Source organism: Astatotilapia calliptera, chromosome 5 (genome assembly GCF_964374335.1).
Source record: "Astatotilapia calliptera chromosome 5, fAstCal68.1, whole genome shotgun sequence".
Lineage (NCBI taxonomy): Eukaryota > Metazoa > Chordata > Actinopteri > Cichliformes > Cichlidae > Astatotilapia > Astatotilapia calliptera.
Window position 1 is genome coordinate 3,999,923 of NC_137426.1, and position 115,328 is coordinate 4,115,250.

A 115,328-nucleotide genomic window follows, 5' to 3' on the forward strand; every position below is an offset into this window, starting at 1 on the left:
CAACAGAAACTGTTAAACTGACAAAGAGAAAAAACCTGATTTTACTCACAATCTGGAAGTTGTGTTCTCCCTATATTAAAGCTGCTGTACAGAATCTGCAAAACAAACTGGGTTGAAACATTTTTATCCTCTTTAACAACATTCCAACATAACATTATCATTGATTGGGGAGATTAAAATTAATGTTATATTTTTATGTGATTCAGCCACAACTCTTCTAAAACCTCAGCTAGTAATAGGTCGGCCAACTTTTGGACCATCCAGTTGTCTGTATGACTGCTGCAGTACGTACATCACATTTGCACACAGAAAGAGCCAAACAGCCCTGGTGGAGTGAGGAGCTGTAAAGAGAAGCAGATGCTCTGTTTATATTCTAAAAATGTTTTAAGCTTGTTTCAAAGATTCTGTACTGCAGCTTTAAATGTTTTCCAAAAGCACACATACACTTATCAGTGTTTCTCAAACCTTTTACAGTGTGGACCACCTGATAAAAATGTTAAGCTCTCCTAAGTACCACTATGAAAGCATGAAACTCATAAATCTTACAACACAAAATTAGTATCTGCAGTAAAGATTTTTTCATACATTGTATACATGCTACCACAGGCAAAGGTGCCTCCATTTTTATAGTTTTTATTAATATGTTGTAATAATTTATTTGTAATAATTTATTCTTTTTTGGGAGTGTTTTTTATGTGTCTGTATTATATTATACATACACATTAAAAGTGAATCTCTGTCCAAAAAATGAACTCAGTTTACTTTTTACTCACTATGAGCATCGTTCATTATTCTTCCCCAGTAATCAAGGTTAGGAAATGTTTTTCCATTCCATTCAGAATCCATTCTTCTTTAGCAGCATTTAAATAACCTTTATCAGATTTGATGGTTTTGTTACAGACTTTTCAAAAAAGTGTTTTGCTTTTCTTTCACAAATGTGGGGATTAAATTGTTAAAATGTACAAAACAGTGATGTCATGTTTTGTGATGAGGACCCAGGCACATAGAGATTGATGAATTTAAGAATCTTATGATTTAATAAAGAAATTTGCAGACTTGCACAGAGATGGTAAAATTATGATGACTGATAACGGAGACGAAGACAACAGACGATGAGGACAGGGAGGATGCAGGATGAGTAAAGTGTATCTTAGCTGGCTGGGCAGCTCTCTGGGTGCTCAGCACCCCTAAAGCTCTGATCCTAGAATCGCCCCCGAAATGATCAGCGTTGCTGCTTTACAAGGTGTAACAATTAAGTTACACAACAATTAAGTCTCACTGCACTGGAACTTTAAAATCTTCACTATTAACTATTTTGCTGCTCAAAGCTAAAGCTACACATGACACAATGCATTTAGGTTATCTCGTGGAAATTAAACTTTCAGTTTATTTTTTGTTGTTACATTGATCTATTTTATCATCCAACATAACTCTAATACAAATAAATATTTTTCTTTTAAACGTTGAGGGGCTTTGTGAACTTAAAGTGCTGTTCAGTCTGCACTGAACACATAACCTGATCCAGAGCAAGTTTTGCTCAGAGTTTAGGTTGAAATCACATTTTCACAGCAGCTCTAAGCATGATACTAAATGAAAAAACGGTTAATGCTTATACTTTTGAGTCACACCTGACTGAAACCATAAAACTAACTCATGTGGTTAAGTTACATCAGTACAAAATGCGTTGCATAGTTACAGGAATTTGCATACTGCCAGGACTGATTTACATAACTGGAATTACAGTAAACAGAACGATTTATCAGTACTGTGTCTTTTTATCAACACAAATATTCAGTCAAATAATTTCACTTTGATCTGGCAACAAACTAAAGAGATTTCCTTCATGAAACTATTGTAAAGCACCAATCAGTGGCCTGAATACAGCGAGTAATGTTAAAGTTGAAATGTTCAGAGAGTTAAACGAGCGGCTGAAATAAAAAAAACCCAAAACATTTATTTATATATACATTCAGAAAATTAAGAGTCTACAGGATTTCTCTCTTGTTTTGTTTGGAGCCACCAGTGTTTTCATTCATTTGTTTATCTAGTTTTTTATGTTCTTTACAAATTTCTAACTACATGTTCATTTGATATGACTGAAGTAGAACACATTCAGTTATTCCATTTTGTAAAGAGTGAAAGGTGTCAAACACCTCCTTTTCATCCAGCACCTGTTATTTCTACTCAGGGTTTTATGTTTTCTTGAAGCAGCTAACACAAAGAAAGCCTCTCTATGTAAAACGTGTGCCACGCCTCGAGGCTTGCTTGCGTCACAGTATTGTCTCTGTCCGAAGCCACATCGGTGTTTGTTTTCTTGTCTTTATATGGAGTTTGTCTTGGAGTCTGTGTTGTGCCGGGAGGCAGGCATTTGGTGACGTTGGACTCCATTGCTAAGGTAACATTGGCCAAAGTGACCCACCTTTTTCAATAGGAGCAAGAGAGAGGTCTTGAGCCTCAAAGTAGTTAGAATAGTCCCGTCGTAGAGTCAACAAGAGTCTGTTACATAGAAGTTAAACGACAAGCTATTAAAGACAACCAAGATAGTTAAGGAAGATTGATAAATGATAGGTGGACTCTACAGTTGGCTACAAAAGCAATAATCAGTAACATCTACAAGTAGTTTATGTTGTTGACATGACATGCAGTTATGCAGTAACAGCTACTGCATAATAAAAGCCTAGTAAACCATTTAAACAAAAACACAAAAGACAAAACAGTCACTCATCCACCTACTGGCTAAGAATGGTGGCAATAGCTGCTGCTTCTCATTCTACATGTGACCATGTGCAACAGTTGGAGAAAGGAAGCCATTGCTCGTCGCCACGGCCTTGAATACCAGCCATCGAATATAACAAACATCAACATCGTTGTCTAAACATGACTTGTAAACAGCCATGTGAAACCGTTGATCTATACATTATTCACTGCAAATGGATGTAGCCATGGCTACATTTGAGACATTGTGACTCATACTGAGTTATTTGAGCCGTTTAAAGTGTTCCTCTGTTCCATCTGCACTTAGCCTGCCAACTGTAAGAAATGTCCAACCCCTGTACTGCACACAGGCGTTTCTCCACAAAGCACTAAGTCATGTTTTGCTTGGGGATCTTATTTATTTCACTCAGTGACTTGCAGATTCATTTTTAAGTTTTATGTGATGCATACTTTTTTCTGGATTTGTTTGGTTAATATTCTGTCTCAATGAAAGCACAACACCATTAGAGACTAAGCTATTGCCTCATTAAATATGGTCTCAGTGGAAAGGTGGCTGTCAAGAAGCCATTTTTAAGGAAGGGAAATGTGGGCAAAGAGTCCGAGTTATGTTCATCACACATAAAACCGGACAGAAAGTCAGTGGCAACAGGTTTTGTGGAGTGCTGAATCCAAATTTAAAATTGTCAGTATGTATGCAGGATGTCAGGAGAGAGGTACAACAGTGAATGTAAAACACATCTGTAAAACATGGTGGAGGCTCTTTCATGCTTTGGGCTGCATTTCAGCAGGTGGTGCAGGGGATCGTGTCAAACTGACGGAATAACAAGTGCAGAAAAAACACATTTTGAGACAAAACACAATATTCAGGTGTCTCATTGGCAGTATTTTCATTATGTAGTATGACAATGATGGCAGGTACACTGTCAAGGCAGTAAAAGCATTCCTGGTTAGCAGTGTGGGAGCAGTATGGGACCATCTTGACTGAGAACAGAACAAAAAGCACCAACATGCAAATAAAAGCTTTGAATGTCCTTCAAAAAGCCTGCAGAGCTTTACATGAAAGCTGCCTTATTTTAGGCTGTACTGAAGAATAATTAGAATTATACAGACATTATTTTTGCCTTATATACTGTATACTTGCACATGTGTAAGCACTTTTTCCAAAAACATCACTACACCCATTTCCCCAACATAATGAAATGACAAGTGGCTCAAAACATTTACACTGTACTATAAAAATACGACTACAGGCAAAATATTAAATTTTAAAAACAGCTTGTCCAAAATGTAATGTCTTATGATTTAACTGTTAGGTAAAAATGCATTTCACTGTGGTGGTTTGTCAGAATTAGCAAAGAGTTAAATGTACAATATTTCTGAAATATTGCGAATTACAAGTCTGTAAACTACTTTTTAAAATGCATAGTAATAAGATAGTGTAAAATAATTCACTGGTATTCAAGCTAGTTAGCACTGGGTAATATTACTATTCGGATACCCGAATAAATAAAATACGCAATAATTTTTACATTAGTATAAATTGTAAAAAAAGAGGGAAAAAGTAGTGATGGGCAGATGAAGCCCCATGAAGCACTGAAGCTTTTCATCCAATTGGTTCACCCCAATGCGAAGCTTCATGAAGCTTCATTTGCTCTAGTAGGACACCTACTGGACGTAAAAATAATAGCTGGCATGAATTTGAAGAGTGTGGCCTTTTGCACACAGCCTGTAAATGTCAACAACAAAAGGAGTGTGTAAAACATGTATATTGTAGTGATGCAGTATACTGTGTATATTTATAGTGGCAGTATGGAAAATGATCATTTGGAAATGCTTGAAATGGAAATGATCATTTACTGTGAGGTGAGGTGTGGTTGGGGTGTGGACAGTAGTTGTGCTTTTGTAACGTTGAGGTATGGACAGCTACACACTACCTGTTCACATTTTATTCTGTAAAAACTAAATTTTCACTGCTTTTATGGCCTTTTTAGTGGGGAGAACATAGCTGGGATTTAATGATTTAACAAATCTTTTAAATCCTTTGTCCTCCACAATGCTAAATAGCTGTGAGTCCTCAATCACCATGCTGACCAGGTCTTCATCTATTTGAGATTGTTCTCCTGAGGAAAGACAATAAAGATAAAGCACAAATATAAATATCACATACGTAACTTATAACAGTTGTATAATATTGTTATATCATTTAGTAACATTACTGCATGCTATATTATCATTGCATTTGATGGCTCACCTGGTCTTGCTCCACAATCGGTGTTCCCCTTATTCTCATGCAAAGCTCTGTAGTGCCTAAGCATGGATGAGGTGTTGTTGTTATATCCCAGCTCCCTGGCACATAGCAAACACTTCACCTTGTACAAAAGTACAGACAGCTTAACATAGGTTTTATTGCACCATCAGTATCATGAAAATACATCTTCTGTAGAAATTTACATACCTTGTTGGGAGGAATAAGATCAAAATGTTCCCACACAGGGGAGGACATCCTCCTCTTCTTAGCTGGCTCCATTCTCTCCTGACTTTCTCTCCTCACTCTCATAAACCTCCAAACGGTCTCCAAACTCTCACTAACAACTCTCCATCAAACACCCACATTTTGATTGAAGTCTGAGGGGTTTATATCGCTGTCATATCTCGCGGCAAAGTTCGAACCACTTCATGAACCAGTCACGTGGTACAGCCGGGCAGCGAGGCTTCGGACGTCATCATTTTCAGCTCCTCCCATAAATGAAGCAAGCCTCGATACGCGCTTCGCGGAAACGCCCCCTCCATTACTCGACACACGCTCCGAAGCCTCGATACAGAACGTCCCATCACTAGGAAAAAGTATTTTTTTCATCTGCTCATTAACTCACCGGAAAAAGACGACAAGAGGGAAGAATAACTTCCGCTCGTGTCTGCAGCCTCGTCTCTTTAAACATTTCTGTTAACAATTTCTTAAAAGACTTTTTGTTCGCAGCTCGTAACCGTGTGTAATGATGTGTTTACAGACCCGTGATTCTGCACAGTCCGTGGAATAAGTGTGTCAGTGGGCTGGAACACGACCTGAGTGAGGCGGCTTCGTGTATAGACGATCTGTGCAGCAGTCCGTGCGGAGCAGAGTAACTGTCGGGGAAGATTCCCGGGTCCGTGAGTGAATCCGGGAAAGTTTTACACACGGACATGGCGTCAGGCCTGTGTTCTGCTGCCGTGTTGGCTCTGTTTGTGATCCTGTCCCCTTGTGTATCCGGTAAGTTTAATTATGTTCATCCTTAAACGGCCGCTGTGTTTTCTTGTAGCCGCTGACCATCAAGCAGTCTGTGATGTTACTTCAGACCACGTTTAGGGCGAAGTCAGTGACGTAGCGTCTAATTATCCGAAAACTTTTCATTTTTATGAAAGGCCATAAAACTCATCAAGACATGTTTTCTTTTGTTTTTTTTAAGTTACAGCTTGTGTTTTAAACCTTTTAATAACACTGTAGGATTAGTTTGTTACAGACCCATAAAAAAAGAAATGAAAGTCATTTAAAAATAATATACAATCAGTCAGTGTCAGTGGCTATTTTCACATGTTTTAGGTTATAGTTTTTATCCACTATATTCTGGTCACTCGAGCTGCCCGCTAATTAACAAGAAACGCGTGAACGATCATTTAGCAGCAGTACAAACTACATCCTTCAGAGTGACCACCAAGTGGAAGCAGCAGGGTTTCAAACTCAGGGCTGAGCATAGATAAGTGTGTGAAAACATCACCTCTGTACAGCGTAGTACACTTTCAAGAGCTACAGTGACAGTGAATCACCAATTCCCTAAAAGTCAAAATGTTGCAGTGCTGAAAAGTTAATTTTAATAACTAATTGATTGACCTGAAATGAGCTAACTTTTGCTGCCCCTCTCTGATTTTCTCGGTCTGCTCTGTTACAGCAGGGGACGACTGCCTGGCTTACAGTGGTAAGGAAGCCCAGGAATGCCATAGAGGCTTTTGCTGTGGGGACTGCAACAGCAGATATTGTTGTTTAGATCCGTCAAAACGCTTTGATGAAGAAGAGTGGTATGTTTTCATTTTCAATCTGCAATCCACAAAAAAACCTGCATTTAGCTAGTTTGTGTAAAATGAACAATTTCCTATTTTAGAAAGTGATTTCTTTTTAAGTCTCTCTTTTCTCCCAGTATAAATGTGTTTAAGGCCACATTTAAGCTGTTAAAAAACAGGACACAATGTCTTCCTGCGCACGGCCATCAGCATAAAGCCAAAGTGCACTAGACTGAAACGAAGGCCTTCATTCACATAACATTCATCAGTGTGCTGCTTTGCTTACTCGCTGGAGGACTGACAGGGTATCTGGGTAGAAAAAGGGCTTTTGCATGCTGTGTGCTGGTTGTTGGAAGATAACACACCTACACCTGTTTTTCAGTCAGTGTTGCAAAAAACGTAGCAGACACAACTATAGCATGAGGAGTTGTTGCATAGTTGGAAGTTTTGAAAATCGACAGTAAACAGACCGTAGCCTAGCTGTAATACTTTGTTTTATTTTTGTTTTTTTCCTATTTTGTTTTGGGCATAATCCCTACTTTGCTTCTTTTTCAGCAGCAAAGATCCTGAAAAAAATTTTCAGGATCAGTTAACTGCTATCAACAACAAAACATTACTCATTCTCATTGTTGGCATGAGCATCATCCCCTTTGTATTCCTCATCTTCTGCTGCTGCGTCTGCCCCAGCTGCTGCCTGTACAAGCTGTGCAACAAACGTGGTAAGTATTACTAGAACTAGTACTTTAATTTGGGTGATGCTTTTTTGACTGTACTCTGTTGTGAGCAAAGACAACTTTCGTCATTCGTGTGAAACTTCTGGAAGGCACCTTTACATTTACTACAGTTGGTGCATTGTAATGTAAAGTTATTGCAGTCAAAAAATATTGGCAGTTACAGATACATGAACAGATTCTCACACGCTTTCTCTGATGACGGATTTTACTTTACTCAAACCTCAGCGGACACAAAGTATAGTCAAGGCTTTAGATATAGATCTGAAGGCTGTTGTTTTGTGCCTTTTGGCATTTACAGAATATTTCAAGCTCTCAAAACACAATTTTCATGCATTGATGCCTTAAACTTAAGAGTAGGCACTGTGGCATGACGGAGTTTAAGGCACCTCATTTGTTTCTATAGTGGCTAAAAGATAAAACCCTATGAAAATGCGAATTAAACGTTCATCAGTAGCTGTTGACTTTCTTTTTTTTTTTTCTTCTCGATGTCTTTTATCAGAGATGAAAAAGTCCACAAAGACAATAATGTGATTATCTTTACTCACTGGTAGGGCTGCAACTAACGATTATTTTCATACTCGACTAATCTTAATTCCTTCGATTAGTTGACGAGTCAGTGATTATTTAAACAAATCTCTGCTTCCTGTCGGCAAAACTTCTCATTCTAGTCTTCAGTAACTCAGCTGCTGAAACCTGTGAAACGTATCCGTCTTCTAGAACAAACCTGTTAGTCAACTAGAAAAGACGGCTGAGTTCCTCTGAATAGAGCCATATTCACAGTAAGTCGGAGCCTTGCAGGACAAAACATGTCAAACACTGAAAAAGATTAGTGATGCTGGATTTCACCTCCTGCCTGTGTGATGCAATATGCAAAAACCTAAAGTGCCCGGCTCAGTCAAATGAATGAAGTACTTGGAACACTTCATGTGAACAAGGACCTACAGTATTAGTGTGAGTCTGACATTTGGGTGATTTCTCATACATTGCAGTGATTGACTGGTGAGTTGGAGCATTTGTCTGAGACCATGAGGGCCTCGTTTGTAGACTGTTGGCTCACCTACCACATGACTTTTATTACCTCAGCAGTTTGGTCTGACAAGAAACAAAACAACTGAGATACAGAGCCTCCCCTGACCTAATGTTTCAGAATCACTGCAGTATTGGAGGCTTTGTAAACTTTTCAGCTCCTCATTGGTGTTTGATTAGGATTAGGTTACTCACTACAGCCTGTACATACTTATAGTTATAGAATATTCACAACATACTTCATACCGTGTACATTATAACATACCATAATAGACCCATTTCTGTAATATACTCACATATCTATATTATTGCTAATATATATTGTAATATATCTATATCACTAAAGCACTTCTGGATGGATGCAACTGCATTTCGTTGCCCTGTACCTGTGCATGTGCAATGACAATAAAGTTGAATTCTATTCTATTCTATTCTTTTGCCTTCCATTGGTGTTCTTGGTGAGCGTATATGCCACAGGGCAATGAGTCAACACGTCATCAGCGATAATTGGTGTTTAGAGTTTGTGCCTAAGTTTGATGCTGGTGTGATTTTTGGGGTCATGTCTTTACTTGATTTTTGCTTCTGCTTACTCTGAGTGCTTTAAATTCCTTGAGCTCAGCCGTATCAATTTTTCAAATACCAACTTTAAGGCGCTCAGAAACAGCTGTGTGGGGCTTTGAACTCTAGCATCTTTATTTTGTTTTTTGTTTTTTTCTCAAATGACATGAAAAGATCAGAGCCAGCAGTTAACTGATCCTACTGAGTATTGTCTCTGTAGCCAGAGAATCATTGTCAATATTTCAAACCTGTTAGACACAGCATAGCTGTAATTAGAGCTGGGCGATAGAACGATAACGATATGTATCGCGATATAACTTTTACTCGATAGAGAAATTAAGCTATCGCGATAGACCTCGCCGCTCTTGTCCTCTTAAAAAAAAAAAAAAAAAAAAAGGTCAGCCGATCCAAATTAAGTAGCGCAGAGCCAAACCAATCACAGCCGCAGCGTCATGTCGCGTGACTTGTTACGTACAGCACAAGTGCCAAGCTGCACGTGTGTTTGTTTGGGAAGCAGCCAGCGGGTAATGGAGCCAGCGCGTAATGGAGGAAATGAGTGTGCCGACTGGAAAAATCAACCGAGCGTGACCGAAGAGAAAACGGATGATGGTTCCAACGCCGGAGAGATTGTCGAATGGAAGAGCCATAGAAGTTCCGTAGTGTGAAGGTATTTCGGCTATTTCAAGTCTGACAAAAACAGAGTAGCGTGCACTGTAAATTGTGCCGAAAGCAAGTCTGGAAATACAATAAACTGGTGCATGCGTCACACTGTGCGCCACGTTATTGTTTCGGTGAAATGAATTTCTACAATACTGTTAATTCTACTCTCTGCAGTGTTTAAATGCTTACATATATACACACAGTTACTGTCCCTCCACACATACGACTCGGTTCTGCTTCTATGCCGCAGCTTTGTTTACTTTTTCCCACCGAGGCTTCTAGACTTCTGATTGGCCAACATTTCTGCACGGTTAGGAATCTAGCGCCACCTGCTGCTTTGGCATGTTCATAGCAGCGTTTTCCTTCATTTCTGCCTTTATGTGTGGACGGGATTATTTTTTAAAACGAAAACGGAAAATCTCCGTTTTCAAAAATACCCGTGTACGTGTGGACGTAGCCTCAGTCTCTGACTGGAAGCGCTAATTCGTCATTCGGCTTTTGTCAGACTAAAGTAACTGTTAAAACTGTTTGAAAAGCTCAGCTATACAACAAGGAGAGATTGAGAATTTCCTTTTAGTTCTCAGTTTATTTGATATTGACAAAAGTTAGTCAGTTTTGTCTGTTCTTCTGTAAAACAAACTAAGATTTATATTTAGAATTAATATTTTGTTTCTAAGTGGAATTGACAGTTTAGTCTGTTTCATTTGTTCTATTTTGAAACTTAAACGCTTTAGCGGCTGCCTTTTGTGTAGTTTGCAATATTTGCCTTTATTTATCTGAAAAAGTCTCATGTTCCTTAAGTACATCTACCCTGTTGAACTTATTATGGGAAATAAATATTTAAATAAAAACAAGCTGCTGATTATTTCACATTTTACTTGTGAGCAACGGCACATTTAAATCTTACAAATATAGTTATTTGGCTTATATTGTGATAGATATCGTTATCGCCTGAAATGAAAAAAACATATCGTGATATGAAAAAATCTCATATCGCCCAGCTCTAGCTTTTGTTTTGTTTACATATATTTCTACTTGGAGAAATTTAAGAGGTTTATCCCTCAAAACTTTAAATACAATAAAGTTGCAAAAAATAGTTTACAACAACAGGAAATTTATTTTGAGTGTCTTCATAGTTTTATTTTGGAGATACAGTTTTTATATACTGCAGGAAAAACAAAAAACAATCCTATGATGCAAATTTGCAAAGAAAACAGCAGGTGCATCATTTCACTGTGGGAAGTGTTACGAACAGCTGATGGATCGGCAAAGCCTGTTTCTGGAATATTATGTTTTTGTTCCTGCAAGCGCTTTTTATGCAGTTTTTGCAAAGCTTTATGTGGAACGAAACCGTGACCGAGGACAAGCTGATGGCATCAGATGTAAGTACAACTCCTCCGGTTTCATATGCAAAACAAATTATTGCGCTAGCTTACACGGTTCAGGTTCTACAGGGATTTAAAAATAGTTACACAACACGAAGCGTGCTGCTCTGACCGGCTTTAAAGGGTTAACAATGACTTTAAAAAATAATATAAAATAGTGTGCAACACCACTGAAGTTTTTTTACCTCTCTTTTCAACCAACGGCAGTCACTCTCCTCTCCAAATAACTTCTGCTTAGCTTTCCGAGCTTCCCTCGGGTCCTCTTAATCAGCTGTCTCCAACCTTTTTTGCGCCACGGACCGGTTTATGCCCGACAATATTTTCACGGACCGGCCTTTAAGGTGTCGCGGATAAATGAGGGAGGGGCTAATAATCGGCTCAGTCATTTTTAATGATCGTTGAAAGCCCAGATCGTAATCGTGATTAAAATTCGATTAATTGAGCAGCCCTATTCCCATGGATGTTTTATTCCTGCATGGCTCTTTAAAGACGTTTTCCCTTCTATTGGAACTCAGTCCTTGCTATTATAAATAGCAGTATTACTTCCAGTGTGGTTCCTGATGGTTTTAAACATGCAATTGTAAACCCTTTATTAACAAAAACCTGGCGCTGACCCCTCATTTCAAAAGTTCCATTCTTCTCAAAGTTATTGGAAAAAATAGTTTTTATCCATCTGAATATAGATACTAACGGTATGATGGAAGTTTTTCAGTCTGGTTTTAAACAGCTACACTCCACTGAAACAGCACTTTTACGTGTTTTTCTTTTTAGCTACTGATTGTGGAATTTCGGTCATCCTCGTGCTTTTAGATCTTACTGCAGCGTTTGATACTGTTGACCACAATATTCTTATCTCCCATGTGGAACACCTGGTTGGCATCAAAGGTGCTGCACTGAATTGGCTTCATTCATATTAGAGTCGCAGAACTTTCAGTGTTAATGTTGAAAAAGTCCACCTCAGCCCCATTTTCTTGTGAGGTGCCCCAGGGCTTAATCCTTGGCCCTCTTCTTTTTTCATTATAGGCTATTATGGGCAAACTTTCTGTTTTTAAATGTGCTATATTACCTAAAGCCTTAATTACTTACCTTGGCCAAATGAGATTGTGCTTCTTTGTGAGCTCTAGCGATACCACGAAGAGCTGTACAGGTTCGCTTTTATGTACATCTGAGTTGATGTTGGGTGATTAACCTTAGCAACAATTGCATTTTTTTTACTTCACCTTGCAGGTGTGTTTTCAGGTGGTTGAATAAGTTCGCTGTGCTGCTTTGTGGTCCTGACACAAATCTACAGCACTCTTCGCAGATGATTTCTTCTTGGTTAACATGATTGTTCTAAATCCAAAACAGCAGACCTGCTTTTGGAAGCAAGCTCGCTTTCTGCTGCTCCAGACATTTGATTTTTGTTTTGACCGTCTGTTGCCTGTCTTTGATGTAGTGTTACTCCTCCGGGCTACGATGCAGTGAACAGCTGTGATTGGCGCACAGGCGTAAGGTGTAGCGCTGGGATTTTGGAGTGCTCAATTTGCTTTGCGATCTGTTGGAGAAGCATGCATTTTCAATGTCATTCAAATAATTCTACATTCCTAATCTCCACCCCTGCCCATCAAATGATTGCTGAATTTGCTTTTTTTGGTCCCTTCTACTTGGGACAAAATTTCTTTTTTATTTAAATAAGCAGGCTGTGCCTTGCCTGTGCTTGCCTGTAGTTTCTAGTGTTGTTTTTACGATGTACATGAAATGTGATCGGTGCAAAGAATCTGCAGATCTACCTCTGAGGTTGCTGTGAGGATTTCTTGTTGCTTGGTTGTGACCAGCCCCATTAATAGGCTGTTGTTTTAAACATGTTAGTCAAAAACAGCTGAAAAACAGCTCAGATGTATGTGCAACCTACAATCACAGGTCCATCTACTTCTCAGGTTCAGAGCGTATCAGCATGTTCAGTGGCCTCCAAAGTTTATTCATCGCTAATGTTTGACTCATAAATGCATAATTGTCCTCACACATGAATGTTTAACTCTGAGTCTCTAGACTTTTATAAATAGACAATGTCTTAATCTTAATTTAACCCCCTTAGTGCTGGTTAGATCCCATGTGTTCATTTAACATGTACATATAGTGTTTATGTTTTTAAATCATTACTACTTGTTAGTTTTGTGTAAATGTGTTCATGTGACATGATAAAGAATGGGTTACTGTACATAACGTAATGTAATTACATGGAAATGCGTGACATGATTAAATTATGTTCAACCAACAGTTTGTCGTGTCAAATAAACACATTTCTATTTTGCAAACTGGTACTTTAGCTGACTGTTGTCAGTATTTACAGTCAACCATTTTTACATTTCCGACTTCCTGTCAGTTTGGTCAGCTCGTAAATGTTTTGCCGTTAGGGGAAGTCCTTCTGGCAGAGAGGCTACAATAAAGTGAGGAACACAATGTGGCATCTTTGGCTTAAGCCGCTGCATGATGGGATCAAATCCAGGAATGTCAGAGCTCCACCCTGTGTGACTCATTGTTTCCATGACAACCCCACGTCATTTACAGGAAGTGGTTGTGATGACACCCACTGTTTAAAGACGCCTTGTTTTCCACAAGTTTTCTTTTTTCCTGTTCTAAGCAGTGCCTTTTCATTTTCACTGTACTTACGCAGAGATCAGTTTACACTCTGACGATGATAAAAATCTCTCAAAGAGTTTCTTTGAGTCTCTGTAAACTTCAAAAGTGTAAATCTGTGTATATTCAATAAGCAAACGACATCATGTTTAGTTTCTTTGATGCAGACCTTAAGGAGAGGATGATAAATTATGTATCTTAACTCAAAGTGCACCATTTGCTCTTCTCCTTCCTTAAACATTTATTTTTGAATCTTTATTAGAATATTACCTATAAATGACAATACACATTAAAGGTGTTTTGGATAATATGTAGCATGTTTCTCCATTTCTAACTTTTTGTTACTTATTTGCTTACACCTGTGATAGAGGCCACTACCCAGGTCACAATGGTCAGCAACACTCCTCAGCATCCAACGGCAGCACCTGGGCCCCCTGAATCCTACCAGGAAATGCCCCACCATCTACCCCAGCCTGGCTACCCAGCTCAGCCCATCCTCACACCGCCCTACCATGGACAGTCATTCACAGTTGGACCACCGCCATCTTATCAGGAAGCCAGTGAGTGTGGTTTATGATTTGCCTTGAGCTCTATTCCAGGAAGCAGGTTTAGCTAACAAGTCTGAGTTTGTTAACTGCGAGCTGAGAGAAACTCCTGTTTTCTGTTAGTTACTGGGAACAGACCCTGAGCTTCTCTCTGACTCCTCCCGTCCTGCTGGACCTGAACCACTTGTGTGACACACTGAGTCATTTTCTTATTCATAAAGTCGCTGTCAGCGTTCACAGCGTGGAAGTGTACATTTTTACAGAAACTAAAACGCTATGGGATGTTTTGGTATTTTGTGTAATTAACGTGAGAGCTTTGACAGCCATGAATAAGTGATGACAGCAATTACATCACTGTTTTATGATCAGCTCAGAATAAAATCTATATAGTCTATAACTTGGCCAGTAATGTTTTCAGACTGTCAGCCAGTTTCCTTGCAAAAGCTAAGACTTTTCTTATAACATGTTTGTCTCTACTGATGTGATTTTACATTCATTAAAGACTCAGAAAGCTGCCTTGCTTTTTTCAGTTCAATGTGATAGTGCTATGGCTGTAAGAGCCATTATCTATCAGTGAAGACTGAAATCAGATTATAACAGATTAAACTGGGGAACATTTTTTCTGAGAATCTCATTATGCATTTCTATCCAGTAATGGCAGAAACACAAAAAAGGAAAAGAAAAAAGAAAGAAATGTTTAGAGAATAATTATTCAAACAACAAAATGGTCATAACCTGCTGTGAAGGCAGGTTTTCATTTAATAAACTGACCTGAAGGTGGAGTCTGTTGCTGTCTGGGTAACTAATATCACAGATCCATCAGTAAACTGTGTCTAATGAGTTTCTGTAGATTTTTATCATCAGTTCCTGGTTCCTACATTTTGTCCCTGTCAGGTTACAGCTGAATAATTAGAAAAGATTGATTTAAAAATCAAATGCAACATTTGGATTCCAGCTTTCCAGCAGACATTAAAAGTGATGATGAAAGAGGGACGATCAATATCCTGCTCAGCACTGAGTGGTCTTCATATTTCTCATGCTCTTTATTTACCTGTTGCCATGGTGAATCGTGATGCCACAACTCCATTGATCATGGCTTTCTTTCTTTACTAATGCAGATGCTTAACTCTGGGTGAATATACTCAAGGTTGATTGAACTAAATCTGATCAGCTGTTCTGAAACAGGAAACTCAGAGTTATCTCAAAGTGAATCAACTCAGTTTATTTTTAAACTTAGTTTTTTGTAAATGCTTCCTGGAAAAGAGGCCCGTATTTAACTAAAGAGAATATATTTGTTTGCAGAACCAGGTGAAAGGTAGGCTTTGAAACCCAAAACTGCGCATCTGTGGAAATATTAATAGTAGGGCTGCCACAAACGATTATTTTGATAGTCAACTAGTCACAGATTATTTTTGCGATTAGTCGACTAATCAGATCATCATCCATTGGACGCACAGCTTATTGCACCAGCAGCATCTGATCTGCTCTTATATAACTATCATTAGCTTACAGCTTTAAGTGTTTAAGGTCTGTGCTAACTAAAAATAAAGACAAGATGATAGTTTATTAAATTTTAATGAAATTTGCAGATTGTTTCGGTGAAGTTTAATAAACTCCTTGCTATCTAAAATATAACGGGACACCGGAGTATATTCTCGAGCATCTCACACTTCTGATAATCAGTCTTCTTAATGTTTATTCAGCTGTGTAAAAACTTTTTGGCTGAGAAACTTTAAGCTCAGCCAAACCGATTTACTCAGGAACAAATAAAATACTAAAAAAAAAGCCAAACAATAACATTTTGAAGTTATCTAAGTGACTTGTATATGTTTAACCTGAGTAGCGAAAGATGGCAGTGGGTTTGAAAACGATCTGCCGGGAGTCCGGTGTTCTCACGGCTCTAGTGAGCCTGTAACCCCGGCTAGCTATCGAGCTAGTGGGTAACAGACGTCTCCGAAAACGTCGGAGCGCTTTTGAAAATATGTGGTGTCCTGATAAACTGAGCAGATATTTGAGGTTTACACAGCTACATTCTTGCCTGAAAATATGCTAAACGTTTATTTTGTGACCCAGAAATAATAATAAGAGTAATATTAAAACTAACTAGAAAAATTTGCATTTCCTGCGAAAATGCTGTGTGGATGCCTTAATGTTGAAGATGTCTGCTGAAAAAAGCTGAAAAAGTTGAAAACAAAAAACATTGCCCTGAGCAGGATTCGAACCTGGCCCTCCTGGTCAAAGGGCAGCTATTTAGCTCACTGAGCCAAACACTTTCTCACAAAGAAAAGGTGGAGAGATTGACAATTGTGCTAGCAGAATTTGGGCAAAAAAAGGGGGTGAAAATTCTGCTGAAAAGAGTTCAATCAGCAGAATTTCTGCTGAAAAGAGGTGAATGAGCAGAATTCTGCTGAAAAGAGTTTTTTTCTGAAAACAGCAGAAAAAACTGAAAATTTTGCTGAAAAGAGTTGAATGAGCAGAATTCTGCTGAAAAGAGGTTTTTGCTGAAAAAGAGCTGAAAAAGTTTGGATTTGTGCTGAAAAGGGGTTAAAAAAACTGAAAATTTTGCTGAAAAGGGGTGAAAAAGATGAAATTTGTGTTGAAAAGAGTTTAAAAAAAGTTTAACTGTTAAGTGAAAGAAATGTTGCCATAAGCTGGATTTGAACCCAGGCCTCCCAGTCTGAGAACGGATGCTTATCTCACTGAGGTAAAACACAGCTCAGCCCATCATGCAAAATCAGTGACCACATTGATAATGTGTTCCATTCATTTCAATGGTCAAAAGTCATAACACACATCAGCAGGAATAGCAGAATTTTTTAAAGTTTAAACATAGTATTTCTGCTAAAACTTAGTATTTATACTAAATAATATTTTTTTCCTGCCAAATCATAGCATTTGTGCTGGAACACAGAAAGTTCCACCAAATCATACAATTTGTACTAAAACATTATTTATGATTTAGCAGAAACATTGGGACTTGGTAGAAATACTATGATTTACATGAAATACTTTGACTTAGCAGAAGTACTACAATCTAGGAAAAAAGTACTAAAGCATAGCAGAAATTCTATCATTGAGCAGAATTACTAGGATTTAGAAGAAATACTAAGATTTGGCACAAACACTGATGTGGCTCAAGAACCTTTATTGTGCAGTTATACTATGATTTGGAAGAAATACTATACTTTGGCACAAATACTATGATTTGGAAGAAATACTATGTTTTAGCACAAATACTATGATTTGGCTCAAATACTATAACTATCCTCGGTCAGAAGGAGAGGCTGACATCCAGGGATTAGATTACCACAGGTGGAGTTTATTGCGGTCAGATGGATGGTACAGGGAGGTATGGCATACAGTAGGAGGATGTGGAGAGGTGATATGGTGTGGTTTCTATGATTAAGAACAGGGTATGCATTACAACATGCATACAGATTAAAGATTAAGAAAACTGGTAACAAATTCCTCCACTACAAATCAGTCTGATGCCACTTTTTACAGGGTTCCCGTTTACTAAGGCACTACCCAAAAGGCGCCACAAGAGGGCACTCCAACACAAGAGATGACCTATTTACACTGATGCACTTAGTAAACAGCCCCTACTTAGCCACTACATAATACAGTGATATTACAGTATACAAATTCACACAAATACTATGATTTGGCAGAAATACTATGACTGAGTAGTAATACTATAATATAACAGATTTCCTAAAAAAAACTATTAAATTGCAGTAATTCTATGACTTGGCAGAGATACTACGTTTTAGCACAAATACTATAACAACGCAGAAATACTATGACTTAGTAGTAATACTATAACATAACAGTTCAATGTTCTTGCACAAATACCACAATATGGCAGAAATACTATGTTTTAGCAAAAATACTGTGATTTGGTGTAAATACTACGATTTGGCACACATACTATATTCCGCAGATACACTATAACATAACAGATATTCTACGACTTAGTAGTAATACTATAACATAACAGAATTATTAATTGGGCACAAATACCACGATTTGGCAAAAATACTATGATTGGGTACAAATACTATGATTTGGCAATAATACTGCATTTTAACACAACTACTGAGATTTGATTGAAATACTATGATTTAGAAGAAATACTATTACTCAATACAAATACGATGCTTTGCGACAAATACTATGTTTTGGTTCCAATACTATGATGTTCAACAAATACTATGATTTGGCACAAGAACTATGATTTAGTACAAATACTATGATTTGGCAGAAATACTATGCCTTAGTAGTAATACTATAACATAAGAGATATACTATGGTTTTGCAGACATACTATGTTTTTGCACAAATACCATGATTTGGCACAAATGCTATGATTTAGCAGAAATACTATGATTGGGTACAAATACTATGATTGGCAATAATACTGCGTTTTAACAACAACTACTGAGATTTGATTGAAATACTATGATTTAGAAGAAATACTATGACTCCATACAAATACGATGCTTTGGCACAAATACTATGATTTGGCAGAAATACTATGACTTAGTAGTAATACTATAACATAACAGATTTCCTAAAAAAAAACTATGAAATTGCAGTAATTCTATGACTTGGCAGAGATACTACGTTTTAGTACAAATACTATAACAATGCAGAAATACTATGACTTAGTAGTAATACTATAACATAACAGTTCAATGTTCTTGCACAAATACCACAATATGGCAGAAATACTATGTTTTACCACAAATACTGTGATTTGGTATAAATACTGCGATTTGGCACACATACTATGATTTGGCAGAAATACTATGCCTTAGTAGTAATACTATAACATAAGAGATATACTATGGTTTTGCAGACATACTATGTTTTTGCACAAATACCATGATTTGGCACAAATGCTATGATTTAGCAGAAATACTATGATTGGGTATAAATACTATGATTTGGCACAAGTACTATGATTTAGTACAAATACTATGATTGGGCAGAAGTACCATGTTTCAGTACAAATACTATGATTTGGCAGGAATACTCTGGTTTAGCAGAAAGTATTTATGTTAAAACATAGTATATCTTTTGGTAGAAATTCCTGCTAAAAGGTACTATTTCTGCGTTTTAGCAGAAATACTGTAATTTGGCATAAATACTATAATTTGGGATAAATACTATGATTTGGCACATATAATATATTCAGCACATATATTATAAAATAACAGAAATATTTGGCCCCAAAACCATGATTTTGCACAAATACCATGATTTTGCAAAAATACTATGAATTGGCAGAAATACTATGATTTAGCAGAAGTACTAAGATGTAGTAGAAGTACTTTGCTTTAGCAGAAATACTATGATTGAGGAGTAATACCTAAACATAGGAGAAATATTGATACACAGACACACATACACAGACAGTAAAGGGAAAAGGAGCTGTGGAGAGTCTGGGCTTGGTATATGTAGGTCAGTTAAATTAGCTGCACCTGCTGTAGTCAGCCCTTACACACACAGACACAGACACAGAGAGAGGTGTGAGTTTTCTTCAGTGTATTTCTGACATTCAGGATTCCACTCGAACAAATGGCCATAATTTCCTAACCGTAGAGGCTAGAACGGTCATTCAGGCATCGTTTTATTCAGAAGAGATGGGGGAATCTTCAGGTCTTCATAATTCAGAGATAAAACATAAATTATTAAAGATATATGACTTGTAATACACTGTAACTGAGTAGAGGCGAAGCAAAAACTGCCTTGACTTGCGCTCAAAACACCTTTGGTAACTCTAAATCTATATGGAGCATCAAAATCATTCTTTCACCGTAAGAAACAGCAGGCTTTGGTGAACAGTCATGGAAATTTTCAGGGCTCTGTGGAAATCCATCAAAAAGATATGACGAGAGAAAAAAGTGGTTCATTTCCAGAGATTGAAATCTGATGAAATCTGAGCGAGGGACAAATTTCCTACCCTCAAACAAGTCCAACTCATTTCAGAACGGTAATAGGTGAGAAAGAAATTCTTGAATTGTGAGTGTCAGGAGTGTCTGAACATATACGGGGACAAGCCTCATGTCTTAACTTCGCTTCGTTAAGGAGATATGACAATTTGAAAATGCCTCTCATTAGAGAAATCCAGCGGTGATTTTGAACAAACTCTCCATTGAGTTTATATGGAGAGTTTTCTGACTTTGTGTTACTCTGAGGAGATTTGCAAAATATCTATGAGTCCCACAACAATGATAGTGACATTTTCTGAAAGCCAGCAAAAATACCTACGTTTTGATGTATAATTTGTGGGGCTTGAGTGGAAATTGAGCGAGTAGCAAGAAGTTGTTTGGACATGAAGAGAAAATTCAAACAGTTTCACTGTCCCCTCTGAGTTAATTGCATAGCAACCATAGCAACGCATGTATTTTCTGAAAAATCACAATTTTGCAACTGAAAACTCAAAGAGGGATAAGATTAAAACGGTAGAAGATCTGAAAAAGCTGAATCATACAGGAATAGCCAAATCATTTGAGAACATTTTAAAGTTTGAATGGAGTTTCTAGGTGAAAGTATGAGGCAGTAGTTAAGTTTCAAAGACAAGAAAGTTTTAGCAGAATTGTGGAAGTTTCCCATTCATTTCAATGGGACAAATTAAAGGAAAAAAGTGTAATATTTTAAAAAGTATAATAGTAATAAACACCAAAAGTCATAGCCGGCATTAGCAGAAAGAGCAGAACAGTTTAGAGTTTGAACGGTGAAAATAGCACAAAAATTGTGGAAGTAGATCCACGGCAAAAAGTGTACGGAAACACCCGGAATAATAATAAAGAAGAAAGAGAAACAGGATCTCAATAGTGTGGATGCCTATTAAGGCATCCACACAACTAGCTGCCGCCATTGTTGGAAACTGAGCTGGGCTGCGCTATGAATTCTGGACACAGCTTCTTCTTCTTCTTCTTCTTCTTCTTCTTCGGGGTTTAACGGCAGCTGGCATCCTTGTACATGCAGTGCTGCCATCTTCTGTTTCAGTCCGTTATTACACTCTTAAACCCTACTACTTATTCCTGCGTCTTTTGGGATCTTACAGAGCTTCAAACGACGCGTCGACTATTAAATCAGTCGTCGACGATTTTGATAGTCGACGTAATCGTGGCAGCCCTAATTAATTTGAAGCTCCTGACTCGGGGGGGGGGGGGGGGGAAGGAGCTTCAATGTACAAAATATTTCTACAGAAGTTCATTTAGCCTCTGAGGCAGAAGCTTGTTTCTGTGAGTCATGTTGTGTAAAATACTGCGACTGGCTAAAGTAAAGGTGATGAATCTGCATCATCAAAATATACAATATATATATACAGAAAAAAATATACACAGTAAATAAACACAAATAAACACATCCATTACTGCCAGAGACTTTTTTTAATGTAATATTTCTTCTTATGCTACAGAACTTCAGCTGTGGTTACTTTTTTAGTGCTGTCTGCATGTTCAGTCTCATGTAAGCTCTTTTTTCACTTTCCAGTCAGTCCTGCCTATCCTCCGATGCCTTATGGCCAGGCTGCGTTCATGCCCCGGCAGCCAGCATACCCCCAGCCACCGTGCCCCCAGCCGAAGCCCAGTGCTCCACCTGCAACTCCAGACTTTCTTGCTCAGCCTGCATATAATCCAGGTTTTGCTTCATCACCACACTAGGCTGGATCGTGGACATCAGTACAGCCCCAGGAAGTGCTTTGAGCCTTTTTCCCTGTACTCGCATGTAAGTCACGTTACATGGGAACAAAGTGCAATATTTATCATTTCAGGAATACATATATATTAGTTTAGCCTTAATGTTGCTTTCACTGATATATGGCAGTGACCTGTGTCATGTAACTTCATGCTCATATCAAGCTTGGTGGTCTCCCCTCTTTTAAACTTGGATAGTGTTACTGAGTCCATGTTATGATTTCCTCTACAGAACTGTGCTAAGTGATAACAGATATTGATTTTTTTTTTTTTCCTTTGTGCTTTTGTGTAAAGCAATTTTTCCGGCTTATCTCACTATTTAAATTCTATTATGGAAAATGCAGTGCCTTTAGACAACTATTGTGATTTCCTGCAAATATGACTTTCTTTGATGATTTAATTGACTAGTTTTACATTGAGAAGTTTGAATTGTTAATTTGCTGACTCTGTCTTTTCCCGAGTGTTCCGTTTCCTGTTCTAAAACACTCTCTAAATCTTTTAGCGATGTTCCAGTAATGATTCAGTTTTACATAAAGTCCCAGCTTTGTTAAAAACAGGACTGAGCCAAAATGCACTGCGAGGTTTACCAAAGGAGTCTTTTATGTTCAGTGAACTAAACATCAACTTGATTGACGCGTGTTAAATATGAGAAAGACTTGTGCCTACAAAAAGCATGCATGGAACTTAAAAGAAAAATATTTTAAAGCATTTTATCTCATTTTATTCTATTTATTGATCCATTTGAGTCACAAAATGTTGTCACATTTACTCGGCTATCTTAATAACAGCTTCACTCAAATGAGCCTTGATGTTTTGCAGCGTGCAGTTTTTTTAAATGCTGCCATCGAACCTGTTAAATGTTATTAGAACACGAATATTTCTTTTTTTTTGTTGTTATTGTTTAAAGTGCCCCGTACGAGTGAGGGTTTGTTCGTGTGTTGTTTCACTGTTGTTATGGAAAAAGAGCCATCACTTCCGCTTTCTGTTGACTGAAGTTACTTGAACATCATTTACAGATGTGACCTTTTTCTTGTGCATCTGCTGACCCAGCAGTACAGTCACAAACTCGTGTGCCAGTTTACATTTTGATGTTCTGTGAAAATCTCATCATCTTTCTTTGTTTAGACTCTTACATTTCAGTGTCGCTTCTCTGTAGACACCATCTGCCAGTTAATGAAAGGGATGCAAGGTCACATGTTTGTAGTTTAGACCATTGATGTAAGAAGTATTTTAATCCAAAAACACTTTGTAGTATGCTTTCCTTTTGTCTAAACTGTGTATGTAGGAATACTGTTTATTTGTTTTTTTTATATATTTTTGGTTAGTCATATTTCAATTTTGTGGAGAAAAAATACTTTATTGTGATGTTCATTAAAGTGTATGTTTTCTTTTTTCCTCAGTTTTTGGTTCTTGAATATTATTAATGATGGTCATACTGCAGTGTGTTTATTCATAATGCAGTACATGAATGATAGCAGATGAATTAGGATGTTAATGTGTGCATGAACTACACACATTTCTCCCACTGCATCTCTAAGAGGAAAAAAACGGTAATGGAAAGTGTTTCTCTCTCGCTGTCTCCCTTTTTCTTGTCGATATTTCCTGTGTATTTTTCTGGTTTTGAGGATTTTTTTTTTCTATTGCTGATGCTTGAATATACAGTGGAACCCCGACTTACGAAATTAATTCGTTCCCGAGGGTCTTTCGTGAGTCGAACATTTTCGTAAGTCGAAGCACCCATCGCGCGTTTTGAGTGAGGCGATGCTGAACGATAGGCTATAGGCTAATTGCTAACTAGTACAACAATATGTCGTTCAAGTGGAACAGCGAAGTGCAAGTACGGAAGCCAAGGGGTTGTCACATGATTCGGAAGGCATTGTGGGCATTGTAGGCTCAGCCAATCAGATCCAGTGGATTTCGTTACGCGGGCATTTTGCCGTAACACGGGCAGAAATATTGCCGTTCAGAGCCTTCGTAACTTGAATTTTTCGTGAAACGGGGTATTCGTAAGTCGTGGTTCCACTGTACTTTTAATTGCATTTAATACATGTTTGTTTTTTTCTTTGTACAGTGGCGTTTTGGACAGAGTGATTTCCAGAGACGATGCATTTTTAAAAACATTTTAAAATGTTTTAGTGTACATATTTAATCCATTCATTCTACGTACTTATTGTAAAAACTCCCACTGCTAAATTTATCCAGAGAAAGAATTATCTCAAAGGTTTTAAGGCTTAAACAAGCTTTATTTGTATAAGAAATTACATTTTTGTAGTTTGTAGCCTTCCTCTTGTGGATGTACTGGTGCGTGATGTAAGTGCATGTTTCAACATAAGCATATCAGTAAGTCAACATTTGCTTGTGTAGCTAGGTGGAGAAATGATGGGTAGATGATTCTCCTGTCCACTAGTGGGCGATGGCATGCTTTGAGCATCTTCTGTGGTTAGTAGCTGAAGGGGGACAAAAAGGACAAATACCTGGACAGGAAACAGGAAGTCCTTTTTTTTTTTTTTTTATTAGTAAAATTAACATACAAACAAAATGCACCATATATTACACATTCAGAGAATAGACATTCCTTACATATTAGCAACTTTCATATATAGGAAAAACAAAATATAAAGATGGGGTCACATAATTTAACAGATTATTAACTCACTAAATCAAAATCTTCCACAAAGGAAACAAAAAGAGCAGCCTTTTTCTTTTTAATTAAAGTCAAAGATTTAACCAACAGGTTTAAGTCGTTTTTTCCAGTAAGCTAGTGTTGGTTTGGTCTTAAAAAACAACAACATTTATGTATAAATTGCTTGCACAAGATTAATAACACATTGACACCATAATTAGCTTTCTTTTCTTTCAAAAACACTCCAAACATTACCATATTTAATGTAAATGGGGGTAATTTGAATCCCACTGGAATAAAGCCAGGTATGAAAATCCAACCAAAAAATTTGTTTAAAATTGCACAAAAATAATAGATGGTCCAAATCCTCCTCTTCTGTTTCACAAAATACACAATTACCAGTTTCTATTTTGAATCTATCACCAAGGAGTCTATTTGTCGGGTAAATTTTATTCAAGATTTTAAATTGGACTTCTTTCCCTTTAGGAGGGATAGGGAAGGTGATATAATCAGTTCTTATTCTTTCAATTTCTTCCCTTTGGAAATCTTTTAATATGTAATTACGTCTAAGTAAATTTGGGGAATAAAGACTCCTTAATGAAGATCTTAGAAACTTATTATTGCATTTAACATCACAAAACCGAATACCATCTATATATAATTGCCTTAACTTGGGGGAGAATATATTATATCATTTACAACTATGTTTTTAAGTGACAATGGAATGGATTTTATAACCCAATTAAATTTACTTTTAGAACATTGGACATTAAATTTTTGGCAAAAATCTTGATGTCCTAAAACATGTCCTTCCTCATCTACAAAATGGGCAATTGCCCAAACACCTTTTGATAACCAATCTTGAATAAAAATAGATTTTCTGTTCGGAAGTCCTTTTGTTCCTCTCAACCAGGCCAAGGAAGAGGGCCAACACCAGTGGTTGTGGTGTTTTGCTGCCCTCTGCTGATCTGTTTTGTCTTTAGGAGTGTTTGTTGAAATTTTACCCACATGCAGTTCTGTCAAACTCTTTCATTTAAATCTACAAAAATAGTTACTGAAAGTCAGAAAATATTTTATCAACTGAACGAGGAGTCAAACATTAAAACTGAAAGCTTTTATTTGTACTAACTGTCTACACAGAACAGATTTTGTATACAAAAATCAGAGGAAACATTTAGATGTAAACATGCTGGAAGAAATCCACGGCAGACCCGGGTGTACCTTCATGCTTTTTAGCATCCTTTATTATCTCGGTCATGGTTGCTATACACACTCTGCTGCAGCTCTGCCTCTGCCAGCCATACACATCAACAAACAACTCCAAACACAGGACTCTACACAGATTTTAAGCTGGCGAGGCGTGATGCAATGGTGCACAGGTGCCCCCGCACACATTCCTTTCAATTTTGCTGCTCTATAGTAGATGTTTCGACCCCAATTCTCTCATAATTACACCAGGCCTTTTAAACTGTTAAAAAAAAAAAACTTAATTTGTAATGATGGTCTGGGCAGTCACAGATTTAGCTCAGAATCAATATAGACTAAATAAAATAATTGACTAATATTATCCCGGATTACAACTGAAACAATTCAATAGTTTTAGATATAAATCTTCTCAGCTTTTAAGATTAGGATGACTTATTTTCTCTTTACTAAAAACTGTGTTTTGTGCTGGATCAGGTGCTGGGGTCAGTTACTAAGTAGGGTAAGTGCTGGTGGATGGTGCGATCTAGTGGTTTACAGCAAAAAACAAAAAGGAGGCGAGTCGTTGAAGGTTAAAATGGTTTGTTTGCTCTGGTTTTCATTATATGATACTTGGTCAGTTCTAAGACAAAAAGCTTTTAATTGAAAGCAGTTATGAATAAAACCCATTCTGATCCCTGAATTCTGGCGAACATGAGGCAAGTGATGATTTCAGCTGACCAGTCTTCATGAACTATTCTAATTTTGATGAAACTGAGCTGCTATGAACTGAAACTGCATCAACTATCAAATGTAATTGTCAGAGTTCAAATGTTATATTATCTCTGTTATACGTGACCTCAGTGTGTGGGTCCAGTCATCATTTATGTTATGTTATGTGTGTTTTTATGTTAGCATCTTTAACCTGCTTTCTCACTTCTCTGATTTGTTCTCACTGCTGAACAAATCAGAGAAGGCAGAGCTTGGTGTTTAACAGCTGGTGTCAGGGTCTATTTCTCCCGATCTGCACCTGCATACCTATTTTATATTTCTGTTGCATTTAAAGCTTCATTTAGGTTGAGTTGGGATTCAGCGGCACTTCTGTTTTGGTTTTAACGTACACTGAACAAAAATATAAACGCAACACCTTTGTTACTGCTCCCATTCCCCATGGGATGGACGTAGAGACCTAAAATTCATTCCAGATACACAATATAACCATCCCTCCCAAACAGTGGTCACAAATCAGTCCAAATGTGTGGTAGTGGGCACATCTGCTATATTGAGATAATCCATCCCACCTCACAGGTGTGCCACATCAGGATGCTGATCTGACATCATGAGTAGTGCACAGGTGTACCTCAGACTGCCCACAACAAAAGGCCACCCTGGAATGTGCAGTTTTTTGCGCTATTGGGGGTCGGGGGACCCAGAACCGGTCAGTATCTGGTGTGACCACCATTTGCCTCATGCAGTGCAACACATCGTCGCATGGAGTGTATCAGATTGTCAATTGTGGCCTGTGGAATGTTGGTCCACTCCACTTCAATGGCTGTGCGAGGTTGTTGGATATTCGTGGGAACTGGTACACGCTGTCCTATACGCCGGTCAAGCACATCCCGAACATGCTCAATGGGTGACATGTCCGGTGAGTATGCTGGCCATGCAAGAACTGGGACATTCTCAGCTGCCATCTGCCCTGAACAATGTGAACCATGATTCATCCGTGAAGCGCACACCTCTCCAACGTGCCAGACGCCATCGAATGTGAGCATTTGCCCACACAAGTCTGTTACGGCGACGAGCTGGAGTCAGGTCAAGACCCCGATGAGGACGACGGGCATGCAGTTGAGCGTCCCTGAGACGGTTTCTGACAGTTTGTGCAGAAATTGTTTGGTTGTGCAAACCAATTGTTCCAGCAGCTGTCTGGGTGGCTGGTCTCAGACGATCTTGGAACCTGCTGGATGTGGAGGTCCTGGGCTGGTGTGGTTACACGAGGTCTGCGGTTGTGAGGCCGGTTGGATGTGCTGCCATATCCTCTGAAACGCCTGTGGAGACGGCTTATGGTTGAGAAATGAACATTCAATGCACGGGCGACAGATCTGGTTGACATTCCTGCTGTCAGCATGCCAATTGCACGCTCCCTCATTGCTTGTGGCATCTGTGGCATTTTGCTGTGAGACAAAACTGCACATTCCAGGGTGGCCTTTTGTTGTGGGCAGTCTGAGGTACATCTGTGCACTACTCATGATGTCAGATCAGCATCCTGATGTGGCACACCTGTGAGGTGGGATGGATTATCTCAATATAGCAGATGTGCCCACTACCACACATTTGGACTGATTTGTGACCACTGTTTGGGAGGGATGGTTATATTGTGTATCTGGAATGAATTTTAGGCCTCTACGTCCATCCCATGGGGAATGGGAGCAGTAACAAAGGTGTTGCGTTTATATTTTTGTTCAGTGTAGTTTACCAGAACTAGTTTCAGGGACAACCCTGAATCAGACAGCCTATCATGTGTTTGGTTCATGCTCTTCTTCCTCCTCTGTTTCTTTTAGCTGGGCTCTCATCTCTTTTTCGCTTGTTAAGGGCAGCAGCGTTGTGCCATCTTGTGTGTTGGATGTCTTTAAACCATAAATTTAGAAACCATAACAATCTCTATTTGACCTTTAACCTCAGATCTGACCTGAAGGAAATCTGCAATGCCAGAAAATAAAGTTACATTTCTTTAAACCATATTAAAATATCCCACACAAAGTATTTTTCATATTCTATCACACGATTGATGCTTTTCCTCTTTTTGTGCCTTTTTTTTACCTTTACTGTTACAAAAAAGTTAACAGACATCCATACAGAGAAAATGGTTCAAAGGGCACTGACACAGCAAAACAACACGGCAAGTAGAGCAGATTAACTTAGACTGAAGATCGTAGGGTTATGTACAGGAATACCTGTGTGTATGAGAAACAATATAGACTGAGAAGAGGAAAAAAAACACCATCCAGATTAATCAGATGTCACGGCCAGAGGCCAGTGTGGGAAACGGACTCTAAGGCAGGCAGCACATCGGAGACGCAGGAACCAAAAGTGACAAAGCTTTATTTAGAGTGGGTGCAATAGATGGAAACAGCGAACAAAGGTAAGAGGTGCTTAAAGTGCATACCATAACCTAGAATAGCTCAAAGTTATCAAGGAATAATAATAATCAAGGAATGTGGCGGCTCCGTCCGGGGGTGGAAACGCCGGTCCTGTGGGTCACCTGGACCATGACATCAGGTCAGTGTAACCACAGCGGTGAGTGGTATAAGAGGATGTGATGATTGTGGTGGTTGCATTTCAGTACATTTCAGCTACTACGTCGCTGTAAGAAAGACAAGACAACCCCCCCCCCCCCTAAAAAATCCTATCTGAATCACACTAACAGTAAATATAATATCACTGCATAACAAAGCAATACATGAAAAAAGGTTTTTATTTCAGGTTTGAAAGAGTATGTTAGTTTTTTAAACAACAAAAAGGACTGGTAGTCATAAGAACTAGTCAATCCTGTAACAACCCAACAAAATCGATGAGAAGGGAGGTGGTATAACACAACCTTAAAAGAAAACAAAAAGAAAAAACCTCTCCATTATATAAAATCAATGTAAATGCATATAAATAAAAGAAATTACATTTAATAAGTGATTTTGAAAACAAAACAAAGCAGAAAAAGCCAGTAGAGGTTCAGCAGGGTCAAAAATATTTTTATGTTATTAGGATTTTCCCCTTTGTTACCTCAGACCTAACAACAGAGAGCTGATACAGTGATTCAGCCACCCAGCCATGAGTAGATGTAATATGGTAGACTAATGGGCCTGTATTAATTCATCTCCATATTATTGTGTGAAGTTGCACTGGGTTGGGAGTGTGAGTGTGTGTGTCACATTTCTGGTAAGCCAATGGCTGTAATAGGGTTGGACTAATTAGAGGCAGGTGTAATTGATTGCTCTGATACACTAGCCTACTTGTAGCCCACAGTACAAATACTGCTGTGTTATTTTATCTCTCTGTGCAGGTATGTAATGGGATGAAAGCTGATATGTTTGGGATGGATGGGTTTTGTGCTATGAATTATATAGTGAAGGTGTTATTTTGTCTCTCTGTGAAACTGGCATAGCTGGCTCTGGCCTTGGGACTGTGTTTTTTTTTACTTGATCCGCAAATGGGACACTGGACTGTTTTATCTTTTATTATTGTGTCAATAAATTACCTTTCAGAATTGTACTGACCATCATCTTTTTGCCCGCGGCTGAGACGGTTGGTCAGACTTAGAATCTTTTTGTGTGTGTTAGTTACATAGATGCCAGATAAATGTGCTGTTGGGATTCTCCCTCTAATACAACCTACCGGTGTTAAGTGTTGCTCTACATTCTCTAGGATGACTTCATTACATCTTCAAGTCTTTAAAATATTATGAAACATTTTCCTCGATAAACCCTGCTCTTAACTCAAACGACGTAGACATCCATGCAGAAGAAAATGTGGCAAAGATCACTGACATAACAAAATACAGCAGATGTGAGTGAAGTTGCCCCCCCCCCCCCCCCCCACCTTCAAATCCAACAAAATTGATGTCAAACGCTTGTGCTGGTTTGTGCTGCAAAAATTTTTGTGTGTGCCGCTATCATTTTAAAAATATTAATAAAATAACATCCTGATGCGTGCTTAATCATCCAGGTAAGTAAATCCCAAAAGGTTGATTCTGTTCATCTGGACATTTTCAGTTGGAGAAACATTTCGTCACTCATCCAAGTGACTTCTTCAGTCTCAGCTGACTGTAGGTTTCTCCAACCTTATAAACAGTACATTTGCATAGTGAAGGAAACTAGCACCACTGAATGAACAATGTGCTGGGGGGTTACTTCCATGATTATTAGTATGCAAATTCTTATGACCATTGATCAATGACAACTAATCAAAGCCTATTGATCAATGGCCCTGAGTACCATTCACAGAAAGTGGGGAATGGCTACACAGCATTGTATGATGGCGAAAGATGTACCCTTGGGCCCCCCTTCTCGATTCAGAGATGGCCAGCATCCTGACAGCCCGATGGATGAAGCTGTCTCTCAGTCTGCGTGTTCTGGCCCGGAGGCTCTTCAGTATCCTTCCTGATGGCAGCAAACTGGAAGCACAGTGGTTAGCACTGTTGCCACACAGCAAGAAGGTCCTGAGTTCAATTCCACCATCAGGCCGGGGTCTTTCTGTGTGGAGTTTGCATGTTCTCCCCGTGTTTGCGTGGGTTCTCTCCGGGTACTCCGGCTTCCTCCCACTGTCCAAAGACATGCAGTTTGTGGGGATAGGTTAATTGGATAATCCACATTGCCACTAGGTGTGAATGTGCGAGTGAATGTGAGTGTGAATGGTTGTCTGTCCCTATGTGTTTTCTGAAAATAAATGATCAAGCTCTGCATGTGTGTACAGCAAAGACAATATGAGCAACAATACAAACTTTGAGAAACTTCTCACGCTCTCAATACCGTGTTTTCACTGTATTTATTTTTAAAGTTATGATTAAACAAAGAAATAAATGCACAATTTGCGACGATCAACCATTTCCGTTGAAATCGAGTCAATTTGTGACAGTTATTACTTAGAGATAAATTACACAAAAAACTCTTGTTTGCAGGCTTGTTGGAGCCCCTTCTGTCACTGGGGCTCTGGGTAATCAGCCCCAAATTAATTTAAATATTGTAAAATGTCACTAAATGAGCACGAAAGAAAAACAAAGCAAAAAATAAAACAAAAAAAATAATGATCAACTTCCGCCGCGGAAGTACTTCCTGTGGAGGTCTGCCACATTGTCTGCAGCCGCTTTAAAAACATCCGTTATCGTTAAGTTCTTTTCCGTATTTATTGTAGTTTTCACGCTTCGTAAAACGTTTTTATACAGAACATCTACGGTCGTAGCCAAAAACTGCGTATAAAGACGTATTAATATGCTCACGAGCTACTTTTAAGCATCTTGTAATCGTCGTTCCAACACAGTGTGTTTGATTTGATTCGTAGACCCCGAATATGGTGCCGCGCTCCCACAATGCATTGCGGCGTGACGTCAACTCCAAAGCCCTATAAACAGTCCATGAATAGAAACAGTTTGGCAGTGGGCTGGAACATGAACCGAGCGAGGCAGCTCCGGGAATAGACGAGCTTTGCCGCAGTCGAAGAGTCCATCACACCCCCTCCTCCTCCGGAGCTGTCGAAGACTCTCAGTTCCTTGACTGAATCCGGGAGTGTTGGAGTAGACATGGCGCCAGGCCTGTCCACTATTGTTGCGTTGGCTTTGTATGTGGTCCTGTTCCCTTGTGTTTCCGGTAAGTTTGACTGTTTTAATCTGTAAACGGTCGCTGTTCGCATTAGCTATCGAACTGCGTGTTGTCTCAGGCCGCCACGCAGTCTGTGATGTTATCGTCACATCGATATTAGACCGCTGTTTGGGCGATGTCACAGACGGTCGTCGTTAAAGTTACAGCTCGTGTTTTAAACCTTTTAAAAAGACCGAAAGATTAGTTTGTTACAGCCTCATTTTATTTGTTGAAAGCCATGTGCACGGTAATGGGGGTTTACGTACGGCTGTTTTCTAACGTTTCAGCTCATAGTTACCATCAAGCATAATCTGGTCGCAAAAGCTGCCAGTTAATTAGGTACAGAGCAGGGTACAGCTCGGTTGTAGTATAAGAAACATGTGAAAGATAATTTGGCAGCAGTGGAAACTACATCATCCAAAGTACCCACAAAGTGGAAACAGCGGGGTTTTAAACTGAGGATAAATAAGGGTGTGAAAACGTCTCTGTACAGTGTCGTAGACTTCAACAACACCCAGAGCTACAGCCTCTGAAATGAAACTGAAGGTGAATCAACAGTTTCCCAAAAGTCACCAAGTTGCAGTGCTGAAAAGTGAAATTTCATAACTAATAATTAAACTAATTGATTTATTTGAAATGATTTATTGACGATTGAGCTAATTTTTGCTGCCCCTCTTTCTGCTCTGTTACAGCAGGGGACGACTGCCTGGCCTACACGGGCCAAAGTGTCCAGAAATGCTATCCAGAATATTGCTGTGGGAAATGCTATTACAGATATTGTTGTTCAAGTTATTACAGTCGTTTTAAAGAAGATGACCAAAAAAAGTGGTATGTTTTTCTCCTTCAATCTATTTTCGATGTTGGTTTCATTTTTCCCCCTTTTCTCTGTGTAATTACAGCCAAGTGTGTGTTTTAGGCCGTTAAGAAACAGGAAGTAAGGTTTTCCTGTGCACGACCACCAGCATAGAGCTGAAGTGTGAGTCAGCTACAGCTTGCACCGAGGCCTTCATTCACATTATCCCTAAGATTAATAGACCATACTCCTCCACATGCCTGCTGTAGCACTGACAGGTTATCTGTTCTTTTTGAAACCACTGAACTACAGTGAATTCAGCTTCTCATAAAAATATCTCCCAAAGCCCAGAAAAAGGACCTTTTGTATGTTTTCTGCTGGTTTATGAAAGGTGACACACCTGCAAACACAAACTCTGAGGAAAGGGAGGCAGCACCGTGGTTCTACTTGAACTATAGTATCAGGAGTTGTTTTTGTTGTGTAGTGCTTTGAAGGTCTGGAAATTGTAGCGTACTAGTAAATACATGATGGCCTTGTTAATTATTTCATCATACTTTGGGTTTGTGATTAATTCCAGTTTTAAAAAGGTCCTAAAATGGTTAAATTTGACTTGGTGACTTGTAAATGTTTCCTTTTTCTGTTTTGTAGTAAGTTAATGTCATGTAAAGACAATTTTTCATACTAATTTCTTTTTTTCCTTTTCAGCTATAATAATGTTGATAGCTTCAACAGTGCCAGTTATGAGTATCATATCGATAATACGTTACCCATGGTGGCTGGTATTGTGGGCTCCATCATTTTTGTACTCATCTTCATCTGCTGCTGCGTCTGCCCCTGCTGTTGCCTGTACAACATGTGCCGCAAACCACGCCGTAAGTTTTACTAATTCTGTCTTTGATTGTTTAAGCCAAGAATGGACAATATATTTTCCCAAGGGCCGCAATAAGGGTCTAATTGTAGCATCTGCTCTTACCAGTAGCAGTTTATGAAGAGTTAATGTGCTGAATTGAGTTCAGCTCATTCAGCTGGTGCATTGTAATGTGAAGACCCTGCAGAAAGGTCAGTGCAGTTGAAAACAGCTGGCAGACACGTGGACGCTCACTGTGTGATGATTACATCAGTCAGACCAGGAAGACTCGGAGATGCAAAAAGTATAACGAGGGCCTTAGATAAATAAATGTAACGGCATTAGTCGCGTTGCACGACTGGTGCTTTTAAATCTTTCTATCACCTTTATATCGAGGACCCATTAGCGCGAGTCATACTGTCGTGTATGCACATTTTCTCTGCAGACTCGGGGAACAAGCTTACACAAGTCACATACCTAAGCTCGTCTACAGCACATCCCAAACCTCATGTGGTCTCTGATTCAAGAAGCTTTTTCATGGCACTGGGAGAATCTTCTACAGTTCAGGGGATTTCTGACACATTGAAGTAATTGTTACTTATTGGCAATTATTGCACGTAAAGTAACCACAACCTTTAGCGGTGACACTTCCTATTTTTAGTATGTAGACAGCGTGTAGGCCCGTGCTGATGCATCTGCAACATGTTGCTGCACTTTTGCAGGTTGTCTGCTCTCGGCCAACAAGCAACACTTTTTAAAAAAACAGTCTGCTGTTGAGCTTCTCACCTACATAGACACGAATGTCTGCTTTTTTTGCCATGTCTTAAAGAAGCCAGACTCTTGGTTTCTAGTGAGTTGGAGGATTTGTCCGTGTAGTTTTTGAAGCAGATCATGAGGGGACTCATTTGAAGACTGTTGGCCCACCCACCACATGACTTTCATTATTGCAAAATGTAGCCTGACGACTAACATCACAGCTGAGGCACAGTGCACCACCTGACCTAATGTTTCAGAATCACTACAGTATACAGAGGCTTTGTGAACCCTTCAGAGCTGTGAAGTTCCTCATTCTCACTTTGTGTTTCTCTGGTTTGTTGTACAAGTTTTGGCTTTTCAGTGATTCTCTTGGTGAGAGTTTACCCCTCAGAACGATGACTCAGCATGTCATTAAAGATAATTGCTGTTTAGAGTTGGTGCCAAACTACGATGCTGCTTTATTTGTTTCTCTTCAGGGGTCATGTCTTTACTTGACTTTTGAATCTGCTTACTTTGAGTACTTTGAGTTTCCCACAAATGGAAACACCAGCTTTAAGTTGCTTAGAGTTAGAGCAGGGCGATATGACCAAAAATATTTATCACGATATACATTTGAAAATTTGTATATCGATATAACTGACACTAGACAAAATACTTTACAACTCCACAACTTTATTAGTGCAAAAAACCCATCAATGTATTTTTACTTGAACAAGCAGCTGTTTTCTAAGTGCATTAAAGCGATATAAAAAATTTTACCGTGCAAATGCAAATTTCTCGCTGACAGTTTAACCAAAAGGCATTTCCAGTGGAAACTGGCCGACATATCCTCAGCATAACCATGTATAATATCCACAAAACTTAAAAACAGGTTATACACACACAATACGGTAACATTATGTTGAAGCTCAGTACGTATCACTCCGCGAGGCTCCTGCCTACGATAGCCGTAATGCTCAGACAATCCATCAAGCGGTGCAGCTTCGTAGCTCAGCAAAGTCGTACTGAAACATTTGACAGATTTTCGAGCGCCGTGCACATAAAATCGTTTCGAGGTCAGTAAACACAACCAGAGTTCATACATAAGGCACACGGGATTATAAGGGGCTCTGTCGACTTTCAGAAAAATCAAAGGATTGATTTTAAGTGCGCCGTATTTTCCAAACAACACGGTAATAACGACGGCCCGCTAGCATGCGCTACCAAAAATAGTGCTTTGTTGTGTATCTGACGGACAAAAGCTAAACCAGTTCCACACCAGTGAAGTTGCAGCATTTCTACAAACCAGTTCTGGTTCATCAGTTTCATTCAACGATCCGCTTTCGCTCTCCTCATTCTCCGTCACCGCCATGCTTTTTCCGCCATGTGCGTATGAAAACAAAGGCTCTGCGCATGCGTGTTTTATCCATATTCTATTGCGATATTTCATTTTCTTATCATTGCCCAACATTTTACCGGTATTACCGTGAACAGTATGATATGGCCCAGCCCTACTTGGAGTCACCTGCACAGGTGTTTATGTCTGTTTAACCACAACTCCAGCGTTCCTAAGTCCTAAGTGTCTTTATATATTTTTTCCACTCTCAAATCTCACCCAACTACAGCCAGAAATGAACTGATGCTATTAAACCAACTTTGGCATCATCACAACACTTTGCAGAGGACTGGTATATCTGGATGTGTTCTCTGTTTGTGTTAGCGATCCCTCAATGGATCGTACTTTGACCCCTCTCCACGGGGTGACCTACTGCCTTATTTTGCTGTTGGCACCACTCTAAACGAGGCTCCTGGATACACCAGATTGTTAGTCAGTATGATCAACACGTTTTTGGGGGAAATACTCACATAGCAAACCAAGAAAAACTTATACTATTAAAGACAGCAAATAGCATTTCCCAGTGTCGTATTAACATAGCGAGACTGTTTGAAGTTGCTTAGGAATTCAGTGCAATGCAGATTTATTGTGATAACCACATAGGTTAAGTGTAGCTTATGTAACATTTATTCTTTTCTCTCACCTCAGAAGTTTGTTTGACTGTTTCTTTATTTTTAGATCACAAATCATTTTTGTGATGTCGTGAAGCTCTCTCTATCATATAAATAGTTGACCCAGGCTAACTACTACTTTCCTCTTCACCTTCTTTGATTTCTCTCATAAAGCATCGTTTTTTTTTTTTTTTTTGTTTGTTTGTTTTTTTTCCTTTTGGATGGATGTTTTTCCAAAGGCGTCTATTTATCTGTCGATAACACATTCACATTGAATGTAAATTCCAGTTTATCCCTTTTCCTCCTGTTCCACTTTTTCCTCACAACAGACAAAGACCGCTGAAAGTAGTTCCTGAAAGCGTCACTGTTTAGTCCAGAAAATGCAGATGAATATTTGACACATTTTTAAACTAAACGGGTTTCTTTTGGGACCTTTTTTTTTTTTTTTTAACCCTTGGTATTTGAGTGGGAAGTGTGATGTCACACACTGTGTAGGGAAGATGGAACATTGTGGGCTTTTCATTGGCTTTCTTGAGAGTAATGAAAATATCCCACATCATCAGTCTTGTCCATTAAATATCTGGTGAACTGGCCTTTTTTCTACCTGTAACTCTACTTAATGTGCCTTATTTACTTTCCTCAAAAATACATCAAAATCACAGGCTTAAATATACAGAGGAGGAGGTTGTTGCATTTCTCAGTTAGTGAAGGAGAAACGAGGAGAGAAAGAGGAATCTCCCATATAGGTGAAGAGGGCACCGGCCTTCAATAGGAAAGAGAAAACTTTGACAGATTATTTTGCCAAGAATGCAGCGCTCAACTCTTTATCTGCGGTAGATTATAAACATTGTATTCCACTTTATCCTCCTTAATTCCACAATTCCCTGAAACAGTTCTTTCTACTATCCTGTGTTTTTGAAACCGCTAATGTCCATGGCCACATCTTGATCCGCTTCCCTAAAAAGAATTAAAAAAAAAATTCTGCTCAATAGAGGAAAGCATCTGACTCCACACGTCCATATTTATGTTTACAGAGACGTGCATTCACCATAATGAACGCTCTTCCCAGTTCTTGCACCTCCTGTCAGCTTTGTCAGTCGGCTGGTTAATGTTTTGCTGTTAGGCGACAGTCTTCTGGCGGAGAGGCTAAAATGCAAGTGAGGAACGCAGTCTGGCTTCCTTGGCTGCCTCAGTTCCAGTGGTATGATGGGATCAAATCCAGGAAGTCAGAGCTCCACGCTGTGTGACTCATTGTTTCTATGACAACCACAGACTGGAAAGAGAAAAAAAAAAAAAAAAAAAGAAGAAAAGAAAGCCATCCTACGTCATTTACAGGAAGTGGTCGTGAAGATGTTGAAGAACATCTTCGTTACACCCCCAGGTGGTTTTTTTCCCCCTCTTTCTTTCATTTTTACTGAGCTTACACAGCGATGGGTTTACACTCTGAGTGTGACTATGGCAGGGCTGTTTCTTCATTAGGCGAAGCTAGAGAGGATGATCGAGGATGTTTACTTAAGACTGCACCCTTTTCTTGTCTTTCTCTGATTAATATTCAGTTTTCAGTCATTCTTTATAAGAATATTATCCATACATTATGATACACATCGAAGACGTTTTGGATCTTGGCTGTTAATTATTTGGCTAATTACCAGCCAGGATATCCTGTCTTCTGTGTTTAAGCTGTAGTGTTAGAAGATCCATTTGCAGGAATCGAAACTGTAAACTATTTTTGCTTTCTTTTTTTTTTTTTTTTTTTTTTTTTTTTTTTTTTTCTTGACAGCTGGGTTTTTGCAGTTGGTTAATTGCAGAAGTTGCGTAGCTCTTGCCTCATATTTGTCCAAGGCAAGTTACTTGTGTGTTTAACTTGGTGGCATGTTCCAAACAAGTTCAGGACATTTGGATCATTTTATTTGTGCTGTTGGTTGGTCTGTAATCCTCTGTTATCTCATATCCTCCTGAATACAAACAGAATAGGAAGTACAAATACCTTTGACTCTACTGGAATCTCTTTTGAGATCGTTTTTCCTGATGTGTTTAAATCTTTCTGCACTGGCAATCACGACAAAGCCAATGTGGATTTAGTACATATGCCTATGGAGTGTGTTATGTGTGTAATAAACATTTATAAGGGTTTATGAGGATGTCCCTTTTTTTTTTTTTTTTTTTTTTTTTTAAGTGAAACTAGTTTGAATCCTTTTATCTCCATACCTGAATAATTCCTCCTGTAGTTGTACTCCTACACTGCATGTAAAACAGCCAAAGTTTTCTATATTTCTAATCTATTTGTTTGTTTAATTGCAGCTGTGGTAGCGACCACTACCCACACCACAGTGGTCACCACCACCACTCCTCAGCGTTACCCGCAGCAACCAACTGCAGTACCTGGACAATCGCAGTCCTACCAGGGAATGCCCTACCAGCCAGTACCAGTGCAGCCCGGCTATCCAGCTCAGTCTGGTTATCCAGCTCAGTCTGGTTATCCAGCTCAGTCTGGTTATCCAGCTCAGCCGGGCTATGCAGCTCAGTCCATGCCCACATCACCCTACCATGGACAACCATTCACACCAGGACCACCACCATCTTATCAGGATGCAAGTAAGTGTGAATTTTCCTCATCCCTGTAATTAACAAACATTGTGTTGGTCTAGCTTTAAATAGGCTTTGAACACCAAAACAGTGTGTTTGAGGAAATGCTGATTGAAGCTTCTAACTGGGAAAAGGAGCTGCTCTGTCCAAAAATATCTCAAACAAACAAGCATGCCAGTATTTGTTGTGATTTTCACAACACTCTAAAAAAAAAAAAGTATAAAGAATTCTTAATCACAAAAATGCAGAAAATGCTAAAATTTTAATTATATCATCATAAATGTTCAAACTTTTTATGCAAATCAAGGATGTTTGAGCAGAAAGCCCTGTTGATTTGAGACTGAATGACTGTAATTTAATTGTAGCCACTTATAAAATGCAGGTTAGATGTTTAGTTTTTATTGTAGAAGAATATTCTGAAGGTGTAGCTTTTTCAAACTGATCTGTGCGAAACAAAGGTTTTCGGATAGAATTAAAGAGTTTTTTAAAGAAATGCTCGACATTATTAACTATTGTGTTTCATTAAATGTTTTCAGATTTAGCAATAATATTTTGCAATTATGCAAAACAGCTGTACTCAATGTAGAGGTGGAAACTGCGGTTGCATAGACGTGGGTCTTTTGAGGTTTTTCTAAAAAGGGAAATGAAACATTCAAGCTGCAGAGCTGCAGAGCTGAAGTTGAGGTTGTGTTCATTGTCACGCCAACTTCATTTTTTTGTTTCCAGCTGGCCCTGCCCATCCTCCACAACAGATGCCTTACAGCCAGGCTGCGTTCACACCCGGCCAGCCGGCGTACCCGCTGAAGCCTCCGACCCAGCCGCAGCCCAACGTTCCACCTGCAGGCGCAGACTTCCTAGTCCAGCCTCCATACAACCCAGCTTTTGTTGCACCACCACCCTAGCCTGGATAGTGGACGTCCGTGCTGCAGCACTCTGCTGAAATGGAAGTTTGTTCTTTGAATCAAGAAGAGAAACCTCAGAGTAACTTGGTTCATTGTTGCCTGTATTTGGGAATTTTAGGGCGGTGCTGATTCAGCAGTTCTGTTGAACAGTTACCAAGTGAAAATTATGTTTTTTACTTGCATTGCATGGGCATGCAATATGCATATTCTTTTTTTTCTTTTTTGGGGTCCATCTTTAGTTATTTTGAGAAATGAAACATGAGACCACTGTTTCTCACTGCTTTAAGTACTTTTTTCAGCCTCATTCCTCAGCGTATCCCTCTTGCCTTTACTATCCACCAGCCAAACTACCTGGCCTCTACAGTGACTGCAGTCAGATTCAGTGGTTGATCTTAAGGTGTCTCAGTGTCTGTAGCCATTTTCCCACTGCCATCTGGCAGCTGTTTGCAGGTCGATGAAGTGCTTTGATCCTTTATTCCCTGTATTTTCCTTGTATCACCTTGTAAATAATGTTACATGGGAACAAATTGTAAGTGTGCAGCATTTATCACTGGAGGGTTTATACCTTAAAATTATTTGTGTTATGTGAGTTGACCAGAAGTGTTTCCTGAGCACACAAATTCCACGTAGTTAACAAGTGTTCAGCACACACTCCAGTTCCAATTCACCGAAACACGCCTCGCACACAGGGATGATTTGCTTTACATTTTGATGTTTACGTACACAGAAGAATTGGCATTAAGATGTTGTTTTCCCGTCATTACTCAGGTTTTATTTGCCCGTCCTACAACCACATTTCCAACCGGGCTGGGATGCTGTGTAAGCTGCAGAAAAATGCTGAATGCTAGCTGTAACGTGTGCGCTAATGTACCAAACATTCAGATGGGCTCGCTCCCTTAAATTGTGATTGGTCAGACAGCAGGAGCGTTTTCCACAGCCCATCTTAAACACGGGCCCAGAAAATCCTGGAATAAGATGAACTCTATATTAATATAGAGTCCAGCAGTGTTGTTGAGCCCATGCAGCATTTTCCAGTATAAAACTGATATTTAATTTGTCCTTTTATGTAAAGAGTTTCCCAGTTTATCAGAATGTTTTTGTGATATTAGGTAAAATACACTGTCTCCAGATGGCTATCGTGATTTGTTGCTCTTAAGAAATTGTTGCTTATTACATTGACAAATATTTTAAACTGTTTGCTTGCACGGTCTTTTAAAGAGTGCCGGACCGCTCTCCATTTCCAGCTCTAAGTCTAAGTCGTCTAAATCTTGCCAATGCTCTTTTTGAATCCAATCCTTTGTTATTGCCAGTTAGTTGAATTTATTTATGAAGTTGTATGTAGCATCCCAACTTTGTTGTAAACGGGGTTGCACATCTAACTGAGCTGAAATGCGCTGGCAGCTTCTGGTTACTTTACCAAAGGAGATTCTTTTCTTTTCAGTTAACCAAACAATAACATGATGAGCGCATGTTAAACACAAACAATTGTGCCTTCCAGCCACATTACCTGCAGAAACATACATGCAATTCCAAATCATTTAAAATATCTTTTTCTACTTATTATGGAGTCTGTTTGCTTTATGTCACCATAAAGGCTTGAATGATGCACAATATTCAGCAGTGTCCTGTTTCCTGAGTCGTGCCATCAAACCTTCTCTCTAATGTTCTCACAACATTAAGTTTCTTTGGTATTGTTTAACTTGTTCTGTGTGTGTGTGTGTGTGTGTGTGTGTGTGTGTGTGTGTGTGTGTGTGTGTGTTCAAGTGTTGATTGTGGAAAAGAGCCACCACTTCTGCTTTCTGCTGGCTGAAATTACTTGAAGTGACTTTTTTTTTTTCTTCTTCTTCTCGTGACTCAGCTGATTCTGGAAAAGTACAGTTACAATTCATGTGACGTCCAGACCTTGACCTTCTCTGACAATGTATCATCCTCCTTTATTTAGACTTTGGCTTAAGTCGAACTCTGCGGCAAACTTTACATTTCAGTGTGCGTCAGTCACACCTCTGCAGCGGCCTTTGGGATCTACTCATGTTTGAGTCCCTGAATGTTAGCTAACGAAAGGGATGCAGTGTCACGTGTTTCTAGTTTTGTTTGTTACATCAGCTGACGAATAGAAAAACACTTGTTGGCTTTCCTTTTTCCTGCTTATATTCGTGTTCTTCCTGTGGTTTCTGTTCTCTGGCCAGTGTTGACTATTTTATTGATGCGTGTGTGGATTACAGTAGATTATGTTGTTTTCAGCGATTTATTCTTGCTCCAGTTCCCCCCTTTCCTTTAAAATCTAATAATTCCACTTTAAGAGTATATGTTGGACTTTCTTTGTGTGTTAATGTCATATTTTGTGAAAAAGACCTTATTACAAAGTTCAATAAAGTTTATTTTTTCTTTTCTTCAGTTGCTGGTTGTTTAATTTTCAGTTTGGTGAATTTGTGTTAATATATTATCGACAGCTATGAAATGGGCGACAGACTCAAACGAAAGAAAATGAACTGACATGTTGGTGAATACGTTTTAAAAATTATAAATAAAATACAAGTTTGGGGAGTGAAAATAATGACTGCACTAATATTTATGTTTAATGTATAACTTCAAAAGACTTCATATAATGGCATCTAGTCTAATTAATACAGGGTTATTGTTTAGTCTATATTATTTTATCTATTTTAGTATTTCCAGGGGGTTATTTAACACGTAAATAGGAAGGTTTCCACGTAGTTTGTTACAAATAGAGCTCAACATCAACCAGCTTGTTTCAGGGCTCCAGTTCTGACGTGTTTCCCACTGATTTTGGTCCATATTGATATGACATCATCACACAGTTGCCACAATGATGCAACTTTGCTGCCTCATTGGAAACAGATCTGGTGACTTTAAGGCCGTTTGAGTACAACGACCTCACTGTCATGTTCAAGAAGCCAGTCTGAGATGACCTTTGTGGCTGAGCACGTTATCCTGCTGGAAGCAGCAAAAAGATGGGTACACCGTGGTGGTGATTAGATGGGCTGTTGATCACTTACTTGTAAAAAAAAAAAAAAAAAAAGATGAGGAAAGGAGTTGAGTGTCCTCTGCTCTGCATCTGAGCTTATCATGGAAAACAGGCCAAGCAACATAACAGAGTTATGATGTGGATTTAAGGCTTCACCACCAGTCCTTGTTTTAGTACCTGCTAAACTAGTTTTCATAAAGTGGAACATTCAGAAATACATTTTGGCATACATTTAATAATGGTGTTTATGTGTGTGGTTGGTGGGAGTAAGGGGATGGGGGGGAGTGTACAAGGATATGATCTAAGAGCACAAGTGTAACCAGCCCAATCAGCGGAGACTGGGTGGAGACAAGATAAAAAAAACAAGCAGTAACTGGTTCAGAGAACGTTTGGGTGGAGCTGCTTAAAAGTATTCCATTCACATGTTGCACAACAACAGAAACTCACATTTAAACTGGTAATGTGAGACTTCATTTTGTTCTGAGTCTTCAGGAATTTTTTTTTATTTTCTAGATTTTAGATAGCTTAATGAAGTAAATCTGGTTTGATTTCAAAGTCTTATATGGTATAGCAGCAACCCAGTGACTACAGTACTGGTGTCTGTAAATATCCTGAATTTGTTAATTTATGTATCGACTTATCTAGGATTCGATGCTGTTTTAATTAAAAGCCCATTGTTCCTTCAGTGGGCTGCTTTCTGTCATTATGCAAATATACTGTTTACAAGACTGGGGAAACCTGCAGTCAGCTGAGAGTGAAGAAGTCACCTGGATGAGTGACGAAACGTTTCTCCCACTGAAAACGCTACGTCCAGGTGAACAGAATCAACCTTTGGAGATTTAACTATCTGGATGATTGAGCATGCATCAAAAGAAAACATCTGGGATGAAATGAGCAATTCTTGCACATCTGTAAATGCATCATCAATGGCTACTGAGATTACTTCCTTATCAGGGAAGGTGATTCTTATCTCAGAAAGTCAGTGTCAAGCATGCACATAGTGCAAAACGATGGCTCTGTACTAAAAACGCATGTAATAAAAGCTAAAGTGCAACTTTACTGCTTGACTGATGCATTTTAGCTTGTGGCCTCGATTGTTCACATCTGCTACCCGAGGAAAACTTTTGACTTATTTGAAACCAAAAATATGACCCCAAAATAATGAGGAGCTTTAATCTAATTCTAAGAAAGAATGGGAAGCTGTTTTGATTTCAGAAGTTCGGTATATGACTGCTTTAGTTCCCAAAAGCTTAAAAACTGCTGGCAAGAGATTACAAAAAAAAAAAATCTAACTGTTAGGATTAACCTTTGATTAATACACTTTGTACTGTTTTCAAAGGGTTTATTTGCAAGTAGTTGCACTCTGTTGATCATCTAGTGCTAAGTCATGTATGCTATTGAAGGAATGTTGTTGGGTTACCTTTTACAGGGTGTGACAGACACACAAGTAGGAAGAGTCGTCCCTGTAAGTCGAGCTCATTTCCTTTTACACGACATCATGTCTCTTATAGTTTCGAGTGTCTTACCTTGTCTTGTGTGTCTTTTGTGTGTTTTTTTGGTCCCAGCGGAATCAGGTGAGTTTTTATTATGATATTTATTTCATCAGGCCTGTGATCTCATCGGTGTTTTTGTCTCTCTCCGCCATCACTACAGCATCTGTCTACCAGATCTTTGGTTCAACTCTTACCCTCTCTTCACTTTACCCTCGTTCATGTCTTACAGACGACTTGTGCCATAGCTATGTGGACATGTTCGGTGTCTCACATGATGCTGAAAAATGTAGCAAGTACTGCTGTGGCACATGCAATCTAAGATACTGCTGCAAGGATAAGCCCAAGCAGCTAAATCAGGAATTCTGTTCTGGAAGTTTTCAAAGGTGTGGTCTTCTATTTAACCTTTTTTTCGTGATGCAAATGTGAGTAGAAATTAAAGCTTTTTTTCATGTTTTATTTGCAGTACAAGCCAAATCGGTCTGATTGTAGGAATCGTCGTAGGGAGTTTAATTCTTCTGCTGTGTGTGGTTCTCATAATCTGCTGTTTGGCTCCTTGCTGCCTTTGCTACATGAAATGTCAAAAAAGGCCGACTCAAAGACAGATAAGTAAGTTGGTCACAGTTACAAGCAATGACACTGTAATTAAGTCAGCATATTATCCAGTTGTTTCTTGTTTGAAATGAGTTTTACTTCTCATAGACATGTGCTGTCTGTTTTGTGAGATTTTATGTGCCAGACACCTTCTCAGTTGATAAGGTGGGATTTTGGAGAAGTTTTGGAAACAAGAAACAGTCTGATGCACGAACAATAAAACAGCAATCTGTCATTTTTAATGTTGGATTTTTTGAAAAGATTAGAAAAGATGGGAGTTTTCCCAGATGTCTTTAAACTCATTTTCAAGCTGAAGTAAATCTTTGACTTTTTCCAGTTGTGATAAATTCCAACACACCTCAGCAGCCGCCCCACCCAGGCTACCAGGCTGTGCCTTCAGGCCCGCCCATGCCCACAGCTCCACCACCCTCCTACCAAGAAAGTAGTAAGTTGTTTCATTCTATTTTAAAACATAATAAATATGTCAACTGACAACTTTTCCCGTTTTTAAAGTTGGCAGCAAGCTTGGCTGATGACACCCAGGTGTTGATGAAGCTATGTATCTGTGTTTGTGCTGTGATTTAATATACACTCAAGTTGCCTTGCTGGTACGAGTTTGAACCCCTTTTGCTGCCTTCAAAAAGGTGCTGCAACCATTCCTCAGAGATTTTGGTCCATATTCACATGACACCATCCCAATTTGAGAACAGTGAACTCACTATAATGTTGAAGGAACCAGTTTGAGATGATTTGAGCACGTGATAGAGGATGTTTTCATGCTGGAAGGAGCCATCAGAAGATGGAATTGATATAGTCAGCAGTTACATGGGTTCCGACATTTAACTGATAATGAATTTATGCTTAGGTGCCCAAAGTGTACCAGGAAAATATTCTGCACACTATTACACCACCATCAGCAGTCTGAACTGTACATAAGGCAGGATGGATCCAAGCTGTCATGTTGTTCACATGAAATTCTGATCTTAATATCACAGTAGAAATTGAAACTCATCAGACCAGACAATGATTTCCAAGCTTCTGTTGTTCAGTTTTGCAGTGTCTGTTTGAAATGTAGTCAACATTTCCTTTCCTTAGCCGAGACGAGTGGTGCGGTCTTCTGCTGCTGTCACTTATCTGCTTCAAGGTTCCAACATGCTGTGCATTCAGAGACGTTCTTGGTTGTAACAACTGGTTATTTCAGCTATTGTTTCCTTCCTGTCAGCTCAAAGCACTCCGGTCATTCTAAAGAACTGTTCCTCACTGGATATTTTCTCTTTTCCCACCATTCTCTGTAAACACTAGAGATGGTTCCAGCAGATCAGTAGTTTCTGAAATACGGCGTGCTTAAACGCGTTGAGTTGCTGCCATGTGATTGGCTGATTACAGATTTGCATTAGTCACCAGTTGAACAGGTGTACCTAATAAACTGGTCAGTGATTTCTGACTAATTTTCATTTAAAAACAAGAGGGAGCTGATGGTCCATTTGATCTATTAGACAGCACGTTTCTTTGTTCTGTTACGTGGATCAATACACAGTTATAAAGGAAATTATTAAATTTGTTGACTCTTCATACCATTTACTATTAAAATGTTCATATGGCCTAATGAGTTAGAAAAAATAATTTGATCAATAACAATATAAACATAGAAAATCAGTTTCTTTTGTCTTTTCAGCCAATCCTACTCACCCAGTGCTGTTCACCGGGGAGCCGATGTACCCTCTGCAACCTGCAAGCCAGGCTACTGCACCGCCACCATATTCAGAGGACGCTCAGCCAGCACCGTACAACCCTTCTCATAATCCAAGGCCTTAAATGTATATACAGCTTACCAGACTGTTGCTACGCCACACTACAGCTTTTAAAGACCCAGGGATGAATGTATAAACAATGCTGTGTATGCCTATCCAAAACAATATTGTGTATGATCAGGTAGATTCTTGGTTAAAATACATTTTTTAGGTGAATTTGTTTTTTAGGTATTTGTAGTTGCTACAAATGGCAGCCATGCCTATTGTGTGTACTGACAGCTGCTTTGTGTTGTTCCTGTATGGCCTTCGCCTGGGTCCTTTGCTCGGAACTTACAGAGCTTCCATTACTTTTGACCTTCAGTAAATTTTGTGTGTGTGTGTGTCTGTGTGTGTTGTTCCAGTGCTGAGGTCATCAAATGTGTGATAATGTTATTTTCTGGATTAATATGCTGGATTGACACTAAGGTAATCACTTCTAAGTTGGGTGGAACCCCATGTTTAAATCTATCCTTAGCTTTCATCCAAATAAATACACAAACAAAGATTGAACTAAGAACCAAAAGTATGTAATATAAAGATGTTTAGAAATGAATGTGTATACCTTTGTATGCTTTTGTATTTAGTTTTCTTAGAATAATACAGTGTTTTTGTATCTGGTCCCTAATTGAACCTCGGCTCTCAAAAACATGTAAAATCTGTGGATTACGTTGTGTTTACATGAGGAGAGCTCCCAATCAGCATTCACACAATTAAATAAGTGTTCCTAATTTCTGAACATGTTTGTGTTGTTGCTTTTTGAAATTTTGCATCAGTAATGTTAATTCCTTTAACTTTTTACATGACTCAATGATGAATTTCTTATTCTTTTTTTTTAATCAAACAGATACCAAAACACACATATCGACTCAAATAAAAAGAGGAATCAAATGAAACCATTTCTACCTTGTCGTGGCCACAGTGTCTGTGTTTATGTAGACAACTGTCCCTCTGTAGTAATTACAAATCTCACATTCAACAATGTTGATGAGGATCAAGTTGTGGTATTTGTGATGAAACACCATTAACATGATTCATACTTAACAAAACAAAATCCTAGAACTATAACTACATGCTATTAAAAAGTGTATTAGTTAACACTTTATTTAAATAGCATTATTCCACTTTAATATATCCTTTATAAACAAGCCTAAGTAAATCATTAATAACATATTTCATGTGTATGAAAGCACAGCATTGGACGGTTTAAATTATTTGTTTATTTCAGGAGCCTGAACAGGAGCCTTTGTTGTCCTGTGTTGTGTTCACTGCAGATGGTGTTTGTATGACCACATCCCTGCCAGCTGGATATCTTTATTAGGCTGTATCTTGTCTTGAAACGCAGTGAACAGTACTGTTGAAAGAAACCAAAAATAAATTTAATAAAATTTAATACAAAAATAAAATAAATGAAACAAAGCAAAATACTATACAAGTCATAAGTGCAACCTGCCAGCAGAGGTCGCCCCTGCCCAATTTATAGTTTGTATGTAAAATAATAAAAGTATTACAGCATGCCACACACAGCTGATTTCAAATGTGCAGTGCTGCGTAAGAGCCAACCCTAATTTTTTATATTTTGCCAGGAACATGGGAAATAAGTTTTTTTTATTTTTTATTTTTTTATATTGATGGGGAGAACCTCTTTAAGACACTCTTCCACAGTTTCTACAATGGATATAAGATAAGACGACTAGAAGACAATAAGATATATAATACAATACAATATATACAACAGTAGCTGAGGTTCTATGTACATGCATACCCAGAATGTGTTATAGATAGATGGTTGTACAAATATGCAAGAAATAAAGTTTTAGAGTCTAACTGTGCTCCTTCCTACAGCGAGGGTGTTTCAGTCTCTGACTAAAGGAGCCGCTCAGCACACTCAGACTCATGGAGGGTGATGTGGGTTGTGCATGATGGAATTCAGCTATACTAACATCCTCCTCTCGCCCACCACCTCCACAGACTCCAGAAGACATCAGAACTAGACCTCTGCATCAGTTTGTCAATCCTGCTCCTGTCCTTGTCCGTGCATCTGCTCCCCCAACAGGTCACTGCATAGAAAAAGGCGGCTGCTACCACAGTGTCATAGAATGTCCTTGACAGAGTCCAGCAGACTCTGAAGGACCTCCGATATTGTCTGGCTTTTATCCTGTTTTCTCTCTGGACGATCCCACACCCACATAGCAAGCAGGTCTGGCCCGGATCTGGTATCAAGCCGTATGTCAAGAAGACGTATGTCATCCAGATGTGGGCCAGGCCTGGCATAGATGGCACTGTCTATGTGATGGCATGCCATATCTGGTCCGATTGTGGTTTGGTTTATGTGGCCCAGGCTCATAGAAAACAGGTCTGGCCTGGATCTGGCATCAAGCTGGCACTTCTGACTGACTGGTGTCATGGCAGGTTGTATGTCAACCAGATGTGGGCCAAGTCTGGCAATGATGGCACTGTTTATGTTCCTATGTTCCTATTTTAGTTAGAAGACCCAAATGCCATGTTGCAATACTATACTGCTATGGTAGCCAACGTTTCAAATGCAGGTTTGACAGGTTTGTGAGTGTACACTTTATCCAAAACCTAGTGACGGTTTACTCATCTTTGCCAGTGGGTGGCTGTAGCTCAGGTCATCTGCTGATCGGAAGGTTGGCAGTTCGAACCCTGGCTGCATTTCAAGAGTATGAATGTGTATAAATGTAGTTAGGAGGCACTCAGTTGAGTGAATGTGGGATGTTGTAATAGAGCACTTTCAGTAATCCTAGAGAGTAGAGGAGCGCTATAAAAGAATCAGTCCATTCACTGTCTGAGCAGAGTGTTGTCATGTTACTTTTGCACTATTATGTTCCGGCACATGTTGTTATTACATGGCTTGATTAAGGTACACATTAGGCTGACATCTGGGGCCAGAGCTGAAACTGTTCTGGGCCAGCACAGGACTACCAGTGTGTCTGCAACTGGCCTTGTGCTGGCCCATGTGTGGGCCACATCTGGCAAAACAGATCTGGGCCACCAAAGGGCCATCATTCTTTGCGGTATGTGAGCCATGTGTAAGAACATCGTGTGGGCCAGATCCGGGCCATACCAATTTTGCTATGTGGGCAGTGCTTTAAAATTGTTGAGGTCCAGCATTTGTGTTTTGTGCTCTCTTCCCTCTTTTCTCTTTACAAAAACATCACAGAGAGGCTGACTCTTTCAAGAGTAAAGACGAGGAGAGATTCAATATGTGACAGACCAATGTGCGATGGAACACTTCTACAAACTGCTGCTACTAAACACATTTGATTACATTTGGTTTGATCTGACATACAAGTCAAAATTCAACAATTCAATACCTTCACTTTCTACGGACTTAAATGCAATTTAAATGACTGAAGTGGCCTCAGCACATCGTGGCCAAACCGTCTCTTGGACTACAGGAACATATAGCATTAACTATTAACTGTGAATGACACTTGGAGGTTTTGGAACTACACATGGTGACTCTGAGATTACTTCCTTTTGGGGAAGGACTTTCTTATTTCAGTAAGATGACGCCAAACCTCTGCACAGACTGCAGCAGGATGGCACTGTAATGAAAACATGTAGGTGCTAGACTAACCTGAGTAGATGTTTCTGGTACAATTTCACTTACTTCCAATGTAGATGGAGTCTTAAAATCTGAGAAGGACAAAGCTCCAGCAACAATTACAGCACCCTAATGTTTTAAGAAATATTGAGTATCGAGGTATTTTTGGAGGTTATGTATCAGAATTTCAAGAGCGGGACTACGCCTCCAAACACGCTCCTTCCGGTTCTCATCTATATATTTCTGCAAGCTGTTCATCCTCGTTTACGTACCCCTCCCTCCCCTTTTCAATTCTTTAACTTCTTCACTTCTATTTAGTACATGGGGATCTGCCAGGCCCGGGAGTCCTCGCCAGTCTCCTTCAAAGCCTTCCCCAAACCGCAGCTCAATTCATGTCCAAGCCATTCAACTTTACCTACTAGAACGCTGTCAAACCTAAAATGAGGACGTAGGCCAAGCTAGTGAAATGTGAAGTAAGGAATGTTGTTGGGTTACTCACACTCTCATTACACATACATATAGGATCTTGGGGGTGGGCACGATACACGGAGTCCAAAGTACCATCAGGGTGTACACCCCACCCCTGGCATCGTTGCCCACCTCTCAATTTTAAATACACGTAGACATTGAGGGCTAGCAGGAGGGACCATGCGCTTACCTGCTGCTCTCTGGCAGGTAGCTCCAAGCCCTCCTGGGTTTTAAATGCACCTTAGAACACACATGCATCAACATTACAATGAGCGGGTGGAGGGAGGTTTGGAGTCTTCTCTCACCCCCATTCTCTGCGACCTGCTGGAGCAGGGGGGCTAGGACTAGGAGGAGGAGTTGGCCGTCCGACTGCGGTCTGGAGTGTGGGGCCTTCCTGCTGCTGCAGAGTCGGGGCGGTCTGCCTCCCCCCACCGCAGGGAAAAGGGAAACACCACCTGGGTCTGGGTGCAGTTCCCCCCTCCAGGGGCGGGGGCACCTAGACCCGGTTTGTAGAGTACGCTTGGGGAGTGTGATCGTGTGTACAACGTCTCTTTATGTCTGTCTCCACGTTGGTTGAGTGTGGAGTAAGTGCATATGAGAGCATGAGGGTGGGAATGGATGTTTGTGTCTGTGTGTGCCTGTATGTCTGTGTCTATATGTCAGGTTGGGTGTCAGGCGCCACCTCTCTGGGGACATCTCAGGCCCTCCAAGGTTTGGAGGCCTATCTCCCCCTACCACCACTTCCCCTGCCAGTGGCAGACGCCCTCAGACATCGGTGCGTTGGTGGTTCTTTGTGTCTGGGGATAGGCGTCCAGGTACACACCGGCTCACTCCTTGGCGGCCGCTTATCGGGGCCTGGAGCCTGGGGCTCGCTCGGGCCACTTCGGAGGTGGGGTGCCCCCGGCCTCTCGGCCTGGGGCTCGGTCACTCAGCCACGGCTGGCTGCCGGCGGAGCTCACGAGTGTGTCACTACACCCCCCCCTGGCTTCTGCTCCGCGGCTGCTGAGTGAGCCCTCATCTGGGACTCTCCTCAGCTCTTTCCGGGACAGTGGCGCGGCTGCCCCTCTGTTGGTCTTCCTTGGTCTCTTGTGTTCTGGGGGCCTCTGGATGTCTGGAGTTTTGATCTCCTCCACACCGGCTTCACGCCCTGGAGGACGGGGCTGTGGCCCCCCCACACCCTCTAGCAGATTATTACATGAAGGAACCTTTTAAAAAAACAAAAAACAAGCGCGTCCATGCTCACAGGTGTACACACGGGTGATCACACCCACAAACTACACCCTTTTTGGCTCCTACCTCAAAGCACACTGTGTTCTGTTGATCTTATGTGCTGCACAATAATGTTTAACATTTAGTATTTACTGTCATATTCCCATATATCATTGTGATGTTGTTTATTCTATTACTCTTGTTCTCTTCTGCTTGCTTTCTTTTTTCTTTCTCAGCAGGTGATCCAGGTGATTGATATATGCTTTTTTTTTTCTCTGCCCGTTCTGTTGGTTTTTTGTCTTTTGCCCTTCTCCCCCGTCCCTCTTCTCAGCTGTTTCTCTTTCCCTCTTTCTTTCTCCCCTTCTTTCCCCCAGTCAAGTCTGTCCCGTATTCAGTAAGTGAAAAAAAAAAAAAAACAATAAAAGGTGAATCAAATGGACCATTACGGCAAGGCTGGGATGGTCAGTTTGGTAAAGTAAATCCGTTGGGCATCTTTCTTTGCCTTTAGACAACAATTCTGATGGCAAAAGAGCCAAACGGGACAGGCAAAAAAAAAAAAAAAAAAAAAAAAAAAAAAAAGGAATGTTGTCTGGTTACTCATGTACAGGTAGGACAGACACAGAGCCCTATAACCAGCCAGCACTCCACAGTCAGGTTCATTTCCCCCCTACACTTGTGGACAAGAGTTATTTTACTTTGTATTCTTATGGTGACATTTTATAATCATAACTATCATTGATCAGTCATTCATCATTGTTGAATCTGATGACAGTATAATCTTTGTTTTATATCTATGGTAATCTGAGTAAAGATTAATGGATGCATATTATCATCATTGTAATCAAGTCTCAAATGGTATCCACAGCATTGTATTCACCGTCCAAACTAGAGGGTCCAGCAGGACCTTGTTCTAATTCATTTGCAGGCCTACATCAGAACATGCACATACAGAGTTATGTAAACACGCACGTTCGCATACACACTTATTTACACAGGGAGGTCATGTCAGGACATTCTCTAGTTGGACACACAGGCTCACAGAACTGCACAACATGACATGTCACACACTTGTCTCTTTCTCTAAAGTATCATCTGATGTTTGTATAAGGAGAACTTTGGACTATGGGGAGACTGTTATCATTTCCAGTAAGGTCTAACTGTGTGATGTCATCATGGGTTATATAAGGATGGGGAGCTGTCCACTCTTTGGAGAATCTGTTGCAAGTTTTCTTCCCACACTTCTGCGCAGAGTGTGTAATTAAAGATCACTATTTTGACGCCTCCCTGGACTCAGCCTGCTTTCTTCTCTTACCCAAAACGAACGAATCTTAACAATTCTTGGTGCCGAAACTCCGGTTGGGGAGGAGAGGAGCTGCGGCTGCTGCGTGGAAGGTGCCAAAACGAACGGAGATCAGCAGCTTATCTGAGTGACAAGCCAGGCGAAATAAAAGGTGAGGGCCACCTGTTGATGTTTATCCAAAGGCGCTAAAATTGGAAGTTAAAACTAAATTTAATTAAATAATATTCACTCAGTATGGGCTTCTTATGTCTGTTCATAGTGATCTTTGGTAATTAGTGTTAAAAATAGGGAATATTGGTCTGTCTAAATTTATTGCTGTTTATTTTGGGGGTGAATTTTGAGCTAAGAGGTTATATGTGTTTAAGACAATACGGTTTAAAGTGTTTAAAGAAGAGGTGGGTTGACTAGATGCCAGCCAGATGCTCGGTAGTGTAGGGAATTTGGTTTTTATTGAGTAGCGAAAACGCGGTTTTGGGCATCAGGTAATTAAACTGGGGGGGCAGAGTGCCCACAGTGAGGCTTTTAAAACAATTAAAGGTCTTTAGAACTGGGGACGCGGTCCCCTAAGAGCGCAGCTGCTCAGCGCCGTGGCGGCGACTCCTGATCGCGGACGCGTGGTTAGGCTATTTGCTCGGTTGGTTGCCGGGGAAGTTCGAGCATCCCAAACAAACCAAAGTGGTCGACGGAGACCACTTTCCTTACTGCGCTAGATTGATTGACAGGGTCGCGGACCCGGCCGTGACCAGTCAACGTCGTTGGCCTGTGAGCTTTAAGTAAAGCTGAAGGCGTGGGTTTGATACTAGCGCCAGAGGTGGAGCTCCTTCCCAGCTGCGGGAAACGGTTATAAATTAATTAGTATTTAGAAATTAGACCGCGGCCGGCGAGGGCGTTCCCGACGCGTGTAATTGATCAGCAAGGCGCGGCCTGGGCTATAGATGCTTTTAAATTTGTCTCAAAGTCAGGAATACCGGTATAGAAATAAGAAGTGAAATAAAAAAAAAAATAGGCTGTTCTGGCATATGGTGTTTTCTTATGTCTATGCGGGCCCGTGTATGTAAATAGGATATAAACTACCCGTGTGTGTGTAAATAAAGTGAAAAGTAGTTGTATAAACTGTCTGTTGATTTTCTCCTGTGTGCTTGGAAGAGAGAAAAAAGGAAAACGCTCTCTTTTCTCTGAGCGCAGGAGAGGGGGACTCTCTGTGTGTGTGTATTTCTTCTTAGGAGAAGGAGGGGTTGGGCTGTGTTGTGCTGTAACGCACTCGCGAGCACACGTGGTCTGTGTGTGTGTAACTGCTGGCGTGGTTTCATCTCCCTCTCCCTACTTCTCCACTTCTCTGCTTCCCAGTTTCTAAAACCTTGTAGACTGCCTGGAAAAAGGCAGAGGTGTGTGCTTTATTCTTGAAGTTGTGTATATAAAGTTTTTAAAGATCGGTTGAGTCTCTCGCTATAAGGAGGGAAACGGCGTGTATAGTAGATTGATGGGATTATTTGCATGTGTGAAAACTTTGTACTTGTTAGGGGAGTGAATGTGAATGTGAGAGTGAATTTTCGCTGGCTTCAGGTGTTTAAACTGTTACAGTGCGAAATTTTGTTGTGAAAGGAGGATTAGAGTGTGTGTGTGTGTGTAGGTGTGTCTGTGAGAGAAAGACAAGGTGGGGGCCGAGTGCTGTGTGTGTGTGACTTTCTGCATGACAGAAGAGGAAGGAGAAGTAGGTCAGTTGATTTTCTGTTAAATAACAATAGTCAAGAAAAAGGGGAAAACAATAAAGTGTGGAAGTGTGAGTGAGATATTGTCTCTGACTGGGGAAGCAGTGAGAGTAGAGGTCACCTTATTCCCCTGCTGGACTCAAGAGAGAACATGATTTGGAGTGTTGTGGAGGAAAATAATTAGTAATAACATCAAGCAGTTTTTGGGTTTGCAGTCAAGAACATATGAAATTTTTACTTGTGGGGTTTAAAGTTAGTAAAGAGTTAAATCTACCCTCCTCAAGACTAGGAGTGAGTGATAAATACAGGAAATTGTTCAGTTCAGTTCAATAATATAGGCAGTTATGTTTATACAAATACTAAGTGTATGTTTAGTGTATTCATACAGGTGGTTTTTTCTTAACCTGGAAACCTGAGTACGGCAGAAGAAGACAGGCCAAGCTTTGGCTCAAAAATTCACGGCTGGACACCAGAGTTGTCCCCACCCGGGAAAAAGAGGGAAGGCACGTTTTAGGCAAGTTTCTCTCGCTGAACTGCTCTTGGTGCTGTGTCCCTGAATCTCACCAGTGTTAACCTCTGGCGGAAGACATGGAAAAAAGGAAAAGATGTTCCTGGTAAATGACTGAAACAAATTAAACCACACACAACCAGAGAAAGGTATGAGAAGTGTGAGGAACAGACACATGTGCGTGTTAGAGAAATGCCTCATTTGAGAAAAAGTTAAATTAACCCACATACAGACGCACCCACACATGCAATGAAGAAACAGCTTACATACGTGTGCACGTACAAGCAAGGTTAAAGTAGCGACACTTAACATACACCGGTTTTTAAATGATATAGTTTATCTACTACTGACAAATAAACTCTCTGGGTTGCAGGACAACAACTTAACTTCAAAAGAAAAGTCACTGGTCTGACCATCCAGTGAGGACACGACAAATTTAGTGGTTAAAAGAGTCAAATTGGCAGAGGTGGGACCAAGTCATTGTTTTGCAAGTCTCAAGTAAGTCTCAAGTCTTTATCCTCAAGTCTCAAGTCAAGTCTCAAGTAATGTCAGGCGAGTCAGAGTCGAGTCTCAAGTCACTGGTGTAAAAGTCCGAGTCAAGTCACAAGTCTGAAACTTTGAATTTCAAGTCCTTTCGAGTCTTTAAAAAAAACAAAACGAAAAAATAATGTTGCAGTTATGCTAAATGTAAATATTAGACCATGTAATTTTAAAATCTGTGTTTTTCTCAACACATGACAAAATAGTGAACTTAGAAAATATACACAAATTGTGAAATTGCACCTCTTTAAAATGCAGCTCAATTAAACCTAGCTCCAAGAATAGTTTTCACCGACAGTTCTGAGATAAGCTGCATGTTATTCTTGGATGCGGTTGTAGGACCGGCTTTAAAATCGCATGACAAAAATATCATACACATTAAAAAAAACTGTATCACCAACGTAGCCTGGACAACATTTGCTAGTTAGATGAAGTCAGCTATCTCATCGTAGCATATTTATAATCATACGGTTCTTGGAGTGAGTGCACACACTCATGAAGTTTAGTAACTTCCGGTCACTGCAACAAGCCCAGGTACAGTTTACCGACGGATGGGTGCAGGACCTTGAAATGCACCGTGTAGAACGAAAGACCATCGTACGTATCATAAGTTTACCAGTCTCACAAATCGTCATCATAAATACACATTCATTAACCGTTTATTAATAGGACCTTTGAGCTCAACGGTAATTAATTAGTAGTGGAAATAATTTCTGGTACCCATCACAGAAATGTAGCAGTGACAATAATACTGTATGCTGTAATCGTACTGGGCAATTAGTGATACAAAAAACCTGTTTTATCCTGTGAATAAAAGTATATGTTTTTGTCAATGTACCATAATAACAGAAGCGAAACGCAATATTGTGTCAGGACAATTCACTATTTATGCACAATAAATAAAGGAGCATAGCGCGACCATTTCTGTTCAGCGCCAGACTTGCTTGTAACCTATATCACTAATTATGTTAAGAAAAATGACGTATTAACTACTAAAAAACACTGACCTTCGTGTAAATGCTTGGAGCAGACTAACCTGTGAGCTGGAGTGTTCTGGGACGTTATATTTGGTCTTTGAATGGCTGCAATCCAGGCCATCCGTCGCGTCTTTGTTACTTCGGAAACATTGTTCAAGCCATGTTTCCGAAGTAACAAAGACGCGACTCAGTAGTCTACCTGGGGAGTTGAAGAAAGAAGAATCCGAGGGCGTTTCTTCGCTCCAAGAGGAGGTGGCAAAGAGGCCTGAAGCGTGACAGGCTGAGACTCGAGTCTGAAGCTAAAAGCTCAGCTGGGTTGTGGGGAAATTGGAAAATAAAGGGGGTGTTGACATGTATGAGTGTTGCTACATGTTTGTTTGTTTTTTGACAGACGGGTGAATTGCCCAGACGCAGAGGTCTACCCGCTCGAGAGTCCAAATTGATTGAGTCGCTACGGATGGGATGGCTCAAATTGCTAAAGAACAGCAAGTAGATGATTGACACAGTTTACTGAGCCCGCTCCTCTGTATCCAGAGGATGATTGGGGTTATCAGTGCACTTTGAAATTGACTAGAGAGGCTGTGGACACAGGTAACTGCACCACCTTATCAGGGTTATATCCGCGAATTGACAAGCGTACGCAAACACGTCGATCCACGCCTAAACGAAATATTTACACGTCTTGAATTTGCGACGGACGTGGTGAAAAACACTTTAACAATGTATGTACATCCAGGTGTGAACACGGCGCTGGAGGATTGGATGACGTCTGTGTTTGGGCAATGGAAGGGTGTGTTTATGTCTGCCATGTTTTCTTTTATAGTTTTTCTAGGAATATTGATGATCGGGTGTTGTCTCATTCCTCTGGTAAGGCAGGTGTTGGTAAATCTGGTAAGCAGGGCCATAGACTCTGGTCCAGCTGGTTCAGCTGGTCCGGGGTATATGATGCCGTTGCGAGAGGCCGCCTGGACGGAGGAGTGAAACAAATTTGGGTAAAGGTTGGCCGATGGCCAAAGAGGAGGAGTGTGGACAAGAGATATTTTACTTTGTATTCTTATGGTGACATTTTAACTATCATTGATCAGTCATTCATCATTGTTGAATCTGATGACAGTATAATCTTTGTTTTATATCTATGGTAATCTGAGTAAAGATTAATGGATGCATATTATCATCATTGTAATCAAGTCTCAAATGGTATCCACAGCATTGTATTCACCGTCCAAACTGGAGGGTCCAGCAGGACCTTGTTCTAATTCATTTGCAGGCCTACATCAGAACATGCACATACAGAGTTATGTAAACACGCACGTTCGCATACACACTTATTTACACAGGGAGGTCATGTCAGGACATTCTCTAGTTGGACACACAGGCTCACAGAACTGCACAACATGACATGTCACATGTCACACACTTGTCTCTTTCTCTAAAGTATCATCTGATGTTTGTATAAGGAGAACTTTGGACTATGGGGAGACTGTTATCATTTCCAGTAAGGTCTAACTGTGTGATGTCATCATGGGTTATATAAGGATGGGGAGCTGTCCACTCTTTGGAGAATCTGTTGCAAGTTTTCTTCCCACACTTCTGCGCAGAGTGTGTAATTAAGGATCACTATTTTGACGCCTCCCTGGACTCAGCCTGCTTTCTTCTCTTACCCAAAACGAACGAATCTTAACACACTGCATCACATCAGCTATGCCTTCAAGTATCTTGTCCAGTCTTGTGTGTGTTTTGTGTGTGGTTGTGATCCCGGCTGTATGGGGTGAGTTTTATTTTTAATATTTAAAATAACAAAGTGAAAATAAAATATCAAGCTAAGTCATCTTAATTCTCTATTAGTGTCTTTGTACAATATCTGTCTGCAGGATCTGTAATGCACTGCAACTTTAAGCTCTCATTCTCACTTTGCTTCAACATGTGTGTCTTACAGCTGATCACTGCCACAGTTACTGGGACACGAACGGTGTCTTCCATGATACTCAGGAATGTGAAAAGTACTGCTGTGGGGACTGCAGGACAAAATACTGCTGCAGTGACATAAAGTACAGCTTTACTGAGAAAAAACAGGAACTCTGTTTCAGAAGGTGCGCTCTTCATTTTAGCCTTTTTTCCCCTTCAATGCTCCAGAAATGAGCACAAACTACAGCTTTTTTTTGTATTTGCAGGTCTGCTCGAGTGAAAAGAAGCTATCATGTAGCGTATGTGGGAATAGGGGTTCCTGTTCCCATTCTCGTATGCACGGGTCTCATAATCTGCTGTGTGACTCGTTGCTGCTGCTGCTGCTGCAGGACATCCAAAAAGAAAAATCCCAGACGAGAAATAATCAGTAAGTTTGCTACAGCTGCAAGCAGCCACACTGGCATATTATCCAGAAGCATCTTGTTTGAAATTATGTTTAATTCTTACAATGGAAAATGGCTGTTTGATGAGCTTTATGTGTTAGAGCTCTTTCCAATTGGGATGGTGGCTTACAGGAATTCTTGAAAGCAAGAAATAATCTGATGCACAAACGCTCACGAAACTGCAAAACTGTCAGTTTTACAGTTTGTGCAGGGTACATAGTAAGACACAAACACATTTTTTATCCCCATTGTCTTTAAACTTTTGATTTAAAAGTTCCGTTGTAATGACGGGAACATCAAAATTTGCTTTCATTTTCAAACTACATGAAATCTTTCGCTTTCTCTAGCGTTAACCACTGTAGTTAAAACGGTCTATCAGCCTGTACCAGCAGCCACACCCATGCTCACAACTCCACCACCCTCCTACCAGGAAAGTGGTAAGTTTTTTCATTACATTTTAAAACACAATAACTACGTCAGCTCAAACGTTTTGGAGTCTCATTGAGAGAAATTGTTAGCAAGCATGGCTGATGTCACCCAGGTTTTGAGGCTAGTCATCAAATGAAGCTAATAATCTGTTTTTGCTGTGATTTTAACACATATTTGATGGCATCTGATTTCCATTATTGATGCAGTCACACCAAGGGAAACCAAAATTATTACAATCATGTAAAGAACTGGCGATTTTATTGCCTTTGATCTGATTGCTTCCATGACGGGGACCACGTCTTAAAAGCAACTTTGGTTTGTGAAGGCAACAATAAAAGGGCAATAAGAAGTGAAGTCTGTCGGCTAGCTGTCGGTAAAAGGGGGTCAAATTGCCAATAACATGTAATCTGATAATGTGGTGATTAACTGTGATATAATCAACTCTGTATACACAGAGCTTCACACTAAAGTGACTGCAGGCAGTGCAAATCAGATTGTTTGAGAATGAATGAATTTTATTCCAGTGAGACTAAACTGTAACACAGGAGTGGTTTTTCTTACCATTATGTCAACGTAACGATGCTTTTAAAAAGACAAGTCAGAGGGTAATACACTTTTATTTGATCAAGACTGGTAGAAAGCTCAAACAAGAAACTAAAGGTCTTTGTCATGGACCTACACCAAAATCCAGTAGGCGTGAGGACTTTTGGAGGACCAGTCCCATTTTTTTTTATTATGTAGCATATTTCAGACTTCAAAAGTATATTCAGTAAATTTGTTTACTTCCTTTGTTCTTTACTATTAAAGGCATACTTAGTAAATACAAACAATATATTGCTTATTTGTCTTTTCAGTCCCATTCACACAATCGCAGCCAATGGACTCCTTTCAACATCTCAGCCAGCCTTCTGCAGCAGCATTACATTCAGATGAGCTGGAGGAGCTTGAACCTTGTCATGGGCCACAATCTGTATAAAAGGCTAAGATCCAAAAGAACTCATCTATATACGTCTAAAAAGGGACTTCATGTTACAAGATACACGATAACACAGAGTTCAGAAATATTTACGCGTGACTGTGCTAATGCTAAGAGGGTAGAGTTCGTAAGAGAGTATAATACCTCACCATGAGCAGATAATCATTGTGAACAAAGTTAACAGCTGCTTACAAAGTCATGTCCTCTTTGGATGTATTGCTATTTATCCGGGGAAGCAATGTTGAAGTGGTGACTGGTAGATGTACAGTCTCAGCTCTTTTGATGAGTTTTATTTAGTTTTGTTTTAGTTTAAATGGGTTTGTATGATTTATTGTGAAAGATATAATAAAAAAACAACTTCTGTATATTATATTGTGATGTGTTGTGATTGAGCTACATGTTTTTCTCTGTCCAGATGCTTAAATAAATATTCCATTTACAATGTAAATTATGGGCACTGATTTTTGTGTTGTTCATTTAGCAGTAAATGAAGAAAATATAACATTTACATTTTTTTAACGGGTCCATAAAACTGCACCTGACTAATGGGACTCATTGGTTTGGTGAAATAACGAGAGGACGGTTGGCAGTCTGTGGCAGCTTCAGGCGACCCGTCTATCTGCAGAGAGCATCTGCTGTCACACGGGTGCGGTGTCAATAATATGTAGTACAACTAGTCTGTGGGTTACTTTTTCTTGTGTTGTTGTTGAACCGTCAACTGTGGAGAAGAGCTGAAGTGAAACCAAAAGTTAAAACTAATGAGAAATATTCAGACTTTACTTTTCTTTTTTTAATTTCTCCTATAAATGGTGAATTCTGCTGTTGCTCGTTTTTCTGCTCTGATCTGTCAATAGATCAGCATTCGACTGATTCACAGCATCATCCATGTCGAGCAATGTACAGCTGAGATTTTACATGGGATGATGTTTGCGGTGAGTGAGTCGACCTCTCTCTGTACAGACACAACTGTGGTAACATAAATTAAACACCGGCAAGTTGATTAAAAGCTCGCCGTGACCACTTAGCCTGATTGGGTAAGTGAATCCAGATAAGGGAATTCTGGGAATGAACTTTGCACTGGTGTCATTTCTGTATTAGCTCTGTCTGGGACCTTTGCTCTGATACTTTTTCACATTCAGTAGATTTTTTGTTGTTCGTTATTCTAGAGCTGAGCCAAACATTTATGTCTCAATTTTACATCTGGGGTAAATTTGATTTTTCTCGCTGGTGCTTTTACTGCCATGACTGTTAGTGAACTGTGGTTCAAACAACATTTTTCTGTGGCTCAAACAGAAGCAGTAATATATATTATATAATAATAATAATAATAATAATAATAATAATAATAATAATAATAATATAACCTATTATAATAATATAACCTCCTGGACAAGAGTCTATTCAACACTAAAGATGTGATTAAAAATCAAGTTTGTACAAAAGCATACAAATTCAATTCATTTCTGAAGAGTTATAACTATTATTATCACCTTTACAAAACCACTGTAAAAAGCACAAAACATATATAACCCTTTTAATGAGCCAGGCACACCGGTTCAACAGCTGTTGACAACCTGATGATGTGACAAAACTCACATCATGCAAAACTGGTTTCTTAAATATGAATGGTCTCCACAGAGCACCTTTGGGAAGTGGTGGAAGATTTACATCATGGATGAACACAAATCTGCAGCAACTCAACTCTGTGATTCTGTCATGTCAATACGGACCTGAGTCTCCAGTGCTTTTTAAATCTATGCCATGAAGAGTTCTTAAGGCAAAAGCTAGTCCAGCACCGTACTAGCCAGAAGTATATAATGATGTTTTACCATCATTATATACTTCTGGCTAGTACGGTGCTATATATATATATATATATAAGAAAGAAATAAGGCTTAATAAAACATCTTACTTGAATGAATGAATGAATGAAGTTTAGTTTTTACATCCATAAACGTGTGATTACATGTTTTCACCAGTACGAGAAAAGCCTTCCCAAAGTGCACTCAGACAGATATAGCCAGAATGGGCATGCTTGGTTTTAATCCCATAATAACCAGCACCAACTCCCTCTTATAGCATCTTACACTGTCCATAAATCAATACAGTAATAGTGCTGACTGCAGCAATCTCAGCCATTGAAGCAATGTGGGACTAAAACGGGAGAAATGACCCTGACTGTGTGCACTGCTGCTGCAGTCTACTGTCTAAAATAAGCTCTCTCCTTGGAGCGTGGCTCAGACTGCTAATGAGCACTTATGTGGGAATGCCAGTGTCATGGATAGTGTGGCAGATAATCTTTACAGCCAGCTTCACTGATTTCTTTCTCCTCGTCTCTTTCTTCTTCTTTTTTCCACTTTCTTCTATCTCAGCCTCTGATTATGCTTTGTTCTGTCAAAAGGCATTCTTGTCTGGCCTCCCGCCCAAGCTGCCTTTAAGATATTTCAGCATTTTCTCCACATCCCACACCCACATTTTTCCTTCTCTTCTAAGTTCTTCTGGTATTTTTTATCTCAAAATGAAGCAGCTCATCTCTCACATAATAGACAGAAGGAACACTGCTTCATTGAATATAAAACCACCTTTTTGATCTGGTGTTAGATAATATCTGGGACTCTGCAGTGAACCAGTGAGCTGTGTGTGGGAGCTCCGGCTGACAAAAGCACAAACTCCCCAGTGCCGGCTCTCGCTGTGGCCAAGGTGCTTCAAACAGACACCGAACTTTTCCAAATGGAAACACAAAGAGCCACAACAGCCTCCATGTTTTTAAATCAAAGTTAATGTCACATGTGTACAAAGAGAACGGAACCAAAAATGAGGAAACATCATCATCAACTGTTCAGATCCAGATAAACTTCTGAATTTATGAAAGGTATTTCTTGCTTCTTGATCCTTTTGACTAAATACACAAAACATATATACTTTACTATTTAATTAAAAAAAAAAAATAAAATGTTGTCATGCTAAAAAAAATGAAGGTGGTCTATGGTGAGCAGAGTCGAGGTTATACCTGGTAAACATGAGCATGTTAGCATGCTGCTGCTAGCAACAACAGAGCATATTCAGTGTGTGGTATCGATAACTGTTCATCCAGGATTAGATTAAATGAAAAGCAGTTACTATGTGTAACCCTCAAGTTATAATGACCAAGTAGTAGTTGTTATACAGGAATACTTGTTGTATTTATCTTTGTCGTACCAACATGGTTTCTTTAATCTATCATGCAAAAGGCATGTTTATGTCTTATTTTCTGATCTAGAGGGGATGTATTGACTGAAACAGCACTTGCCTCTGAAAGCCTCTGTCTGTTCATCCCTGTAAAGATCAGAAGAGGGACGAATATTTTAAGTAACTGAGCTACAAACATTCTCCAGATATCTCTGAAACAGCAAATTCATCCTTGGCCTGCACGTCTCCTCAGGCTGATTGAGGACATCTCTGATGCTGTTAGCCGCGATTCACTGTGAAATATTTCCAAAGGGGAATATTAAAATAGATCCTAAGTCTATTTAAAAAATACTGACCTCACACAATTGTGCTTCCATTAGTCTTGCCACAGAAAAAGGTTTTAAAGTTCCTTTAAAAAATAAATTAAAGCATCTGTGAAAAGTTGTTGAAGATGTTTAAAAATGTCTACAAAAACTCAGGTATAAACATCTTTTTAGGGCTAAATGTGCTCATACATGGGATCATTTTTAAATCCCTCATAAGGGCAGCAGGGGGCAGAGAAAGTTTAACAGCAGGTTCATGAAGCTGGTTCATGATGCCAGCAGGTCACATGAGAAGAACTGAGCCTCATCCTGCTGGAAGCTGGTGTATGTAGACACTGATAACACTACCACAGATGCTAATCCTAAGCTTGTTTCAAAGTTGAAGTCACACTGACCAACTAGTTTAATCAGCAGGATGATATTTGATCAAAATGAGATAAAACTCTTAATTATAAAAAGGAGCTGTTTTATAATTACTTTATTCTGGATTTAAGCTTTAAAACTGAAAGAGTTGCCTTTTTTCTTCCTTTTTCCTTTTAGTGTATTTGACTGCAGCTCAATCACTGATCCTTGTAAAAAGTTACACTCTTCTGTACACTGTATGTGTTAACTTGAATATATCCAAAATGTATATTAATTATGTTGATATTTAGCTTTCTGTCCACATAAAAAAAAAAGTATTGCGTCAAAAATGGAAACTTTGAAAATCCTGCTCAACCCACATTAATGCGTCGTCACCTTTTACAATCAAATCTGAACGAACCCATCCCGACAGACCCCCCCCCCCTCCCCACGGGGAAACAGGTCCTAAAAACCTGTAAACTCATTCCAAGAATGCCACCTGTTTGTGTAATTAATGTGCAACTGTTTGCGTGACGTTTATTGTGTGGACAGTTGAGGTGACACGCTGACAGCTGCGCGCAGATTTGACCTCAGAGAAACAGAAATTTGTGTGGGTGTAGTCCCACTTTGTTAGATTATGTCCCTGTTGGCACTGCTTAGTCACAGTGCATACATTATTCCACTCTGTCTTTTCAGGAGAGCTAAAGGCCTGAAATAAAGTTTCCTGGGTCACTGTGCACATTTCTGCCCCTTTTGTCCTCCAGATACGTTCCAGAGATGTCGGGACTTTAAAGCTAAAAGAACATTGAGTTTCTTGTATGCATTACTCCGATGTACATGCACCTGCAGCAACAGGTGGTCACAGAGGGAGGCGCTTTGGAGCGTGTGAACTCAACAGATAAAACAGTCTGCTGTCTTTTCACCCGCTCTCGCTCTGTTCAATGGCCTCCAAGTATCCGGACAACCTTGCCTGGTATTTTGGCACAAGTCCCTTGAGTGTTGATGTCAGCTGAGAGAGGGGAGAAAAGGAGGGAGGGAGGAAGGGAGGGAGGAGGGGATGAAGGCCTGAGAGAGAGAGAGGAGGGGGAGGAGTGAGCGGGCTATTCAAGGCACTTGTCCTCTGTCTCCCTCTGAGCACAGAGGAGGGGGAGGCGCACATGCATTGAGGGAAGCACACTTGCACACATAGTAGTAGCAGCCGCATTTTCACAGGCTGCTCTTCAGACTGACAGCAGCAAACGGAGTTGAGAGGCAGCGCAATAGAGCGAGGGAAACAAGGCAGGCATCCAGAGAGGAGAGCAAAGCAGAGGAGGCTCACGCAGGGTTTCCCCTTACTGCCCTTTGGCTCTCTGGGACCCACAAAGGAATCTCCTCTGTGCTCTTCTTGAGTTGAACTTGCTTTGCCAGAAGACCTGCACCCCACTATGGCAGCCCTGGTGGGACATGGGAACCCTTGTCCCCTCTCATCTGATTCCTCTAAACTGTGGACTACCTTTATTTTGGGTGTGTTGACCCTTTCGACTCAAGTCTGGGGCTTTAACTTGGATACTACTCACACACTGCATAAGTTGGGAGACCCTGGCACCTTCTTTGGCTTCTCTCTTGCGCTTCACCAGCAGCGTAATCCAGACCCTCAGAGCTGGTGAGTGTGAATGCGGCACTGAGCTCGTCCTGTGTGTCCTGTGTGTTTCTGACTCAGGTCAAATATGTGATGTCTTGTGTGCGCACCTGCTTCTCATACAAAAGCTCATCGTGAGTTCATTCTTAGGGATCTAAAATGCTAATGCCAACACAGCCAGCATTTCTGCACTGCATCAATTTGTCAAATCACTGCTTTGCTGCAGTAGTTGCTTATGTGCAGCGTCTGCACTGAGAGGAAAGTGGATGAGAGCAAGCTTCCTGAATCAGAAGTGAGGATCTGATTTCTCTAAAAGGTAGAAGAGTGTTTTTAAGTCATTCTCTTGGAGGAACTCATGTCCCATGAAGTATAGAGTGAGGAGTCTTCAGTCTGTCTGGTTGTGCCTGTGAACCCAAAGTTAAGCTGTTCATGTGTGTTTGCTCTCTGATCTGCTGTTTGCCGGCAGCTGTTTTGATGAGTCTTCCAGTGTGACCGGAACACTCACGAGTCCTGTTCCAATCCTCCAGCAAGTCATGAATAAATGATAACAACAAGCCTGCGTGCAAATCTTTGGACATGTTTACGACAGGACCGCGAATAAAAGGCTGCCCAAGTTTAGCTGTCTGGATGCTTTGTGGTTAATATTGACGAGATCTGTTCCATCTGATTTGGTGGTGTATTTTCTTTTAGTCATGAATTTGGTGCTGCTTTTTGTCAAACAGTCTCTTCTTAGATTAATACAGCACACACTATCTGGTGAGATTCAGAAGCTAAGAAGTAAAGTTGCAGAATTGCAAGAAAAATCATGCATATAAAATAATTACATATATCACAGCACTCTGTATTTTATAAGATCCTAACAGAGAAGAATACACATGTATTCCAAATCTTAACCAACAGTTGAACTATAGCTGTAAAATAAATATAGCAGCGTTTGAGGTAATATCTTCCTCTGAAATTTACTGATAAATAAATGCAATGTTCATGTCACATGTCTGGTATAAGGGAAAATTAATGTTTAAGGATGAGGGAATTAACTTGCTACAAGCTCCTGTTTTGGAGCTCCATATTTAACTGCGGGCTGCTTAGTTTACTCGGGCTGGAGTCACCCTGTCGCCTGGTAAGACCAGGGGAATGACATCAGACACAGTCATGTCATCCCTCTGAAAACCAGCATGCTGTCCAGCAGCATTCCTGGGACTTATTTTAAAAAGCAACTACCAGAATACTCATTGTATCCCTGACTGCTGTGTCCTGAGTAAACAAGGGATAAGACTCCAGCAAAACTGTCCATCAGGGATGTTAGAGCCAGGAGACAGTCAATAAAACTCTGACCTGATGTGCTGATGTGATGATGCATCTACTGGAAGAGAGTGGCATGAATGATGTTGCTGCCGGTACGCTGGGAAAGTACTTTGTGTTTGGATGACTTTATGGTGATTTCATCCTCAGTCGGTCTGTGCAGATGACTTTGCAGGGTGTAGCCAGCCAGGGTTTTAGAAATGTTGAATAATGGGGCCCAAAACAATTTGACTATACACAAAGAAATGTATAGTATTACAAATTTTGTCAACTTTCAGCTTTGTTACTCTACATTTTTTCATGAACACCAATGTCCTTTAAAAGTGTTTAGCTCAAGAAATGAAATCATTAGGCCAAAAGGTAAAGCAGCATTTTATGCCCACTTTTGTGGAGGAGAAGCAGTCTGAGAACGTTCTGCCATTTCAGCAAGTTGACAAAACGATTTTAGAAAATATTATTTTTAATAATGGCCACACTGACAAATGCAACGCTTTTAACTCTGTTTTTAGTCTTTACTGTCTCCTGAAGAAAATACACGACTCTTTAGCCGCTCTCAGTCCACCAGCTACAGCTGTGTCTGTTAACCTCCTAAGACCCGAACTCTTTCATGGCGTTTTTAATTTCTCTTTGCTATTTGGGCTGATTGGGACCTGATGAATATAAAAACAAAGAAATACCAGATTTTTGTTTTTGACAAAAATGAGATCCACATTTCTTTTAAATTTTGCTAGAACAGTGGCAGTATAATGTCTTCGTAAGTGGACATCAGGCCCTTGTAGAGCAGAATTGAGTATTTTGGTCTAGACAACCCAAAATGTGATGTCCACATATGTGGACGGCAGGTCCTAGGAGGTTAAACAACTTGTTCATGAACTTATTCCCACAAGCACTTTTTAAGCTGTTTATAAGTGCTGCCTATCTAACATTCACACATGTATTCACACTCCGATGGATGCATTGGAGAGCAACATGGGGTTAGTATCTTGGATATTTGGATATGCAGACTGGAGCAGACTGGGATCAAACCACCAACCTTCCGGCTAGTAGGTGAGCTACTACCTGAGCAACAGCCAGTAGCGATGTGATGTCCACATATGCGGACGCCAGATTAAAAATGCACAGAAACTCACTGCACTTAAAAACGATGAGTATGGGCTGCAGAAACAAATGCTAAGGAGTCAAAATCAGATATTTTGGTAATACAATAAAATTTTATTTTCTTTGTAGTCGTTTGAATTTAACATGTAATAAAATGTGACATTAATGCGTTAATAAGCCCACATTAATAATGTATTCCACATTGTTTTTGCCTTAATTATTGTGTGATAAGTAAATGTTATGACATGGTTATTGCCTCTGTCTTTAAACCACATTATAACCCCACTATTACCATATTACTTTAGAGCTGTAATATAAAGTAGGGGAGACCGGGGATAGTTGTAACGTGGGTCAGTTGTAACACTTCCAATTTCTCCAATCAGGGCTAAGTTTCAAATGATGTGACTCATCCTGTGCATGCCTAATTCAGTTCTGCTATCACATGTGAAAAATCAGCACATTTCGTCAAACACAGACAATTTAACACGAAAAAAAGTAATTTGTACGCCAAAAAGTAAGTTTTTCTACTTTATTTCAATTTCTAATAGCATTATCTGCTTTGCAGTTAAACTCATCAAACTTAAATGATGTTATTTGTATGTCTATGGGGATATAATCTGTGTAGGTCTTTAGTGCTAATGTTTTAGCCGTTGGCTGTAATGTTAGCTAGTTCATGGCTATAGGAGTCTGGGTCAGTTGTAACAGCAACAGTCTGGGTTAGTTGTAACAATAATGCAGATGTTACAACTTACCACACTATTACTTTAACTTATATTAAACGAGTTGGGGCAACGACATCAGCAGAGAGAGGTTCACTGGTCGCTTTTGTATATGCGGTTAATGCCTGTTTGTGTTCCCACACATACATTATGCAGACCTCTGTGTCAGAGATGGACCAGTAGGAAGTACTGGTAGTGGAAATAAATCAGGATGGGTGCAAGAAACAGAGTTCCTCATCTTTCTGAAGCACTCTGCAAACCACACCAAGGTAAGCCAGGATAAAAAGTAATGGAATTGCGATGCTGGTGAACAACTACATTTTTTCAGCTTCATTGTTATGTTCAAAATTGGTGCAAGAGTTGTAGGTTATAATGCCCACTGAGCCAATGAGGCCAAACTCAAGGAAGACCAACCAAAATTAATGAAATATTCAGTTGCAGAAAATTCCATAATTTGTCTTTTTTGGGGGGTTGGAATATGTTCAAAAGCTAGATTTCTGCATTCTGTCACACACACACACACACACACACACACACACACACACACACACACACACACACACACACACACACACACACACACACACACACACAGCTACATTAATGGCTCTAAGTGCATTCATGTGTTGAATAAACAAAGATTACATGTTAATATTTTGTTAGTACCCTTATTTCATTGTGTTACATTTCACCCCAGGATATGTTACAACTAACCCAGACTATGGGGTTAATTGTAACATTTCACTCTTTGTGTTTGAGACCATACCATGCAGTGGGTAATTGTGCTGCAGAGAAAATAGCTGCACTATTTAATAGCCGAGACATGTAAATACTTTGCATTACATTTTGAAACCACTACCTTAAAAGAGCTCCAATTTACAGACAGAAATGTCAAAAATGTTACAACTATCCCCGGTCTCCCCTACTACCAATACTTTTTATCCTTCTCAGCGTGTGTTCTGGGATCACCAACACAAAATCATTCTGTGCCATTTCGCATGCTTTTAAGTCATGTTTTAATTAGATTTGAGGTAAAATCATAAATTGCATTAAAATAAAAATCCTCTTAGGGTCTATGAGACTTTTGGAATTATGTTTATTAAAAGAAAAATGGCTTTCAGCGGGAAATGGAAACCATCTAGTGTGTTACACTCTGGACAATCCTGACATGTTGTTTTTAGGAACATAATGAAAAAATAATTCTTCCATGTATCTTGGTGGGAAATTCTAAATATTAGAGGTTTTAATGCCCCTTCAGAGATGTATTATTCAGAAGCAGCACAATAGTTATGCTTCCTGTCTGAATAATACATTTCCATTAAGCCTTATTCCCTCTGTGTTATTACATTTCCTATTTGGTAGTTTAGTCTCCAGCCCTCGTGAAGCCGTCTGCCTGAAACTTATTGTAATCAGATGCTACTGACTCACTTTCTTTTTCTATGATGAGGGTTTGGGTTACTGTCACCTGTGGCCATAATGTTTTACAGTCATTGTGTGTTATGTCACTCTATTCGACTGAGAAAATGATATTTTTCTTTGATGCTCTGTGCTGTGCTGACTCATGATTAAATCATACTATAAAGTAATGCGAGTGCTAATACAGATCAGCGTAGTCATACTGTCGCCCCTGAAAGAGTTTCACCGCCAGCGGCTTTGGAGTTTCACAGTTTATCAGAAGCTCAGCAAAGATCAGAAAAGGCAATACTGTTTGGAGTTGATACCGCGTACACAATGACTGCCTTTTTGTTCAGTTTTGCAGCATCAAACCTTGCAGCTTATTTTCAGTATGGCAGTAAAGGTCAACCCATGTGACACAATATTATCATACTGACTCACATACTGTGAGGACAAGCAGGTCGTTGACACGGCTGAAGTAAAACTAGGCCACAGTTTAGAGCCTTTTGTAAACCTTTGTTTTTCTTCCTGAGCACAGGCCAAAGCTTAAACGAGAGAATTTCATCTTTTGCTGCTAACGCCAAACAGAGGATGAGACGTGATGGGTATTTGAGTCTGAGTTATGTGTACATCTGCTATTTTTAATGCTAAGAGAAGTGCTTCTGCTATTAGTGTACTGCCTGGTGAAGACGGGAATCTCCCTGGGCTTGAGCCCCCCACTGCCTGTTTACCTAAATTTAAATAATAAACATCTTTACGCTGTGGTAAGTCTGCCCAAAATAATTAAGAAAAAGTTATTCCTATAAGACAATATGCTCTAATATTGTCATAATTCATTAATAATGTACAGATTTCTGAGTTTCAGAGTGCTTAACACATGTCCAGGCACAGCAGTCCGTCTTTGCTAATCCTAGCTTGCTTTTTTCACTGAAATATCTGTAACATCACTTGTGCATTATCAAATTCTATATCAAAGTCCAAATCTATATAATAAATCCATATACAGTGCGTGCTGCAAAGCCACACATCATTGACAATACTGTTAGACTGTGATTTATCCTACAGTTGATTTACAATTGACTGCGTTGCAAAGCATTCATAGGAAAAGTAATAAAGTCTCAGGTTGCAGTAGGGGTCATGTTTACATGTGGTACTGCTTCTGAGAGTAGGCGCAGTCTGTCTCAGTGCCTGGGGGGGCACAGGTAGCTGACATAGTCACAGACATGTGTCTGGAGTTTGGTTTCATTGGCTGAATATGAATCCAAAGCAATGCTTTTTGAGGCCGAACAAATCCTCCTCTTGAACCGAAGGCATGATTAACACCCTAAGGAAGACTGGGACATAGGGGTGATCACATGCTGAATTCCAAAGGCATACAGAGTTTGCAAAACAAGAAGGGTTTGACATTTTGGGAAACATCCCCATGTACTTTGTTGTTCTGCTTTGGAGAAGAGAAAACATCATAATTTCTAAAAACATCATAAAACCTACATAGGGATTATAATTCTCATTCTGATTTCAGATCTATACAGAAAATGCACCGAGCAACAGATTAGACCAACAAACACTAAAAACTGGGGGAAACAGGTAGTCTGTGTCTGACCTAATAGATAGTCACAGTATTGTGACTGCCTGCCACACTGCCGAATCGTGACGCATCCATTGAAGTCATAGTGAAAATTTTAAGTGGAAAGTGGAACTTGTTCCAACATCTGCTCAATGTCTTTAATGAATGACTCAACACAGGAATGTGCTTTATATAATTAGTAATTATATTTGTTAAGGGGCATCTACACAAGAAGTGATTCAAAATTACATGATGACCAGCAACTGTATAAAGCCACTGACTTTAAGTGATAATGGGTGAAATGCATGCTAGTGACAGTTGTTGGTTATCAACACTGAGGCAACCAATTAAAGCAGCTACCACCAAAAGCTAAAGATACCATTAACTGATATACAACAGGGTAATAAATACATTTGAGCATTACCATGGCAACAAGAGCCAAGAAGGTCATGACCAACTGTTTTAGTAATGGGCAACGACTGAATCGCTTCATGTTTGGATGTCGCTTGAGAGAGGATCTGACCAAGAACAATGTAACCATCTTGCCATCTGCCTCACTGCCACAGTGCGCTCTTTGCTGTAAAAACCACAGTAAGTTATGGCCAAGGAGACAATGTCACTGTCACAGTGATGTTTTCTGGAAAAAGCTACCTACCACCGTATAAAGTCATAAACACTGTGTAGAAAGACTGAGTTTCCATTTCATAAGTGCAATGAGCTGTTCACTGACAGATTGTTACCTCGAACCTGTTTGTCACCTCATTTCTGTTACTTCTGTTAGTACTCCATGTGTTAAACTGTGCACACTAGAAACTTGTGAAAACCTTAGTGAACACTGCAAGTTATGCACTTATCAGAAATGATGAACTTCTATAGTGAAGACAACAATTCAAACAGCAACACATGATCAATATCTGTTCGCCGCCCTGTGTTGATGACGTGTCCTTCTCCTACTAGCTGAAAATTGTTTGGCGGTCCCTCACCTTCACCTCGACAGCCAAGATCAGTCTTCCACATTTTGGACAATATTCCTGATTTTAGTTTATGAATTATGACTCATTCACAGTATTCTCCATCCCTCCCTGTGGTGTTTCACACATATATATCTATAAGTGTTTTTAAACAGGACACAGCAGAACTTCTTCACACATTTATTATACAAAGAAGAATTTATGGGTGCTCATTTACATTACAACAGGCAGATAAAAGCTGCTTTTTCACCCTGGCTTAAGAGTTTAGAATGAAGCGTCCCCCCTTTCCCCTCCCTAATTCAATTCATGATTTCTTTTCCCGCTCTCTCTTCCCCCCTTTAAGTTGATCCCACAGTAACTTTCTCACTAAATCTCCAAGAGGCCATTCATGTGAAAGCCTCATAAATGTAAGAACTGTTGCAGTGCTTATTTATATGAGGGATCAGAAAAAGCAAAGGCTATGCAGCACGAGCTTTACAGTCTCTCGTGCACATACACTCGATTAATGCCCTTTTTTCTACCTCCCAATCACTCTCTGTCTATTTAGCATTCTTCTGTTCCTCTGCTGGACTGCCTGGGCTTGGACAAAAGCTCGGTGGGAAGCAGCATTGCCTGGTCCAGAGCTTTCAGGAATATTACTTTGCAGACTGCGTGCACACTGAAAGCTGATGCACAATCTGCAGCGTCAGGCTGAAACATATAACTTGGATCTGATGGAGGCAGTGCTGCAGAAACTGTTTCTGCATCTGAATTTCACAGTGAACAGATAAAATCTTGAGGTTACACATATATGCTTTTAATTTTAAACATTTTGTAGCATTAACTGCATAAATAATGATCTGTAATTTTTGACTCTGACCTTTTGCTTTCCTTGATTTCCGATAAAAATCTTAGCAATACGTTGAGCTGACCCCAGCACTCACTTATGAAAACGGCACGATCTGAATGTGGGGGAGGTGTCGAGGGTCTGATGGTAACGGGACCTGCAGGGATGAATAAATCATTGCATGCCTTCTCTTTGATTAAATGTGTGTGTGTGTGTGTGTGTGTGTGTGTGTGTGTGTGTGTGTGTGTGTGTGTGTGTGACTGATAAAGAAGCAGTTTAATAAATCACCTAGATAGTAGCTCGACTTAGAACTGATGGGCCTCTGATCTGTGTCCAGAAACACACCGTGCCATGCAAACCAGACCAGAGCAGGAAATTATGAGAGATGTTGATGCTTTTTGTTTGGAATTATTAAACTAGATTTTCAATTAAATTTTTCAATTTTGATGGCAGTGATCATATAAAGTGAATGTTTTATTTGTTCTTTAATAGATAATTGTTGCAGTGTCGTATTGAGACTTGCGTCAGTAATTTCAACAGATATGAGCTGAACTGACGAATCTGACTTACAATGAAATGCAGAATAAAAAGGCACCATGCTTTGAAAGTTGAAATGTAGTGTGTTGGCTAAGTTTATGCATCACTAAAATTAAGCTGTTACATATATGAATAAACACATGTGACTAATGGGCTTCCAAATGTGATCACAAGCATTTTTGGGATATTAACATTGAATTGACTTTTTAACTGCTTTTGGTTCACTATATTCTGTAGATTCGAGTTTCCAGAGAGCCCAGACAGCTTATGCACCAAACTACCAAGAAACTGCAGTTCATTAATGAATTAAAGAAAAACAATGACAATGGGAAATAAATAAGACACACTAAAAATTAGCAGTGGAATTTGAGAACCCTAATAGATAAGTACAGAGACGGATCAATACATGTATGACCAGCTAATGGCAGGGATGGGGGACAAAATGAGAATATAAAAGGAACAGACAAGGGATGGTATAGTACCCGAGGGCCATTATTTACCCATCTATGCCCCGAAATGGCTCTTCATTCATTGATCAGGGGGGCAGGTGGTGAGTTTGGGGGTTGTTAAAAATGCATGTGCAGTGAGGATGGGGTTACCAAGTACTTCAAGAACCATTTCTGCCTCTTCTTGCTGTCGTGAGAGTCAGCTAAAAAAAACAAATCTTATTTTTTGTACATTAATGCACCATGATTGTGATGTTCACATACAGGCAGGACGTTGAGTCACATCCGTGGGCAGTGAACCACAATATCCCAGAGGAGATTTGCAGGAACTGGCAGCTGTTTCTGTCTCTCTCTTTTTGCAAATTATCGAGTAGTGCCCAACTCTCTGCTCGCCTGCCCATACTGGAAATGTTAAAACAGGGTGATTCACAACTCGGTCACCTCGCTCTCAGCTGTTGTTTTCTCGTCAGCAAGAAACTGGAGTCAGGTGTTTACACAAAAAGTGCCATTTGGCTCAAGGTTCACGAGAGTCGTCACCTTGGTCGACACTGTTCGACAGCCTGTGTGTAGGCCTGTAATTCACAGTCTGCGTACTATCTGCATGAGTATTAATGCATTTTTCAGCCATTTATACACACGATAGCATATATTTTGTGAATGTGTATACAAGTGTGATGCGTGAGTCTGTGTATTTCCAGGTCAGAGGTCACAGTCTTACTCCAAGATAACAACAGAAGGTCTAAAAAGCCTCTGGGCCCCATGCTGATCTTTTATAGCTTCTGTCTATAGAGCAGCAATCTCACGCTGCTCTGTTGTGGAACGATGTTTGAGGGTGTGAGCACACAGACTCAGAAGCACTAGCAATAATGCAGTGAAACAAAACACTGCAAATATTTGCAGCATATTTGAGTCATTTCACAAATGTGATTATGCTATTAAAGCCCATGGCTGAAACATTCAGAGAAAAGGGTTGGGCTTCAGATAAAAGTATCTGCTGTTGCTCTTTAAAATGATTAAATGGACAAGCGTGAAAAGTGCCAGTGCTTTCTCTTTCTAAACAAACAATGCAGGGCTTTGAATTCAGCTCCCTGCAGATGTTTGCATCTTCTTCTTCACTGCTGTATTGGTTTGTTTACAGACTGGCATGTCAACACTTTCCACCCCAAGTATTTCTTTCACAACAAAGAAAAGGCACCCTTGTTTTTAGCACGAGTACTAGTTAATTTATGAGAATATGAATTTCATTGTAAGGGTTCGGGGAATTTTTTCGCCAAGCCACAGAGGAACACGTGATCCTTCAACAGGAAGATGGACACTACCAAAATTGGTATAAACAATTTAATAAGCTGCAAGCGCGTGGAGACCAAGTCTGTGGGATAGGCCAACCCTGCTGTATATATAATACCATTTTTGTGCTCTTTCTTTGTTATTTACTGCAGGATTATTGGTCCAAATTGCAACATATGTGATGGATTTCTTTCAACTTGATCACATTGTTGTCCTGGTTCCCTGCTGGTCTCACTGGCTGCTGTATGGGAGGCTAAACAGAGAGATGTGACTCCTGAAAGTGGGGGAGGAGTGAGGGAGGAAGAGACCGTGTGTGTGGACACCCAACCTGGATGGGGGATGGGTGGATGGGATAGTGGAGAGAGTGTTGGGGTCACTGCACATGCTCCCCTCAGCGAACATATGAGCGCAGCATAATGAGTGTCTGTGTTGTTTTTGTGATGATCAGCGAGTGAAAAAGGGGATGATGGCCTTGGAGTGGCTGTAAATCACAAATCAGAGCAGAGGTGTGGATATTTAAGAGGTTTTGGAAAGGAGCAGTAATAACTGTGCATTGGTATTTTGTTTTGTTGACAACATTTTTTCATTTTTTTCTGTACATACTCTAAATTCTCAAGTGCAAAGAACGCACTAATTTACATACAGCCTTGTGAAGTCGCCCCTCCTCCTGCTTTCTGTAATGGGCAATCTGTAATTCTCTTCGAGCACTGTAATTACTTGATTAAAAAATGACTGACGGTTTGTTTTCATGCCCTTCTCAAACATCAGTTCAGGATTTTATATGTGTGATGGGAGATGTTCCTATCTTATAGCACCAAATCACAACAACAGTCGCCTCAAGGCGCTTTATATTGTAAGATAAAGACCTCACAATAATGCAGCTTTTGTACTTGTGCCATACCTGCTGGTGTAACCATGCCGGTCTGACTGACTACTAGTAGAAGCACAGCTTTGTTCCAATTGAAGTATGTCAGCAAATAATGGATGCATTTGGATGCACACAGCTAACAAACAACCTAACAGTCTTCTACTTAACATCTGTAAGTTAACACTGCATATGTGTTGTTAAAGTTTAGCGGTTCTCCAAACCTTTCTGACACGCCACACTTCAAAAGCCAAAGAAAAATCACATCCCACACTTTTTTAATCAACCAATAATAATAAAACAGGAGCCAACCTGAGTTTGTGTTAAGTAACAGTCAGCAGAATGGTATCAGAAAATTCTTATCTGTTTAGTTTTACCAAGAAAATTCAACTCATTCAACTTACTTTTGCTTCGTGCTTTCCCCCTCCTTCTCCACCTGCAGTGGTTTGTCCCCCACCAGTATGAAGATCACTGGCATGTAGAAAAGCTATCCTCAAGTAAAGCTTTATATGAGGCTATAAACAGGTAGGGGCTTCTGTCTTCTCTGTCTCCTGCTGTAGACAGAACCCAGGTGCCTTATCTAATCTATGTGTTCAACATGGCAATGTAATACATACACATGCATGCTGGTGCTGAATCTGCAGGGCCTGAGTTCATGTGGGTTTTCTACTAGACCATCACATCAACACCCTGATATCTCCCCCAGGGTCAGCAACAACACACCTCCACACACAAAGGCACACATGCACACACCATACCAAATGTGGGTTTACTGAGAGAATGAGCTTGGCAGTGAAGCGCACGATCAGTCTGAGTCAATCCTAAACAATGATATGAGTTAGAAGCAGAGTAAAGGGCAAATAAATGAAAGCTCAAGTCAGCCAACAAGATTTATTCGTGTCAAATTTGGTACATGTGTCTTCAGAATTCACTTACAGGAAAAGGTCACAACACTTTTTGCTTAATTTTGCAAAGGTGTAATTCCAAACAAATTTCATGTAAGTAATGAAAACAATGTTGAATCTCTGCAAATATGTTAATGTAGACAGTTTTCTAACTTGAGGCTTCAGCCATTTGACTTAAATAAATAAACCTTTTAGGGCATATAAACTTTTTCTGACTTGTTTCATCTTATATTTATGAGACATAAGAGGTTATGAGATCATTTCTGCAGAAATAATTCCTTCTGGCTTGCACAGCTTTCCAGTTGAAGGAAAAAAGTCTTGTTATTATTATTTATTTATTTTTACAAATAATAATGCTATAAGAGATAATCAGAGCTTCTAGCTTCACATCCTCACACCTGCCCATGTATCTGAGCATGTGGGGGGAAGTGAGGTATCACCTTAACTCTTAAACATAAACCAGAGCCTCCTGGAATGTAGCGCCGTGAGAGGGATCGGATCTTATCAGTTTCGGGGTTTTTTTCTTAGTGATATGTTATTCCTCTTTGTTATACGTGTATTTGCATCGGCGTAACATCACTTGAAGATTTAGTTTTTCTTGCATGTGCATCACTGGTGATGTGAAACATCATTTCACATGTTTGCGCTCTGTGGCTGTTTTAGTTTCTGGTTGTTAAGGTGAGGGGAATCACTCCTGAGGCATGCACAGCTGCACCTCACCAGAAGTACTTGTCAGGAAAGAGACGACAGGAGCAGAAAATAGAAAGTTAAGCTGTCTGGCAGTCTGGGATGTGTCAGCGGTAGTTTATGTGAGTAGACTGTAGTAAAATACAAATTGTGAGATACTTGTACATAAGTATTGCCATTTGAGTCTACTTAGTTCTTATACATCACATTTAAAGGGGAAACCACTTTACTCCAACACAAGAAGGTGACAGTTCAGAGTAGGATTAGTAAAGTAGGTTACCTAACTGCCACAATGACAACCACACAGGCTAATGCATTATTAAATATATCAGTTTGAGTAGAGTGTGTCTGGTTAATTATTGCTTTTGCTACTTTAATTTAATTTTACAGCGTTTTATATTTTAAGATCAACATTTTGAACATTTTGGATCTTATGTGTGCTTTGCTCAGCCAGAATACTACTATTATTGCATTGTGTTACTTAATGAATAATGTTACTTAATTTCTAACACTACATATTATATTACTTTTGCATTACCTAACACGGCCTATTCATATAATTACTTTTATCTTTTAAAAGATAAAGTTAAGGCTGCAGTTTCACACACTTGCACAAATTCCTGTCCTAATGAGTACCTATGCAACAGCTGCTTTTTAGTGTTTGAGTATGAACTCAAAGCCAACAGCAAAGCTGGAAACCATCCCAAAGTGCGTTTCACAGCATTTGCCATTAATTTTACTGCAAAAACAGAGGCTATGTTTGAACCTGACTCACTGCCTTTGTTACCCGATGAAGATCAGGGTCTGGCTGCTGGACTCGGGTCAGCATACACTCAGCTTCAACATCACTCTGGGATCTTCCTCACTAGCTTCATGTTAGCGTGCTCTCTTTATGGATGCTTGCCAAAAAAAACAACCAACCAACAAATAAACAAACAAACAAAAAACCCAGTGTCCTGTTAACAGTGTATAGTTGTTTCTGCCCTGGATGCTGTTTGCACATTACCTATGCGAACTTGCTCTTTTCTTCAATAAAAAAATAAAAGTTTTGTCTGTTGTGGAGAATGCAGACCATGAAAGCTCTGCAGAAGACTCGTTTGTAATTTGATCATATCTCATTTCCTTTTAGGTGAAATGATATTTAAATAATATAGCATTTTATGTTGTCCAGCAGTTGATTTACTTTAATTGCTAGTGTGTGCCTGCTAGTACAGCTTTTTTGTGACAGGAACACCCTGTCTGAGTATGGAGCCAAAGTCACAACTGGCACATGCAACAACTTGTTATCAGAATCAGAATCAGAATCAGAATACTTTATTGATCCCTGGGGGAAATTATTTTTTGTTACAGTGCTCCATTTTAAACCAACATTAAGACAAGACAGACAATACGCTAACTAAGAATAGTACAATATATACATATATATACATACATACATACATAAGTCACTTATAAATAAATATTTGGAAAAGAAACATGTGTAGTTGTAGCAGCAAACAGTGTGTTAAGTGGATGCGTTGTACAGGGAGATGGCCACAGGCAGGAATGATTTCCTGTGTCGTTCAGTGGTGCTTTTCGGTAATCTCAGTCTCTCACTGAACGAGCTCCTGTGACTGACCAACATGTCATGGAGTGGGTGGGAGGTGTTATCCAACATTGTCTTTATCTTGGACAGCATCCGCCTCTCCGACACCACCTTGAGGGAGTCCAGCTCCATCCCCACAACATTGCTGGCCTTACGGATCAGTTTATTAAGTCTGTTGGCATCTGCGACCCTCAGCCTGCTCCCCCAGCATGCAACAGCATAGAGGATCGCACTGGCCACCACAGACTCATAGAAAATCCTCAGCATTTTCTGGCAGATGTTGAAGGACCTCAGTCGCCTCAAAAAATAGAGACGACTCTGGCCCTTCCTGTAAAGTGCTGTGGTGTTTTTAGCCCAGTCCAGTTTATTGTCAATGTGTACTCCAAGGTATTTATAGTCCTCCACAATGTCAACACTGACCCCCTGGATTGAAACAGGGGTCAAGTGTTTCCTGGTCTTCCTGAAGTCCACGATCAGTTCCTTGGTCTTTGCCACGTTGAGCTGCAGATGATTCTGCTCACACCACGTGACAAAGGAGTCGACCACAGCCCGGTACTCTGTCTCATCATCCCTGCTGATGCATCCAACCACCGCAGAGTCATCAGAAAACTTCTGAAGATGGCAGGTCTCTGTGCAGTGGCTGAAGTCTGTGGTGTAGAGGGTGAAGAGGAAGGGGGAGAGGACAGTCCCCTGTGGTGCCCCTGTGTTGCTAATCACCTTGTCAGACACACACTGTGAGAGACGTACATATTGTGGTCTTCCTGTCAGGTAATCAACAATCCAGGACACCAGAGAAGCATCCACCTGCATCGCTGCTAACTTATCACCCAGGAGGGTCGGCCTGATGGTGTTGAAAGCACTGGAAAAGTCAAAAAACATGACCCTCACAGTGCTCGCCGGCTGGTCCAGATGGGTGTAGACACGATTGAGCAGGTAGATGATGGCGTCCTCTGTTCCGAGACGAGGCTGATAAGCGAACTGAAGGGGATCCAGATGTGGTCTTACTATGGGTCGCAGCTGGTCCAGGATGAGCCTTTCCAGGGTCTTCATGATGTGGGAGGTCAGTGCCACGGGCCTGTAATCCTGGGGGCCACTGGGACGAGGCGTCTTTGGTACAGGGACGAGGCATGATGTCTTCCACATCACCGGGACCCTCTGCAGACTCAGACTCAGCATAAACAGTTTATGAAAGACTCCACACAGCTAGGGGGCACAGGCCTTGAGGACAAGGGGACTCACTCCGTCTGGTCCAGCAGACTTGCCTGAGTGAAGTCTCCTCATTTGCATCTCAACCTGGTATTGAGTGAAGGTGATGGGTGGGGGAGGGGTGTCAGGAATCTCACAGGAGGCAACATGTGAAGAGAGAGGCTGGCACAGTGGTGTGGCTCTGGATTCCAGGCTGACTGCAGGTGAGGTTGTGGGGGTGGGAGCAGACACTGTGGTGTCGAATCTATTGAAAAACAGATTCAACTCGTCGGCTCTATTCTCACCTCCCTCAGCTCCCCTGCTGTTGGTTGGCCTGAATCCAGTGATGGTCTTCATGCCCCTCCACACCTCTCTCATGCTGTTCTGCTGGAGTTTCCACTCCAGCTTCCTCCTGTAATTGTCCTTAGCCTCTCTGATCTTGTCCTTTAGTAACACCTGGACCTTCCTCACCTCCTCTTTGTTGCCCCCTCTGAAAGCCCTCTTCTTGTTGTTGAGGAGGGCTTTGATGTCCTTAGTCACCCACGGCTTGTTATTTGGGTAACAATGAACAGTCTGAGCTGGAACAATGGAGTCGGTGCAGAAAGTTATGTAGTCTGTGATACACTTATATTTCTTTGAAGTCCACCTGGAGAGGATGCGCAGGTTATTAGCCCGCAGTTAGTATGTCAATGTGCTATTATTAGTTAATTAGTCATGCACTGTATAAATACCTGCAGGTATTAATGTTTGCAAGGTACATTATCTAAATTCTGTTGATAGCGTACATGTTTACATGTTACAGTTACAAAATAACCCTTAGCTTTTTTGCTGTTAGCAATTTAGTGACGTGAATGCATCCTCAGCTCCTCTGGGATCACAAATAATAATTCAGCAGAGCAGAATTTAAATCTGGATTAACTGTCAGAAGGCCATGCTGCTTGTAGCTTCTTCTTGATTGTCTTCTATGGACAGACGGTTTGTGTCCACAGAAGACAATCAAGGAAAAGCCAAGTGGTCATTCCTGTTATATTTCTTTGAAGTCCACCTGGAGAGGATGCGCAGGTGGTGCATTCTAATATAAAGTCTTGGATTAGCTGGTCCACATTGTCATAAAACACTGGCAAGCACATGGACATCTGCATAGACCTCCATACTCTCTGACTGATGACGAAATTCATGTAACTTGATCCTCATCAGACTCACTGACGCAAAAAGTATAATTAAGGCTTAAATCTTCATAAAACTTAGAGAGATGCATTTAAATACACTGTTGTGATATCAAAAAGACTAGATAAAGATCTTGATGACTAGATAGGCTTTGTGTTATTCCAGTAATGTAATAATGTCTTGCTTGTGTGCCTGACGCCACATCCAGCTTTACGCGTGCTACAGATAAAGCTGGATAAGGTTGGAAATGATGCACCTTTGATCCAATTACTTTACCAGGAGCAGAGTGGATGCAGTGCAGTAAAATGTATGCAGTGTACGCTATCGAGCATATTTTGATCTGAACTATCCAGTAAAGAGGAGTTGCTCTGCACCTAGCATTGTTGTTATAGCTGCCTCGTTGTAAACACTGAGACACCAGGTTAGAGTTACTCTTGGCTGATCCATGCTAAGCTTCTAGCTTGTTAAACTCTATTTAAAGTCTTCCCTCACACAGTGATAGCTCTAATTTAAGTGTGCACATAACAGTAGATAGTTAGGGAGTAGATAGGAGGAGAGCTGTTGGCTGGAGCATTTTGCACAGGGTGTATTTGCACAGCTGAGCGTAGCACTGACATAGCTAACATCACTGTCATAATTAGACCTGTAGGCACAGTTCGGTGGCAGTGCAGGGTAGACCTCGGTATCTGTTTTTCAGGCTTCCTGTTCTGCTCTTTATTTTTTGCTTTGTCTTCTGTGTTTCCCCATGTCTCGCTTCCATGCATATGCCATGACTGACAGTGTTGGGTGGAATGTGAACATTCGGTTTTTAAATAGCATCCTGGCCTGAATCAGCCACTCCTAATAAGGCAGAGGGCCGTGACACTGGCCCTAAAATATCAGCAACCACCTCACTGAGAATAAAACTTTTCTGGGCCTTGTTATTTAGGGACAACTGATAATAGCTGTTGGATATGAGTGCAAACAAGGTACACTAGATATAGATTTCCCAGAGCTGTCATAAATATATTTCAGGCAACATAACATACTCTACTGAATGTAGCCTCGTGTTCAGGGTGTCTCTTGAACTGCACGTAATTGTACTTTACAGTAATGGCAACTTAAGGTGAAGAACAGCTTTGAGGAAACCTTAATTTGTATTATGCACTATCAACGTTTGACACCAGGTTTTACAATTAACTTTCCTTTCATTTTCCTTTATTTAGGATACTGGTGGGAGCTCCAAGGGCGGCAGGGCAGGGTAAGTTGACGGGCAGTCGACCAGGAGCCCTGTTCAGGTGTCCGATCACACCAGAGGAGTACGACTGTGAGAGGGTTGACATCGATGGAGACGGTGGGTTTCAAGTGCAGCTGAAACAACTTGTCGGTTAATTTGTCAATTCATCAACCAAACTATGACGTGACTTTTATTCTTGGTGTTTCACTTTGTTCTCTGTACTGTGAAATTAAACACTTCAACCAAAGACAAAACTTTAAACACATCAACTTGGGCTTTAAGAAATCTAAATAACACCTGGACCTCCGTCGGTCAAAGAGAATTATCTTTATTATAAACTACATTATCCCAGGCAGAATATTAATGACATCATGGAAATATATACTGTTACTGTATCATATTTATAAAGATACCTGCTTCATTTTTGTGAAGTGAGAAGTGAAATAACACTTCTAATAGGTGAAGTGAATAAATAACAAAGTTCTGTTTGCTTGTAACCAGAAAACAATACAATATGGAAGCCGTCATGACTGACAGTTCACTCTGTGTTCTCTTTCAGTGAGGTGGGACAGAGAGAGCAAGCACAACCAGTGGCTGGGAGTTACAGTCAAGAGTCAGGGCATTGGAGGGAAGGTTGTGGTGAGTACCAAATGCCCAAATTGGGTAAATTCACGTTGTGCTGATGATCAAGAGATATAAGAGCAGACATTGTGCATTTCCAGCTTTGGTTCATCTGCCAAGTTGTTGTTTATAATGATGAAGACTTTAAGACTAATTTGGTCATTACACTGTTGCATAGTATCATATTCTTTAAAAAAAAATCAAAGGCTAACTGATATCCAGGAAACCCTAATGCGTTTTTCCCCCTTCACCAGACCTGCGCTCATCTATACGAACTGAGGCAACGTGTAAACCAGTCGTCAGAGACTCGGGATCCCATTGGCCGTTGCTATGTCCTGAGTGAGGACCTGACTAATCGAGATGACCTGGATGGAGGAGAATGGAAGTTTTGTGAGGGTCGGCCACAGGGACACGAGCAGTTCGGTTTCTGTCAGCAGGGCCTGTCTGTCAGTTTCACCCCAGACAAAAACTTCATTCTGTTCGGTGCTCCAGGAACATACAACTGGAAAGGTAATGTGACCGACTGATAGAAGCCTTTATTTAGAGTTTCATGTTTTACTAATCGGAAGACCAGAGGAAAACCTGTGTAGTGTGATTTGGGATTGAATGTACTGCTCACAAAAATGCATGCAAGGGGTGACGAAGGGCTGGAAATCATCTTTCAGATGGATCCCTTCTTGACATGCCCCGTTTCATTCATAAAGATGAATGCTAAGCAGAAGGAACTGGCAGGGGTTTTTTTTGTCTTTAGTATCTACTGATTCCTTCTCTTATGCCTTTCTGAGTGTTGTTCTATTACAGTGCAAAGACGATTTACCACGAATGTAAAAGAAATATGAGAAGAAACTCCTGTTGCAGCTAATGTATGCTAGAGAAGAAAAGCAATGCAATGAAACTGTCTAATTAAATAAGTACTACTAACAGGACAATCCAATTAATTTATAGGCCAGTCTATTGATTGAACACTGAAAATATGCAGCACAGCTTAATCCATTTAATATAAATGGTCTAAGATATATTGGATGCAAACATCAGTTTCTGGATGATTCATATTTTAATAAAAGGCTGCTTTATGGAACAAAAGCTGAATTTACACAACGCCTGTTCTAAAATGTCTAAATTCTGTCACATGCTGGATTTGGGAAGCAACACGTGAGCATGCGTATCTATGACCTTGTCCCTGTTGTTTAAGATAATGTGCAAATCTGTGTTTGTCACCGTGCTGTGCCCTCACCTATTTCCTTTCCAGGCGAGATGCGTGTTCAGCTCCTAAACCAGACTCTGCTTGACCTCGGTATCTATGACGACGGACCTTACGAGGTGGCAGATGAAAAACAACTTAATGCCCAGCTCATCCCTGTGCCCTACCACAGTTACCTGGGTAGGATTTGCCCTCCCTGCTCACTGCTGCCTGCGCACAGGAGAGATAGAGAGGGCCGGGGGAGGATGACACCAGGACTTAGACTGTACCCCAACACAGCTGACTTAACCACAGGAATTAGCTACAGTAGCAACAAAACTGCCTCTGATTGGTTGAAGAAAATCTTGTAGTGTTCCTACTATTCCTGGACATGACTTTTAGCTCAGCAATTTATGACTCATGAAGCCCTGAACAGGACTCCACCTCATTTTTCCAGCCTTTGTTTGACTGTGGGTGGACATGTAGCCTGACAGGATCAGTCCTCATGTTGCTACTATTTGCTCACTTTCTTGGGAAAACAAGGGAAAATACTTGATGTCATCCTCATTCCAGCTACCGCCCATTGTCTGAAAATGCCAGTGGTGTACAGTCTGAGCCTGATGTGTCATCTCTCCACCAGGTACCCAGTGGTTTTGCAGGACAAACCACTGTAGCACCACACAGAAAGCAATCAATCACAACCTCTCACCTGCACCTCCCTCTCCCCTTTTCTTCCTCTTTCCACCCCCACCACCATTTCACCATTCCATCACACCCTCCCCACGCTCCTCTTTCTGCTTCTTTCTGTTTTCTCCTCCTGTTTTGGGCCATAGGGCTCTTGTTCATGGCTAGCCCCGTTGAAGATGCGCTGCTGTACAAAACTCTGGAACCATCAAGGCGGCCCACATCGTTTGAGGATGTAGCTCATAATAGCTACCTAGGTTTGTAGGCTTGAGGTGCTGTCGTTTGGACCGGACTGGGCTTGTAGTGGACATAGTATCTTGTTTTTCTCCGTCTTTGTCTTAATCCTTTCTGATCAGTTACACAGTCTGTCTGTCTATATAGATTTTAGTGTGTAATCTATGTTAAAAAGAGACAGCCATCCAAAGTTATACTTCCTTTTTTATTTCATTTTTTAAATTTAATTTAATTTATATTTTTGGCACAGTTATATAGTTGCAGAAGAGATGGCCTTCTCTTTGGGTAGCAGGAGGTGTTTGTCTGTTGTTTGTCGATCTCTTTTGTTAGTTTGCATGTGTCTGTCCGGATGAAGCTTTCCAGGGTATCTTGGTGGTGGTTTCACTTTAAGTAGTTGCAGATATACTAAACCGAATTGTTTTAAATGGTTTAACTAATATACAAGACGAGTCCACAGCTGTGCGAGGCTATACCGAGGCACATCATCAGCATGCTAACATATTTACAATCAGTGCTAAATTTTTTAACACGTTAATACGCTAACTTTTGCTAACAAGCATTGAACCCAACTGCAATTGAGGTGGATGAGAATATTATATATATTTGTTATGTGTGGTATTTTTTCATTACTGACTATTGAAATCTGGATGATGGCCTGAGGGCTGATGGAGTTTTTGGCATCAACATGAATGGCTAGCAATTAAGTTTCATTAAGCTCTATTTAAAAGCAAAAATACCAGTGTAACAGCGGTGAAAGAGGAAAAGTAACTCTGGTTATCACAAATGTCTGTACAGCATTTCAAATATAATGGTAAGAGGCCTGTACTACGAAGACTTCTGCTTACCCTGGATGCTTCGGGGTTGTTGTTTGTACAACAAAAGTGGTTCACTTCTCACTGGGGTATATCAAAATGGTAATTCAGGCTGTGAAGCAGTTCCAGATTAGAGAGCAACAGGTGCAAAATCACTGCCTATTGACCTGCCAGGTTACCAAGAAGGTTACCAGTTCTTGAAGATCCCTTAATCCTCTGTTTCTAAAGTTTTTTAATAGGTTCTAATGTCTTTGATGAGTATCAGTAAAAAATATTGATTCTTCGAAGTAACTTTAAACTCTTTTCCTGTTGGCTTCAAACACTTTTACAACACGTTTATTATTTTATAAGCATTAACTTATGAACCTAAAATAGGACACCTGCTTTTACTTTTGGGCTTAATTTGCTCGTAGTCTAAGGGTTGAATACCACTGGGGCAGCAGCTGACAGATTAAAAGCTAAAACTGTCCTTTACATATTAATTTAATGAGATTCTTGATTGTAATCTATCAGATTCTTAATGAGAGTGTTGTGAAGTGATAAGTCTGTCGAGTTCCACCGTCAGCTTTTTTGCCAGCTTTTCTTCCAGGCTTCAAGTAGGCTAAACTTTATTAATATAGTCACTCCTTTCTCATCTTACTGACCAATGCGCTTAAAGCCCATACTTAAGTAAAACTGTATCACTCTACAGTGCTCTTCCTCTCACACATACTCTTACTGCTTTATCTGCAGCAGCTTTGTTGCCTTAAATCTGTATTACATGTTTGAAATTCATATTTTCTCCAAAGTACAGCTTCATTTCTCTTTGAAGAAAATCGAACGGGTCTACTGTGAATACATTTATCCATAATTATGATCAGTCAGATGCCGCTAACACCACCCTTTTCATGTGAATGTGCAGGCAAAATCCTGGTTTAGTTTAGCAAGTTGATACCTAGCTTCATGTGACTGCTTATCCTGATTGGATAAGTGAATGCCCTCGGTATGATGAACTCACTTTGTAGTACAGGCCTAAGGTCAAATGAATCAATAGTGGTGCACTGTCACACTGATATTTTCATTCAAACAATAGATACATTTTATCAAGATAATGATGTGATGCTTTGTGATGAATTTCTCAGTATTTAGTGTCAGTTGTTAGTGATCCACAGTCTGCTGAGCAGGAGCTATTCATTGTTAGTTTGGGTTTCCGGTCATTATTTTTCCTCTAAGTGTGTGGATCTGCTATAAATCTCTTTATTCACATTCCTCCAATCCTGCTTACCCTCCTACTCACCGTATTGAGCCGTCTCCTTGACAACACTAATTCCCACATGACCTTTTTGCCTTCATTTATAACCCACGTGCTTCCATTGATCCTAACCAGATGATACGACACACCTATGCATGCTTACTAAAATGACAGAGACTGTTGTAGGAATTTGCAGCTTTTGTTGGATCTGAAATATCACTGTATTGTGTCCAATAGGAACAGTAAAAGTATTCATTTAAAGAAGTGACGGCCTGCTGAATGAAAAGAAAGCTTTGTTTTTATCTCCATCAAGGCCAAATCCAACATTACACATAGAATCTCTTCATTACAAGCTAAAGGGACTAATGCTGAGGCTGCAACCGAAGAGTAGTCATAATTAGAAAAGTCAGCGTCGAAACAACGAGTACATAGAAGCATCAACATTTACAAGTATCATCTTTGGCTCTTTATCAGGTAAATTCAGTTTTAGTCTAAAGAAGCTTTTAGTCAAGAAATAAACTCTACTTAAAATGTATAGCCATGGCAAAAAGAGTTATGATAAATAAAATATAGCAAATACATCTTAAGATGAACATCACACATGACATAATACACCATGTGATTTATTTAACAAAAATTATGCCAAATGCAGAAGTGGTATGTGTAAAAAATACTTACACTCATATTGCATCATACAGCAGTTAGTTATTGCAAATCAAAGGAGGTGTGAGCGCCTTTATTTTATAGATAAAACAAAATAACATCCTTTATTGTCAGCTACTGTCTCTCTGGTCCAAAGGAGGAAAAATATAAACGTAAATGAAATAAAATGTGGATAACAAATTATATATAGTAAGAGTAGGACACTAAGGAGTACATCATTGGAGACTAATCAGTAGATACAGTGGGGCAAAAAAGTATTTAGTCAGCCACCGATTGTGCAAGTTCCCCCACCTAAAATGATGACAGAGGTCAGTAATTTGCACCAGAGGTACACTTCAACTGTGAGAGACAGAATGTGAAAAAAAAATCCATGAATCCACATGGTAGGATTTGTAAAGAATTTATTCGTAAATCAGGGTGGAAAATAAGTATTTGGTCAATAACAAAAATACAACTCAATACTTTGTAACATAACCTTTGTTGGCAATAACAGCAACCCGTTCTCACTCCCAAAGCGTAACATTTTACGCTAGGTGACAAATCGTCACCATATTACGTTTTCGGCTACCCACCACGTTCCTAAATGACGACCTCGGAAAAAGAGGAAATATGAGAACCGTCTGGACTGAACCTACACATGTTCGCTCTTTTTCTTCAAATCGCTTAGAAACACGCTATTTAACATCATTAAAGTCCTGGTTAAGGTCAGGAATAAGGTTATGGTCAGGGCTAGGGATAAGGTTAGGTTTAGGGCTGGAATACAGGGCTGGAACGTCTACTACCGCGGGAGCGTCATTGCACTGGATTCCAGCAATAACCCGCCGCGTACCATAAGAACGCCGAAGGTCTCCTTTCGCGTTCCTCAGGAACGCCGCGGGACGTGACAAAACGTCGACATGTTACGCCTCGGGAGTGAGAACGCTCTGATAACAGAGGTCAAACGTTTACTATAGGTCTTTACCAGGTTTGCACACACAGTAGCTGGTATTTTGGCCCATTCCTCCATGCAGATCTTCTCGAGAGCAGTGATGTTTTGGGGCTGTCGCCGAGCAACACGGACTTTCAACTCCCACCACAGATTTTCTATGGGGTTGAGGTCTGGAGACTGGCTAGGCCACTCCAGGACTTTCAAATGCTTCTTACGGAGCCACTCCTTTGTTGCCCGGGCGGTGTGTTTTGGATCATTGTCATGTTGGAAGACCCAGCCTCGTTTCATCTTCAAAGTTCTCACTGATGGAAGGAGGTTTTGGCTCAAAATCTCACGATACATGGCCCCATTCATTCTGTCCTTAACACGGATCAGTCGTCCTGTCCCCTTGGCAGAAAAACAGCCCCATAGCATGATGTTTCCACCCCCATGCGTCACAGTAGGTATGGTGTTCTTGGGATGCAACTCAGTATTCTTCTTCCTCCAAACACGACGAGTTGAGTTTATACCAAAAAGTTCTACTTTGGTTTCATCTGACCACATGACATTCTCCCAATCCTCTGCTGTATCATCCATGTGCTCTCTGGCAAACTTCAGACGGGCCTGGACATGCACTGGCTTCAGCAGCGGAACACGTCTGGCACTGCGGGATTTGATTCCCTGCCGTTGTAGTGTGTTACTGATGGTGACCTTTGTTACTTTGGTCCCAGCTCTCTGCAGGTCATTCACCAGGTCCCCCCGTGTGGTTCTGGGATCTTTGCTCACCGTTCTCATGATCATTTTGACCCCACGGGATGAGATCTTGCGTGGAGCCCCAGATCGAGGGAGATTATCAGTGGTCTTGTATGTCTTCCATTTTCTGATGATTGCTCCCACAGTTGATTTTTTCACACCAAGCTGCTTGCCTATTGTAGATTCACTCTTCCCAGTCTGGTGCAGGTCTACAATACTTTTCCTGGTGTCCTTCGAAAGCTCTTTGGTCTTGGCCATGGCGGAGTTTGGAGTCTGACTGTTTGAGGCTGTGGACAGGTGTCTTTTATACAGATGATGAGTTCAAACAGGTGCCATTCATACAGGTAACGAGTGGGGGACAGAAAAGCGTCTTACAGAAGACGTTACAGGTCTGTGAGAGCCAGAGATTTTCCTTGTTTGAGGTGACCAAATACTTATTTTCCACCCTAATTTACGAATAAATTCTTTACAAATCCTACCATGTGGATTCATGGATTTTTTTTTCACATTCTGTCTCTCACAGTTGAAGTGTACCTCTGGTGCAAATTACTGACCTCTGTCATCATTTTAAGTGGGGGAACTTGCACAATCGGTGGCTGACTAAATACTTTTTTGCCCCACTGTACAACCTTGAGTATTTGCTGACTAAACCAATGGCTAGGACATATTTAGCAGGTAGGTAAGAGAATATTTAAAATAAAGAAATAAAAAAATAAATATCGGAAATTCCATTGTGCTCTCCAAATTGTCTCTTTTTTCTGTCTAACAGTCTAACTCAAATAAAAACCAAGCAATTTATTAAGATTAACATTGCAAAAACTTTTTTCCTTATCCTTTCATTCCTTAATTAGCTTTATAGTTTCTACCATGTTGCAAGCTTGTGAGCTAAAAGCCTGTGAGGAAAAAGTTGCAGCTTGTTCCCACATCTGCTGGTTTTATAGAAGCTGCAGTGCTGCATTCCCCACCTGCCACCCTGGAGCTGCTCACTGTTTGTCTCTGTCTTGTCTCCCTCTGCATGTTTACTCAGGACTAACAAATGTCCTTCATGTCCCGATGGAGACAGATTGTCCTCACTTTTTGCACCAGCTGCCTGCTTTTTAGTCTAGCATAGCGAGTGCATGTAGAAAATGCCTGTGTTCAGGAAAAATGTTTCATATGTTTTGTGTCATTTTTCACAGCTTGATCAGAAATATTCCGCACATGATGCAAACATCCTTCCTCCTCTATATACACGCTGAATTGCTTTACCTGATTTACATGCATGCGCATCCTCAAATTCCTCCACACACATGCAGATTATCTTTTCACAAAGCACACTCACAGAGAAGAGGAGATGCTTCAGGCGATAAATCTGCTTAACGTCCACCCACCATGTTTACACTCCGCCTTCACCAGAGGCAACCAGTGCAGAGCTTTGGTATCATGAATCTCAGGAGACATTAGGCCAACGTCAATACATCTCATGTTACTATCACAACCAGCCTTTTTGCTTCCACTAGACACACAGCCTTTCACACGCACAGCACACAGGACATTTACACCCATCATGAGTTAGGCACAAAATCAATAGTCACTTAAGGCCCACATTTCATTAGTAAGAAGATGAGAGGAACATGGCACACTCAGAGGAGGTGATCCTCTGAACCCCACGGTCGATATTAACCCATAACACTTCCTTCTTTCCTTCCTCCTCTGCTTTTCTTTTCTTCCTCATCTTCTAGGGTTTTCTGTTGACTCTGCCATGGGAATAATGAGTCTCGGAGAGCTAACCTTTGTGGCTGGTGCTCCCCGAGCCAATCACACCGGGGCGGTGGTGCTGCTGAAGAAAGACAATGTGTACCGGTTGGTGCCACAGCACATCTTCTGGGGGGAGGAGCTGGCCTCTTCATTCGGATATTCAGTTGCCACCACAGATCTCAACAGTGATGGGTGAGCAAAGGCTAAATAGGAAGTCAGTCAGGATGACCATCAATCAGAATTAGAATCAAAATCAGAATACTTTATTAATCCCAAAGGAAATTAGGGTTACAGCAGGCAGCATGCTAATGGCGCATGCGCACTTACAAAGGAACCTTCTGACCAACTTTACACAAACATCACATTGGGGAGACATGTCAGAGAATTAGGCTGATAGGAAAAAAACAACGAAAATACATAACATGAGGTAAGAGGAGGAGAAAAAAACTCCACTCAGACTGAGCTCCTAGTGGGAGAACAGTTTGATAACAGAAAAAACACCTCAGCAAAAAAAGCACATGACTATCAATACACCATAGAAACACAAGACAAGCAACAGGGGCGGGTAAAGGGTGAGAGAGAGCCGGTGTAGACGGCGCATCTGGTCCTGCAGCATGTCTGCACTGGTCCAGTCGACTGCCATCTTCCCCGGTGGGGCACAAGCATCGAAGGCGTTTGGAAAGGGAGGGGGGATCAGTCTAAACACAGTTGTTATGAGGGTGTTTTGTTCAGCTCCAGCCTTGAGGCCGCAACTGGTGCCGAAGGGGTCTCCGCATGAATTGCATTCAGAGACCAGTTTAGGTTTTAGAGAACAGACTGTGAGAGAGTGTTCCAGGGAAAAGTAAGTAAAAACACAAGACAAGGACATAAGAAGCTAAGCAGCGAAGATAAGGGCAGGAGAGGAGAAAAGTGCGACCGCCTTCGCTGAGAGCCAAAAGAGAGAAAATGGGAATGCACAGTCATGTTCTACACAAAAATGTCAAATTCATCTTAAAGTTATAAACACAAGATCATATTTTTAACACCTAAATCCTGCAACAGCATTTTCCTGTGTAAAATGCATAAAATGCATATTCAAGGCCAACTGTGAATGTAGATTAGAAGAGACTTGTTCAAGGAAGTGTTCATTTCTACTTTTCCGCCTCTGTTTGCTAGCTGGACGGACCTGATTGTTGGAGCTCCTAACTTTTTTGACCGTAAAGCAGAGATTGGTGGAGCTGTTTATGTGTATCTAAACCCGTTTGGTCACTGGGATGATCAGGCTCGGCCCATCCGCCTCAACGGGACATACGACTCCATGTTTGGGATGACAGTCAGCAACGTTGGAGATCTGGACCAGGATGGATATGGAGGTACAAGAAACTTTTTTATTGACTCAGAATGTTTTAATCTTAAAAGGTAACTTCTGCTGTTTGATTCGCTGAATGGAAAACCCAACGACTGTGAGTGATGCTAAATATAAGTCACTGACTGGATGATGATGGTCATGTTTAATATGAGCATTCATCAGGATATAATAGATGTATAACAGAATATAAATATTAGAAAATAAGGGAAAACATTAAATGGTTCCAGCAGTGAAACAGTTTAATGTGTTGAAAGTCTTCTATATCAAACTGTGGTTTATGGTTTAAACCATTACAATAAGAATGTAGTGTTGGAAACCAGTTTGTCTGACATCTATACAGATATTGCTGTGGGAGCACCGTTTGATGGAGATGGAAAAGTTTTTATCTATAGAGGCTCAAAATCTGGAATTGAGACAAAACCTGCTCAGGTAAGTTTGCTTTGGATATGAGCGACTGCAAAGAAATATTAAAGGTCAAAATCAGAAGGAGTGAATGAGAGAAAGAGATGGCATGGATAAAACTGAGTGTTCTTCATCCCATTAGGTGCTGGATGGCCGGGACTTTGATGTGAGACGTTTTGGATATTCTATCTCAGGGGGTTTGGATATCGACAACAATCACTACCCAGATGTGGCAGTGGGCTCGCTGAACGATTCAGTGGTTCTCTTCAGGTGAGGAAAGATTTTGGTTGAACACCTCTGAAAACATTTTGATGACAGTGCATTTATCTAAGGGATGAAAACATATTATCAATAATTTATTAAAAGTTTTCTTTTTTTGTCCTCAAGATCTCGTCCTGTCATCCATGTGAAGAGAGACATAACTATTGATCCTCCACAAATAGATTTGGAGCAGTCCAACTGCAAAGACAGAGATGGAGTCTGGTACTCACTCACTCATAATGCACTAAACTTATAGGATAACTTAACCAAACAAACTGATAATAAAAAACATTTAAAGTTCTTCTATAGTCCTGAAGCTCCTAAAGATCATGTCTTTTTTCCTCTTCGTGGTTTTCTGTTTTTAGTGTGGAGGTCAAGGCTTGCTTCACCTTCGTAGCGTACCCAACTCACTACTCTCCACACATTAGTAAGTCACACATCGGCTTCCACGACTGTTTCTGTCTTTTGCTCTCGCGGGGCTTTACATCACTCCCCACAGTGACAGGAGTCATTTCTATTTACGGTAGAAAGTAACCTTATCTGTGAGGTAACATTAGATCTTATTATGATTAAATCACAGCTGTGTAATACTGTACCTCCTCAGATGGGTTTAGTATATCTTCTGTCCCCGGTGGGTTCTTTAAGTGCTCTTTCGGTGTGTGTGTCCTGACATTTCTGTATTTCAACCCATCTGTCTCCCTCTATGTGCTCCCCCATTTTACTCCATTCAAGCCCTCGTAGTGCGCTTTGAAGCAGACACAGAGCGCAGGAAGGTGGGCCTCCCGCATCGCGTTACCTTCCTGGGCCGCAGTTTACTGGAGCCGGAGTACACACAGACAGAAGAAGTGCAGCTAAATCGGCAGCGTCACGCTGTGTGCACCAACGCTGTCTTCCAGCTGCATGTCAGTAATTTAATTTCATGGATGTGTTTCTTTCTTTTACTGTGGAAGGCAGATTTTTATGGAGTATCCCAGTATGAAAAGGACGCTGAGTTGAATAGACATTTCTTTAATTAACTATTTCATTCTTTTCTGCTGTAGCTTTGGCCAGAAGTTTAATTTTACATTTTCCCTCTGTGCAGGAGAACATCCGTGACAAACTGCGTCCCATCTCTTTGGTCATAACCCACACTATCAAGCCCGTGCCGCCACGCAGACACTCTGCAAAAAGGCTGGAGAAGCTGCCGCCGATACTCAATGTCTCCCCTTCCAATACGCTCCACTCTGAGGTCTGCAGCAAAATAGGAAAAGAAGTATTTCTAAGGATGATTTAATTTTTATGAGCTCCTGCTGCTCATAATTTACTACATAAACAAGCCAAAGCTTTATGTAATGCTTTCCATCAACATTGTGTTTCTTCATTAATTTAGACTCAGCAAGGATCATTTAAGCCAAATCTGTGACACATAAAATAAACTCAAAACAGAGCATTTAAACCTGTTCTTCTACTTGGGCTGCTTTTAAACTTTTTCAACTCAACTCAACGACTGGCTCCTCATTAAGCTTATCTCTTACTTACCTTTGCAACTGCATATACACTTTTGTAGCATACAGCAATGCACCCAGTGCAGTATTTAGTGAACTGATAAATCATTTAAAGCATAAAATGAGTTGTCAGCGTTAATCAAATGATTGACCAATTTCTTTGGCATAAGATTATAAAAACCCACAAAAGTTTAAAACTATAAAACCTCTTGAATTCCTGATCTCAGCCTAATATTTGTCTTTTTTAATCCCTGAAGGTGAACTTTCTGCGAGAAGGATGCGGCAATGACAAAATCTGCCAGAGCAACCTGAAGCTAAGCTACCAGTTTGGTACTCGACCCCTGAACTCTGACCTCTTCATCCCTCTGCCAAAGTAAGTATCTGCTGTGCAGCCCGACACCCCAACAGTTTTTTGTTGTCTGACTGAGATGATAGTGATGATTAATGGCAAATCTTCAGTATGGTATCATATCTAATTTGTTATTGTTTTAATTTTTTTTTATTAAATAAATAACAATAAATCTTACGCTGAAGTAATGTTAAGTTGAAACAGTTCAAGCTTTTCTAACTAATCTCCCAAAAGCTCCTCTGTAGCTGTCACTGCAGATGAATGCATAGGCAAAGTGTCATATTGGAATAAAGAGTTTACAGTTTACAGGCCTACCACAAAAAATCTACAATTATCTTAAGATTGCTTACTCAGCTTATTTCTGCTCAACCTTCAGACTATGTTGAAATGCCTCTCTTTAAAAATGTTTTGTCTTTTTTGCCTCCTTTGCCGTCTTACAGAGATGAGGACGATGTGCAGGTGTTTTCTCTCTCAGATCAGCGGCTGGTGGTGCTGGACATCACCGTCACTAATATGCCCTCTGACCCTCTTTACCCCGAGGAGGATGGCGATGATGCTCATGCTGCTCAGCTTATTATCTCCCTGCCAAACACACTGTCATACGCCGGCTCCAGGATCCCAGAGCAGGTGTGAGATCTGCTAAATATAGTTTCAGACTATCGTTTTTGAGTTGATGACGTGTTCCTCTGATAGTATTTGTCTGATCTGACTGCAGATGAGATGTCAAGCAAACCAGAATGGCTCCCAGGTTGAATGCGACCTGGGAAACCCCGTCAAACGAAACTCTAAAGTAAGACAAAACTGTGTGTTTATTGTTAAACTCAACAAAAGAAGCAAAAACATATTTAAAAAAAAAACTTTATTCTCATGTTTTTTCCCTCAGCTGAAATTTTCCATCAGTCTGAGCACAGCTAACATCACTATTGAGACCACCGAGCTGACAGCTGAGCTCTCACTGAAAACGTAAGTTTTCCACATTTTCCCTGATATGTGACCACAAAGATCACATTCTTACTTTTTATGTTTTGACTTTCATCTGAGTTCTTTCATCGTTTTGTCCTCAGCATCAGCGAACAGCCTGACTTGGTCCCTGTGACAGCTTACGCTAAAGTTGTGATAGAGCTCCCTCTGTCTGTCAGTGGGTGAGTAACACCTTCAGTCTATAAAGGAGTCTGTGGCAGTAAAGCTGCTTTATGTAGGTCTACTAAAACACCCTCACATGCTTTATGGTTGGTAAAATCATTTCATTCCACATTATCTGTCACATAAATTTGATCAGCTTGTTCCAACTCTTCGCTGAAGCTGTGTTTTTTTCCACACTGAGGTTCAAGATTTAAAACCAGGACTTCATGTGTTTATGCCTGCACCATTATAAACAAGTGGAAATGTGCTCACTTTATACCTCTCTAACCAAAGAACGACCTTTGGAAGTGTGAAAATTTAAAATGAAACCACATGTATTTTAATAATATTTAGCTCATTTATTAAAGGTTTTTAAATTCAATTATGAATGCTTTGCTCATCAGTAAAAGTGGTTGAATAGTGAGGAAATAGACAGTGATGTAATGATAGTAATGTTAAGTTTTGTGTTTCCAGCCTTCTGACACACTGATGGTCACTGTACTTTCTGTATTAGGCGCGTCAATCCCGACAAGCTGTTCTTCAGCGGTGCAGTGAGGGGTGAGAGTGCTATGAGCAGTCTGGACGACATCGGCAGCGCTGTGGATTTTGAGTTTGTGGTGAGAAAAGAGTTTGTGGCTATCTGGGATGCTGTTTTGCCACCTACATGTAAAAAAGAAGAAGAAAAAAGTATATTATAAGTATATTAAAATAGGTTTCAGTGGGGCCAATAACAAAAGCATGCTCATTGGACTTGCTTTTACTGCACTGCAACTTCTTAATGTACCTTTAAAAACAAGAGAGAACTCAAAATGAATATTTACAAAATACAATACTATCTCCTTAAAAGTAAATACTGCCCAGAGAGGTTTGCCTTCTCTCAGTCCGTCTTGTTTATTTTATCTTTTCATAATAGCAAAAAAAAAAAGGACCCAAGACAGAAACGTCTATGAACATACTTTATTAAATGTAAGCTTCTTTTTTTTCCCTCTGTCAGGTTGCTAATCCCGGTCAAGCTCTCCAGACACTTGGCTCTGCCTTCCTCAACATTATGTGGCCCTATGAGCTGGCCAATGAGAAATGGCTCCTGTATCCTGCCAGCTTGACGTTTCAAGGCCACCCGGAAACACAGTGCAGCCCTACATCAGCTCTGAATCCTCTGAAGCTACAGGGCTCCTCACCTGCAGAGCTGGGCAGTCACGGGGTAGGCGGAGCAAGTCACTGCCGACTTTGAACTGGCTCATTTGTTTACACATACACACAAAAATATATATGCTAACTTTAACTAATTTGAGTACATGTTAATTTTTCATGATATATTGTTACATAAGTAAAATATAAAGCATTACATTTAATGGAATCTGGTCAAATGAAAGGTACTTGATTGGTATACAATTATTTTGTACTAGTCATGTTTCCCTGAATAAATAATAATAAATAATATTTCAGTTGCATTTTTTCTCAATTTTTTTTTTTTAATTTTTCAGGGCAAACAATATTTTTGAAGAGCAATTTATTTCATTGGAAAAAGGCTCACAAGTCCATGTTTTAACAGCAAGTGACAGAAATAATAGGAATAAGATAAGGACTCAGTCACTCAGTCCAGAAGTCAGTGCTGAATGACGTATGTTAGCAGTTCATTTAATCTTCTCTTTTTCTGTGTTTTACACTGTTTTAGGAGAGAAGTTAATGAAAAAAATCCTTTATAATATATTATATGCTGTCTCTTTGTATTTTGACAAAACCTTTTTGAACCTTTTGTTGAAACATGCATATAAATGCATCTATTTCAGCAGGTTGGGCGAAAACGCCGCTCCCACCCTGAGGAGGAAGGTCAGATCATGACTAAAGGCAGCGTGGGACAGACCACGCCTGCTGTGGCAGCTTCAGACAGACGCAAGTCGCTCAAACTGGTAAGAAGGACAAGAAGCAGAGAGCCAGGGAAAAGACCAGAACGTGGGTTATTGATTTCCTGCCAATGCACTCAAACAACTCAACAGTTTTAAAATGTGAACACGTAGTCCTCTTTCATTTCCACAGCAGTTTACATTCAGGTGTGACTTTGTTTTCTAGGATTGCCTGCTGGGGTCAGCACGCTGTGTGCTGTTCCAGTGTCCTCTCCACAGCTTCTCCGGTCAGGCTGTGCTTAAAATCCACGCCAGACTGTGGAACAGCAGTTTCATAGAGGTAATATTACATCAGCACCTTTCTGAATATTACTCTCAAGCTCAGCTTCAGTCCAACTGTCACAGCTGCTGCAGCGAGCAGCGAGTGAGCGATAACTGCAGCAAACACATTTACACAGTGACGACTGATGTCAGGAAGCTCGTATGTTACAGACGATGTCTGGCGACCAAGTCAAATGAACTTTCAATTTTCAATATTCACTGAGATCAAAGAGTAAGAATATGTGAATATGTTAGTTTGCTTTTCCATCACACATCAATAAAATTGACTGGAAACTCTTTTTTAGTAGAAATTTATTTACAATTTTGAAATTGAATTTGTCATTAAATTTGCCTTGTTTGTATCTCCTCCTTGGGACAAGGAGAACAAGAGGTCACAAGCCTGGATAAATGATGTTTGCATCTGGACGGACTCCTTTAATCATGTAATGATCCCTTAGGAAATAAGGGATCAGCAAAGCACCTAAAGGAAATAGAGTCTAGTTTGTTTTCTCTTTAAATCTCACTATTTCATAGTTTTGGCTCAAACACTAGTTTTATTAAACTGTGTGAATAGTTTATATGATGTAATTAGTGGAGCAAACATTATGTTGCTTTGGCTAAAATTTTAATGCTTCTCTGTGCAGTTTTCCTTGTTTTAAACACAAACTTGCTACTGGCTTTGTTTCTGTCTGTCTCTTAGGACTTCCCAGCAGTCAGTGCTCTGGAGCTGCTGGTCAGAGCCAACATCACTGTGAAGTCCAGCATCAAACATCTGGTCCTTAAGGATGCTGCTGCACTGGTACTTCACACACATTCATTTAAAAAATAAACATTTTTACTGTTAAATTGCTGTTTGTGCATTGCTTCAAGCTTTGAGCTGAATATCTTTTCTTCCTTATCAGGTTTCAGTGATGATCTATCCCGAGCACGGTGTTACTGACCAGTACTGGATCCCCTGGTGGATCATCCTCATTGCCATCCTGGCAGGTGTCCTGCTGCTGGCACTGCTGGTCCTCATGCTATGGAAGGTAATCCATCAGATCTCAAATGGTCTGTCTTTACTTTTTCACTGTGTTTTTTGTCTTTTTATTCAACTGTAGGTCTTTATCATTAACAGTAGTGGAAAGATTAAAAAAAATCAAACAGGAAAATAAGACAGGTTTACATATAAATGTTTATATAGTAATGTTTTATGTGAAAAATGATGTCAAAGAAGAAAATAGAAGAAAATACATTAAAAATTGACAATTTACTTTTGGGTGGCAACCAGTGTTGGTCAAGTTACTTGAAAAAAGTAATCAGTAACTAATTACTGATTACTTCCCCCAAAAAGTAATCCCGTTACTTTACTGATTACTTATTTTCAAAGGTAATTAATTACTTAGTTACTTAGTTACTTTTTAAAAACACGATTTACAACCTGAAGAGGTGATAAAGCGATAGATCTTTCAGCCCAATTCTACTTTTTCTGCATAATCCATCATACAAAATGTAATCAAATGGAAAAGTCTCTTTTTAAAACTTGTTTTATCAGTTTTAATCTTTTAACTTTATGCATCAAGCAAACATTTAATTATATGCAACATTCTCTGACTGGAAGAAATTTGTTTTAAACCTATTTAAACCTATTTTCTGCACATTCCAGCACATAAAATAAAATATTTTTTGTGTTTACACTCAGTCTTTCAAATAGATGCAAGTAAAACACAGCAGAAAATAAATAAAGTCAAAGACTCAGCGGTCCTGTTGCTCTATTTTCACCTGTAAAGCAGGAGTAGGGCAGGCGGAGGTTTACCCTGGTGCAGGTGTGCCGCAGCGGTCAGCGGAAGAATCCGCGAGTTTCTCTGTGAGTTTCCCATCACGTGGTAGAGCACTTGGTGCTTGTAAAAAGAAGTTTTCTTCCCACGCACAACGGACACTAATGTTTTTGTCACTTTTTATGGAATCAAACTTAAAGTAAGGTCAGTACTTCCACGCTTTAAACGCTGCACGCTCATACTCTCTCCGTACTCGATATGTGATCCATTGTTGATCTGCACACAGCTGTTGTCACCAACGTTGCACTGGCTTACGTCACTGTCATGAGACATTCTCGCAAAAGAATCACGGTTTTAGTAACGCAGTAACGCAGCGTTCCTACGGGAAAGTAACGGTAATCTAATTACCGTTTTTGCAATAGTAATCCCTTACTTTACTCGTTACTTGAAAAAAGTAATCGGATTACATCTCTGGTGGCAACTGAGTAAAAACACTTTCTTTGTAATACTAAAAATAATAATTCTTAATAATTTATAATTTAACAATTTACACAATTTATTAGAGAAAATTCTTATTCTGTATTTGTTTAAAGTAGTGCTAGCTAACTAGCAAGTGAGCACTTTTCTAAGATGGATTGCAGGTCATATAAGATGTTAACCCTGAAGCCAAAACCATGAAGATTTAGATGCACAAAAAATGAAATTATATATATTTGTACAGTCAATTTGCATTTATGCACTTATGACTTATTGTTTGCATAACACATGAGTATGATATTCTTAATGTATCATTTTTTGCAGTTCATTGCTCAAAAATTACTTATAGAGGTCCAAAAACATGTCGGATACAGTTACAGACTTACAGGGTTCATTTGCACAGCAGTGGATTTAAAGCAGTAGTTCCACCTGAAATGCGGAAGAAGAGTCACAATAAACTGGAATATTTTAGTAAAGTAAGTTAACTAGTCCTCAAGTACTCTTTTCCTTTCCATCAAAGTTCAACAGCTGCAGGATCCTGAGTGACGTTTCTTTGATGTCACTGCAGTTGCCTTCACTCTGGGCCGTCCGTTATTGGTCTGCCTTGCTCTGATCTGTCCTGCAAATGTCTTATTCCTTCCAGCTCACTCTCACCTGTGCCTTTCCTCTTCTGTCCTCATGTTTGTCCTCTGTGTGACGCTCCAATCTGTGTTTTGTTCCCTTTTCTTTCCTCCTCACCTCTATCGGGGAATCCCCTCTGTTATATATCTGTGTTTTCCCCACTACCCCGCCCCAGTGTGGGTTCTTCAAACGCAGTGAGCGACGCCATCATTATGAGACGGAGTACTACCGTGCCCATTTGGGGGTCCAACCCTCGGAGGCGGAGAAGCAGGCGACAGAACAATAATATAAAGTATACCCCCCTCTGGTCTGCTCTCCCCTCCTCCTCTCACTCCAAGCGGTAAAAATCTTCACCTGCAGTCGTCTTTGTTCCTCAATTCACTCGAAGGCCGGTGGTGTTCATTACAGCATGACAGCAAATGTAGGCTCAGATGATCTCAGGTGGCATCATAGCAGTGACACATGAGATACAAGAGAACTGATCTCTTGTAAAGCCTTCTTTACCTTTGTTCCTGTTTATATTTGTAGTAAGAAAAACATTATAATGACACAAAAAAAAAGACAGATTTACCATATTCTTAGCATTTTCCTACTTTATTCTTCAATATAGACAAAAGGTGGCTTCTAGTTTCTGCCATCACTCATTTTTACAGGACAATGTTTGCAGGCAGATTGAGAATTAAAATAAGAGGTTATTAGCTCCATAAGGGGGTATAAAATTATTTCTCTGGGTTATATTTTATGTGTCTGTTCATTTTTAAATTAAACCTTCATTAAATAGGTAAAACATTTATACTAAGCAACCACTTTATTTGGTACACCTCGCTAGTTGCACTCACTTTCGCCTTCAGAGGTGCCTTATTTTTTCATGACACAGATTCAAAAAGGTCCTGGAAACGTTCCGCAGAGAATTTGGTCCATTTTTACGTGATAGCATCACACACTTTGTCAGCTATAAACGCATGATGCTAATTTCCCATTTCATTACACCCCAAAGGGATCTGGTGATTGTTGCTTGTTGAGGCAACTCATTGTTAGGTTCAAGAAACCAGTTTCAGATTATTTGAGTTACATGGAACATTATCCTGCTGGAAGCAGCCATCAGATTATGGCTACACTTGGTCATCTGTCTTGGTCGCCTGACTCCAGCATCTGAATGTTGCAGCAGAAATTGAGACTCATCAGTTTTTCCAATCTTCTGTTGCCCAGTTTTGATGAGCCCGTGTGAAATGCAGTCTCAGTTTCCTGTTCCTAGCTGACAGCAGCAGCCAATGTGGCCTTTTGCTGCTTGAGTTCAACTACTTCAAGGTTCAGTGCATTGTGCATTCAGAGATGCTATCCTGAATACCTTGCATGCAACAAGGGGTTATTTGAATTTTGCCTTGCATCAGCTCAAAAGATGCTGGAAATTCTCCTCTGCCAACAAGGCAGGACACTGGATACTGTCTCTGTAAACCCTGGAGATGGTTGTGTAGAAAAATCCCAGCAAATCATCAGTTCATGAAAGACATAGATGTCAGCAGGTCATCTTGGCCATTTCTGTCAGCCTAAATATACGGAGATCTTGCCATGTGAGCGACTAATAAGACTTTTCAACTGACAAGCATCTGTACAGGTGTACCCAGTAAAGTGGCCAGTTAGCATATATGAACTGTGTTGCCTACATTCATGATTTGATCCCAAACTTTAAAAAAGCTATTTTCATTGTATTTAATTCCCTTAAAATGTATGAAATCATCATACCTTATTATAGAAACACATATCTGCTATCTCTACATAGGTGGCTAGTTGCACATATAGCCTAATGCTAGGTATTAGCCTAAATGTCTCCTATTTTAACAACAACCTTTAATATTAATGTCTCCCATGAGCAGCTACTTTGCTAGTCTCAGTTGTTGGTTCACTGAAACTGTTTTCGGTGTTTTGTTCTGTAAAATAATTTAAAACCTTTGTTTTCTAGTCACCTAATCTGTGCCTGTTGAACACCATCCAGCCATCTCTCCTTCAAGGCTTTAACATGCCTGCTGTGCTGTGTTTTGTGCCTCTTACTTTTCAGTTATCTGCACTTGTTCATTCTGGCATCATTCTCAGAAGACTGTTCATTTCTACGCGGTCCCCTCTTCCTAAAAATCTATTAACGATTTGACATGCATTCAATAACTGATCAACTTTTCCAGGTGCCAGACTGAACTTGTCGTTAGGATCAGTGGATGTCTTTGTTCCTTTTAATGAGTGTAAATCTGCTTAGCGGTACTTCAGTGTGTTGGTGTGTTAATCGCAGACACTTCAGGCTGGTGCAAGGTTATAAATGTTGAGCATGAGAGTGTGCTTTTTGGTTGGTGTGCTGTTTTAAATTTATTTTTTATTAAAAAGTCACTTTATTTGCAGCTGGTAATCAGGTAATCACTTTGCCTTCCTATCTGTGAGACGCACTATAAAGCTTTACCTAAACGCAATGAATAAGAGTGGATAATTTTCTTAGAAGGCATGCTATTGAGTAACACAGCACCTCCTCAAACACAGTTTAACAACTGTAGTTACCACAGTCCCTTAAAAGTGGCACTGGTTAATTCTTTTTCCTTCCCTTCTGCCTCCTCCATCCATCTTTCCCTTCTTCTGTGTGCACTCCGACCCACTTTCCTCCCTGGGTCAATAGTGTGGCTTCTTCCGACGGGCGCACTACAAGGACAAACTGCCTCAGTACCACGCGGTCAAGATTCCTCGCGAGGACCGGCCTCAGTTTCAGACTGAGAAGTCAGGAGGCGTCCAAAAAAAGGAATGGGCCACACACTGGAGCGACGGGACCTCGTAACCTGCTTTGATGCCCTGACTTTAAAAAAAAGAAAAAAAAAAAGTGCAACACTCATTATGTCTTTGCTGTTGAATTAACTGACTAAAAAAGTGCACAGAGACTGGGATCACGAAACGTTGTGCACACCTCACTTCATCATTGCTTACATACTGATGCGTTTTCTCAATACTGTAGCCTACTGAAGGCCTTACATAGCTTATTTAGTCTAAATCAATATCATAGTATTGTACTGAAGGCCTACGACAACATTAAAACCAGTCGAGCTGCTGAGTACGTTCCCCAGCCCTCACTGCTGCTTCACTGTCTGACATCAGAAAGAAGGACTGAAAATCAAAGACATGCATAAGCACCACATGCAGATCCTAACAGACACACACAGATATACTGGACATTATAGTAAAGAAGCCAGTGCCCATGACAAAGACTACTTTTTGCCTTAAATACTGTAAGACTGAAGATTCATATGGGCAATGAAAAGAAAATGCATTTTTCTATATATAAAGGACTTTTTTTAGTACTGGTTAAAGCACTGGGTGGGTGGATGTTCGTGTTTCGATGAATGTGTTGTCTTCTGGGCTCGACGATTACTCTGGGTTGGCTCAAGAAGCCATTTAAAAAGTTCATTGATAGCTTTTGTAGGGCTTTGTTCAATTGCCTGAGTAACTTGAATAAGAACAAGAAACCACAATACAACCTATAACATGCCGTAGCCACGACCAGAGCACTGTTGTCACATGTGTCAGATAAAAAAAAAAGCAATATTTAAGGTATCGTGTGCTCTTCATCTGTTTATGAAAATTTCTGGTAGTTTTTTTATGGATGTCTTATGATGACATAACAGTGTAAAAAAATCGAATAAGTATGAAAACTTACTGTAGCCTCAATTTAAAACCTAAACTGCTACGAATGAGTGAATTAGTTACAATGTGACGTCTGAGTGATGCCGCCATATTTTTCTCATGAGTTGTAATGTAAAGATGTTTCACCAGGTAACATCTTTTTTTTTTGTTGGACTGCATTAACCTGCTTGTCACACTGTTCTTGTTAATGTACGCCACTCGTACCAGTATGACACTCCTTTCACTTCATTACTGACACTTCTAATTGCGTACAAGTGCCTTATTGTAAAGGTGGCAGATGGTGTGCCACTGGTTACAAACGCAAGGCTACTGCAAATTAGATCATACTCCCCTGAAACATCTGTTGGACACCGGTGGACAAGTAAACATCCCTCCTGCACTGAAGCAACATGAAGACAGGGAAAAACCTTTGTTGTTATTTTTTACATGAACAAAGCAGCGCGAACATAATGTGTATCAGAACCAGACAAACTCTCTTTGGATCTAATCTGGGTTGATGAAGTGGATGTAAAGCATGAAGGGTCAGCTTGATTTTTTTAGGTATTGCTGGACAATCTTATACTAGCTGCATGTCCTTTTTCTGATGTTCCCAAATTTTCTGTTGGTCATTGTTCGGTGTTTTATTTATTGATTTCGTTGGATTGGCTGCACTGTTTAAAGGTTGTAAATAAAAAAAATAAAATAAATTGAGGTAAACCTGACAGACCGCTTAATTTGATCATTATGCAGAGATCACCCAGTGATGTACAGACAAAAACCAAGGATGTGTAAAAGCTGCAATTCACTTATATAACACCAGATGGCGGTAACACTCTGAGAAATAAAACATTATTTCTGTAGTTATTTTAAATAGGAGGGAAAAACGAAAACACAACGCATGTAAATTTTGTAAAAGCTATAATATAACTACTTGTCTGGAATAGATTTTGTTTTTCATGGAAATGTTGCCCATAATGTTCTTGAGTATTTGTGCTTGTTAACATAAAGATGAACAGGACAGTAAGTAAGGGGTGCAGATGAGATGGGTTTGTCTTTAATGTTTGATTGTAACTCTTCTCGAAGAAGAAATAAAGCATCTTGTTTTGTTTATGTGACATAAATATTCATGGTCTGTGGTCGGCTTGCGCACTGGCTGATAAATTTTAAAAAGTCAAAAACGGAACATTAAATCTTACGATCATTTTCAAGTTTATTTTTAACTCGGACCCATTAGTGATATGAGTCTTTTAAATAGTTTTTTTTTAGGTATTACATTTATAGAAAATAAATTATGTAAAACATGATATCCATACTTTAGAGTATTTCACCAGCATCTAACCTGACTCTGCATTACGACGGATTGGTGTAAGAAATAAAATTAGTAAATTGTATTACCAATAAAAATAGCCAGTTTTATTGTGCAAGTACAACACAATCAATTTAGAGAAATGTATTAATTCTGTGAGCTAAATTAAATACAGAGCTTGAAGCAGGACCGTAGCTTAGCTTAATAGCATTAAGAGTGAAAACAGAGTTTTAAAAAAAATGTAACTATACTTTAAAAAAAAAAACTACCTTTCTTATTAACATGCTATGTTGTGATTATTAGAGCAACAAAAACCCAGAGTAATAAGCTCTGAACAAGCTTAAAGAAGCCTAATTACTAGCTTGAAGAAGAAGCTTGATTACTTGTATTTATGCTAAGCTAAACAGCATGCCCTGCACCTCTGCAGCTTTTAGATACACTGAAATTAAATTTAAAAAAAAATAAAAATCGACACACTGCTGGGGAACAGATCTCAGACCTATACTGCCCTTCTCATGTTTTACACTGAACACCCTCCAAAATTTCCAAAACACTGATGGAAAACCAGTGAAAGGCATAAAAGACATGAACTCATGTATGACCACAGTTTTATTTTTCTCTGGCCCTGTGAAAGCTGGGATAGACGTAAGAAATGGATGGATGATCGGATGGTTGAGCAATGGGATCACAGAAAACTAAACAAGGGTTTATTTTTGTCCTCTTATTAGAAACAGTATAAACTCACTTTTGTGAGTCAGAGTGAGTAACTTTGATTTTCATGTAATCCAAAAGCTTCTGATCTCATTAATGAAAACTAAAACTCTCAGAAACCATTAGATGTCATCCTGGTTGCCATGGTAGTTAAAAAGAGGCTGTATGTGCGTGCGTGCTTAAGCGGATTGTCACCCATTAGGCACTTTGATGAGCCAAATCTGGTGATGTGGAAGTGACTAATTATTACACACACACACACACACACACTGAGGCAACATTAAACTGAACAAGTACCCCTAATAAAGCAAGTGTCACTCTCACTAATAAAAAAAAGCTGGTGTTACTTGGAAAGATAATGGAAGGAAGCGAGCTGACGTTTAACAGATGAATTGTTTCATTTTTAGGCATCGTTTGCTTCTTCCTAAAACCCCTTGATCTGCTTGTTAAAGAAAACTCTGTGTAAGCAAAGGGTTTGATGAGCCAGAGTCTTATTATTGACCCAAGGTTTACTTTACATTCATGTCAATAAAGCTTTGGAGAAAGCAAATAATCTACAGTGCATGAAAAGGAGATCCATTATATGGTCATCACAGGTCCACAGCTCTAGCTGTGAGCACAGAATCTCCACCCACCTGCTGTTCAAACCTTCTGTTTGTCAGGGGCAGCCAATCAGAAGAAAGTAGGATTAAAGTTCGGGTAGTTACAAAGAAAGCTTGTTTCATACAGAAGATGATTTAAGAGGCAACATCAAGGCCCAGAGCGCATGCATTTTATTTATTTATATTTTTTGGTAATTGTTGCAGTTCTTCTGAATACAGTGTGTGCTTTGAATTTCTTCCTGTATAACTGAAGTCACATGACTAATCTGTTATATATTGTATATGCTCTGTGCATTACCTTGGGATGGGTGGGTCCGGGTCCATTTGCACAGATTTATTTGTTTAATAACTGGTTTGTGCTGCACGACCCTGGGGGCCACATAATAACACACTCTGGTGCTAAGTCATCACTAATGCCTGATCCGAGCTAAATGGACCTAGTTAAGGCTCTTCCTCCATCCTGTCCCCTGTTCCCCGTTGTACAGTAGCATCTTTCATCAGCTCTCCTGAGACATCCTGCCAGTGACCACGAGGTGTATATAAGACCCGCTGAGGATGTGACCAGCACTGAAGTTCGTTCTTAGCAAGTCTGCTTAGACAGCCATCTTCTTCTCTTTCCTCTTCTATATTTGTCATCAGTGTTTGTCCGACCTCCTCTCAAGTCTGAGAACATGGACACAGCTGCAGCGGTGACTCTTCTGGCACTGATTATGGCGATGGCTGGCGTCAGTCACGCTCTTCATATCCAAGCCGGCCTGGACAAAAATGACATCTTGCCTGGCAGCTCAGAGGAGAGCATGCCTGACCGCCTGTTGGGGCTGGTGAGACAATCAAACCACTGAAAAACTTGTTAATTTTCATTTCACGTACATGTTGACAGTCTATTTTATGATCATTTGAAGCTTTAAAACTGAAATCCTATCGCTGAAGCACATGTGGTGATTTTTATGCATACTTTGTGCCTGATTTAAATATGGACTGCCTGCTCTGGTACATGCCAACATTTTCTGAGAGGATTGTATGTAAATGCGACTTGAGCCTTTTATCAAATGAGACAGGATAAATCACACAGCCCATTTAGATTTCAGATGGTGTTCCTCTTCATGCAACAGTGTGAAATACACTGTTATATATTCTGGTGTGAGCAGATAGTCGGGGGCAGGATAGCGAATCAGATAAAGGACAAGAAGATCACGAGTACTAGATTTTCTCTTTGTGACGTGCAGGGACGGACAGATCTGGGTTTTACTTTGCATAAAATGAAGCGAATGGATATTTTGGTGTGCACCATGTACATCTCTCAGCCTTGGTGCCTTAATATCTACATCTCAAGGCTTTTTGCCACAGTAGGACAGACTGTTTGGAGTCATCAGCCTTTTAAGTTTGTGATGTTCTTCATGTTCTATTTTAAAAAAAGAAGAAGAAAGTTTGACACGACGGTGTGTGCTTGTGTAGCCTTAAATGTGTCCTGGTGTGTTCCAGGAGAGTGAAAACAGAGATAGCGACACTGATGATCGCTTGCTGACTTCATTGCTGAGAGCCCTGCTGCACGGAGCTCAGAGAGAAGCCAGGGAGTCTGTCCTCCATCAGCCACAGAGGTCAGTGGCATCACATCGCCTGTATTAATCTACATTTCAAGTTTTCCTATCAGATGTGTTTACAGAAAAACACTAATATAGGAAGTTCACTGATGTAGTTTGGGCTTGTCACCAAATCATTTTTTACCCATTCTTTCTTCAAAAATACACCATGTGGGTAGTTTGTAACTATTTAAAGGGATTATGATATACAGTAGGTCGCACCGTGTACTGGAAGACAGGAAGAGGAAAATCCATTTAGCCATTTGCAACTACTTTCCATATCTGAATTTTAAAAGATCAAAATGACCCATTATGTACTTGAAATGTCCGTTTGTAAAAATCATTCACAGTCAAAACGATTCTTATGGCAAAGCTGGGTTCATTAAACTGGTCTCATCTTCAAGCGACCTTCCTCTGTAACAGTCCTTCAAGCTCAAATGTAACTGAGGCCCAGCTAAGATCACAACATCAACATCAATATTTTGTATTTTCTGGTCTGCGTTTACAGATGTTTATTTATCTAAAATCATAGTTTGGAGTTGAATTAATTGAAATAATTCCCACTCTTGGTGCTTTTCCCGTCACAGGTTTGGCCGCAGCTCCAGAGGGCAGGTTGTGCTGGAGGATCAGATGCATTCCCGTGACTGGGAGGCTGCCCCCGGTCAGATCTGGAGTATGGCCGTGCCTCAGAGATTTGGCAAGAAGTAATGTTGCAGTCATGCGGTGTTGCCCTGGTGGAAGGTCAAGCAGCCGAGAGTTATAAAGATACTAGATTTGTTCCACTCTAAGCTCCAGCCCACTAGGCTTGACTTTACACCTGGTGTCCAGTGAAAGATGACACTAGCTTAATCTTTCATGATTATGATTGTTGTTATTTTCTTTGAATTTCCAACACTGGGAAGGAAGCACGGTGACTGGTGATTGTTTGGATCGGCTTGTTAAGGACTGAAAATGTTTGTTGTAAATTGTTAGTTGCTATGTTTTTGTTGTTCTTCCGTTCAAATAAAAGAACTTTAATCTTGTAATGCTAATTTCATCTGTATTTGTGTTCAGTGTTATCAGTGTTCAAATATCACAGTAATCCGTTAAAGAAAGGTGGGAACAAACAGATGTTGAAATTTTATAAATCCAGCTGTTGAGTTCATTTAAATATGGCCACTTAATCTGTTGCTAATCATGTTTGTGAAATGTGTGTAAAAATGGCAAATCCAAGTTTTCTCAAGCCAAGGTGAGATCTTAAAGTGTCCTGTTTGTCCAAATAAACTCTCAAATCCCCCAAAATCTTCCACTTAAATATATAATATGATAAATACAATAAATGGTGTTTATAAATAGATAATGGTGAATTCTGCATTTTAGAAGCTATAACCAGCCAACATTTATTATTTTTATCGAAACTGTTTTATCAGCTCATAAACTAATAAATGAGGGGTTTTTTTAGCCTAAAAAGCTTAAAATCATTTAGCTTAAGTTCTTATTTCAGCACTTAGCGTTGGTTTTTTTTGTTTGTTTTTTCTAATATCAGCCTTCCTTGTTTTTAAATTCGATCAAAGGACAAATGGTATATTTTTTGTTTGTTTGCAGGACGGTGTTATATCTGCTGGATCTGCAGCCAGTACTCACATCAGCTCGGCCATAAACAAGAGCATAACTGAAATGTGTCTGTGCTGGTTCACTTAAACATCAGGGGAATGTAAATGCAGTGGAGACCACACACAGAGAGATGAATGAAATACGATCGTAATGTAAGTATTTTTCATTTCTCTACAAACAGCACCGTGCGGGGGGTTAATGTAGTGGGATAAGGATGGAAATCCTGTGTTCATTGTGCCGTGATGGTCAGCACTTCTCTGTGTCTGTGGCTTATTTACAGGCCACCTGGGGAAGCAGCATGCAACTAATTAAAACACAGCAACATGCAATTACTCTACACATTACTGGTGTCCACAGCTAATTACTGGGAAGGAAAGCATGTCAATCCCACTTAAAATGAGTCTTTTATAACCTCGAGCTCTCGTTCTGCTGCAACACCCCAGAAGACAAAATAAAGTAATGTTGTTGGGTTTTTTTTTAAGACTAATGACCAATGATTCAGTCATTTTATTATTATTTTGGTTATTTTTAATCAAATGTAACTTTAAATTCTTGTTTATGGTTTAATCTGTGTTTGTTGTCGTAACATCACAGGTTTGAGCAGATTGCTCCCGGCCTCTGGACTCTGATCTTTACAGTTCTAATTAGAAATGAAACAAACAAACAAACATACAAGAACCATACAAATGAAAACCTTGTTACAAAACAAAAAGGGTAAGATTGACCGCAGAGCGTAACAAGACATTGTGGCACAGAACAAAGGGAACCTGTGCTGCACACAGAGAGCCCTGATTGGATGATTACTTACAGGTGATGATGACTGGAAGTAAAGCTGACTGGAATCTGAGTGCATTCGAAATAAAATGTGAAAATAAATGCAAATCTATGACAGTATTTACCTGTTAATATGAGTACTTTATCAAACATAAACAGAGACTCTATATGAAATATGAGCAGCACTGCGTTAAGAGCTGCTGTTTCAAAGCATCTTTAAGCAAGTTGGTCATCATCATCTTGTTTTTACTCGTGACGAGAAAGAACCACATCTAACTTTAGAGATATGCGTGGCTTTGACTTACATCTGTCTTACATACCAGCTTTGACAATGAGACATAAATGTGAGATAACAAGAAACATATTGAGACAAAAGAAAACAACAGAGGCAGAGCAGGTGCTGTTGTCCACACAGCTGTAGCCTCTCATCAGCTTAACTGACTTAAAGAAAGTCGGCTCATCTGAATTTCATGAGTCTGCAGGGGGTTCAGGCAAAACATCTGTGTGTGCAGTAATTATACCAGAAAGCTGCAAAGAGAGCGAGATCGAAAACCCAGACTGACTGACAGATACACTGGGTATAAAGACTGCTTTAGACAGCTCCTGTGTGCAGCACTGTTTTACACACACACACACACACACACACACGCACACATTCTTGTTTTCATGTCTTAGTGACGACAACTAATTGACATAATTGTCCGCCTTTTGGTCCCCACAAAGATGTCTAAACAGGTATGCACACACACACACACTCTCTCTCTCTCTCACACACACACACACACACACACACACACACACACACACACACACACACACACACACACACACACACACAGAGAAACCTTTCTTTTTTGTTTGATGACCTTTATCCGACCTCCACACTTCCACTTTCCCTCATGGTCATCATCTTGGATGGCAGCCATCTTGAACAGCAAAGAGGGAGGTCTCAGCCATTAGTGGTCATGGCCGTGACACAGCACAATTTGTCACACACACAACAGGCTTTAATGGCTACAGTGTGATCAAATGATCTTGTTTGGAGAGAACACAGGTAACTTTAAGGTTAAACGGGAATCTGTCCTCTGCTGCACGCAGTGGAAACTTTTGAACTGCACCTTTAAAATTTCACTATATATACAAAATAAATAATGTTGGAAACACTAAAAATAGGCAACAGTTTTTTTCCCATGCCCCTGCCCTGTCTTAAAGAACTATACTATTAGTGTTCCCTGTCACCTCTTTACTTGTTTTACCCACTAACTGTCAACTTAAGTCAAATTAAGCATATTTAAACTTGCATATGTATTAAAGTACACAAAGCTTTAACTATTGAAAAAAACAAAGAAGATTTCTGTTACATGCAGCAAAAAAGTATAAAGTGACAGCATGCATTTAAAAAAATATAGGAGGTCTACACTTTATTTAAAGAAGTTGAGACTTAAATTGGTTTCAGAGGTTCAAGTAGTATCTGAATTGTTTTTCTGTCTTACTTTGGATTCAATTAGAAGCACTCAATAATTTAGATTCTCAACCACAGCAGCAAATCTCAAACAGAATGACAGAAAAAGAAAAGATTCAAAGTGTTGCAGTGATCCAAAGTCCAGACTTTCAATGCTGTTTCAGGACCTTAAGAGAATAAATGTTAATAAATGTGGTATATTATAGTTTAGTGCCAACAGTTTGTCACCAAACAGGACTTGCCCAGTTTCTGTTAGACTATGTGATTGGCTAATACCTTTTCCCTTTGAAAGTTCAATAAAAGAGTCAGAGAGATAAAACTCTGCTGATGTGAAGGAGCAGCAGAGACGAAGCTTTTGTCCTTCGTTCACTGCTCACATCAGAGGCTGCTCTGGAAAACGTGCAGCCAGCTGTTGTCTCTCACAAACACACTCACATAGAGCACGCGGCCCCTTATTAACAGTTTTCTGCTTTGATGACAGAGACATTTTTCAGTAAAAGCTCTAATTACATTGGCAGCTTTTTATTATTTCTCTCACTCCTTTACTACCAGCTACAAGACAAAAAATATGCAATCCCACCACAGCAAGAAACAGTCTAAGATCAGAAGAAGAAAACACAGAATTCTGTGTTTTTGTTCATTTTTACATGATTTTTTTTTTTAAAAGATGTGATTATTTACCAAAATATTCTCTATGTTTAGACTTTTTTGAGTGACTATTATCCAATCTAAAGCATT

General features: G+C 40.0%; 4 protein-coding genes and 5 long non-coding RNA genes across 17 annotated transcripts; 8 read left to right on the forward strand and 1 right to left on the reverse strand.

Annotated features, from left to right (window-relative positions):
- The first annotated feature begins 5,501 nt into the window (after window positions 1–5,501).
- Window positions 5,502–23,379, forward strand: LOC113021892 (uncharacterized). 3 transcript variants are annotated; one of them, XM_080301566.1, is made up of 6 exons: window positions 5,502–5,559; window positions 5,724–5,962; window positions 6,639–6,765; window positions 7,303–7,466; window positions 14,095–14,286; window positions 21,778–23,379. In XM_080301566.1, exons 2-6 carry the CDS (start codon window positions 5,896–5,898, stop codon window positions 21,945–21,947), a joined length of 720 nt encoding a protein of 239 aa, XP_080157692.1. In that variant the 5' UTR covers window positions 5,502–5,559; window positions 5,724–5,895; the 3' UTR covers window positions 21,948–23,379. The 3 variants fall into 3 exon arrangements, with proteins under 3 accessions (XP_080157692.1, XP_026022502.1, XP_026022504.1); XM_026166717.2 differs by lacking the exon at window positions 5,502–5,559 and having other exon boundaries at window positions 5,579–5,962; XM_026166719.2 differs by lacking the exon at window positions 5,502–5,559 and having other exon boundaries at window positions 5,579–5,962; window positions 7,306–7,466.
- Window positions 7,477–13,364, forward strand: LOC145428824 (uncharacterized). The gene is made up of 2 exons (XR_013909146.1): window positions 7,477–8,260; window positions 8,471–13,364. It is a non-coding gene; the product is annotated as an uncharacterized LOC145428824 (long non-coding RNA).
- On the forward strand, window positions 16,443–16,794 carry LOC145428823 (uncharacterized). Its single transcript, XR_013909145.1, has 2 exons — window positions 16,443–16,659; window positions 16,737–16,794. It is a non-coding gene; the product is annotated as an uncharacterized LOC145428823 (long non-coding RNA).
- An 8,289-nt stretch (window positions 23,380–31,668) lies between the features above and the next one.
- LOC113021897 (uncharacterized) lies at window positions 31,669–41,615 on the forward strand. The gene is made up of 5 exons (XM_026166723.2): window positions 31,669–32,141; window positions 32,825–32,960; window positions 33,631–33,797; window positions 38,816–39,109; window positions 39,827–41,615. Exons 1-5 carry the CDS (start codon window positions 32,075–32,077, stop codon window positions 40,000–40,002), a joined length of 840 nt encoding a protein of 279 aa, XP_026022508.2. The 5' UTR covers window positions 31,669–32,074; the 3' UTR covers window positions 40,003–41,615.
- A 2,825-nt stretch (window positions 41,616–44,440) lies between these two features.
- LOC113021637 (uncharacterized) lies at window positions 44,441–47,598 on the forward strand. Its single transcript, XR_013909149.1, has 5 exons — window positions 44,441–44,562; window positions 44,711–44,864; window positions 44,945–45,087; window positions 45,410–45,517; window positions 46,748–47,598. It is a non-coding gene; the product is annotated as an uncharacterized LOC113021637 (long non-coding RNA).
- Window positions 47,599–48,059: 461 nt separating this feature from the next.
- On the reverse strand, window positions 48,060–51,225 carry LOC145428825 (uncharacterized). Its single transcript, XR_013909150.1, has 2 exons — window positions 51,089–51,225; window positions 48,060–48,213 (listed from the first exon to the last, which is right to left on the reverse strand). It is a non-coding gene; the product is annotated as an uncharacterized LOC145428825 (long non-coding RNA).
- Window positions 51,226–53,311: 2,086 nt separating this feature from the next.
- Window positions 53,312–61,342, forward strand: LOC113021898 (uncharacterized). Of its 2 annotated transcripts, none has more exons than XR_013909148.1 (5): window positions 53,312–53,558; window positions 59,078–59,231; window positions 59,313–59,473; window positions 59,837–59,926; window positions 60,773–61,342. It is a non-coding gene; the product is annotated as an uncharacterized LOC113021898 (long non-coding RNA). The 2 variants fall into 2 exon arrangements; XR_013909147.1 differs by lacking the exon at window positions 53,312–53,558 and adding an exon at window positions 58,414–58,909.
- A 4,534-nt stretch (window positions 61,343–65,876) lies between these two features.
- itga7 (integrin, alpha 7) lies at window positions 65,877–107,683 on the forward strand. 6 transcript variants are annotated; one of them, XR_003272377.2, is made up of 26 exons: window positions 65,877–66,369; window positions 84,093–84,220; window positions 84,663–84,742; window positions 84,979–85,234; window positions 85,974–86,105; window positions 92,910–93,117; window positions 94,081–94,277; window positions 94,614–94,702; window positions 94,818–94,945; window positions 95,063–95,158; window positions 95,302–95,363; window positions 95,669–95,838; window positions 96,018–96,164; window positions 96,678–96,793; window positions 97,210–97,396; window positions 97,485–97,559; window positions 97,653–97,732; window positions 97,834–97,911; window positions 98,406–98,508; window positions 98,886–99,092; window positions 99,682–99,801; window positions 99,962–100,075; window positions 100,757–100,855; window positions 100,959–101,084; window positions 103,087–103,251; window positions 105,568–107,683. XR_003272377.2 is itself a non-coding variant. In XM_026166726.2 (25 exons), the coding sequence occupies exons 1-25, from the start codon at window positions 66,152–66,154 to the stop codon at window positions 105,721–105,723; spliced, it is 3,372 nt and encodes a 1,123-aa protein (XP_026022511.1). In that variant the 5' UTR covers window positions 65,878–66,151; the 3' UTR covers window positions 105,724–107,683. The 6 variants fall into 6 exon arrangements, 4 of the variants coding, with proteins under 4 accessions (XP_026022511.1, XP_026022512.1, XP_026022515.1 ...); XR_003272378.2 differs by lacking the exon at window positions 85,974–86,105 and adding an exon at window positions 86,738–86,845; XM_026166726.2 differs by lacking the exon at window positions 103,087–103,251 and having other exon boundaries at window positions 65,878–66,369.
- A 1,599-nt stretch (window positions 107,684–109,282) lies between these two features.
- On the forward strand, window positions 109,283–111,786 carry npffl (neuropeptide FF-amide peptide precursor like). Its single transcript, XM_026166338.2, has 3 exons — window positions 109,283–110,002; window positions 110,664–110,779; window positions 111,349–111,786. Exons 1-3 carry the CDS (start codon window positions 109,853–109,855, stop codon window positions 111,467–111,469), a joined length of 387 nt encoding a protein of 128 aa, XP_026022123.2. The 5' UTR covers window positions 109,283–109,852; the 3' UTR covers window positions 111,470–111,786.
- The last annotated feature ends 3,542 nt before the right edge of the window (window positions 111,787–115,328 follow it).

Bases quoted from the DNA above. Each gene is read 5' to 3' on its own strand.
- npffl (XM_026166338.2), top strand. From the start codon at position 109,853: ATGGACACAGCTGCAGCGGTGACTCTTCTGGCACTGATTATGGCGATG. The intron at 110,003-110,663 runs GTGAGACAATCA...GGTGTGTTCCAG, and splicing joins CTGACCGCCTGTTGGGGCTG to GAGAGTGAAAACAGAGATAG. The intron at 110,780-111,348 runs GTCAGTGGCATC...TTCCCGTCACAG, and splicing joins GTCCTCCATCAGCCACAGAG to GTTTGGCCGCAGCTCCAGAG.
- LOC113021892 (XM_080301566.1), top strand. From the start codon at position 5,896: ATGGCGTCAGGCCTGTGTTCTGCTGCCGTGTTGGCTCTGTTTGTGATC. The intron at 7,467-14,094 runs GTAAGTATTACT...CACCTGTGATAG, and splicing joins CAAGCTGTGCAACAAACGTG to AGGCCACTACCCAGGTCACA. The intron at 14,287-21,777 runs GTGAGTGTGGTT...TTCACTTTCCAG, and splicing joins GCCATCTTATCAGGAAGCCA to TCAGTCCTGCCTATCCTCCG.
- itga7 (XM_026166726.2), top strand. From the start codon at position 66,152: ATGGCAGCCCTGGTGGGACATGGGAACCCTTGTCCCCTCTCATCTGAT. The intron at 84,221-84,662 runs GTGGGTTTCAAG...GTTCTCTTTCAG, and splicing joins GGTTGACATCGATGGAGACG to TGAGGTGGGACAGAGAGAGC. The intron at 95,364-95,668 runs GTAAGTCACACA...ACTCCATTCAAG, and splicing joins TCACTACTCTCCACACATTA to CCCTCGTAGTGCGCTTTGAA.
- LOC113021897 (XM_026166723.2), top strand. From the start codon at position 32,075: ATGGCGCCAGGCCTGTCCACTATTGTTGCGTTGGCTTTGTATGTGGTC. The intron at 32,961-33,630 runs GTATGTTTTTCT...TTTCCTTTTCAG, and splicing joins GAAGATGACCAAAAAAAGTG to CTATAATAATGTTGATAGCT. The intron at 33,798-38,815 runs GTAAGTTTTACT...GTTTAATTGCAG, and splicing joins CATGTGCCGCAAACCACGCC to CTGTGGTAGCGACCACTACC.